Here is a 128,981-nt window from a genome sequence, read left to right as displayed (position 1 = left end):
TCTGCTCGCTATGCCCCTGCTTATACATCCCAAAATGCCATTGGCCTTCTTGGCAACAAGGGCACACTGCTGACTCATATCCAGCTTCTCCACAAATTTGCTGAGCGTGCAATCCACACCATCCTCCAGATCATTTATGAAGATATTGAACAAAACCGGTCCCAGGACCGACCCCTGGGGCACTCCACTTGACACCGGCTGCCAGCTAGACATGGAGCCATTGATCACTACCTGTTGAGCCCGACAATCTAGCCAACTTTCTACCCACCTTATAGTGCATTCATCCAGCCCATACTTCTTTAACTTGCTGACAAGAATACTGTGGGAGACCGTGTCAAAAGCTTTGCTAAAGTCAAGAAACAATACATCCACTGCTTTCCCTTCATCCACAGAACCAGTAATCTCATCATAGAAGGCGATTAGATTAGTCAGGCATGACCTTCCCTTGGTGAATCCATGCTGACTGTTCCTGATCACTTTCCTCTCATGTAAGTGCTTCAGGACTGATTCTTTGAGGACCTGCTCCATGATTTTTCTGGGGACTGAGGTGAGGCTGACTGGCCTGTAGTTCCCAGGATCCTCCTTCTTTCCTTTTTTAAAGATGGGCACTACATTAGCCTTTTTCCAGTCGTCCGGGACTTCCCCTGATCGCCACGAGTTTTCAAAGATAATGGCCAATGGCTCTGCAATCACAGCCGCCAATTCCTTTAGCACTCTCGGATGCAACTCGCCCCCGGCACCGCTCCCCAGTGTAGCGCCCTGCCTCCACCCCGACCCCCGTACCGCCCCCTCAGCCCACTCCGAGCGTGGTGAACGCACCATAACAACCCTTCAAAGCTTTTTATTAGAGATACAGGAAAGACGTGTGAAATGTAAAGTATTACGTGTGGCTTTTATTTGAACAGCAGCGTCCTTTGTTTCCCTTCCCTTTAGTTTTTGAAGGAGAAAACCCCTGGTTTGAGAGAGCCTGTTAAGCGGGATCAAAGGCAGGCATAGCTGTCCCTTTTGGGAAAAAAAGGCAGAGTTTGCTGAGCTGGTAGGCGCTGTTGTTGCTGTTGTTAAAGTCCAACCACAGCCGTTGACTTCCTCTACCTGGCCGGTGCTCAGGCTAAGGGCAGGAGCCACAGTCAGCCTTGGAAACTTCCTAATTGCACACAACCAACACCCCGGCCCTGCCCGTCTCGCCCCTTCTCTGAGGCCCCACCCCCACTCACTCCAGCCCCCTCCTCCATCATTTGCTCTCCCCCACCCTCATTCACTTTCACTGGGCGGGGCAGGGGGTTGGGGTATGGGAGGGGGTGAGGGCTCCATCTGGGGGTGCAGGCTCTGGGGTGGGGCCAGACATGAAGGGTTCAGGGTGCAGGTGGTGGCTCTGGACTGGGGCGAGGGGTTTGGAGTGCAGGAGCAGACTCAGGGCTGGGGCAGGGGGTTGAGGTGCGGGAGGAGTAGTGGGCTCCAGCTGGGGGTGTGGGCTCTGGGGTAGGGCTGGGGATGAGGGGTTTGGAGTGCAGGAGGCGGCTCAGGGCTGGGGCATGGGGTTGGGGTGCAGGACAGGGTTTGGGATGCGGGCTGCAGGAGGGAGTTTGTGTGCGAGAGGGGGCTCAGGGCTGGAGCAGGGGTGCGAGGGGGGGGAAGGGTGTGGGCTCTGGGAGGGAGTGCAGGAGGGAGTTCGGTCTAGGCGGCGCTTACCTCAGGTAGCTCCCAGTCAGCGGCGCAGCGCGGCTAAGACAGGCTCCCTACCTGCCCTGACTCCGCGTTGCTCCCGGAAACAGCCAGCATGTCTGGCCCCTAGGCTCTGCATGGTGCGTGCTGCCCTCACCCACAGGCACCGCGCCCACAGATGAGACTGACCTTGCCTGGCCAACACAGAAAGTCCTCCTGCATGATCAGGGTAGGTGAGCATAGCGCTGTATGCTTAGGTGTGCAATTGGCTTGGTGATTGTTAATAAATAGAGGTTAAGGATATTACTGTGTAAGGCACTATAGCAGAGTTTTATTGGAAAATCCCGAGAAGTGGGTGGGCACAATCCCACCCACTGCTAAAGGCCCCTCCCCCAGCCTAGCAGGAGGGACCACTGGACCCAGAGACTAACTGATTACGGGGGACAACTAATGAAAAACAGGGACGGGAGTGAGTGTCAAAGGTTCAAAATAAGGATGCCAGATGAGGACACCTAGCAGAGAACCCCGGACAGCGCCCACTGCTCCTCAAAACTGTCGAGGGAGCCAGCGGACGCTGCCCAGTGGAACTCTGCCCAGATGCGTGAAACTAGGGAGGAACAGAAATAGGCCCCACAGTCGCAGAGCACCCCCTCATCCAACATCCTCCTCCTGGTATTGTAGATGGAGACTTTGGCCAGAGCCAGGAGGAGGTTGAGGAGGAGGTCTCGCGACTTCGTGGGGCCATGGATAGGGTGTGCGAAAAGGAACAAGTGTGGGGAAAAGTGCAGCCAGAACCTCAACAAGAGGTTCTGGAGGAGCTGGAATAGAGGCTGCAACCTGGCGCATTCGAGATAGGCATGCGCCAGGTTCTCCCTCATGCTGCAAAAGGCCTCAGGTGTAGGGGTGAACTGCGCCAGGTGCATGCCCGTGCTCACGACTCCATGAAGGAGCCGCCAACTAATGTCCCCAGCGGGCCGTGGGACCAAGGTGGAATAAAGGCTGGCCCACCGGGGCTCCTCACCCTCTTTAGGTGGAAGATAGTCCCGCCATTTGGTGTGGGGGCGGGACATGAGGGTGAGGAAATGTAACGTATGGAGCACGAGCGTGTATAGATGGTTTCTGGGCGCGGTTCGAAACCGGACCGGCTGCAGGGTGTGCAGCTGGCTCGGAGTGTGGGAGCAGAGAGGCCGGGGGGGCTCGCGGAACAGGGGCCCGAGAAAAAAGTCTGGTGGGCCAGGGGTGAGAGGTGGGCGGGGAGCACCCTCTCACAGAGCTCGCCGAAGGAAAGCGAGAGAATCGGGTGACAAAGGCGGCCTTCACCTCCCGGAGTACGCGCCTAGGGGTCGGAAGGGTGGAAAGCCCCATGCGTCGTCCAAGCACGCGGGGCATCATCCAATCCCCCCTGTCGTAGTCCAGGAGGTCTCCGACTCTGGTGGTTTCTGCCAGGACCAACCTCCGACACACTGCAGGAGATTCCGCCACCTGCACACGGAGATCGAGGTTGTGTAGCAGGGGCTCCGCGAGGAGGTCCGCTCCCTCGGTGGCCACAAAGGACCTGATCGCCGAAAAAAGCTTCCAGGTCCGGAGGAGGTCCTGGTAGAAGACCGGCAGCTCGGAGAGGTCTCGCGGAAGGCCTCTCAGATGGAGAAGAAAGAGCTGCCGGTCATAGCGGAGCCCTCGGAGGCAGCGGAGGAAGGCGTGCGGCAACGTGCTCCACACTGGACTACCTGCACTATAAAGGAGCCTCTGCAGGGCCTGGAGGCGGAAGACATGGACCTGGCTGCGCAAGCAAACCAGGCCCTGTCCTCCCTCCTCCAAGGAAGACTCAAAGCCCCTGCAGAGACCCAGTGCAGCCCCGGCAGGAAGAACTCCAGAGCCATCCTCTGGAGCCTGGCCAGGACACTGTAGCGGAGAGGTCACCCCGCTCCGGCTCGGAAAGGGTTAAAGCTGGCTCTGGGAGAGGGCTGGGGCTGAGAGGAAAGGCTAGGCTGATTGGGAAGCAGCCACAGCTGGGGCCACGCCTCGATCAGGCCACAGCTGGCCCTATAAAAGGGCTGTGAGCCAGACACTCTCTCTAGCTGTAGGGAGAGGAGGATTGGCTGCCTGGGAGCTGAGCAGGGCATCTAGAGTGGAGCAGGGCTGTGGGAAGGCCAGAGGAGGTGGGGAGCTCCAGCCTGGAAAACCTGCAGGTGGCAGACCTTGCTAAAGGCCAGGAAAGGTACTGGGGCTAGAGCGGGGTAGCCTGGGAAGAGGCAGCAGGTCCAAACTCTCCTTGCCGGTGATGAGTGCTTTACAGACTGCAGTCTGTCTCAGTGACTGGGGGGCTAAATGGTGACTGGCTGTAGCCACTGAGGCAAGGGGGTGATAGAGGGCTGGGGGTTCCCCTGAGTGTGGAGACCCAGATTGTGGATTACTGCTGGAGGCAGAACCCTGATGTAGAGGGGCACTGGGGTCTGAGAGGGGTATGGGGGCCAGCTGCAGGCAAGACACTAGCCTGCAGAGGGTGCTTTGGGCTGAAAGAGCTAATTCTCCACACAACCAGCAGGAGGTGCTGCACCAGTGAGTCTCACCTTGCCCCAGGAACTTTTGCCAGGAAGAGACCCTGTTAGGGTAACCAGATGTGGGACTGTCCTGATTTTTAGTTCTTTGTCCCGTGCCCTGACTGATGCACAGTTGGGACTCCATTTGTCCCAATATTGCGGCTGTGGCCGCTCCTCTGGGTGTGATGTTTTTGTTTTTTGCTTCCTCCATGTGTCCTGATATTTTGTTCATTTCATCTGGTCACCCTAGGCCCTGTAATCTGCAGAAGATTACACCCTGAGTCCAAGGAACTGAGTAAGGATGTGTCCCTTTCACCTGGAGCCCTAGAACTGGGAAAGGGTGGGGGTGCCTAAATTAACCAGTGAGGGTGACCTAGAGTGTGTGGGTAACAGAAGGTAACAGGAAAAAGGGATTAGCTAGTTAACTTTGAAGCAAAGGAGGAAGTTAGACAAGTCTTGTTGTAGGGAATTTGTGCTTCTAGAGCTTATCTAAACACACAAGTAGCATCGGTTTAAATGCAATCAGTTTAGTTAAACTGGTGCAAACCCCTTGTGACATTGCACTCCATCCATTTTATTGAAATATGCTAATGACTGTGAATATAATATAACTGGAATATGCTTCATGCAAAAGGTCTCCAGTAAAGTATCATTACAAATCTTATAATCTACTGAGTGTGTTCATCCTATTTGTATGAATGTGTCATTTTTGGATCTGAAGCTAGGAATATGAAGTATTACTCTGAAGTCCTATTGAAATTATGCAAAGTGTGGCCATTAATCATGGTTTAGAATCTTGATGGCTCCTGTCATAAATATAAAGGGAAGGGTAACCACCTTCCTGTATACGGTGCTATAAAATCCCTCCTGGCTAGAGTCAAAATCCTTTCACCTGTAAAGGGTTAAGAAGCTAAGGTAACCCTGCTGGCACCTGACCCAAAATGCCCAATGAGGGGACAAGATTCTTTCAAAGCTTGGGGGGGTGGGGGGACAAAGGGTTCTCTCTGTCTGTGTGTTGCTTTTGCCGGAACCAGAGCAGGAATGCAGGTCAGAACGTCTGTAAAGGGCTAATAAGTAATCTAGTTGATATGCGTTAGATTCTGTTTTGTTTAAATGGCTGATGAAATAAGTTGTGCTGAATGGAATGTATATTTCTGGTTTTGTATCTTTTTGTAACTTAAGGTTTTGCCTAGAGGGATTCTCTGTTTTGAATCTGATTACCCTGTAAGGTATAGACCATCCTGATTTTTGCAGAGGTGATTCTTTTACTTTTTCTTCAATTAAAATTCTTCTTTTAAGAACCTGATTGCTTTTTCATTGTTCTTAAGATCCAAGGGTTTGGGTCTGTGTTCACCTGTACAAATTGGTGAAGATTCTTGTCAAGCCCTCACCAGGAAAGGGGGTGTAGGGGTTGGAGGGGATATTTTGGGGGAAGATGTCTCCAAGTGGGCTCTTTCCCTGTTCTTTGTTTAACACGCTTGGTGGTGGCAGCATAGGGTTCAAGGACAAGACAAAGTTTGTACCTTGGGGAAGTTTTTTTTAACCTAAGCTGGTAAGAATAAGCTTAGGGGGTCTTGCATGCAGGTCCTCACATCTGTACCCTAGACTTCAGAGTGGGGAAGGAACCTTGACAGCTCCCATTGACTAGGACAAATGGCTCTGTTTACTTGTAAGCCTTCTTGTGAGTCAGGCCGGAAAGAATGAAGGCTTGGGGTCTTACAGGACATGTGACCATTTCACCTGGTACTGGAATCCATCTTAAACCTGGTCCTTTTCCGTTTAGAAAGAGGAGTGGAGGACCCAGAGAGACAAAAGATTCCTGCCTTGTGCCAAAGCCATGAAAGGGGGTGGAACAGAATAAAGGGGGCTGCCGGTATATTTATATAGCACCTCTATATTTACAGAGGCAAACTGAACTGATGTAAACCAGATTTCAAATGATGTAAGAATGGCCACATCTAAGGCTTCAGAGCTTTCACTAACTCAGATTCAAATCACATCATAGGTAACCTACTGCAATGCTGTGTGCAGGGCAGGCCTGAGACTGTAAAGTCATCACACAGAGTGAATGGTAGCACAGGAAGGTGACACCCCTCCTGCCATTGCCTGTGCCTCGGCTTGCGACTCCATCGCTTGTGTCTGCACTTAGACCTGCACTGAGGTGTGTGCCCAACATCTGTACCAGACCCATATGGGACTGCCAGCTTCTGACCACTGGAGGCCAAACAAGGATAAAAATGACCCACTCAGCAGGAGCTCCTGAAGCTCAGGCCCGTGAGATTCCTTGGGTTATGGACTTGACACCTGCTCCCTTTAAAATAAAAATAGCAAACAAGAAACAGACCTCTGTGACCAAGTGCCTTGACAACACACTGGTCCCTCCTGCACATAATCACTTGGGGCAATAGCCAGCTGACTCATACGGTAAGGTCCCAGGGTAGCCCAAAGGAGAAACAGCACCAACCTTCAGCTCCCAACTAGGAGAGCCATGCACTACAGAAGTGGGATTTGAACCCATGCCTATTAAAAGGCCAAGACACGCATCTTAACTGCCCAGCCCTCCTAGTGATGTCACAAAGGCTTTTGCAGCAAAACCGCAACATCTTGATTCTATGATTTCAACCATCCAGATGAGTTGAAAGAATAGTAAATATGGCAGGCGACCAGCTTGGCTTAATGGTGAAATCCTAGCGGATCTTAAACATAAAAAAGAAGCTTACAAGAAGTGGAAGGTTGGACATATGACCAGGGAAGAGTATAACAATATTGCTCGGGCATGTAGGAATGATATCAGGAGGGCCAAATCGCACCTGGAGCTGCAGCTAGCAAGAGATGTCAAGAGTAACAAGAAGGGTTTCTTCAGGTATGTTGGCAACAAGAAGAAAGGGGCCCACACTTTCCTTGGCTTACTGAATGAGGGAGGCAACCTAGTGACAGAGGATGTGGAAAAAGCTAATGTACTCAATGCTTTTTTTGCCTCTGTCTTCACTAACAAGGTCAGCTCCCAGACTGCTGCGCTGGGCATCACCAAATGGTGAAGAGATGGCCAGCCCTCTGTGGAGATAGAGGTGGTTAGGGACTATTTAGAAAAGCTGGACGTGCACAAGTCCATGGGGCCGGACGAGTTGCATCCGAGAGTGCTGAAGGAATTGGCGGCTGTGATTGCAGAGCCATTGGCCATTATCTTTGAAAACTCGTGGCGAACCGGGGAAGTCCCGGATGACTGGAAAAAGGCTAATGTAGTGCCCATCTTTAAAAAAGGAAAGAAGGAGGATCCTGGGAACTACAGGCCAGTCAGCCTCACCTCAGTCCCTGGAAAAATCATGGAGCAGGTCCTCAAAGAATCAATCCTGAAGCACTTGCATGAGAGGAAAGTGATCAGGAACAGTCAGCATGGATTCACCAAGGGAAGGTCATGCCTGACTAATCTAATTGCCTTCTATGATGCAATAACTGGCTCTATGGATGAGGGGAAAGCAGTGGACGTGTTATTCCTTGACTTCAGCAAAGCTTTTGACACGGTCTCCCACAGTATTCTTGTCAGCAAGTTAAGGAAGTATGGGCTGGATGAATGCACTATAAGGTGGGTAGAAAGCTGGCTAGATTGTCGGGCTCAACGGGTAGTGATCAATGGCTCCATGTCTAGTTGGCAGCCGGTATCAAGTGGAGTGCCCCAAGGGTCGGTCCTGGGGCCGGTTTTGTTCAATATCTTCATAAATGATCTGGAGGATGGTGTGGATTGCACTCTCAGCAAATTTGCGGATGATACTAAACTGGGAGGAGTGGTAGATACGCTGGAGGGGAGGGATAGGATACAGAAGGCCCTAGCCAAATTGGAGGATTGGGCCAAAAGAAATCTGATGAGGTTCAATAAGGATAAGTGCAGGACCCTGCACTTAGGATGGAAAAATCCAATGCACCGCTACAGACTAGGGACCGAATGGCTAGGCCGCAGTTCTGCGGAAAAGGACCTAGGGGTGACAGTGAACAAGAAGCTGGATATGAGTCAGCAGTGTGCCCTTGTTGCCAAGAAGGCAATGGCATTTTGGGATCTATAAGTAGGGGCATAGCGAGCAGATCGAGGGACGTGATCGTTCCCCTCTATTCGACATTGGTGAGGCCTCATCTGGAGTACTGTGTCCAGTTTTGGGCCCCACACTACAAGAAGGATGTGGATAAATTGGATATTAGGAAAAACTTTTTCACTAAGAGGGTGGTGAAACACTGGAATGCGTTACCTAGGGAGGTGGTAGAATCTCCTTCCTTAGAGGTTTTTAAGGTCAGGCTTGACAAAGCCCTGGCTGGGATGATTTAACTGGGAATTGCAAGAACAGATCCCACTAGAAACACACCCACTCCGTGATGATTCCCCCTTGACAATTACATTTTGAGACAGATCAGTTAACCAGCTTTTAATCCATTTGATGTGTGCCATGTTAATTAAACAGTTCTAGGGTTTTTAATAAAAATATTGTGTAGTACCAAGTCATACACCTTACAGAAGTCTATTATATCAGCAGCATAAGTGGCATGTAATGGAGGCTGGGGGAGGCTAAGCCAAATCTCACGCCATCAGGGGTTGGGGGGAGTGGCAGATTTGGACCCCCAGAAAAATATCCCATCACAGCTCTGGGACTGGAGGAACTCTCGCTGCCCTCCAGGGCCACAAGGGGGGCAGAGAGCTTTTCTGGTTCCAGGGCTGGGGTGCGGGAAAGAGGTGGAGTGGGAAGAATAGAGGAGGGGCTGTGGGGGAAGGGGTGAAATGGGGTGGAGCTGTGGGTGGGACTGCAGGTGGAAAGAGTGGAACTGGAGAGAGACTCCAGGCTAGGAGCTCCAGCCAGGGCTGAGCGCTCAGTCCTCTCCTCTCCTCCCCCCAGCCAGGGCTCCGACTGAGCTCTCAGCTCTCCCAGCCAGGGCCATGGGGGGGCCTGAGAGTGACAAGCAGAGACGTGGCCTCAGACAGAAGAGGCGGGGCATGGGGTTAGCCTCTCCAAGGGAAAACTTCACCCACCACCCATGATCAATAGTATTATTTACATCAGCTAAACTTCTAATCTCATTGAAAAGAAAAAGATATGAAGTTAGTTTGACAGGACCTATTTTCCGTGAATCCATGTTAATTTACATTAATTACCTTCCTTTACCAGCTGAGTCCCATATCAGCCATCTCACCTAGGATTGATGTCAGACTGACAGGCCTATAACTACCCACATCATCCTACTTACTCTTTTTACTGTGGTTAGAAAGGACTGAAAATTGTTTTCATCAGACGGTGGCTTGTAGGAACCAGATCTGGTGGGTCCAGTCCAGATCCCAGCAGACAGGTGTCCCCATCACAAAGCCACCCACTGGCACAAGTTGGCAGCCTCAGCAGAGAGGTTAACGGCTGAATGAGCTCAGGAGAGTGAGCCCCATGCTCCACCCTAGAGCGGAGTTCGGTACATGCTGGCAGCACAGTGTGTGGAAGCTTACTTGGCTGCTATCTGGGCTGTGTATCTGTCACAGAGTGTGGGGGAGTCAGAGCCCTGCACCCCCCCTTCCTGTGATTCACCAGGACTCTCAGCCAGCCAGTAAAACAGAAGGTTTATTAGATGACAGGAACATAGTCTAAAGCAGAGCTTGTAGGTACAGAGAACAGAACCCCTCAGTCAGGTCCATCTTGGGAGGTAGGCAGGGGCGCCCCTAGACATTGTGGTGCCCTGCGCAGCCCCCCTCCATGGTGGGGGCTGGCCCCACGCCTCCGCAGGGGTGGGGGCTGTGCACAAGGTCTGTGGGAGGCAGGAGCAGGCTTGGGGAGCAGGGGGGAAACTGCCCCCCAGCATGAGCCAGTGGAGCAGAGCGGGTTAGGGTCGGGTTGCTCCACTTCCTGCAGCCCAGTGATTGCAGGGCGGGCCCGACCCTGCACTCATGAGGCAGTGGGAAGTGGAGTGACCTGGCCCCAGAGCACTTCACTCTGCTTCCCTGGCTCCCAGCCTTGGGATTTGAGGGACAGGGGGGAACCACCCTCCAGCACTCACTGGTGGCGCAGCTGGGAGCCGGTGGAGTGGAGTGGCCTGGGGCCAGATCACTCCACTTCCCGCCGCCCAGTGAGTACAGGGGGCGCAACCGACCCCTGCTGCAGTCCTCCAGGACATAGCTCAGGGCCTAGGGCAGGGCTGGGGCAGAGCAGGATAGTCATTGTGGATAGTTCTTGTACTGTGGTGTGCAAACAGGATGTTAGGAATCATTAAAGAAGGGATAGAGAATAAGATGGAGAATATCTTATTGCCCTTATATAAATCCATGGTACGCCCACATCTTGAATACTGCATACAGATGTGATCTCCTCGTCTCAAAAAAGATATACTGGCATTAGAAAAAGTTCAGAGAAGGGCAACTAAAATGATTAGGGGTTTGGAACAGATCCCATAAGAGGAGAGATTAAAGAGGCTAGGACTTTTAAACTTGGAAAAGAGGCGACAAAGGGGGGATATGATAGAGGTATATAAAATCATGAGTGGTGTGGAAAAAGTAAATAAGGAAAAGTTATTTACTTGTTCCCATAATATAAGAACTGGGGGCCACCAAATTAAATTAATGGGCAGCAGGTTTAAAACAAATAAAAGGAAGTTCTTCTTCACATAGCACACAGTCAACCCGTGGAACTCCTTGCCTGAGGAGGTTGTGAAGGCTAGGACTATGACAGGGTTTAAAAGAGAACTAGATAAATTCATGGAGTTTAAGTCCATTAATGGCTATTAGCCAGGATGGGTAAGGAATGGTGTCCCTAGCCTCTGTTTGTCAGAGGGTGATGATGGATGGCAGGAGAGAGATTACTTGATCATTACCTGTTAGGTTTGCTCCCTCTGGGGCACCTGGCATTGGCCACTGTCGGTAGACAGGACACTGGGCTGGATGGGACGCTAAACTGGGAGGAGAGGTAGAGACGCTGGAGGGTAGGGATAGGATACAGAGGGACCTAGACATATTAGAGGATTGGGCCAAAAGAAATCTGATGAGGTTCAACAAGGACAAGTGCAGAGTCCTGCACTTAGGACGGAAGAATCCCATGCACCGCTACAGACTAGGGATCGAATGGCTAGGCAGCAGTTCTGCAGAAAAGGACCTAGGGGTTACAGTGGACGAGAAGCTGGACATGAGTCAACAGTGTGCCCTTGTTGCCAAGAAGGCCAGTGGCATTTTGAGCTGTATAAGTAGGGGCATTGCCAGCAGATCGAGGGACTTGATCGTTCCCCTCTATCCGACATTGGTGAGGCCTCATCTGGAGTACTGTGTCCAGTTTTGCACCCCACAGTACAAGAAGGATGTGGAAAAATTGGAAAGAGTCCAGCGGAGGGCAACAAAAATGATTAGGGGACTGGAACACATGATTTATGAGGAGAGGCTGAGGGAACTGCGATTGTTCAGTCTGCGGAAGAGAAGAATGAGGGGGGATTTGATAGCCTCTTTCAACTACCTGAAAGGGGGTTCCAAAGAGGATGGATCTAGACTGTTCTCAGTGGTAGCAGATGACAGAACGAGGAGTAATGATCTCAAGTTGCAGTGGGGGAGATTTAGGTTGGATGTTAGGAAAAACTTTTTCACTAGGAGGATGGTGAAGCACTGGAATGGGTTACCGAGGGAGGTGGTGGAATCTCCTTCTGTCATAAATATAAAAGGAAGGGTAATCACCTTTAAAATCCCTCCCGGCCAGAGGAAAATCCTTTTATCTGTAAAGGGTTAAGAAGCTAAAGGTAACCTCACTGGCACCTGACCAAAATGACCGATGAGGAGACAAGATACTTTCAAAAGCTGGTAGGAGGGAGAAAAACAAAGGGTCTGTGTCTGTGTGATGTTTTTGCCGGGGACAGAACAGGAATGGAGTCTTAGAATTTAGTAAGTAATCTAGCTAGATATGCGTTAGATTATGATTTCTTTAAATGGCTGAGAAAATTAAGCTGAGCTGAATAGAATGAATATTCCTGTCTGTGTGTCTTTTTTGTAACTTAAGGTTTTGCCTAGAGGGATTCTCTATGTTTTGAATCTAATTACCCTGTAAGGTATTTACCTTCCTGATTTTACAGAGAAAAGGAGTACTTGTGGCACCTTAGAGCCTAACCAATTTATTTGAGCATGAGCTTTCGTGAGCTACAGCTCACTTCATCAGATGCATACCGTGGAAACTGCAGCAGACTTTATATACACACAGAGAATATGAAACAATACCTCCTCCCACCCCACTGTCCTGCTGGTAATAGCTTATCTAAAGTGATCATCAAGTTGGGCCATTTCCAGCACAAATCCAGGTTTCCTCACCCTCCACCCCCCCACACACAAACTCACTCTCCTGCTGGTAATAGCCCATCCAAAGTGACCACTCTCTTCACAATGTGTATGATAATCAAGGTGGGCCATTTCCTGCACAAATCCAGGTTCTCTCACCCCCCTCCAAAAACCACACACACAAACTCAATCTCCTGCTGGTAATAGCTTATCCAAAGTGACCACTCTCCCTACAATGTGTATGATAATCAAGGTGGGCCATTTCCAGCATAAATCCAGGTTTTCTCACCCCCCCACCCCCATACACACACAAAGTCACTCTCCACACAACAGAACCACTAGCCCAGGAACCTATCCTTGCAACAAAGCCTGTTGCCAACTGTGCCCACATATCTATTCAGGGGACACCATCACAGGGCCTAATAACATCAGTCACACTATCAGAGGCTCGTTCACCTGCACATCCACCAATGTGATATATGCCATCATGTGCCAGCAATGCCCCTCTGCCATTTACATTGGTCAAACTGGACAGTCTCTACGTAAAAGAATAAATGGACACAAATCAGATGTCAAGAATTATAACATTCATAAACCAGTCGGAGAACACTTCAATCTCTCTGGTCACGCAATCACAGACATGAAGGTCGCTATTTTACAACAAAAAAACTTCAAATCCAGACTCCAGCGAGAAACTGCTGAATTGGAATTCATTTGCAAATTGGATACTATTAATTTAGGCTTAAATAGAGACTGGGAGTGGCTAAGTCATTATGCAAGGTAGCCTATTTCCCCTTGCTTTTTCCTACCCCCCCCCCCCAGATGTTCTGGTTAAACTTGGATTTAAACTTGGAGAGTGGTCAGTTTGGATGAGCTATTGCCAGCAGGAGAGTGAGTTTGTGTGTGTGTGTGTGTGTATTCCCCCCCCCCGGGGGGGTGTGAGAGAGCCTGGATCTGTGCTGGAAATGACCCACCTTGATTACCATGCACATTGTAGGGAGAGTGGTCACTTTGGATGAGCTATTACCAGCAGGAGAGTGAGTTTGTGTGTGTATGGGGGTGGGGGGGTGAGAAAACCTGGATTTATGCAGGAAATGGCCCACCTTGATTATCATACACATTGTGAAGAGAGTGGTCACTTTGGATGGGCTATTACCAGCAGGAGAGTGAGTTTGTGTGTGGGGGGGTGGAGGGTGAGGAAACCTGGATTTGTGCTGGAAATGGCCCAACTTGATGATCACTTTAGATAAGCTATTACCAGCAGGACAGTGGGGTGGGAGGGGGTATTGTTTCATGGTCTCTGTGTGTATATAATGTCTACTGCAGTTTCCACGGTATGCATCCGATGAAGTGAGCTGTAGCTCACGAAAGCTCATGCTCAAATAAATTGGTTAGTCTCTAAGGTGCCACAAGTACTCCTTTTCTTTTTGCAAAGACAGACTAACACGGCTGTTACTCTGAAACCTGATTTTACAGAGGTGATTCTTTTTTACTTCTATTAAAAGTCTTCTTGTAAGAAAACTGAATGCTTTTTCATTGTTCTTAAGATCCAAAGGTTTGGGTCTGTGGTCACTTATGCAAATTGGTGAGGATTTTTACCAAACCTTCCCCAGGAAGTGGGGTGCAAGGGCTGGGAGGATTTTGGGGGGAAAGACATTTCCAAACGACACTTTCCTAATAAAAATAAACCCAGATAAATGTTTGGTGCTTGCAGTGGAAGTCCAAGGGCAGAGGGTAAAATAGGTTGTACCTTGGGGAAGTTTTAACCTAAGCTGGTACAAGTAAGCTTAGGAGGTTTTCATGCAGGTCCCTACATCTGTACCCTAGAGTTCAGAGTGGGGAAGGAACCTTGACACCTTCCTTTGAAGTTTTTAAGGTCAGGGTTGACAAAGCCCTGGCTGGGATGATTTAGGTGGGGATTGGTCCTGCTTTGAGCAGGGGATTGGACTAGATGACCTCCTGAGGTCCCTTCCAACCCTGATATTCTATGATTCTGTGGACCTTGGCTCTGACCCAGTATGGCCATTCTTATGTTCTTAGGGACAGTACTGGGGTGGAGCAGGGGTGGGAAAAGGCAGGGCAGGGGCAGTGGCAGCTTTCCTGTCAACTCAGCCGGACGGGGTATCGGGCTGGCTGCCGGAGAAGCACACAGCTGCATAGTTGGCGTAAGGGTAAGGATGGCCCTGGGGGTAGGGAGCCCAGACTCTGGTTCTGGGCCTCCCTTCGTTTCTCCAGCCAGCTCCAAACTGAACCCCTCTCCAGCAGTCTCACTCAGCCACACACCCCCGGCTCCTCCTCCAGCCTGTGTCCAGTTTACCTGGCAGAAGGTGTCACCTGGCCCCAACCCTCTCCTGGGCTCAGGTTACATGCTGGCCATCAAGTATCATCCCTCAAGTGAAGTCACACCCTTATATCCCACCACCATCTAGTATTAATGCAGACAGTAAACTAGTAAAACTCCCATGCAACATTATCAGGTTAATACTCCCTACTCCGTCACATCTCTCCCCGCATAGAGACTGAACTGAGTCTCTAACTCTAACCAGTGACCTGGGGAAGTTCAGGCCCCCATCTCCGGGACAATGCATCAGCTATCACGTTGGCACTCCCCTTCACATGGACCACCTCCATATCATAATCCTGGAGGAGCAGGCTCCACCTCAGGAGCTTGGTGTTGGTTCCTTTCATCTGGTGTAGCCAGGTCAGGGGAGAGTGGTCAGTGTACACAGTGAAGTATCAAACAAATAGATAGGGCTGGAGTTTCTTAAAGGCCCATGCCATGGCCAGGCATTCCTTCTCTATGGCCGTGTAGTTTTGCTCCTGAGGTAACAACTTCTTGCTCAAATACACAGTGTGGTATCTTCCCCCCTTTTCATCAACCTGCATTAACACTGCACCCAGCCCCATGTCTGTGGCGTTGGTGAACACCATAAAGGGTTTGTCAAAGTCTGGGTTTACCACAACTGGGCCACTGACCAGAGCCTCCTTCAGTGCACAGAGAGCCCTCTGGCACTGCTTGGTCCAGACCACCTTGTTTGGCTTTTCCTTCTTGCATAGCTCAGTGATGGGGGTGGCTATGGAGCTAAAGCGTGGCACAAATCTTCGATAATACCCCACTATCCCAATAAAGACCTGTACCTGCTTTTTGGTTTGGGGAGCGGGCCAGTCTCTGATTGCCTCCACCTTGGCTGGTTCTGGCTTTAGGTAGGTGCTCCCCATGCGGTGGCCCAGGTAGGACACTTCAGCCATCCCACCTTGCACTTCTCAGCTTTTATGGTCAGCCCAGCCTCCTGGAGTCGGTCCAGCACTTGTCTAACCTGGGACACATGGTCCTCCCAGGTCTAGCTAAAGACAAAGATGTCATCAATGTACGCCATGGCAAAACTCTCCATCCCCCTCAGTAGCTGATCCACCAGACGCTGAAAGGTGGCTGGCGCTCCCTTGAGGCCGAAAGGCAGGGTCAGGAACTCATAGAGCCCCAGAGGGGTGATAAAGGCAGATTTCACCCTGACATCTGCATCCAGTGGCACTTGCCAGTAGCCCTTTGTAAGATTCATAGTGGTAGGGTGACCAGATGTCCTGTTTTTAAAAGGACAGTCCCTTTTTTGGAGACTTTTTCTTACATAAGCGCCTGTTACCCCCTGTATTCCTGTCCCATTTTTTCACAGTTGTTATCTGGTAACCCTACATAGTGGTAAGGTAGCGAGCTCCTCCTGGCTTGTCTAGGAGCTCATCAGGCCTGGGCATGGGGTAGGCATCAGACACGGTGATTGCATTAAGCTTCCGATAGTTCACACAGAACCGGATTGACCCATCCTTTTTGGGGACCAGCACCACAGGCGAGGCCCAAGGACTGGAAGATGGGTGGATCACCCCCAAAGCCAGCATGTCACTGACCTCTCTTTCCAGGTCCTGATCAGTTTTCCCTGTGACTCCAAAGGCGGAGCATCTTATAGGGGGATGCAATCCTGTCTCCACCTGGTGGACAGTCAGATTAGTGAGTCCAGGCTGGTTGGAAAACAGCTGTGAGTACAAATGCAGCACCCCTCTTATCTCAGCTTGCTGGGCAGGGGTTAACTGATCAGAGGGGAGAATTGTTTCCAGGAAGGAGCCAGCTCCTGTCTCAGGGAATAGATCTACTAAAGGGTCATCTCCCTGCTCCTTCGAATGTCCACACAGCCAACAACACATTCCCCCTGTCATAATATGGCTTCATCATATTAACCTGGTACTCTCAGTGGCGGTATGTCTGGTTAGACAGTTCCACCACATAGTTTACCTCATTTAGTTGCTTGACAACCTTGAAAGGCCCTTCCCTGGCAGCTTGTAGTTGGTTCTCATCCCTGTGAGAAAAAACAATCACCTGGTCTCCGGTGGTGTAGGTGCGGGCCCGCGCCGTGCGGTCATACCAGACCTTCTGTTTTCTCTGGGCTCTGGCCAGATTCTCCTTGGCCAAGCCCATGAGCTCAGCAAGTCTTTCTTGGAAGATCAAGACATACTCCACCACTGATTCTCCATTGGGAGTGGCCTTCCCCTCCCATTCGTCTCTTATCAGGTCCAGGGCCCACTTATCCTTCTTCCATATAACAGTTCAAAAAGGTGAAAACTCAGTGGACTCCTGGGGCACTTCCCTGTATGTGAACAGCAGGTGAGGTAAGTACTTGTCCCAATCCTGCAGGTGCTGGTTGATAAAGGTTTTCAGCATCATCTTTAGAATTCCATTGAACCTCTCCACCAGCCCATTAGACTAGGGGTGACATGCTGAGACCCAGATGTGCCGGACCCCACATTTCTCCCACTAGCACCGGAGCAGGGCCGACATGAAGTTGGAGCCTTGGTCTGTCAAGACTTCCTTGGGGAACCCCACTCGGCTGAAAATGGTCAGCAGCGCCTCTGCTACTGTGACTGCTTCGATAGACGACAAGGCCACTGCCTCCGGATAACAGGTAGCGAAGTCTACCACCACCAGAATGTATTTCTTCCTCGACCAGGTCGTCTTGCTGAGAGGCCACACTATGTCCACAGCCACCTTCTGAAAAGGCTCCTCTATGATGGGCAAAGGTCTCAAAGCCACTTTCCCCTTGTCCCGGGCCTTTCCCACCCTCTGACAGGGGTCTCAGGATCTGCAGTACTGTTGGACAGTGGTAAAGACCCCAGGCCAGTAAAAGTTCTGTAGCAACCTCTGCCGGGTGCGCCGGATTCCCTGGTGTCCTGAGTAAGGGATGTCATGGGCCAGGTATGGTAGCTTGCAGCGATACTTCTGGGGGACCACCAGCTGCCTCCGGATCCACCACAACTCCACTTGCCCTAGGGGAGCCGATTTTCAGTACAGGAATTCCTTCTCTCACAGGAACCTCTCCTGGCAGCCTTTCCCCAGGGTCTGTGCTGCACTAAGGCCAGCCAGGTCCCTTAGCTTCTGCAAGGAGGGATCTTTCTGCAACTCGGCCTGGAACTCAGTGGCTAGAAAAGGGATGGGGACCTGCTCCCTTTCACTGGCTGGGTCTGAACCCGCAGCCCCTATGAGCCTTGTCCCTGGGTGCTCCCTCCCCACCAAGGTAGGGTACTGCGCCTCCGGTGAGGTACCCACCCCAATGTCAGGGCATAGAGCCCTCGCCAGCTCTGGCTATGGGTCACGACTAGAGCGTTCTGGGGGTTGCTTGGCCAATCCTCTAGATCACCCCCTATCAACACCTCAGTGGGCAAATGATGGTGCACACCCCATGTCCTTGGGGCCGTCATTGGCCCCCCCCATTTCAGATGTACCCTCGCCATGGGCACCTTGAATGGGGTCCTGCCCATACCTGTCAGGGTCAGGTAGGTATCAGGCACCACCCGATCTTGGGCCACCACCTTGGGTCGGGCCCATGTCCCAGAATCCATTGACCTTCCTCCCATCCACCTCCAGGGGAACAAGGCACTCGCTCCGCAGGGACAGACCTGCGCCCACCCTGTAAACTGAGAACCCTGAGTCTGGAGCATCCAGCCCTCCAGAGGAGCTGGTCTGGGAAACTCCTCCCTCCTAAGCAGATGGTAAGCTGCCAGTCCCCCCTGCCTGGGAAGCTTGCCCTCCCTCCAGCTGTGTCCCTAACCAGTTAACCCTGTGAGGGTTCAATTTGCTTAGTTCATCCTTGACCTTGGGGCACTGGATCTGTATGTGGCCTCTCTGTCCACCGTAATAACAAGTCGTGTTCCTTTGGTCCCCTCAAGCCAGTCAGTTGGTCCTGATGCTGGTTGTTCCTCTTGAGAGGGGGTTCTCCACATTCCCCTTTGGCGGGGGGGTCCCAGGCTGACTCTCTCTCTGCATCATAGAATCATAGAATATCAGGGTTTAGATGGGACCTCAGGAGATCATCTAGTCCAACCCTCTGCTCAAAGCAGGTCCAATCCCCAACTAAATCATCCCAGCCAGGACTTTGTCAAGCCTGATCTTAAAAACCTCAAAGGAAGGAGATTCCACCACCTCCCTAGGTAACACATTCCAGTGTTTCACCACCCTCTTAGTGAAAAAGTTTTTCCTAATATCCAACCTAAACCTCCCCCACCACAACTTGAGATCATTACTCCTCTTTTTGTCATCTGCTACCACTGAGAACAGTCTAGAGCCATCCTCTTTGGAACTGCCTTTCAGGTAGTTGAAAGCGGCTATCAAATCCCCCCTCATTCTTCTCTTCCGCAGACTGAACAATCCCATAAGCCTCTCCTCATAAGTCATGTGTTCCAGTCCCCTAATCATTTTTGTTGCCCTCTGCTGGACTCTTTCCAATTTTTCCACATCCTTCTTGTAGTGTGGGGCCCAAAACTGGACACAGTACTCCAGATGAGGCCTCACCAATGTCAAATAGAGGGGAATGATCACGTCCCTCGATCTGCTGGCAATGCCCCTACTTATACAGCCCAAAATGGCATTGGCCTTCTTGGCAACAAGGGCACACTGTTGACTCATATCCAGCTTCTCATCCACTGTAACCCCTAGGTCCTTTTCTGCAGAACTGCTGCCTAGCCATTCAGTCCCTAGTCTGTAGTGGTGTATGGGATTCTTCCGTCCTAAGTGCAGGACTCTGCACTTGTCCTTGTTGAACCTCATCAGATTTCTTTTGGCCCAATCCTCTAATTTGTTGAGGGCCCTCTGTATCCTATCCCTACCCTCCAGAGTATCTACCTCACCTCTGAGTTTAGTGTCATCTGCAAACTTGCTGAGGGTGCAATCCACACCATCCTCCAGATCATTAATGAAGATATTGAACAAAACTGGCCTGAGGACCGACCCTTGGGGCACTCCACTTGATACCAGCTGCCAACTAGACATGGAGCCATTGATCACTACCCTTGAGCCCGACAATCTAGCCAGCTTTCTATCCACCTTATAGTCCATTCATCCAGCCCATATTTCTTTAACTTGCTGGCAAGAATACTGTGGGAGACCATGTGAAAAGCTTTGCTAAAGTCAAGGAACAACATGTCCACTGCTTTCCCCTCATCCAGAGAGCCAGTTATCTCATCATAGAAGGCAATTAGATTAGTCAGTCATGACTAATCAGTCATGACTAGTCAGTCATGACTTGCCCTTGGTGAATCCATGCTGACTGTTCCTGATCACTTTCCTCTCCTCTAAGTGCTTCAGAATTGATTCCTTGAGGACCTGCTCCATGATTTTTCCAGGGACTGAGGTGAGGCTAACTGGCTTGTAGTTCCCAGGATCCTCCTTTTTCCCTTTTTTAAAGATGGGCACTACATTAGCCTTTTTCCAGTCGTCCGGGACTTCCCCCGATCGCCATGAGTTTTCAAAGATAATGGCCAATGGCTCTGCAATCACATCCGCCAACTCCTTTAGCACTCTCGGATGCAGCGTATCTGGCCCTATGGACTTGTGCTCATCCAGCTTTTCTAAATAGTTGCTGTCATAAATATAAAGGGAAGGTTAACCACCTTAAAATCCCTCCTGGCCAGAGGAAAAAACCCTTTCACCTGTAAAGGGCTAAGAAGCTAAAGATAACCTCGCTGGCACCTGACCAAAATGACCAATGAGGAGACAAGATACTTTCAAAGTTGGAGCAGGGGTGGGGGAGGGGAACAAAGGGTTCTCTCTGTCTGTGTGTTGCTTTTGCCGGGACAAGAGCAGGAATGCAGGTCAGAACTCCTGTAAAGGGCTAATAAGCAATCTAGTTAGATATGCGTTAGATTCTGTTTTGTTTAAATGGCTGGTAAAATAAGTTGTGCGGAATGGAATGTATATTCCTGGTTTTGTGTCTTTTTGTAACTTAAGCTTTTGCCTAGAGGGATTCTCTATGTTTTGAATCTGATTACCCTGTAAGGTATTTACCATCCTGATTTTACAGAGGTGATTCTTTTACTTTTTCTTCAATTAAAATTCTTCTTTTAAGAACCTGATTGCTTTTTCATTGTTCTTAAGATCCAAGGGTTTGGGTCTTTGTTCACCTATGCAAATTGGTGATGATTTTTATGAAGCCTACCCCAGGTAAGGGGGTGTAGGGTTTGGGAGGATTTTTGGGTGAAAGACTTTTCCGAGTGGGCTCTTTCCCGGTTATATATTTGTTAGACGCTTGGTGGTGGCAGCAATAAAGTCCAGGGGCAAAAGGTAAAATAGTTTGTACCTTGGGGAAGTTTTAACCTAAGCTGGTAAAAATAAGCTTAGGGGTTTTTTCATGCGGGTCTGTACCCTAGAGTTCAGAGTGGGGAAGGAACCTTGACAGTCCCGAACCACTTCTTTCTCCACAGAGGGCTGGTCACCTCCTCTCCATTCTGTGCTGCCCTCTGCAGTAGTCTGGGAGCTGACCTTGTTCGTGACGACAGAAGCAAAAAAAGCATTGAGTACATTAGCTTTTTCCACATCCTCTGTCGCTAGGTTGCCTCCCTCGTTCAGTAAGGGGCCCACACTTTCCTTGACTTTCTTGTTACTAACATATCTGAAGAAACCCTTCTTGTTACTCTTAACATCTCTTGCTTGCTGCAACTCCAAGTGTGATTTGGCCTTCCTGATTTCACTCCTGCAAGCCTGAGCAATATTTTTATACTCTTCCCTGATCATTTGTCCAATCTTCCACTTTTTGTAAGCGTCTTTTTTGTGTTTAAGATTAGCAAGGATTTCACTGTTAAGCCAAGCTGGTCGCCTGCCATATTTACTATTCTTTCTACACATGGGGATGGTTTGTCCCTGTAATCTCAATAAGGATTATTTAAAATACAGCCAGCTCTCTTGGACTCATGTTATTCTCCCAGGGGATCTTGCCCATCAGTTCCCTGAGGGAGTCAAAGTCTGCTTTTCTGAAGTCCAGGGTCCTTATTCTGCTGCTCTCCTTTCTTCCTTGTGTCAGGATCCTGAACATCATGGTGGGCTTATTCTTTTGGGACTCCTCCGTTGCACCCCCTGACTGGCTGTCCAGAAACTCGTTGGCCAGCCGCCCTGCGCTCTGCAGGTCCTCTGGCTTTTTGTCCACCAACCATATCCTCAGGTCGGATGGGCAATATTCATACAAGTGCTCTAGTACAATCATTTTAACCATGTCTTCCTTAGTCTGGGCCCCATCTGCCCACTTGTGGACATATCCCTCCATTCAGAGGATCAGTTCCAGATATGTGTCCTCAGGGGTTTTACGCTGACTCCGGAACTTTTTCCGGTATGCCTCAGGAGTCATCTCAAACTTTCATAGCAGGGCCTTTTTGAACAGTTCATAGTCCCCTGCCTCCACCCCTTCCATTCAACTGTACATCCCCATGGCTTTGGGGTCCAGTAAGAGGGTGAGAAACTGGAGCCTGTCTGCAGGGTCAACACTGTGCAGCTTGCAGGCATTCTCAAAGGTCATCAGGAATCAACTGTGCTTTGATGAGCTTTCCAATGTGCAGCCCTCTCTCTCTCTCTCTCTCTGCACAGGTCTACAAGGTCCCTCTTAAGGAGATGGTTATACATTTTTCTGCTGTTCCCAAGTTGTTGAGGACTTGCAGGCATGGGTGCTCTCAGCTCTCCACAGTTTCCAGGAAGAACCCCTACTATGCCAGCCCTTCTCCAGGTTACCACTTCTCTCCCAGGGTCAAGCCGCAGACTCCTCTGCCCCTGGAACCCCTCACCGCAGTCCCCAGGGGGACCCAGTTACTGCAAAGTCCTCCTCACTGGTCACACATTCTCAGGGGTTAAGCGTAGCTCCTTCGCCTCCTGAAACTGCTCCTCTCTGAGCCTTCAGCACGCCTGGTTCTCATTAATCCCCCTTTGTTTTAGGGTTCCCCAGTCACTCACTGCAGGAAGCACTATCCACAGGATGCAGTACATCCCACCACTGCCACCAGTTGTCACAGAGTGTGGGGGAGTCAGGGCCCTGCACCCCCCACTTCCTGCGATTCACCATGACTCTCAGCCAGCCAGTAAAAGAGAAGGTTTATTAGATGACAGGAACATAGCCTAAAGCAGAGCTTATAGGTTCAGAAAACAGGACCCCTCAGTCAGGTCCATCTTGGGGGTAGGGAGCCCAGACCCCAGTTCTGGGTTTCCGTCCATTTCCGCAGCCAGCTCCAAACTGAAACTCCCTCCAGCAGTCCTATGCAGCCACAAACTCCGTCCCCTCCTCCAGCCTTTGTCCAGTTTCCCAGCCAGAAGGTGTCAACCTGGCCCCAAGCCCCTCCTGGGTTCAGGTTACATGCCGGCCGGCAGTCAAGTATCATCCCGCAAGTGACGTCACACCCTTATATCCCACCACCATCTAGTATTAATGCAGACCGTAAACTCGTAAAACCCCCATGTAACATTACCAGGTTAATACTCCCTGCTCCATCACCGTATCTCCGCCATGGATGGACAGAGGACTCCAGCCTCTGGAGAGAGAGATTCATTATGAAATCTAGAGAAATAATCTCAATCCCTAGTTGTTTATATTAAACTCCTAAAGGATCTATATGTGTTGGGGCCGGGTTATCTCACTTGGCAAGCAGAATGGGGAATAAAGCTTTGTGGCTGAATTCTCTGTGCAGATGTATTTACATGCCAGTCTACAGAGTCCATTCTGGGGGGATGCTTTCAGAAACAGGGCCAACGTCATGGGAATGCATATAAGTGTTATGCATTGTAATGGACTCGCCAGTAGGTGGTGCTGCTGAGACTGACAAACCACAAGGGGATTTTTACTCTGAGCAAGGAGGCAGTTACCTGCGTCTGCAGGCGAATGATGCATGACTAGGTCATGGATGAGCCTAGTACATAGCTAGGGACTGATCTAAATGATAGGGTTTGTACTTGTAATGTCTCTGAAAGGCTCCCTGTGCCCTTGGCTTAGAACAGTGGAACGTTTTCTGGAAATCTACATAGATAAATACAGAGTTACCGAGAAAAGAGTGAGTATTAACCATACACTACAGTCCTGCAAAGGAAGAATGATACTAACTGTCACAGAGCTACAGAACAGAAATATTTATTGAACACGGCTGCCTTTTCCACATCATTAACACATTTGCTGTCTCCATCTTGACCATTGCTAAGATTGCTTTTGTTCCTAATATACTTAAACTGTTTATTGTCTTTAACCCTGCCAGCCACAGTTCTACACCACCACCCCATCCCACCCGTCAGTGCTAACTGGTCAGGCACATAAGCAATGCTCCACTGAATAAAGCTGCTCCAGATTTCTGCTCCCTGCAGAAATAATGACTTGATTTCCTCCTCTTCGTCGTCCACTCTTCAGGGACTAGCGGAGTGTTTCTCAAATGCAGCCACCAAGGGCTTTTCTTGCGGCCACAGCCTCCTTGCATGGTGATGTGGGGGGAAAGCAGTGGCCCCTCCCCAAGTGCTCCCAGCAGGAGTTGGGCCCTGCCCCCCTCTGGAGAGACAAATGCTGGAGGAGCAGGCAGCCAGTGAGTTCCCCACCTTCCCAGAGGCAGTGGGGTCAGGCTTCAGTCTTGGGGTGACAGGCAGCCGGCTCCAGCCCCTGGGCTCTGGCCCCCAGGCTCACCACCCTCACCTCCCCTCGCTCCTGACCCCCGCTGCCTCCTTGCCCACCTCCCCATCCAGGGCTTAATTTGTCCCCAGAATTGCCAAGGCTGAGTAAATCTGCTGTGAAAAGAGATATTTGTATGTTTGTTAATATCACTTTTCCTGTCAGACTTAGTAGTTAGCTGGAGGCTATGAAAAGTGACATTAATATACAAGTATCACTTTTCACAGCAGACTAACGAACTAGCAGGTCAAAAAAAATTCAACCAAAAAAGCACAAGAAATAACAACAGAAAAGACAAGAATGTGGAAAGCACCTTATTTGTGTTTCTACTCTGTTTAGCTCCAGTAAAGAATAGAGATAATTATACATTATTTTGGTTATTCAGCCTGTAAAAAAGCCCTACATAAATAAATGACAATGATTTGGACGTGGATATGTGCATATTTATTTGTTTTTTTCTAAAGTTAAGTATTTTAGGAAAAATTGTGAGCACAGCCACCAAAAAATTTGTTGTGAGAACCCCTAGCGCCCCTCAGCAAGTATTTGCAGTGACACCCCCAGGCCGCATTTTCAGAACAGAGGAGGATTTATTAGTCAATTGGAATGCAACACTGGAAGTCCTTAGCATAAAAGAAAAGAAGGTTAAAGCATAGTCCACTCTGATAAAGCCACAATGCACAAGCCAAGCTGTAGTGAACTCCATTCTCAGGCTCTGGCTCCGTCTTCCTCTGACTTCCTTCCTTCAGCCCAGGAGAGAGCCCCAAGCTTCTTCCAGGACCTACATTTATACTCTGCTGGACTAGGGTGACCAGATAGCAAGTGTGAAAAATTGGGACAGAGGGTAGGGGGTAATAGGAACCTATATAAGAAAAAGCCCCAAATATCGGGACTGTCCCTATAAAGTCGGGACATCTGGTCACCCTATGCTGGATACATCTGTCTTTTGTTCTCCAGGCAGAGTGATGCTGAGTTCACCACCCTGCTGGCCAGAGTTTCCCACTGTTGAGTGTCGATTCATGAGTCACTGGAGCTTGTGTTGGTTGATCTGGGTCGATTTCAGCCAGTTCTTTAACAACTCTATTTATGCCACCCAGTCAGTGAGGCAACACACACACAAACCACCCTTATATCTCTGCCCTGAGAGCAAACTTAATCCTTCCCCCCGCCCCGGATGGCAGTGAAGCATAACAAGCCTTGTGGATAGAGGAAGCAGTATATAGCTCAACTTTTGTAAGGCATCCTCCTTATAAGGAAACTAGGGAAATACAGCCTGGACAAACCTGCTCTAAGGTGGATGCACAACTGGCTGGAAAAGCGCACTCAGCGTGAGCAGTAAGGTTAAGATGTCGTCACGGTGATGTCTAGTAAAAGCCACGGACAGGTCATGGGCAACAGACAGAAATTCAAAGAAGCCCATGACCTGTCCGTGGCTTTTGCTAAAAATAAAGGAGAGGGGGTGGGGGGGGACACAACACTAACAGCTCCAGCCCCCATCCCCTGTAGCAATGGCTCAGAGCTCCGGGGTCGGCGTCTTGGCGCTCTGGGGTCCCCGCAGCGGATGACAGCTTTTCTACTGCCCCTCTAGGGCACGGAACACAAGAGGTGCAACACCTGTGCAGTTAGATACACCCAGAGAAGATCCCACAATCCCTCTGGACCACGTGGAAGACCCCAGCACTTTCATCTGGGTGCATTTTAAGTCTCTTGTACCACAGTCCTTCCTGGGAAGTCTTTATGTGGGACACAGGGGTGAAGACTATTTGTTATTTTAAAATCCTTTTGCTCTTTTTCTTTCACCCTGCTGCAAAATAAAACAGCCTTCTTCAAACTAAAGTGGTGTTTGTCACTGCACACCACTGATCCCAGGCTCCCAAAGGTGTCTGCACTCAGCCTGACATGCTGGGGAAGCACAGTTGACATGCTGGGTATGGTAGCCCAGAGCCCAGTCTAGGAGAGGGAGAATTACAGAAATCTGCTCCAGAAAAGGCATGAGGCTGAAACCTTGGGAGGAGCAGGAGGCACTCAGAGAAACTGGGAAGGCGACAGAGATATAGCTATCCCTGCCGCTCCCCAGGACATCCACTCCCTGCTCTCAGCGCTCCCTGCTTTGTGGTACTGCAGGCACCAGCTCCCCATCATCTCATCCCCCCCACTGCTCTCTGCTCTCCCTTCTCCCAAAGACCCCTGAATAGAAACCTCACCCTGTCTTTCACACCAGTGGAAGAGCCCAGCTGTCACACTCTCCATGCGTTTGGGAAGTGATTATGGCAGAGCGCCAGCTCTGACACTGTTACAGTTAAGCACGATGTTCTGTTTAAAAGTTGAGTATTCTAACTGCTCTGAAATGCACGTGTGCTCGGATTGTCTTGGCATTTGCTACTCTCTATGTGCATGCAGGGTAAGGTTAGTGGTTTAAATTTATGGTTACTTGAACAAACAATTCCTCAGGACCCCCCACCCCCACCCCAGTAGCTCCCTAAAAGGAACCTTTTTACAAAATCCCCTTGTTCTTACAACATTTTGCACACACCTAGGCTGAAACTATGCTTCTAATTCTCCGCCCGACTGATCTCATCTGATTTGTGTCCATTTATTCTTTTGCATAGAGACTGTCCGGTTTGGCCAATGTACATGGCAGAGGTCATTGCTGGCACATGATGGCATATAGCACATTGGTAGATGTGCAGGTGAACAAGCCCCTGATGGCGTGGCTAATGTGATTAGATCCTATGATGGTGTCCCTTGAATAGATATGTGGACAGAGTTGGCAATGGGGTATGTTGCAAGGATAGGTTCCTGGATTAGTGGTTTTGTTGTGTGGTGTGTCATTGCTGGTGAGTATTTGCTTCAGGTTGGGGGCCTGTCTCCCAAGGTCTGTGAGAGTGAGGGACCATCCTTCAGGATAGGTTGCAGATCCTCGATGATGCACTGGAGAGGTTTTAGTTGGGGGCTGTAGGTGACGGCTAGTGGTAGTCTGTTACTTTCTTTGTTGGGCCTATCCTGTAGTAGGTGACTTCTTTTGGGTACTTTTCTGGTTCTGTCAATCGGTTTCTTCACTTCAGCAGGTGGGTGTTGTAGTTTTAAGAACACTTGATAGAGATTGTGTAAGTATTTGTCTCTGTCTGAGGGATTGGAGCAAATGCGGTTGTATCTTAGAGTCTCTACGCAAAAGAATAAAGGGACACAAATCAAATGTCAAGAATTAAAACATTCAAAAACCAGTCGAAGAACACTTCAACCTCCCTGGATGCTTCATTACAGACTTAACAGTGGCAATTCTTCAACAAAAAAACTTCAAAAACAGACTCCAATGAGAAACTGCAGAACTGGAATTAATTTGCAAACTGGACACGATCAAATTAGGCCTGAATAAAGGCTGGGAGTGGATGGGTCATTACACAAACTAGAAACTATTTCCCCGTGTTAATTTTTCCCCCTACTGTTACTCACACCTTCTTGTCAACTGTTTGAAATGTGCCACCCTAATTACCACTACAAAAGTGATTTTTCCTCCTGCTGATAATAGCCCACTTTAAATTCAATTGTCTCGTTAGAACTGGTAAGGCAACTCCCATCTTTTCATGTACTTTGTATATATATCTTCCTAGTGTATTTTCCACTCCATGCATCTGATGAAGTGGGTTTTAGCCCACGAAAGCTTATGCCCAAATAAATGTGTTAGTCTCTAAGATGCCACAAGTACTCCTCGTTGTTTTAGCATTCACAGGGACTCACACCTTTGTGCATTCTCTGATGTCTAATAAGGTGTGAGAGCCAAGAGAAGGTTTTCCCACACTCAGGGCACATGTTTTGTCTCTCTCTCCCTTGAGGATTCTCTGCTGGGCTGTGGTTTCCTTGAGGTCCTTGAGATTTTCCTCACAGCTGATGGATTTACCCACTTTCTCCCCTGATTTGTTTCCCTGCTGCCTCTCTTCACGACTCCTGGACACGTTCCCTTGAGTTCCTTCTGGTAATCGCCCTTGCAGTTCCACGTGCTCAGCATCTTCCTGCTGTGGATTCTGCTCCTTGTTCTCACTCACCATCCCATCGTCTCCTGGGCCAGAGAGAGAAACCTCAGAAGCTGGGATGGAAAAGGGGAGAGAAAACCAAAGTAAGTGCTAGAGAGATGGGGGGAAGATCAGGAAATCAATTCCCCAAAACTCTTCCCTAAAGGGGAGAGAGGAGAGGATCAACTCAGTCTCCATATCCCATCCCAATGCTCAGGATGAAGGGACGTTAGGAATTCAGTTATTGTTACTAGGGCTGTTGATTAATCGCAGTGAACTCACGCAATTAACTCAAAAAATTAATCGTGATAAAAATATTAATCGTGATTAATTGCACTTTTAATTGCACAGTTAAACAATAGAATACCAATTGAAATGTATTAAATATTTTTGGATGTTTTTCTACATTTTCAAATATATTGATTTCAATTACAACACAGAATACAAAGTATACAGTGCTCACTTTATATTATTTTTATTACAAATATTTGCACTGTAAAAATTATAAAGTATTTTTCAATTCGCCTCATACAAGTACTGTAGTGCAATCTCTTCATCAAGAAACTTACAAATGTAGTTTTTTTGTTACATAACTGCAGTAAAAAAACAAAAAAAACCCCCCAACAACGTAAAACTTAAGAGCCTAAAAGTCCACTCAGTCCAACTTCTTGTTCAGCCAATTGCTAAGACAACAATCATATCATAAAGTTTGTTTACATTTATGGGACATAATGCTGCCTGCTTCTTATTTACGTCACCTGAAAGTGAGAACAGGTGTTTGCATTGCACTGTTGTAGTAGCTGGCATTGCAAGATATTTACATGCCAGACAAGCTAAAGATTCTTATGTCCCTTCATGCTTCAACCACCATTCCAGAGAACATGCATCCATGCCAATGACGGGTTCTGCTCGATAATGATCCAAAGCAGTGCAGACCGATGCATGTTCATTTTCATCGTCTGTGTCAGATGCCACCAGCAGAAGGTTGATTTTCTTTTTTGGTGGTTTGGTTCTGTTGTTTCCACATCGTAGTGTTGCTCTTTTAAGACTTCTGAAAGCATGCACCACACCTCGTTCCTCTCAGCTTTTGGAAGGCACTTCAGATTCTTAAACCCTGGGTCAAGTGCTGTAGCTATCTTTAGAAATCTCACATTGGTATGTTCTTAGCGTTTGACAAATCTGCAGTGAAAGTGTTTTAAAACAAACAACATGTGCTGGGTTATCATCCAAGACTGCTATAACTCGAAACACCTGGCAGAATGTGGGTAAAATAGAGCAGGAGGCATACAATTCTCCCCCAAGGAGTTCAGTCACAAATTTAATTAACACTTTTTTTTTTAAAATAAGTGTTGTCAGCATGGAAGCATGTCCTCTGGAATGGTGGCTGAAGCATGAAGGGGCATACAAATGTTTAGCATCTCTAGCATGTAAATACCTTGCAATGCAGCTACAAAAGTGCTATGAAAATGCCTGTTCTCACTTTCAGGCAACATTGTAAATAAGAAGTGGGCAGCATTATGTCCCATAAATGTAAACAAATGTATTTGGCTTAGTGATTGGCTGAACAAGAAGTAGGACTGAGTAGACTTTTAGGCTCTGAAGTTTTACATCATTTTATTTTTGAGTGCAGTTAGTTTTTCTACATAATTCTACATTTGTAAGTTCAACTTTCATGATAAAGAGATTGCACTATATTATTTGCATTAGGTGAATTGAACAATACTATTTTTGTTTTTTACTATGCAAATATTTGTAATCAGAAATAATAATATAAAGTGAGCACTGTACACTTTGTATTGTGTGGTAATTGAAATCAATATATTTGAAAATGTTGAAAATATCCAAACATATTTAAATAAATGGTATTCTATTATTCTTTAATCACATGATTAATCACAATTAATTTTTGTAATTGCTTAACAGCCCTAATTGTTATGAGTCAGTCACAATGGGTAGGAGGCCATGAGCGATATCTGCTCTGTGGATATGACACCTGCTGGGGGCCAGTAGAGAACTCAAAGAGCTCTCAAGTTCTTGGTAGGGAATCCCAGCTGTGTCTTTCAGGCAAAGACAGTATTTGAGTTGGTCTAATGATTCCTCACCTGTGCAGGTTCCTCTCAGGCTCTCTCTTCCCTCAGGGCCCTGGAGATCTGAGACCCACACCTCTTCCCCTGGTTCCAGCTGGGACATCACCTCAGCTTTGGAAACTGGAAGCCCTGCTCAGATGAAGGAAAACAAATGAGATCACGTGAATTCATGGCACATTTATCATAAAGAACATGGACTTTTTTTTTAAAAAACCTGGCTCATTTTATATTCTGGAGCTAGCTCTCCTGGTGCTCAAAGGTGCCAGACACTCTGCTTAATACTCTCCACCGCTCTGCTGGTGCACACGCAGACAAACACTCCTTATTAAAGAGACTCATAAAACCCACAGAAAGTAACTCCGTATCACTGAAAGCCAAGGAAAAGTCACCTTGGGACTGCTTCTTACCGACAGACCCAATAATAATAAGACAGTCATAGGGGAACTGGGACTGGTGAGCATGGGCTTGCAGGGTTCAGCATAGTAATGAATAGGGAGGAGTGGGGATATCACTGAGCGCAGTCTGTCTGGGGTGCCAGATATCAGGAAAGCACATTTTGAGAAGTTAGGGAATATAATGAGTCAGGTGTAATGGAAAGGAGCATTACCAAGAAGCAGGTCGACTAGGAGGTGTTCTATTAACCCCATAGTCAAAACACTTTCCAAACGTTCCCACACCACATGGATTTTAGCTAGTGGCACGAGGAATCTGCTTTTGCCCTCCCACACAATCTTTGCCATTTGGCCAGGCAACATACTGGCCTTTGAGACCACACTCTGCTTAACCAAAGAGATCTGGGCCCCTGTATCCCTCTGCCCCAAGTATTCCCGGCCAGTAATTTTGACAACCTTAACATGCATCATGTCTGGTTCTGCAGAGGCTAATCTCACAAAACCAACATGATCAGTTTCAATTGCTTTGGGGGTTTTTGTGTTGAGGGCAGCAGAACTAACATGAGCTATTGGTTGCCTGCTTCCTCCTCGCACAGGGCATTTATTCCTCTAGTGATCAGTGGAATTACACAGATAGCACATTTTGGGCTCTTCTGCTTTTACAGGAGATTTGGGATGAGGGTTAGAGGAATATTTTTGGGTAAGAGAATGTTTAGGCTCCCAGCCCCCTTCTCTCTTCCCAGGGGCAAAATGGGATCCTCCCTTCCCACCAGTTGTAAACCCCTCTTTCTGTGGCCTGCCCTCAATAGACACCTGATTGTGTTCAAAGGCATCAGCTAAAAAAGACATCGCATCCACAGACTTTACTTCTTTGTCCCATAGACACTGCTTCACATCAGCCTCACATATGCTTAGGAAATGCTTTTGGTCAACAAGATCCAACATTCCCTCAAAACTTGCCACTTTACCTCTCACCCATTTTCCCAACAAATCTTTCATTTTGTCTACATATTTCCCATTACTCATAGCAATATCCTTCTTAAGATTCCTAAATTTAACTAAAAGAAAAGGAGTACTTGTGGCACCTTAGAGACTAACAAATTTATTGGAGCATAAGCTTTCGTGAGCTACAGCTCACTTCATCGGATGCATACCGTGGAAAATACAGTGGGGAGATTTATATACATACAGAACATGTACATTCCCATGCATGTATATTCTGAATGCATCCAATGAAGTGAGCTGTAGCTCACGAAAGCTTATGCTCCAATAAATTTGTTAGTCTCTAAGGTGCCACTAGTACTCCTTTTCTTTTTGCGAACACAGACTAACACGGCTGCTACTCTGAAACCTAAATTTAACTCTATATGTTTCAGGGGTAATCTGAAAACTTTGCAAAACAGTATCTTTAAATTTACAATAGTCTAAAGCATCTTCAATAGGCATTCCATTGAATACATTTTGAGTTTTACCCGTTAATTTTGCAATCAGGGTAGGAACTCTCTTTTCAGGGATTTCATGTATTACACACAACCTTTCAAAGGTAGTCAGATATTCAGCAATATCATCGTCCTCACTGTACGCAGGACATAAGTGTTCCCATTTGTGGATTTTTGGAGTGATGGGAGTCGCTGGGGTTAGGGGATTCTGGTTCTGCTTTTCTAGCAGGTCCAGCTGGTGTTTTTGCTCTCTCTCTCTCTCTCTCTCTTTCTCTTTTTTCTTCCATTGCCCTTCTGTGTGCAGCCTCCTCCCTGCCTGCCTCTGCCTCCATAGTTTCCCTGGCCACAGCTGCTTCTTTTAGCCTCATTTCTGCCTGCCACATTTATCTCTGCAGCTTCCAGTCTGGCCAGCTCTAGTTTTGTAGTTGCCTCACTGATAGTCATTTCTTTGCTTTCCTGTGCTTATTTCCCTCACCCGAAATGAACAACCAGAAAATAACAAAACTGTGACCTCCTCCTGACTGTTCTTAGCCACTGCACTTAAGACTCACTTAAAATCACAAATATCAGTGCTTAAAGTGTGAACTCCACTTGGAGTAACAAGCCGTGCATACACTCTGCTCGCTGCGCCACTGTGATGTTCCCCTCTGGTGTTATCGGGACCGGTGATCTGCTCGGTCACTCCAATCCTTCACTCTAGGAGCCAGCCTTACCCTGCTCTGCTGTGAGAACCCCTGCTCCTGGGCTGTTCACGCACAGCCTCTGGCATGTAAGCTTCTTGGATTGTTCAACCGAATGACACTAGCCAATATCTCTGGTCCCAGACACAACCCTAGGACCCTCCGTCTTGCAGTGTCCAGTTATGCCTGCTGGATGCTGTAAGCTTATATGAGTTTGTCAATTTAACAAAAAAATTGATGTGCACCAGGCTTGTTATCCAAAGGGGAGTCTCTGACACGCTTCAAACCAAACGCACTCCTTCAGGCAGAACAAACAAACAAAATTATTAATGACAAAGATAGATTTTAAGTGATATTAAGTGATAGGCAAAAAGTGAGAGTTAGTTACCAAAAGAAATAAAATGTAACCACGCAGTCTAAACTCTCAACCCTATTAGACTGGGCAACAACTAGATTAAGCAGTTTTTCTCACCCCACTGGATATTGCAGTCCTTTGGCCCTGGTTTAAGGAACAAACCTGTATATTATCTCCTGTGTTGGAGTCTTGTCTTCTTCTCAGGGTCTTGGTTGCTTGCAGCATAGGTGGGGGCAGGAGAAGGGCCCAGTATGTATCCACTCTGTCTGTTTTATACCCTCAGTCCATGTGCTTGGGGAAGAAAAGTACAGGCATGTCTGGGGGCATTGCTGAGTCTCTCCAAGCAAGGATGAGCAATTCCCCTGGTGTGGCCTCACACAGGTGAGTCATTGCATTGTATCTCCCCTGCTGGACAATGGTTGTTGATGGGTTGTTTCACACCACGCCTGGGTGTTGGTTAATTTCCTTGCTGTCGCCTCTGGGGAGCTAGTATTTGTCTGATTCCCCAGTTTACAGCATGCTTTAGTGACAATCATACAACACAATTCTAGAACTTCATATGCATTAATGATACACATATATGGATAGAGAAATGACTTTCAGCAGATGAATTTCTGGGAAAAAAATATTTTAACATACTCAAATCCAAATGCAGATTTTACTTTAGTTTTGCAAGCGTTGTCAGTTAGCTATGCGACAAATCGCTTCACTAATAAATTTGAAATGCTCAAATAAATGTGTTAGTCTCTAAGGTGCCACAAGTACTCCTTTTTTTTTTGCGAATACAGACTAACACGACTGCTACTCTGAAACCTGAAATGGGGTAGGAGATGACACCCTACTCACCGTCTCCCCTGCTACGTTTATAAACACAATGAATAATATCAAATTGGTGATCATGTCCAGAAATGACTCCCTATCAGCAACGCAATGGCGCCATATGAAAGACGACAAGACAACTAACAAATAGCTACGCCAGCAAAATTTCTAGCGTATGCACAGTTATTGTGGAAAAAAAGTCCATTAAAAAATCAAGATAATGAAATGTTCACAAACCACATCAATTCCTAGTTAAGGTTGCCCGGTGCTGGGTTAGTACCTGTTAGTAAATATTAATGCTTTAGTTCTTTCTTTCTGTATATTTCATGCATATATTGATTAACTATTCTTTACAACCTTTATCTTCAACAAAGAGTACATCTGAATTCAAAGGCTCAGAACACCCGCCCTTGACCAATAAGTGAACCTGTTCAATAATTGTATCTACTATGCATCCAAAACTCTACATAATTATACTGATATGGAATTTAGGTGGGGGAATGAAAACTGTCCATCCCTTCCATATACAGGAGAGAGAGATAGATTCAGCTTTTAGTCTGACAACAAAGGGTGGTAATGTATCTATTAGGGCTCATTACTGAGCCGAACCCCTCATCAGCATGGAATCATGTCCTCTGGAATGGTGGCCGAAGCATGAAGGGGCATACAAATGTTTAGTATATCTAGCACACAAATACCATGCAACGCCGCCAGCTACAAAAGTGCCATGTAAACACCTGTTCTGATTTTCAGGTGACACTGTAAATAAGAAGCGGGCAGCATTATGTCCCATAAATGTAAAAAAAACTTGTTTGTCTTAGTGATTGGCTGAACAAGAAGTAGGACTGAGTGGGCTTGTCGGCTCTAAAGTTTTACATTGTTTTGTTTTTGAGTGCAGTTATGTAACAAAAAAACCCTACATTTGCTAACTGCACTTTCCCGATAAAGAAATCGCACCACAGTACTTATATGAGATGAATTGAAAAATACTATTTCTTTTGTTTATCTTTTTTACAGCACAAATATTTGTAATAAAAAATAATAATATAAAGTGCACTGGACACTTTGTATTCTGTGTTGTAACTGAAATAAATATATTTGAAAATGTAGAAAAACATCCAAAAATATTTATAATAAATTTAAATTGCTATTCTATTATTAACAATGTGATTAAAACTGGATTAATCATGACTAATTTTTTTAATCCAGTTAATTTGTTTTGAGTTAATTGCTTGAGTTAACTGTGATTGACAGCCCTAGTATCTATTGCTTTCTGTATAGTGGTGTACAAATCTCTGATGGAATTATTTAATCTAAGATTATAAAATTGAACCTGTTATTTCAATAATCTTGAGTCATTAACTCAGACATGCAACAGCTGCCTCATGCCTTTCACCACCTGGACAGTGGCTAAACCAACCTCTGTAAACCAGGAAATGAAGAGCTGAATCCCACCACACACCTCTACAACACAATCTTAACTTTGCCCCTCTAATCCCAGAGCTGGCAGTCACCACTGGGAACAATTCAGTCAGGGTGGTGCAAAGGTAAACAAACTATCAAGGGAAGTGGAGGATTTTCCATCTCCTGAAGCCTTCATGTTAAGGCTGGATGCCTTTCTGGGAGCTGATTTAGTCCAACACAAGGTATTCAGCTCTGTAGAGCAGTAATTAGATGAAATTTTATGGCTTGTTGTACAGGAGGTCTGATTACATGTCCTAATAGTTCCTCCTGGCCTTTTAATCAATAATATCTATGAGAAAGGACTAAGAGAACATGTCATTGTTTGTGTTGTGTTCCACAGATTGGAATGCCAGCATTTATCTGCATGCCCCCCAGCTGTGTGCACTGTGTCAGGTGTAGCTGTAACTGAATGGTGGAGGGATTAGTTGGAGCAGCTTGGCAGTGCTATGATTGTGGTATGAAGAGAGGTGCATGTGAACCTTGAAGAACCGTGTATGCCTCATTTCAGTGCTGTGTTGCAGGTTGTGTCAGTAACAATGCACAAGGGTGTGTTCTTGCCATGGGGATTGTCAGCACTCTGGTGGCATACATCAGTTGTTTACAGGGTTCAGTGAGGGGGTAAGTGAAGGCAATGACTCAGAAGTAATCCTTGAGGGAGAGGGATAAAGGGGTGGCAACATTTTGCAAGTCTGAGCTGGTTTGTGTGCAGTACGCTCAGTGTTTGAGTGGTGGCCAGGCGTAGGCAACTTCTGTTCTTTATGCTAGACCTAAACCCAAGTTTTGCCTTAGCAAAGAGAAGACCTTAGACTTTGTGTTATCCTGCTCCTGTGCTCTGTTCCCAAAGCGTTCTCTAGCAGGGGAGGGGGAGTGCTAGTATGTGTGTCACTGGCATGTTGGGGTGTTGCTGAAAGAGGGCAGAGGTGAGGTTGCACTGTGGGGTGATGTGAACCTCAGCTCTTCATTTCCCCTTCTAATAACGGAGGGGACAGAAATCCTTACCCAGCGAGGTCACATTCTCATAGTTCTCCTGCATGCCGTCCAGGAGAGCCCACTCTTCCCTGGTGAAATACACAGCCACCTCCTCAAAGGCCACTGGCTCCTGCAAGAGCAAGAGTCCAACACTCAGTATTACTGCCCACTGACAGCCCCACGATTCACAGGGGCGCAGGGCCAATCAAATGGAAGCTATGGGAGGTTCACAATCAGCAGAGTCCCATCCACACCAGTTAGGTGTGTTAGGGTTTTCTTTCCACTCTGAACTTTGGGGTACAGATGTGGGGACCCGCATGAAAGACCCCTTATTTGTGTGATGAATTAATAAAGAATGCATGAATGTGAAGCAACAATGACTTTATTGCCTCTGCAAGTGGTGATTGAAGAGAGGAGGGGAGGGTGCTTAGCTTACAGGGAAGTAGAGTGAGCCAAGGGGCGGGGGGTTTCATCAAGGAGAAACAAAGAGAACTTTCACACCGTAGCCTGCCCAGTCATGAAACTGGTCTTCAAAGCTTCTCTGATGCGCACCGCACCCTCCTGTGCTCTTCTAACCACCCTGGTGTCAGGCTGCGCATAACCAGTGGCCAGGCAATTTGCCTCAACCTCCCACCCCGCCATAAACGTCTCCCCCTTACTCTCACAGATATTGTGGAGCGCACAGCAAGCAGTAATAACAGTGGGAATATTGGCTTTGCTGAGGTCTAAGCAAGTCAGTAAACTGCACCAGCGCGCTTTTAAACATCCAAATGCACATTCTACCACCATTCTGCACTTGCTCAGCCTGTAGTTGAACAGCTCCTGACTACAATCCAGGCTGCCTGTGTAAGGCTTCATGAGCCATGGCATTAAGAGGTAGGCTAGGCCCCAAGGATAGCTATAGGCATTTCAACATCCCCAATGGTTATTTTCTGGTCTGGGAATAAAGTCCCTTCCTGCAGCTTTTGAAACAGACCAGAGTTCCTGAAGATGCGAGCGTCATGTACCTTTCCCGGCCATCCCACGTTGATGTTGGTGAAACGTCCCTTGTGATCCACCAGTGCTTACAGCACTATTGAAAAGTACCCCTTGCAGTTTATTTACTCGCCGGCCTGGTGGTCCGGTGCCAAGATAGGGATATGGGTTCTGTCTATGGCCCCACCACAGTTAAGGAATCCCATTGCAGCAAAGCCATCCACTATGACCTGCACATTTCCCAGGGTCACTACCCTTGATATCAGCAGATCTTTGATTGCGTTGGCTACTTGCATCACAGCAGCCCTCACAGTAGATTTGCCCACTCCAAACTGATTCCAACTGACCGGTAACTGTCTGGTGTTGCAAGCTTCCACAGGGCTATCGCCACTCGCTTTTCAACTGTGAGGGCTGCTCTCATCTTGGTATTCATGCGCTTCAGGGCAGGGGAAAGCAAGTCACAAAGTTCCACGAAAGTGCCCTTATGCATGTGAAAGTTTCGCAGCCACTGGGAATCGTCCCAGACCTGCAACACTATGCGGTCCCACCAGTCTGTGCTTGTTTCCCGGGCCCAGAATCGGCGTTCCATGGCATGAACCTGCCCCATTAGCACCATGATGTCTACATTGCCAGGGCCCATGCTTTGAGAGAAGTCTGCGTCCATGTCCTCATCACTCTCGTCACCGCGCTGACGTCGCCTACTTGTCCGGTATCGCTTTGCCAGGTTCTGGTGCTGCATATACTGCTCTATAATGCATGTGGTGTTTAATGTGCTCCTAATTGTCAAAGTGATCTGAGCGGGCTCCATGCTTGCCGTGGTATGGCGTCTGCACAGGTAACTCAGGAAAAAAGGCGCGAAATGATTCTCTGCCGTTGCTATCACAGAGGGAGGGAGAGAAGGAGGGCCTGATGACATGTATCCAGAACCACCCGCGACAATGTTTTTTGCCTCATCAGGCATTAGGATTTCAACCCAGAATTCCAATGAGCAGCGGAGACTGCGGGGACTGTGGGATAGCTATCCACAGTGCAACACTCCGGAAGTCGACGCTAGCCTCGGTACTGTGGAAGCACTCTGCCGAGTTAATGCACTTAATGCACTTAGAGCATTTTGTGTGGGGACACATACAATTGACTATTTAAAAACGATTTCTAAAAACTCGAGTTCTATAAATTCGACCGAATTTCGTAGTGTAGACATACGCTCAGCAAGTTTGCAATTGACACTAAACTGGGAGGAAAGGTAGATACGCTGGAGGGTAGGGATAGGATACAGAGGGCCCTAGACAAATTGGAGGATTCGGCCAAAAGAAAACTGATGAGGTTCAACAAGGACAAGTGCAGAGTCCTTCACTTAGGATGGAAGAATCCCATGCACCGCTACAGACTAGGGACTGAATTGCTAGGCAACAGTTCTGCAGAAAAGAACCTAGGGGTTACAGTGTACGAGAAGCTGGATATGAGTCAACAGTGTGCCCTTGTTGCCAAGAAGGCCAATGGCATTTTGGGATGTACAAGTAGGGGCACTGCCAGCAGATCGAGGGACGTGATCATTCCCCTCTATTCGACATTGGTGAGGCCTCATCTGGAGTACTGTGTCCAGTTTTGGGCCCCACACTACAAGAAGGATGTGAAAAAATTGGAAAGCGTCCAGCAGAGGTCAACAAAAATGATTAGGGGACTGGAACACATGACTTCTGAGGAGAGGCTGAGGGAACTGGGATTGTTTAGTCTGTGGAAGAGAAGAATGAGGGGGGATTGGATAGCTGCTTTCAACTACCTGAAAGGGGGTTCCAAAGAGGATGGCTCTAGACTGTTCTCAGTGGTACAAGATGACAGAACAAGGAGTAATGGTCTCAAGTTGCAGTGTGGGAGGTTTAGGTTGGATATTAGGAAAAATGTTTTCACTCGGAGGGTGGTGAAACACTGGAATGCGTTACGTAGGGAGGTGGTGGAATCCCCTTCCTTTGAGGTTTTTAAGATCAGGCCTGACAAAGCCCTGGCTGGGATGATTTAGCTGGAGATTGGTCCTTCTTTGAGCAGCGGGTTAGACTAGATGACCTCCAGATTCTATGATCTGAGGGGCAGGGAAGGCATTTCTAGGGCTGAGTGCCACTTTGATTGTCTCCAGGATTCTAGCTCATGCTCGGATACTACATTTGTTCCCCAGTAGGGACAGATGGAGCTTAAAGTCGGTTTGTACAGTGGGGAGCAAAAGGGGAGCTGCAAGGGGGGCGTCCCAGAGCCAGAAAGGAAATCAAAAGGTCATAGAATCATAGAATATAAGGGTTGGAAGGGACCTCAGGAGGTCATCTAGTCCAACCCCCTGCTCAAAGCAGAACCAATCCCCAACTAAATCATCCCAGCCAGGGCTTTGTCAAGCCTGACCCTGAAAACCTCAGAGGAAGGAGATTCCACCATCTCCCTAGGTAACACATTCCAGTGTTTCACCACCCTCCTAGTGAAAAAGTTTTTCCTAATATCCAACCTAAACCTCCCTCACTGCAACTTGAGACCATTACTCCTCGTTCTGTCATCTGCCACCACTGAGAACAGTCTAGATCCATCCTGTTTGGAACCCCCTTTCAGGTAGTTGAAAGCGGCTATCAAATCCCCCCTCATTCTTCTCTTAAGCAGACTAAACAATTCCAGTTCCCTCAGCTTCTCCTCATAAGTCATGTGTTCCAGTCCCCTAATCATTTTTGTTGCCCTCCATTGGACTCTTTCCAATTTTTCCACATCTTTCTTGTAGTGTGGGGCCCAAAACTGGACACAGTACTCCAGATGAGGCCTCACCAATGTCGAATAGAGGGGAATGATCACGTCCCTCCATCTGCTGGCAATGCCCCTACTTAACATCCCGAAATGCCATTGGCCTTCTTGGAAACAACGGCACACTGTTGACTCATATCCAGCTTCTCGTCCACTGTAACCCCTAGGTCCTTTTCTGCAGAACTGCTGCTGAGCCATTCGGTCCCTAGTCTGTAGCGGTGCATAGGATACTTCCGTCCTAAGTAAAGGACTCTGCACTTGTCCTTGTTGAACCTCATCAGATTTCTTTTGGCCCAATCCTATAATTTGTCTAGGGCCCTCTGTATCCTATCTCTACCCTCCAGCGTATCTAACACTCCTCCCAGTTTAGTGTCATCTGCAAACTTGCTGAGGGTGGAATCCACACCATCCTCCAGATCATTTATGAAGATATTGAACAAAACCTGCCGCAGGACCGACCCTTGGGGCACTCCACTTGATACCGGCTGCCAACTAGACATGGAGCCATTGATAACTACCCGTTGAGCCCGACAGTCTAGCCAACTTTCCATCCACCTTATAGTCCATTCATCCAGCCCATACTTCTTTAACTTGCTGGCAAGAATACTGTGGGAGACCCTGTCAAAAGCTTTGCTAAAGTCAAGGAATAACACGTCCATTGCTTTCCCCTCATCCAGAGAGCCAGTTATCTCGTCATAGAAGGCAATTAGATTAGTCAGGCATGACTTGCCCTTGGTGAATCCATGCTGACTGTTCCTGATCACTTTCCTCTCCTCTAAGTGCTTCAGAATTGATTCCTTGAGGACCTGCTCCATGATTTTTCCAGGGACTGAGGTGAGGCTGACTGGCCCGTAGTTCCCAGGATCCTCCTTCTTCTCTTTTTTAAAGATGGGCACGACATTAGCCCTTTTCCAGTCATCTGGGACTTCCCCTGATGGCCATGAGTTTTCAAAAATAATGGCCAATGGCTCTGCAATCACATCCGCCAACTCCTTTGGCACTCTCGGATGCAGCACATCCGGCTCCATGGACTTGTGGTCGTCCAGCTTTTCTAAATAGTCCCGAACCACTTCTTTCTCCACAGAGGGCTGGTCTCCTCCTCCTCATGCTGTGCTGCCCAGTGCAGCAGTCTGGGAGCTGACCTTGTTCACGAAGACAGAGGCAAAAAAAGCATTGAATACATTAGTTTTTCCCACATCCTCTGTCACTAGGTTGCCTGCCTCATTCAGTAAGGGGCCCACACTTTCCTTGGCTTTCTTCTTGTTGCTAACATACCTGAAGAAACCCTTCTTGTTACTCTTAACATCTCTTGCTAGCTGCAACTCCAGGTGTGATTTGGCCTTCCTGATTTCACTCCTGCATCCCCGAGCAATATTTTTATACTCTTCCCTGGTCATTTGTCTAATCTTACACTTCTTGTAAGCTTCTTTTTTGTGTTTAAGATTAGCAAAGATTTCACTGTTAAGCCAAGCTGGTAGCCTGCCATATTTACTATTCTTTCTACAGATGCTGATGGTTTGTCCCTGTAACCGCAATAAGGATTCTTTAAAATACAGCCAGCTCTCCTGGACTCCTTTCCCCCTCATGTTATTCTCCCAGGGGATCCTGCCCATCAGTTCCCTGAGGGAGTCAAAGTCTGCTTTTCTGAAGTCCAGGGTCCGTATTCTGCTGCTCTCCTTTCTTCCCTGTGTCAGGATCCTGAACTCAACCATCTCATGGTCACTGCCTCCCAGGTTCCCATCCACTTTTGCTTCCCCTACTAATTCTTCCCCGTTTGTGAGCAGCAGGTCAAGAAGAGCTCTGCCCCTAGTTGGTTCCTCCAGCACTTGCACCAGGAAATTGTCCCCCACACTTTCCAAAAACTTCCTGGATTGTCTGTGCACCGCTGTATTGCTCTCCCAGCAGATATCAGGGTGATTGAAGCCTCCCATGAGAACCTGCAATCTAGTAACTTCCGTGAGTTGCCGGAAGAAAGCCTCGTCCACCTCATCCCCCTGGTCCAGTGGTCTATAGCAGACTCCCACCACGACATCACCCTTGTTGCTCACACTTCTAAACTTAATCCAGAGACTCTCAGGTTTTGCTGCAGTTTCATACTTGAGCTCTGAGCAGTCATACTGTTCCCTTACATACAATGCAACTCCCCCACCTTTTCTGCCCTGCCTGTCCTTCCTGAACAGTTTATACCCATCCATGACAGTACTCCAGTCATGTGAGTTATCTCACCAAGTCTCTGTTATTCCAATCACATCATAATTCCTTGACTGTGCCAGGACTTCCAGTTCTCCCTGCTTGTTTCCCAGGCTTCTTGCATTTGAGTATAGGCACTTGAGATAACTCACTGATCGCCCCTCTTTCTCAGTATGAGGCAGGAGCCCTCCCCTCTCGCACCCTCCTGTTCGTGGTTCCTCCCAGTATCCCACTTCCCCACTTACCTCAGGGCTTTGGTCTCTGGTACGGGGGAAGGCCAGATGGCTATAGAAAAGTAGTGGGAGATAGATATATTAGCTCCAGGCACAAACAAATCCCTGGTACCAGGATAAGTGAAATGGCAGCTGCTCCAGGTCAATTAAGACACCTGGGGCCAATTAAGAATTTTCCAGAAGGCAGGGAGAACGCTAGGTTGATTGGGAGACCTGAAGCCAATCAGGGGCTGGCTGAAACTAGTTAAAAGCCTCCCAGTCAGTCAGGTGAGGGTGCATGTCAGGAGCTGTGGGAGGAAGTTGCGCTGTTGGAGAGGCTGAGTAGTACACACCATATCAGGCACAAGGAAGGAGGCCCTGAGGTAAGGGTGAAGCGGAGCTTGAGGAAGTGAGGGCTGCTGTGGGGAAGTAGCCCAGGGAATTGTACATGTCATGTTTCTAAAAGGTCAGCTACCATAGATGATACTATTAGGGTCTCTGGGCTGGAGCCCGGAGTAGAGGGTGGGCCCGAGCTCCCTGCCTCCACCTTTACCCCCTGATTAATCACTGAGACTGGGAGACAACAGAGACTGTGCAAGGAAGGATAACTTCTCCTCACCTCCCTCGCTGGCTTATGATGAAAATGGTTCAGTAGACTGTGACCCTTGTCTCTAGAGAGAGAAGTGTTACGTGCAGGGTCACAGTAAGCCTCTGAGGCTAGTGAAATCTGCCAGGAAACACGGGACCCACAGAGGCAGGGACAGAGCTTTGTCACATCTCCTTCCCCCGGTGAACCTAGTTTAAAGCCCTCCTCACTAGGTTAGGCAGCCTGCTTGCGAAGGTGCTCTTCCCTCTCTTCGTTAGGTGGAGCCCGTCTCTGCCTAGCACTCCTCCTTCTTGGAACACCATCCCATGGTCAAAGAATCCAAAGCCTTCTCTCCAACACCACCTACGTAGCCATTCGTTGACTTCCACGATTCGACTGTCTCTACCCAGGCCTTTTCCTTCCACGAGGAGGATGGACGAGAAGACCACTTGCACCTCAAACTCCTTTATCCTTCTTTCCAGAGCCACATAGTCTGCAGTGATCCGCTCAAGGTCATTTTTGGCAAGGTCTATTAATATTGATCCACCGTCATTCCTGGAAATCAGTGGCAGTGAGGCACTGAAATGCCTGGGAAGGTCTGGGCCTGTTGGACGAAAGCTACTGCACCCGGAGGATGCTAGAGCCCCCACACTCGGTTCTCTGGCCATTTTAAGCACCCTCCGGTGAGAGGATGTTTTAACTGGCCAGGTCATGATTGGGCTGAGGGGAATTAGCAGGCTTGGCAATGAGAGTGCGGTCCCGTTGGCTCTTTGGCCAGTGGTGTCTTGGCTGTGCCCAGGGGAATTGTTTGATTTGCAGGGTGCTGCAGGGCTTTGTTGGGGCGGTTTCCTGGGGATCGACCTGGAGCCTGCATATGCCAAGGCAACTGTCCTAATTGACTCTGTTTGAGTTGGGCACTGCCCCGACACGCAGCAAGAGTCAGGCCCTGCCCGGCTGAGATCAGGGGGTCCTGTTGTGCCAGGCGCTGCCCAGACACAGCAAGAGACAGGTCCTGCCTAAAGAGCTCACAGTCTGAACAGATAAAGGGAAGGAGTAGAAAATGAGGCCTAGAGAGGCAGCCAAGATGACATGGTAGATAGGGATTAGTCCTGTCTCCCAGCCCCACTGTTCTAACCTTCTGGATCCCCACACCCAGAGCTGGGGACAGAACCCAGGAGTCCTGGATCCCAGCCCATCTGCTCTAACCATAGACCCCACTCCCCTGCCAGGGCTGGGGCCTGCAGCTGACTCGCTCCCCAGGTGAGTTAGAGCTGTGACTCCTATTTGACAAATGGGGTACCAGGCAGAGCCCTGCTTTGCCTGGGGCTCAGGGCTTTGGGGCTGGCTGTCATGACACTCCCACTGCCGAGGGATGGGGCCTGCACGGGGGTGGGATGGGGAGGGGAGTCTGGCCATACCCCGCAGCCACTCCCCCACCTCCCATTGGCAAAACCAGGCCCCCAGGGGCTGACATTGAGCACTTTTCTCACACTGTCCCAGCCAGCATCCCGAACTGCACAAAGGGGCAGGGGTCCCACTGATAGAGCAGGCTGGGAGCCTGTCCCAGGCTCCGGGAGGGGAGGGGGAGGTCTACTGAGTTACAGGGGTGGGGCTGGGAGCCAGGACTCCTAGGTTCTGTCCTTGGGTCCAGGAGGGAAGTGGGGTGTGGTGATTAAAGCAGTGTGGGAGGAGGGGTGTTGGGAATCAGGACTCCTGGTTTTTGTCCCTGGCTCTGGGAGGGGAGTGGGTCTGGTGGTTCGAGCGGTGAGGGCAGGGGCAGGCCTGAGAGCCAGGATGCCTGGGTCTATAAAGAATGTCCCCTGACAGTGGGTATCTGGCCTGGCCAGGTTCCCCTCTGGTCTCGCTCTCAATAAAACACAGCACCTGGGTGGAGTGCAGGGGCCCCTCCCTGCCCCATCCAGCCAAGTTGGTCCAGCCAGCTTCACTCCCTGCCCCGCCGGTGCCCCCACTCCAGCAACCCTGTAATAGAGATGGGGGCAGTACTGGAGGTGAGGTAGGGGGCTGGGACTCACAGCAGCTCTTATCACACTAACCTCTAGTGGTGAGAGCTGTTCCAGCCCACTGAGGGGATTGTGTAGCCCTGGAGCTTCGGCCCCTCCAGGGGAGCTGGGCTCATACATTGATGCATTTGCTGCATCTCTCCCCCATCCCAGCTGTGGGCGCAGGCTCTCAGCAGCCCTAGGCAGCGCCATTGCGTTGGTCACACATGGGTAAGTTCCCCCTCTCCCAGCGATGGGCGCAGGCTCACAGCAGCCCCAGGCAACCTCGGGCCGAACCACCAAGGCCTGGAGCTTCTGCAGCCTGTGAAAGCCAAGGCTCTGCAGGGCGTGGTGGCTCCAATGGAGCCCTGTGGCTCTGACTGCCCCCGGGCCTCAGTTTCCCCAGTTGCAGCATGGGAGTCACACATCCATCGCAGGAGGGGACTAGGACTGAGAAACCTGGGACTGGGCAGTCTCCATGGGGAACGCTTGCTCCTCCCTTCCCTTTCTGCGCCTTTCCATGCCCTGTTGCCAACAGAGAGTGGCCACCCCAGCCCAGCCCAGAGGAATCTGCGTCTCAGTGCTCTCCCAGACTCTGCCCATTAACCCTCTTCCCATTTCAGAAGTCACTCAGGGGAACGATTTCCCATCTAAATAAGTACAATTCACTGGAGGTAAAAATGCAGGGAACACCACAAATCTGAGATTTGAACTGGACATTAGAGAAGTGGAGAGAAAATGGGGTACAATCAGTGGAGGAGAACAAAGAACTTCTCAGGAATTTGAAAGAAGGTGGGGGGATCACCATTGATTTTGATCTTTGTTATCTAGAGAGAAAGGGGGAAGGACTGGAGAGAATGGTATCACCATGGGAGAGGGCAGCGGTAAATCAGAGGGGATCTCATTCCCCCCCTTTCTCTCCCCGCTCCTCGGGGGTCACCTGCTCTTCTCCTCTCCCTGCAATTTCCTGGCTGTACAGAAATTTTTCCATCTGCCCCTTTTCCCAGGTCTCCCTCCACCCTCCTGCCCAGCCACACACAGAAAACCCAGTGGGGGCTGGTTCCCTCCATCCCTGAATCTCCCAGTTGTGCCCCAAGGCAGACAGAACCTGGCAGGGCCAGGCGGGGCATTGGTTGTCACCCCAGGGAGCAGATCCCAGCATCTGCGAGATCCCATGTTCTCATTGACACTGGTGCATAGTTAGTTCCCTGCCCATCCTCAGCACCTTCCCCCAGGTCTCTCTCCATTACCTGGAGGCTCCAGCTCCACAGCGGAGGCGGGCAGAGCCCGGGACTGTACCCCAGGTTAACTCGAGCTAGAGAAGGTCCCCCAGGCTGGGCACAGGGGGGGTTAATGAAGGTCTCTCCCAGCATAGACCTCTTCTGCTCAGCCTGGGCCCCCACATCACAATGGAGGCAGCAGCGTGGCACTAACCCAGGACCTGATCACACTAAGGCCTGGTCTACAGTAGGCGGTTATTTCAGAATTAGCCGAGTTACTTCAAAATAAAAAGAAAAGGAGGACTTGTGGCACCTTAGAGACTAACCAATTTATTTGAGCATGAGCTTTCGTGAGCTACAGCTCACTTCATCAGATGCATACCGTGGAAACTGCAGCAGACTTTATATATACACAGAGAATATGAAACAATACCTCCTCCCACCCCACTGTCCTGCTGGGAATAGCTTATCTAAAGTGATCATCAGGGGGGCCATTTCCAGCACAAATCCAGGTTTTCTCACCCTCCACCCCCCCACACAAATTCACTCTCCTGCTGGTGCTAGCCCATCCAAAGTGACAACTCTTTACATAATCAAGTCGGGCTATTTCCTGCACAAATCCAGGTTTTCTCACATCCCCCCACCCCCATACACACACAAACTCACTCTCCTGCTGGTAATAGCTCATCTAAACTGACCACTCTCCAAGTTTAAATCCAAGTTAAACCAGAACATCGGGGGGGGGGGGGTAGGAAAAAACAAGAGGAAACAGGCTACCTTGCATAATGACTTAGCCACTCCCATTTAAGCCTAAATTAATAGTATCCAATTTGCAAATGAATTCCAATTCAGCAGTTTCTCGCTGGAGTCTGGATTTGAAGTTTTTTTGTTTTAAGATAGCGACCTTCATGTCTGTGATTGCGTGACCAGAGAGATTGAAGTGTTCTCCGACTGGTTTATGAATGTTATAATTCTTGACATCTGATTTGTGTCCATTTATTCTTTTACGTAGAGACTGTCCAGTTTGACCAATGTACATGGCAGAGGGGCATTGCTGGCACATGATGGCATATATCACATTGGTGGATGTGCAGGTGAACGAGCCTCTGATAGTGTGGCTGATGTTATTAGGCCCTGTGATGGGGTCCCCTGAATAGATATGTGGACACAGTTGGCAACGGGCTTTGTTGCAAGGATAAGTTCCTGGGTTAGTGGTTCTGTTGTGTGGTATGTGGTTGTTGGTGAGTATTTGCTTCAGGTTGCGGGGCTGTCTGTAGGCAAGGACTGGCCTGTCTCCCAAGACTTGTGAGAGTGTAGGGTCATCCTTTAGGATAGGTTGTAGATCCTTAATAATGCGTTGGAGGGGTTTTAGTTGGGGGCTGAAGGTGACCGCTAGTGGCGTTCTGTTATTTTCTTTGTTAGGCCTGTCCTGTAGTAGGTAACTTCTGGGAACTCTTCTGGCTCTATCAATCTGTTTCTTTACTTCTGCAGGTGGGTATTGTAGTTGTAAGAAAGCTTGACAGAGATCTTGTAGGTGTTTGTCTCTGTCTGAGGGGTTGGAGCAAATGCGGTTGTATCGCAGAGCTTGGCTGTAGACGATGGATCGTGTGGTGTGGTCAGGGTGAAAGCTGGAGGCATGCAGGTAGGAATAGCGGTCAGTAGGTTTCCGGTATAGGGTGGTGTTTATGTGGCCATTGTTTATTCGCACTGTAGTGTCCAGGAAGTGGATCTCTTGTGTGGACTGGACCAGGCTGAGATTGGTGGTGGGATGGAAATTGTTGAAATCATGGTGGAATTCCTCAAGGGCTTCTTTTCCATGGGTCCAGATGATGAAGATGTCATCAATATAGCGCAAGTAGAGTAGGGGCGTTAGGGGACGAGAGCTGAGGAAGCGTTGTTCTAAATCAGCCATAAAAATGTTGGCATACTGTGGGGCCATGCGGGTACCCATAGCAGTGCCGCTGATCTGAAGGTATACATTGTCCCCAAATGTGAAATAGTTATGGGTAAGGACAAAGTCACAAAGTTCAGCCACCAGGTTAGCCGTGACATTATCGGGGATAGTGTTCTTGACGGCTTGTAGTCCATCTTTGTGTGGAATGTTGGTGTAGAGGGCTTCTACATCCATAGTAGCCAGGATGGTGTTATCAGGAAGATCACCGATGGATTGAAGTTTCCTCAGGAAGTCAGTGGTGTCTCGAAGGTAGCTGGGAGTGCTGGTAGCGTAGGGCCTGAGGAGGGAGTCTACATAGCCAGACAATCCTGCTGTCAGGGTGCCAACTTTCTAAACTACTACATGCTACAAGGGGCCACAGCAATGGTTCCCTCAACCCACCTAGCAATATTGTTAACCTATCCAACTATACTCTCAGCCCAGCAGAAGCAGCTGTTCTATCTCGGGGCCTCTCCTTCTGCCCCTCCACCCCCACGAACATGATACAGTTCTGTGGTGACCTAGAATCCTATTTTCAACGTCTCCGACTCAAGGAATATTTCCAAAATACCTCTGAACAACATACTAATCCACAGAGGTCTCCCTACCAACACTACAGAAAGAGGGATTCTAGATGGACTCCTCCTGAAGGTCGAAACAGCAGACTGGACTTCTACATAGAGTGCTTCTGCCGACGTGCACGGGCTGAAATTGTGGAAAAGCAGCATCACTTGCCCCATAACCTCAGCCATGCGGAACGCAATGCCATCCACAGCCTCAGAAACAACTCTGACATCATAATCAAAAAGGCTGACAAAGGAGGTGCTGTTGTCATCATGAATAGGTCGGAATATGAACAAGAGGCTGCTCGGCAGCTCTCCAACACGAGTTTCTACAAGCCATTACCCTATGATCCCACTGAGAGCTACCAAAAGCAACTACAGCATTTGCTCAAGAAACTTCCTGAAAAAGCACAAGATCAAATCCGCACAGACACACTCCTGGAACCCCGACCTGGGATATTCTATCTACTACCCAAGATCCATAAACCTGGAAATCCTGGGCGCCCCATCATCTCAGGCATTGGCACCCTGACAGCAGGATTGTCTGGCTATGTAGACTCCCTCCTCAGGCCCTACGCTACCAGCACTCCCAGCTACCTTCGAGACACCACTGACTTCCTGAGGAAACTTCAATCCATCGGTGATCTTCCTGATAACACCATCCTGGCTACTATGGATGTAGAAGCCCTCTACACCAACATTCCACACAAAGATGGACTACAAGCCGTCAAGAACACTATCCCCGATAATGTCACGGCTAACCTGGTGGCTGAACTTTGTGACTTTGTCCTTACCCATAACTATTTCACATTTGGGGACAATGTATACCTTCAGATCAGCGGCACTGCTATGGGTACCCGCATGGCCCCACAGTATGCCAACATTTTTATGGCTGATTTAGAACAACGCTTCCTCAGCTCTCGTCCCCTAAAGCCCCTACTCTACTTGCGCTATATTGATGACATCTTCATCATCTGGACCCATGGAAAAGAAGCCCTTGAGGAATTCCACCATGATTTCAACAATTTCCATCCCACCACCAACCTCAGCCTGGTCCAGTCCACACAAGAGATCCACTTCCTGGACACTACAGTGCGAATAAACAATGGCCACATAAACACCACCCTATACCGGAAACCTACTGACCACTATTCCTACCTGCATGCCTCCAGCTTTCACCCTGACCACACCACACGATCCATCGTCTACAGCCAAGCTCTGCGATACAACCGCATTTACTCCAACCCCTCAGACAGAGACAAACACCTACAAGATCTCTGTCAAGCTTTCTTACAACTACAATACCCACCTGCAGAAGTAAAGAAACAGATTGATAGAGCCAGAAGAGTTCCCAGAAGTTACCTACTACAGGACAGGCCTAACAAAGAAAATAACAGAACGCCACTAGCGGTCACCTTCAGCCCCCAACTAAAACCCCTCCAACACATTATTAAGGATCTACAACCTATCCTAAAGGATGGCCCTACACTCTCACAAGTCTTGGGAGACAGGCCAGTCCTTGCCTACAGACAGCCCCGCAACCTGAAGCAAATACTGACCAACAACCACATACCACACAACAGAACCACTAACCCAGGAACTTATCCTTGCAACAAAGCCCGTTGCCAACTGTGTCCACATATCTATTCAGGGGACCCCATCACAGAGCCTAATAACATCAGCCACACTATCAGAGGCTCGTTCACCTGCACATCCACCAATGTGATATATGCCATCATGTGCCAGCAATGCCCCTCTGCCATGTACATTGGTCAAACTGGACAGTCTCTACGTAAAAGAATAAATGGACACAAATCAGATGTCAAGAATTATAACATTCATAAACCAGTCGGAGAACACTTCAATCTCTCTGGTCACGCAATCACAGACATGAAGGTCGCTATCTTAAAACAAAAAAACTTCAAATCCAGACTCCAGCGACAAACTGCTGAATTGGAATTCATTTGCAAATTGGATACTATTAATTTAGGCTTAAATAGAGACTGGGAGTGGCTAAGTCATTATGCAAGGTAGCCTGTTTCCTCTTGTTTTTTCCTACCCCTCCCCCCCCCGATGTTCTGGTTTAACTTGGATTTAAACTTGGAGAGTGGTCAGTTTAGATGAGCTATTACCAGGAGGAGAGTGAGTTTGTGTGTGTATGGGGGTGGGGGGGATGTGAGAAAACCTGGATTTGTGCAGGAAATAGCCCGACTTGATTATGTAAAGAGTTGTCACTTTGGATGGGCTAGCACCAGCAGGAGAGTGAATTTGTGTGGGGGGGTGGAGGGTGAGAAAACCTGGATTTGTGCTGGAAATGGCCCCCCTGATGATCACTTTAGATAAGCTATTCCCAGCAGGACAGTGGGGTGGGAGGAGGTATTGTTTCATATTCTCTGTGTATATATAAAGTCTGCTGCAGTTTCCACGGTATGCATCTGATGAAGTGAGCTGTAGCTCACGAAAGCTCATGCTCAAATAAATTGGTTAGTCTCTAAGGTGCCACAAGTACTCCTTTTCTTTTTGCGAATACAGACTAACACGGCTGTTACTCTGAAACCTTTCAAAATAAAACTGATTCTGTCCACATGACCAAACCAGTTTTTTCGGTTTAAAGGGCTCTTTACTCCGATTTCTGTTCTCCACCTAGGCAAGTGGAGTAGCGCTAAAATTGAGATCACAGTTCTGGGTTACAGGTACCGTGGATGAAATTCAACGTTATTGGCCTCCGGGAGCTATCCCAGAATCATAGAATCATAGAATATAAGGGTTGGAAGGGACCCCAGAAGGTCATCTAGTCCAACCCCCTGCTCGAAGCAGGACCAATTCCCAGTTAAATCATCCCAGTCAGGGCTTTGTCAAGCCTGACCTTAAAAACCTCTAAGGAAGGAGATTCTACCACCTCCCTAGGTAACGCATTCCAGTGTTTCACCACCCTCTTAGTGAAAAAGTTTTTCCTAATATCCAATCTAAACCTCCCCCACTGCAACTTGAGACCATTACTCCTCGTTCTGTCATCTGCTACCATTGAGAACAGTCTAGAGCCATCCTCTTTGGAACCCCCTTTCAGGTAGTTGAAAGCAGCTATCAAATCCCCCCTCATTCTTCTCTTCTGCAGGCTAAACAATCCCAGCTCCCTCAGCCTCTCCTCATAACTCATGTGATCCAGACCCCTAATCATTTTTGTTGCCCTTCGCTGGACTCTCTCCAATTTATCCACATCCTTCTTGAAGTGTGGGGCCCAAAACTGGACACAGTACTCCAGATGAGGCCTCACCAATGTCGAATAGAGGGGAACGATCACGTCCCTCGATCTGCTCGCTATGCCCCTACTTATACATCCCAAAATGCCATTGGCCTTCTTGGCAACAAGGGCACACTGCTGACTCATATCCAGCTTCTCGTCCACTGTCACCCCTAGGTCCTTTTCCGCAGAACTGCTACCTAGCCATTCGGTCCCTAGTCTGTAGCTGTGCATTGGGTTCTTCCGTCCTAAGTGCAGGACCCTGCACTTATCCTTATTGAACCTCATCAGATTTCTTTTGGCCCAATCCTCCAATTTGTCTAGGTCCTTCTGTATTCTATCCCTCCCCTCCAGCGTATCTACCACTCCTCCCAGTTTAGCTCAGAATGCTCCCTTGTGACCGCTGTGGACAACACTCTCAACTCTGATGCACTAGTCAGGTAGGCAGTAAAAGCCACAGGAACTTTTGAATTTCCTGTTTGGTCACCATCAGCACAAGTGACCATCAGCACAGTCCTCCATCACAGGTGACCATGCAGAGCCCACCATCTCAAGAGACCACGCAGTCCCGGATTCACAAACAAGCTCCAGCATGGTCCGAACGGGAGGTATTGGATCTCATCGCATGTTGGGGAGACGAATCTGTTATGGCAGAACTAAACTCCACAAAAAAGAAACACAAATACGTATGCTAAAGTCTCCAGGGCCATGACGGAAAGAGGCTACTCCAGGGACACAGAGCAGTGTCATATAAAAATCAAGGTGCTCAGGCAAGCGTACCAAAAAGCCAGGGAGGCGAACGGGCGCTCTGGGTCACAGCCCCATACATGCCGCTTCTACTGTGAGCTGCATGCAATTATGTGGGGTGATGACACCACTACTCCATCACTGTCCGTGGACACCTGCAAGGGGGGAGGAGCATGGAGAGAGGAGGATGAGTTTTTGGAGGATGAAGAGGAGGAGGAGGACTGTGCACAGGCGGCAAGTGGGGAATCCGTTTCCCCCCCAGCCAGAAACTATTCTTAACGCTGGAGCCAATAGCCTTCCCCACTCCCAAGGCATGCTCCCGGACCATGACCCTGGAGAAGGCACTTCTGGTGAGTGAAAGCTTGATCGGAGCCACGTGGTACAGGGTGGGGGAAAGCCACGCTGGGCTGTTCCGTTTAGTTTAAAGTGCTCATCCCTGCTCAGAGCCTCATCGGCGCCACGCAGTGTGTGTCTGTGTGGGCGGGTGTTGTGTGAAGCAAACATCCCAGAGAGCCCGCAGGCCCTCCCTTTATATGGCAAACCCACCAGTAATTTCTTGCTATGGGAAAGGGGGCCCAGCAGTTTGAAAGCATTGAAATGAATGCGGAAGAAGCAGAACCTCGCATGCCCCTAGGGCTTACCATGGCTGCCTGCAAGCTGAATTCTTTTGCCCGGCTGCATGTGATGGCTTACTCACACCAAAGTGGCAGGCACTTCAGTATAAGAGGCAATATGCTACCTTGCACAGAAAGAACATGTGCTGTGTACTATGAATTGCCTGTTTCACTGAGAAACAGTGTCCCCTTTGTTCTCTAAAATGTATCTTTTAAACTACTACCCTCCCTTTTTCTCCTCCTGCAGCAGGTGCAAATGTTTCAATGCGGCCTCTATCTACTCCATCCCAGAGGCTGGTCCAGATCAGAAGGCAGAAAAAACGAACTTGGGACGACATGTCTGCCGAGCTCATGCAGACCTCCCGCACTGATAGGGCCCAGTTGAATGCGTGGAGGCAAACAACTGTGGAGTCACGTAAAGCGTTACATGAATATGAAGAGAGGAGGGATGTGCGCGATGAGAGCAGGCAGGATGCCATGGTCAAGCTCATGGGGGAGCAAACTGACATGCTCTGCTGTATGGTGGATCTAATGCAGGAAAGGCAGCAAGACCACAGACTGCTGCTGCAGCCCCTGAATAACCACCCTCCCTCCTCCCCAAGTTCCATAGCCTCCTCACCCAGACGCCCAAGAACACAGGGAGGGAGGCTACGGGGACCCACACAGTCAACCCCACAGGATTGCACAAACAGCAGAAAGCTGGCGTATCCTAAATTTTGATTTGAGTTCTGGACTTGTCCTTCCCTCCTCCTCCTCCTCCTCCACCCCCCTAACCTAATGCCCCCCTCCCCCATCTCATTTCTCTCAATGTTTTGTGCAAAAAATAATAAAGAATGATTTTTAAATGATTGTGACTTTATTTCCTTTCCTATATATAGAGGTGGGTAACTTTAAGAGAAACAAACACAACTCTCACACTGTACCCTGGCCAGTCATGAAACTGGCTTTCAAAGCTTCTCTGATGTGCAGCGTGCCCTGCTGCACTCTTCTAATCGCCCTGTTGTCTGGCTGTGCAAAACTGTCTGCCAGGCGAGTTGCCTCAACCTCCCAACCCTGCCATAAACGTCTCCCCCTTACTCTCACAGATATTGTGGAGCACACATCAAGCAGCAGTTACAACTGGAATACTGGTTGTGCTGAGATCTAACCGAGTCAGTAAACTGCGCCAGCACGCTTTCAAACATCCAAACAAACATTCTACCACCATTCTGCACTTGCTCAGCCTATAGAATCATAGAATATTAGGGTTGGAAGGGACCTCAGGAGGTCATCTAGTCCAACCCCCTACTCAAAGCAGGACTGATCCCCGACTAAATCATCCCAGCAAGGGCTTTGTCAAGCCTGACCTTAAAAACTTCTAGGGAAGGAGATTCCACCACCTCCCTAGGTAACGCATTCCAGTGTTTCACCACCCTCCTAGTGAAAAAGTTTTTCCTAATATCCAACCTAAACCTCCCCCACTGCAGCTTGAGACCATTACTCCTTGTTCTGTCATCTGCTACCACTGAGAACAGTCTAGAGCCATCCTCTTTGGAACCCCCTTTCAGGTAGTTGAAAGCAGCTATCAAATCCCCCTCATTCTTCTCTTCTGAAGACTAAACATCCCCAGTTCCCTCAGCCTCTCCTCATAAGACATGTGTTCCAGTCCCCTAATCATTTTTGTTGCCCTCCTCTGGACTCTTTCCAATTTTTCCACATCCTTCTTGTAGTGTGGGGCCCAAAACTGGACACAGTACTCCAGATGAGGCCTCACCAATGTCGAATAGAGGGGAATGATCACGTCCCTCGATCTGCTGGCAATGCCCCTACTTATACATCCCAAAATGCCATTGGCCTTCTTGGAAACAACAGCACACTGTTGACTCATATCCAGCTTCTCATCCACTGTAACCCCTAGGTCCTTTTCTGCAGAACTGCTGCCGAGCCATTCAGTCCCTAGTCTGTAGCGGTGCATGGGATTCTTCCGTCCTAAGTGCAGGACTCTGCACTTGTCCTTGTTGAACCTCATCAGATTTCTTTTGGCCCAATCTTCCAATTTGTCTAGGTGCCTCTGTAACCTATCCCTACCCTCCAGCATATCTACCACTCCACCAGTTTAGTGTCATCTGCTAACTTTCTGAGGGTGCAATCCACACCATTCTCCAGATCATTTATGAAGATACTGAACAAAACCGGCCCCAGGACAAACCCGTGGACCACTCCACTTGATACTGGCTGCCAACTAGACATGGAGCCATTGATCACTACCCGTTGAGCCTCACAATCTAGCCAGCTTTCTATCCACCTTATAGTCCATTCATCCAGCCCATACTTCTTTAACTTGCTGACAAGAATACTGTGGGAGACCGTGTGAAAAGCTTTGCTAAAGTCAAGGAACAACACGTCCACTGCTTTCCCTTCATCCACAGAGCCAGTTAACTTGTCATAGAAGGCAATTAGATTCGTCAGGTATGACTTGCCCTTGGTGAATCCATGCTGACTGTTCCTGATCACTTTCCTCCCCTCTAAGTGCTTCAGAATTGATTCCTTGAGGACCTGCTCCATGATTTTTCCAGGGACTGAGGTGAGGCTGACTGGCCTGTAGTTCCCAGGATCCTCCTTCTTCCCTTTCTTAAAGATGGGCACTACATTAGCCTTTTTCCAGTCATCGGGGACCTCCCCCAATCGCCATGAGTTTTCAAAGATAATGGCCAATGGCTCTGCAATCACATCCACCAACTCCTTTAGCACTCTCTGATGCAACACATCCGACCCCATGGACTTGTGGTCGTCCAGCTTTTCTAAATAGTCCAGAACCACTTCTTTCTCCACGGGGGGCTTGTCACCTCCTACCCATGCTGTGCTGCTCTCTGCAGTAGTCTGGGAGCTGACCTTGTTCACGAAGACAGAGGCAAAAAAAGTATTGAGTACATTAGCTTTTTCCACATCCTCTGTCACTAGATTGCCTCCCTCATTCAGTAAGGCGCCCACACTTTTCTTGACTTTCTTCTTGTTCTTAACATACCTGAAGAAACCCTTCTTGTTGTTCTTAACATCTCTTGCTAGCTGCAACTCCAGGTGTGATTTGGCCTTCCTGATTTCACTCCTGCAAATCCGAGCAATATTTTTATACTCATCCCTGGTCATTTGTCCAATCTTCCACTTCTTGTAAGCTTCTTTTTTGTATTTAAGAGCAGCAAGGATTTCAATGTTAAGCCAAGCTGGTCGCCTGCCATATTTACTATCTACATCTACACATCTACACATCGGGATGGTTTGTCCCTGTAACCTCAATAAGGTTTCTTTAAAATATAGTTGAACTGCTCCTTACTACTGTCCAGGATACCTGTGTAGAGCTTCATGAGCCTTGGCATTAAGGGGTAGGCTGGGTCCCAGAGGATAACTATAGGCATTTCAACATCCCCAACAATAATTTTCTGGTCTGGGAAGTAAGTTCCTTCCTGCAGCTGTTCAAACAGACCAGAGTTTCTGAAGATACGAGCATCATGCACCTTTCCCGGCCATCCCACATTGATGTTGGTGAAACGTCCCTTGTGATCCACCAGTGCTTGCAGCACCATGGAAAAGTACCCCTTGTGGTTTATGTACTGGCTGCCAAGGTGGTCCAGTCCCAAAATAGGGATATGCGTTCTGTTTATTGCCCCGCCACAGTTAGGGAACCCCAGCGCATTAAAGCCATCCACAGTGGTCTGCACATTTCCCAAAGTCACTACCCCTGATAGCAGCTGGTCAATGATTGCGTTGGTTACTTGCAGCACAGTAGATTTCCCCACTCCAAACTGACTCCCGACTGACCAGTAGCTGCTGGGCGTTGCAAGCTTCCACAGAGCTATGGCCACTCACTTCTCAACTGTGAGGGCTGATCTCATTTTGGTGTATTTGCACTTCAGGGCAGGGGACAGCAAGTCACAAAGTTCCATGAAAGTGGCCCTACGCATTTCTCAGCCACTGGAAATCATCCCATACGTGCAACACTATGCAGTCCCAACAGTCTGTGCTTGTTTCCCAGGCCCAGAATCAGCGTTCCACGGCATGAACCTGGCCCATGATCTCCCAGTCGCCACATGCTGTGCCGTCTGTGTCCATGTCCTCATCAGTATAGTAATCGCGCTGTCGTCGCTTCCTCACCCGGTTTTGTAGGTACTGCACATACTGCTGGATAATGCACGAGGTATTTACAATGGTCAAAACTGCAGCGGAGATCGGATCGGGCTCCATGACTATGGCACCTGCACGGGTAATCCTGGAAAAAGGGCACGAAATGTAGGAGAGCAGAGTGGCAGCGGAAGCTGTGCTGTTTGGTTCACGGTAGCCGAACAAAGGCTGAAAATGGTTGTCTTCTGTGGCTTTCACGGAGGTGGGAGCCCAGGACAGACAACATAGAGAAGCTTGGAAGCACCGCGATAGCGGGAGAGCAGAGTTGGCGGCGGAAGCTGTGCTGCCCGGTTCACGATGGCCGAGCAGAGTTGGCAGCGGAAGCGTTCGATGAGGAAGAGAAAGATTAGAGATTACATAGGAAGATGAGAGGAAATGAGAGGTGGATTCATAGTAGCAGGAGAGCAGCGGTGCACCATCTGCTGAAAGCAGTATGGTGTCTGCACGCCAAAAAGGCATGAAACGATTGTCTGCCGCAGCTTTGTGATGACACACACCCAGAAACACCCGTGAGAATGTTTTTGGCCCATCATGCACTGGGAGCTTAATCCAGAATTCCAGTGGGCGGCGGGGTCTGCGGGAACTGTGGGATAGCTACCCACAGTGCACCGCTCCGACATTCAATGCTAGCCTTGGTACTGTGGTCGCAATCCGCCGAATTCACATGCTTCAGTGGGGACACAGGAGACCGAATGTATAAAATAGCTTCCGAAAATTCAAATAGAATAATTTCGAAATAACTTCGTCCTGTAGACGTACCCTTAGTCCTTCCTTTGTTGTCCCGGACTCCTGCCTCCCCAGCACCCGCACGGCTCCCAGCGCCCAGGCGGGGCTGCCTGAGCCTAAAGACTGAGGGGGGATTCCTGGGGGAGCCCCAGGTGCTCTGGGAAATGAGTTCTGTGACTTCTTCCTCTGCGGTTGTAGGATTCTCCCTTCCCCACCATCTGCGCATGCGGGACTCTTCCCTCTCCCCCGCATTTGCGCATGCCCGGAGCCCATCTGTCACGGGACCAGCGTCTGTGGGCGGGGGAGACAAGCTCTCAAGCGATACAAAACTCTTCCCCGGGCCTGGGAGAGGCTCCAACGGCCCTCACGAACTCTCAGCCCTGCTCGTCATTCCCCCGCCCAACGTCACTTCCGCTCCCAAGAGAGTCAGGAACTACATCTCCCAGGCTGCCCTGGGGGGCGCTTCCGCCTTCTCTAGCTCAGGTAAGGGCCTGGCTCCGCGCCTCTCCCGCAGCCGGCGCCTCTCAGACCCGCCCCCCCGAAGCCTCCCGGGTTCCTTCCGCTTTCTAAGGCGACCTGGAGCCTGGTCCCGGGCAGTCTGCGCTGTGGGGAGCCCGGGAGCGGGGGCAGGGGCTGCTCGCTGGGCGGGGGGAGCCTCAGTCCCGGGGTCCCACCTGCCCCGCCCGCGTCCTGCCCCCCGGTCCGACCGTCCCCTTGCGCACACATGGACCTGGCCCGGGCTTCTTCTTCCCCCTCCCCGTGACCTGCCTCCCCCTGGCACCAGTTTGTAACGTGCTCCCCTCCCCTCCCCTCGGGTTACCCGGTGAGACGGACGCTTGGGGGAAGCAAAAGAAAAAAGCCGCCGGAGCGGCCAGTGCGGCAATACCGGGACAAATAGCGACCAAGGGACAAAACTAAAAATCGGGACAGACGTCTGGTCACCCTCCCCTCCCCCATCGCTGAGCCTAGGGGCTGGTTTGGCTTCGCTCCTGGGGTGCCCTGTGCTAGCCTCAAATCAGCTTCCTGGGGTCACTTCCTGCCTCCCCCTGCCGCCCAGCGCCCTGGGACAGGAGTCAAAGAAAGGACGTTTCCTTTCAGGTGTGAAGGCGGCAATTCAGCCATGAAGGGGCGGTGCTGATGGAGGAATTATTGACCCTTTCTCTGTTTTCCTTTTCAGGTTTTACCCCCTTTTTCTCTGATTTCTCTTTCTGATTGTCACCAGTGGATGTAAAATCCCTGTTGATTTCTCCCCTTTTCTCTCTAGTTCAATTTAAAATCTCAGATTTGGGATATTTTCCCACCCATTTGATGTGCAGCAAACTTTCTTTGTTTATATAGGAAATTGTTGCCCTGAGTCATTTCCCAACTGGGATGGGTTTTAATGGGTGCAGCAGCTTGCAAAGCCCTGAGACACATCTTCCCAAAAGGGCGGGGGGGGGGCTTCCAGTTTCTGGCATTCAGAGGCCAGGCCAGTCAGGGACATGCTTCCATGCTGATGATGGGTACTGCTCCATAACAATCCAAAGCAGTGCGGACTGACGTATGTTCATTTCCATCATCTGAGTCATATGCCGCCATCAGAAGATTGATTTTCTTGTCTAGCAGTTCGGGTTCTGTAGCGTCTGCATCAGTGTTGCTCCTTTAGAACTTCTGACCACATGTTCCACACCTCGGCCTTCTCAGATTTCGGACGGCACTTCAGATTCTTACACCTTGGTCAAGTGCTGTAGCTATCTTTAGAAATCTCACATTAGTACCTTCTTTGCATTTTATCAACTCCGTAGTATAAGTATTCTTAAAATGAGCAACATATGCTGTGTCATCATCCGAGACTGCTATAAAATGAAATATATGGTAGAATGCAGATAAAACCATGGAGCAGGAGACATAATGGTCTCCCTCAAGATCTTCAGTCTCAAATTTAATTAACGCATTATTTTTTAACGACCATCGTCATCATGGAGACATGTCCTCTGGAATGATGGCTGAAGCATGAAGGGGAATATGGATGTTAGCATAGCTGGCACATAAATATTTTGCAGTGCTGGCTACAAAAGGGCCATGTGAATGCCTGTTCTCACTTTCAGGTGACATTGTATGTAAGAAGCGGGCAGCATTATCGCCGGTAAATGTAAACAAACTTGTTTGTCTTAGCGATTGGCTGAACAAGAAGTAGGACTGAGTGGACTTGGAGCGCTAAATTTTTACACTGTTGTGTTTTTGAGTGCATTTATGTAACAACAGAAAATCTACATTTGTAAGTTGCACTTTCACGATAAAGCGATCACATTACAGTATTTTATCTTTTCTACAGTGCAAATATTTGTAAGAAAAAATAATATAAAGTGAGCACTGTACACTTTGTATTCTGTGTTGTAATAGAAATCAATATATTTGAAAATGTAGAAAAACATCCAAAAATATTTCCAATAAATTTAAATTGGTATTGTTTAACAGTGCGATTAAAACTCTGATTAATCGCAGTTAACTGAAACAAATTGCAAAAGTTAACTGTGATTAACTGACAGCCCTAGTTTTGAATTTTTCTGTTACATGCAGGACAGTCTAGAACATCAGTGTGCAGGGAAAGAGCCTGCGGGGAGTTGTGCTGTGAAATTATTTCCTGTTCTGACGTGTCCCCAATTGTCCTTTTTGCCCTAACAGGCTGCAGCGCAATATCCATGTTTTCTGCCAGGTTTTTCCGTCCTTCCAGAGACCAGGAAAGGGAAATGGCTGCAGTGGAGCCAGTTGAGGTAGGGATTATCAGGGAGTTGCTGGTGGACTCCTGTTGGAGGGAGGAGGGCAGTAAATACAGAGGAGGTTGGCATTTCTGGGGGGGTTAGTTTGAAGGTGGGAGGGGTTAGGAAATACTCAGGGTGGAGAAATGAAGGGGGGCAGTGTGATGACAAACCTGTTGGGGTTTGTTTACTGTGAGACCTAGATCCCAGCAACAGATGCATGGAGTTTGTGGGTGGGAATTTCCTGATTTGACAAACTGGAAGCAAACAGCCTGGAGTGGGCTGAGAGAACTTACTAGACTCCAGTACTGGAGCCTGAACCTATTAGCCAGAGGCCCCTGTGAGATTTAAAGGGGAACCCACCAGTAAGGCCCAGGGAAGATACCCCATCCCGCCTGCTGGCCATGGGGAGAGTGTTCTGATTCTCACCAGAGAGTTGTCCCTTGTTCCTGCTGGGGGCTCCATCTCCTGTATCAGCCTCTGGCTAATAGGTGAGTGATGAATGTGAAGACCCCTGCCCCCTCTCTCTGCTGGGAGGGGTGCAGGGCTCTGTCTTTCTCCCCTCACCGTGATGCCTCCTAGCTGCTCTGATGGGATGGGGGTAGGACTATGCTGACAGCCTGTCTCCCAGATCTTCTATGTGATTGGCCCTCCTCCCCTCTGAACGATGGGATTGTCAGGAGGCTCTTGCTTTTTCAGGGGCTGGTGACCTTTGAGGAGGTGGCTGTGTATTTCACCAAGGAAGAGTGGGCTCTTCTGGACCTGGGTCAGAAAACCCTCTACAGAGATGTAATACTGGAGAACTATGAGACTGTGACCTCGCTGGGTAAGGATTACTGTTCCCCCAGGTATTAGAAGGGGAAATGAGGAGTTAAGGTTCACGACATCTCACAATGCAACTCAACTGTGCCCTGTTTCAGCAACACCCCAACTGGCCAATGACAAACATTACCCTGGTGGCTACAGAATACTTTGGGAACAGAGCACAAGTGTGGTATAGCACAAAGTTTAACACCTTCTCTTTGCTAACGCAAAACTTGGGGTTAGGTCCAGTGCAGGGAACAGAAGCTATCTACAGTGGTGAGCTGGAGCTGGTTCGCACCGATTCGTGTGAACTGGTTGTTAAATTTTGAAGCCGGTTTAGAACCGGTCGTTAAAGGGGTGGGCAAACTCCGGCCCGCAGGCCACATCCTGTCCGGGCCGCCTGAGCTGTCATCTGAGGAGGCTCCCCTTTTTAATTTTTACTCACCCAGTGGTGCTCCGGGTCTTTGGCGGTACTTCAGCGGCGGGTCCCTAACTCGCTCCGGTCTTCAGCAGCACTGAAGGATCTGCTGCCGAAGACCCGGAGTGACTGAAGGAACCGGTTCATCAGCTTTTGGCAGCTCATCACTGGCTATCTACCCCTAGCCTTCACTCAAACACTGAGCCTACTGCACACAGTCCATCTCAGACTTTTACAATGTTACCACCCTGTTAGCCTTGCACTAAGGGTATGACTACACTACGGAATTAGGTTGAATTTATAGAAGTAGATTTGTTTGTCTGGAGCGTGCCCCGTCTCACCCCTTCCCCCCCGTGTTCTTGGGCATCTGGGTGAGGAGGCTATGGAACTTGGGGAGGAGGGCAGGTGGTTACACAGGGGCTGCAGCGACAGTCTGTGCTCCTGCTGCCTTTCCTGCAGCTCAACCATATGCAGGAGCATATCAGTTTGATCCTCTAGTAGCCTCAGCATTGCATCCCGCCACCTCTCCTCTGGCTCCCGCCACCTCTCATCTTGTGCGTCCCTCCTGTCCTCGTGTTCATTTTGTGCTTTTCTGAACTCTGACATTGCTTGCCTCCATGCATTTTGCTGAGCTCTTTCAGTGCGGGAGGACTGCATGAGCTCTGTTATGAAGCGTGGGGGAGTCAGGGTCCTGTACCCTTGTTTCTTGCGATTCACGTTCACCGTGACTCTCAGCCAGCCAGTAGAACAGCAGGTTTATTAGCGATGACAAGGAACACAATCCAGCCCCGAGCTTGTAGGCATGAACAGGACTCCTTAGTCAGGGCTCCTTGTGGGGGGTAGAGAGCTTAGACCCCCACTCTGGGGCTCTCCCCTCTTCCCTAGCCCACGCCAAACTGAAAGAAAAACCCTCCAGCGTCCCACCCAGCCTCCCCCCAGCTCCTCCTCCAGCCTTTGTCCAGTTTCCCGGGCAAAGGTGTCACCTGGCCCCAACCCCCTCCTGGCTCAGGTTACAGGCTCTCAGGTATCCCATCCCCACATTCCCAGGTCAACACTCCCCCCCTCCCTGCAATGTCACAAGCTCAGAGAACATTAAAATACCGCCAGCTCTCCTGGACTCCTTGCCCCCTCATATTAGCTTCCCGGGGGATCCAGCCCATCAGTTCCCTAAGGGAGTCAAAGTCTGCTTTTCTGAGGTCCAGGGTCCGTATTTTGCTACTCTCCTTTCTTCCTTTTGTCAGGATCCTGAACTCAACCATCTCATGGTCACTGCTGCTTAGGTTGCCACCCACTTCTATTTTCCCTACCAATTCTTCCCTGTTTGTAAGTAGCGGGTCAAGAGGAGCACGGCCCCTAGTCACTTCATCCAGCACTTGTACCAGAAAGTTCTCCCCAACACTCTCCAAAAACTTCCTGGATTGCTGTATTGCTCTCCCAGCAGATGTCAGGGTGATTGAAGTCCCCCATTAGAACCAGGGCTTGTGATCTGGAAACTTCAGTTAGTTGTCCAAAGAAAGCCTTGTCTACCTCATCCTTCTGATCTGGTGGTCCATAGCACATGCCCACCACAGCATCACCCTTGTTGCTCTTGCCTCTAAACTTAACCCAAAGACTCTCAACAGGCTTTTCTGCAGTTTCAAACTGGAGCTCTGAGCAATCATACCACTCTCTTACATACAATGCAACTCCTTCACCTTTCCTCCTGTACCTGTCCTTCCTAAACAGTTTATACCCATCCATAACAGTGCTCCAGTCATGTGAACTGCCCCACCAAGTTTCTGTTATTCCAGTCATGTCATAGTTCCTTGATTGTGTCAGGACTTCCAATTTTTCCTGTTTGTTTCCCAGGCTTCTTGCGTTCATGCACATGCACCTAAAATAACTAGCTGATTGCCCTACTGTCGGAGAAGAACACAGTTCTCACTCTCAGGTTGGGTGCAGCAAGTCAGATACAGTTTATTATCTCAAGCAATTGCACAGAGGGAGAGAGTGCACTAGGACACAGGGTTTCCCCCACCTAGGCAGATAAAAAATTTGAGCAAGTATTTAAACCTTTATTACAGACAATAATAAGCAACAACTGCATATTGTTTATACATATTCCTTCATGATATCTTATTTTTCTTACCATTTCTGTTGAGTTCTTAATTTTTCCTGGGAGTCCTTTAGACTCCGCATCCGAGACTCGTGGAGTCTCTTTGTGGCTTCCTCTGAGGCTTATGATTTTATTTAAATCGAAGGTACCTTCTAGTGGGAATTGTTTAGATGGATTATCATGCTTGGGAAGATTCCAATTTTTCAAATACCTGCAGGTCCTAGGACCATAATGTACATACATGTGATATGCTGGCATACCATTAAGAGGTACGGGGGAATATTTAGACTGCCCCCCACCCATTTTCTAGGCACACAGTAGGGAGCTGATAAGCTAAGAATATCTCTTCCACTCGGATTACTCACACAGGAAAGATTTATCGAGGATGACCACGACCTTCCTATACCTCCCTTCAGCAAAGAGCGTTGGCTAGTCTCAGAGGGACAGCGCAGCTTACTCTGATTGCTTCCAGTGAGATGGTCAGACCAGTCAGTGGCTCATAAGCATGGGAGAAAGGGACAAGATGGATAGAAGCACACAACCCTAGACCCAAGCAGGTTGCTCGCCAGGCGATGCCATGCAGAGACAGCCCCCCAGTCAGGATCTTTTACTGAGGTGCAGTCCACCGGGCTTGCATTAGAGACAACCCCGGTCACAAGCCTTTGGCTTCGCAGGGTGCTTTGGGCATCTTACACACACCCCTCTATTCCTGCATACCATGATACATCCGGACTTAATACAACCTTTCCCTTATGTGAGGCAGTAACAACCGCTCAGTACCAGTACATTAACCTTATTGGGCGCGGCAAAACAGTTCCCCAGCACCGCTCTGTATCTGATCTTGCTGCACAATCAATAAGTTTGGATGGCCCCAAAAGGGACAGACAGCCTCTCAGGCAGTCCTTCTCCGATACCCCAATAAAGATTTCAAAAGGTCTCTTACCTCTATTGTGGTGCCATGGGGTTCGAAAGGGAACGGTCCGCAGCAGCTGCCGTTGTCTTTGCAAGCATTGCCATCCCGTACGAGCCCCCAAATTGTTGGAAAAAAACACAGTTCTTGCTCTCAGGTTGGGTGCAGCAAGTCAGATACAGTTTATTATCTCAAGCAATTGCACAGAGGGAGAGAGTGCACTAGGACACAGGGTTTCCCCCACCTAGGCAGGTCTCTCCCAGATAAACAATTTGAGCAAGTATTTATACCATTATTACAGACAATAATAAGCAACAACTGCATATTGTTTATACATATTCCTTCATGATATCTTATTTTTCTTACCATTTCTCTTATAGTCTGCATTCTATTCTTATCTAATACAAGGTCACAGCAGCCTCTTTCACAGTTATTTTCCACTCGCTTCTCATTATCCCCGCTTCTACAAATCTCGCGTTATTAAAGCTAGAGTTAGCCTGACTCCTGCTCATTTCAGAGGCCTGCATCCAAATTCCCTTCATCTATTTCCGCACTACTTTCTCAGTATGAATCAGGAGGCTTCCCGTCTTGTATCCTCCTTGTATTTCGTGACCAGGTCAGATTTGGTCAAATGAAATAAAAGCAAAACACATTCTAAGCTGATTGTAACACTTCCAGTGCCCTTACAAACTTTGATGCGTCTCACCACAGGCTGGCTGGTTGCTCTTCAGCCAGGCTGTCCCCTTTGATCAGCGCTTAAGTCTCTTGGTGTGGTGTCTGTAGATGTACGTGGAAGAGAGAGAGAGCATGGCAAACGTCTCTCCCTCTTACCATGTTCTTTCTTCCCTCTTGGCTTTGCCCCCTCCCCCCCTTCAGAGTCAGATGAGCATTACCTCATCGCAGTCCCAAACTGACCAAAGGAAAGGGGGTGACTCACTCGAGAGTCCAACAGATCCTTTTGTTACTGCATAGGCCAGCGTCCTCTATTCCTGTGAGGCTGTGCTGGGTTTGTCCCATATATGCATTGATGAGGTGTGAACTGCCCCTTTGCTCTTAGAGTGTTTTTGCCTGGTCTTATTTTAAGCCATGAGGATACATTTTCAGCCTCATAACTGTATACATTACTGCAACAACAATTACTATAACATCACTGTAACAGCAATGCTCAGTGCATCATGAGCCTTCACAAAACACCCAACATGACAAATTTTGCATTGGATACCACACAATCATTTTATAAGGATGAACATGGGGGTGTAGGGTGTTCCCACGAGGTACCGAACGTCACAGCACGTCAGCCCCAGGTGGGGAAAACAGAAATTACATCAGTTAGCTTTACTGTGGTAAAATCTACTGGGGCCTGGTCTCCGTTAGCATGTTTTTATAGTTAGCTAGCTCCATTGAGCTATCCAGATATAGAAGCACAGCTGTATTCTCTATACTGACGTGCCTCCAGTATACTACTCTGGGTTAGCTCATATATTTTCCCTTGACATGTCCCAATCTACTCCGCATTCCCTAGTCTAGAGAAAATATTATCATGATGGTAAAACATTTGCAAATAACACAACTCAGTAATAATCAGATAGCAGTGAGTGAAGCAGATTTCAGTGGATTAGAGGACAATGCAATGGGAGAATCTGTGGTCCTGATTCTGAGTCCTCAGATGTAACTTGCTCTAGAATCTCATTCTATCTGAAACAGAAAATGTCTTCTATCTCTCTGAGATGTAGATTTTTCTTCCTTTCCTAAAGGTTGTTTGGTCACATAATTGAATATTAGTTTGCTTTGACAGAATGTAGTTCAGATTTATTGAGGACTTTGAGACAAATGACGGTTTGCTTCAATAGTCATTTCTTCTTTTATTTATGGTTTCCCATCACCCCTCCATGATGACATGGGGAATGTTCAAATGCAGCTCAGTCAACTGGAGAGAATTCTCCTAGTTATGGGTTATGCTACCAAGGAACCAGGAGGGGTTTGAAATGTCCAGTCTGAAATGGTGAACAACAGCACACTCCAATCTGTGCAACTAACCTACGGAACTGGGTATAATCACAGTGTTATTCAGTTATGTAGGTCAGTATTATCTCAAATATCTGGGGAGAGAGTTCCACAGTAAGTGTCTTGGAACTAGGCAAAATACCTGTGTATTTGGTTCCCATAACAGTTGTAACCTTGGCCCTATAGGAGGTTTCCTTGTACTAGCTGAGATAAATGCCAAGGAAATGAGATTAGTCTGGGAACCATTAGAAGCACGGTTTCCGCCTAGGTGTGTGTAAAATGTTGTAAGAGCAAGGGAGTTGTATAAAAATGTTCTTTTTGGGGGGATCTCTGGGGGAGGAATGTCGGGAACTTCTTGCTTAAATAACCTCAAATGTAAGCCACTAACCATACCCTGCATGCCCATAGAGCAGTGGTTCTCAAACTTTTTGTATTGGCAACCCCTTTCAGACAGCAAGCCTCTGAGTGTGACCTCCCCCCTTATAAATTAAAAACACATTTTCTTATGTTGAATGCTATTTTAAATGCTAAATTTATTACCATATTGTTTTAAATTAATATATCTGTTCTCATTGTTTATAAATTAAGACTAAAACACATTTGTATAGAAATAATGTTGTAAGTCCAAAAGGTATTTTTTTAAATAGTTACTGTTAAATAATGGGGTGTGGAGGGGGGGGGAAGAAACTTTGTCCATATCACTTTTCACAGTATACTTAGTGCCCCATTGCCACCCTTACTTCTGGGCCTCTGCTGGCAGCAGGCGTTGCCTTCTGAGCTGGGGGGCCAGAGAGCAGCGGCTGCCAGCTGGTCACCCAGCTATGAAGGCAACTTTGCTGCCAGTAGGAGCACACAACTGCATAAGTAAGGGTGGCAATGCCATATGAGGCATCCTTATTTCTGAGTATCGTTTGACCTTTGTGCTGGAAGGGGTGGCTACGAGCGGGGAGTTCAGGCAAATTTTGGGGTGGCTATAGCTCCCACTAGCCCCCCTCAGCACCACCCTTGTCTGTGTGTCTGAGTGTTAAATTATTATTTCCTTTTTTTTTTTTTTTTTTTGCCCATCTCTGTGTTCTGATTGGTCTGTGGTTTAATGCAGGTCTTCAGCTGCTGAATGCTCAATCCCTCTAATGTTGTCTCAGACCCACCTTTTCAGTCTCAAGACAACAAACCTGCACACAATACTATGATCCGCAGAGTACAATTTCCTTAAAGTGGTGATAATACAAACATATTTTGTTTCAGAACAATAACTCTGTATTACATACTTACAATTCTTTTGGAAGTAAATACACATTGCAACGGAAAGGTGTGTATAATTTTTTAAAACCCAAGATTTAAATTATATATTTTATAGCAGTTGCTCTCTGTTTCATGCATGTGCTCATGGCCCCAAAAAATAACCTCATGACCCCTTGAGGGGTTTTCACCTCCAGTTTCAGAACCGCTGCCAAGGAGAGTAGCAAATGCCAAAATAACCTGAGCACACGTGGATTTCAGAGCAGTTAGATTTGTCAGTTCACAAAACAGAAGGTAGTGCTGAGCTGTAACTGTGTCAGAGCTGGCACTCTGCTGTAGTCACCTCCCACATCCATGGAGGGTGTGACAGTCAGCTGGGCCCATCCACTGATACGAGACAGGGTGAGATTCCTGTCAGGAGTCCTTGAGAGAAGGGAGAGCAGGGAGCAGTGGAGTGGATGAGATGATGGGGATCTGGTGACCCTGCACTACCATAAAGGAGGGAGGGCTGAGAGCAGTGGGAGGAAGGGGGCTGGGTGTCCTGGTGAGTGAAAGGGCTAGTTATCTCTTTCCCCTTCCCCTGCAAGGTGTCAGCCTCATGCCTTTCCGTCTCCTGGAGTGGATTTCTGCCATTCTTCTTCGAGTGCTTGTTCACATCCATTCCACATTAGGTGTGCGCACACCGCGTGCACGAGCATCGGAAACTTTTTCCCTTAGCAGCTCCCGTCAGGCCGGCGGGGCTCCCGAGTGGTGCCGCTGCGCCATGCATATATAACCCCGCCGGCCCGATCCCCTCCAGTTCCCCCCCCCCCCTCTCTCTCTCTCTCTCGTAGAGGAGCAGCTCCATAGCCTTTAGAGTAGCTGTTATTAGTTCGTTTACATACAGATTATGGACACTTAAGTCATTTGGTGCTTGGAGGCCTCCAGCACCTGCCCCAGGTCGCGGGGCATGCTGCAGGCCCATGACTTCAAGACTTGCGCCACATGCTGCAAACCTATGCCAGTTAGTGACCCCCACAACTTGTGTCTACGTTGCCTGGGGGATGGGCATGAAACTGAACGGTGTAGGATTTGCAAGGCATTTAAGCCAAGGACAAGAAAGAGACTTTTGCCTGTTGATGCGCCGCATTGCAGCCACTGGGCCCAGAGCACCCGACGCCGGCTCAGGCTTCCTCGGTGCTTAGTGCCGTGGAGCCGTAGAGAGACCCGGCACCGGCTAAACACTGTAAACTGTCGGCCCCGGAGTGCCAGGCTAGGCCCTGGCACCGCTTGTCCTCCCCCGTGCGGCCCCCAGCGCAGCCTAAAGGAAGGCACGGTCGTTCCCCGCACAGGAGGCCGGTGCCTCCCAAGGCCCCGAGCACCGATAAGAGTTGGAAGGCCACGGTACTGGCGCTGACGCTGGCAGTCCCGGCAGCACAAGCCCCACCGAGCCCAGACCTAAGTGAGCTCAGTGCAGACGATGGGCTTGAGGGCATAACGGATCAGCAGCCCTCTACGCCTGGCACCTTTGAGGCTGCAAAGGACCTCATCGAGCTGTCGGCGGCGAGCCCCTTCCCGTATGGGGAGAACCCTGCAGCACCCGTTCCTGGGGTGCTGTCGAGGGGTACGACGGCAATGGTGTGCCGCTCAAGGACACCCTCCCGGCACTGCTCCTAGAGTTGGTCCCGGTTGAGCTCCGACTCTGTGGACTCACACTTGCCAGCGGCCCAGAAGGAGGTTGCGGCACCGGCAGCGGGTCGACGCGAAGAAGCACCCAGAAAAGGGCACACCGCTCTCCGGCACGACCCAGAGACCAGCAATGGGAGGAGTTGAGACGGCCCTCGCCAGAGGACTCCCGCAGATGGTCCTGGTCCAGGGAACGCCGTCACTGGTCCAGATCCCAGTCCCGGCCCTGGGGATACCAGTACTGCTTCTGCTTATCCAGGAGCCGCTCGTTCTCCCCCCGGCGCAGATCGTTGATACCGCCATGGTCTTTGCAATCAGCGTTGCTGCAGTCTGGCACTGACTCCGGCCACTATAGCTACCAGCACCAGGCCCCGGACAGCAGGGAGCTGGCAACTCCAGTGGGGGCCGCCAGGCCATTGGCCCTTTTGGACCCCCTGGGCCTATCAGGAGTGTCAAGGGGCCCCGTCCAGGGCAAGTTACTCGGTGCAGCTGTCCCAGTCCCCGCACTGATGCCAGATGGTGCCGGAGGCAACCGTATCCAGGCCTCCAGCATCCTCCCAGCATAGATTGGAGAGACAGGCACCAAGCCCGGTGCCGTCCCATGGACTCCTGCCCCGGCCTGAGCTGGAGGCCCCTCCCACGGGAGATGGGGAGCAGGAAGACCAACCAGAGGGGGTTAAGCAGCAGCTAACCTCTTCGTCTTCCCCTGATGAGGCGGTGGCAGGTACAGAGGTGTCCGGCCTTCGCCGATAGACCATAGAGCCCACCAGGAATTGCTGCACAGGGTCGCCCAAAACTTGGGGTTGCAGGCCGAGGTGGCGGTTGAGCAGGAGGACACCATTAAGACTGTGAGACCTCTCTTCAGGCCTCCCTAGATTCGGCAGACGCAGCGGCTAGAACAATCGCGTCGGGGTGGTCATGAGGCGCTCGGTGTGGCTCCAGGAGTCAGGCCTGCCACCCAAGGTCCAGAATACACTCCAGGACCTCCCCTTGGAAGGGTCCGGTCTCTTCTCGGACCCGACAGACACGAGGCTACATAACCTCAAGGACTCACGAGCTACGCTCAAGTCGCTGGGTATGCACACCCTGGCTGCCCAGAGGAAGCCCTTTAAGCCGCAGCCTCCCCATCAACGCCAGTACCAGCCTCGCCATAGGCATGAGCCTTACCGTAGGCGAGGCAGGGATATCAGGCGACAGCGCAAGAACAATAACAATAATAATGCGCCAGGCTAGAACCAAGGACAGCACAAGCCCCAGCCGGGCACTAAGCCAGGCTTTTGAAGGTGCACTCGAGGACAGTGTATCAGACCAGTCACTGGATCCGTCCCTTTGTTTCTCAAACCGCCTGTCCCGTTTATCCCATTACGTCAGACTGTTGGGTCTTGCGCACGGTGCAGAATGGGTACTCACTGCAGTTCACCTCCCTCCCTCCCCCCCCTTCCCCATCCCTCTTCAGGGACCCCTCTCATGAACATCTCCTAGAGAAGGAAGTCCGCTCGTTGCTAGAGGTGGGGGCGATAGAGGCGGTGCCACACAGCCTAAGGGGGAAGGGGTTCTACTCCCGGTACTTCCTCATCCCCAAGGCCAAAGGGGGCCTTCACCCCATCCTAGACCTGCGCGGGCTCAACAAATTCCTGGTCAAGGCCCTGTTCCGCATGGTCTCTCTGGGCACCATCATCCCTTCCCTGGGACTGGTATGGGGGACTGGTACGCCGCCCTCAACATGAAGGACACGTATTTTCATATCGCCATCCACCCAGCACATTGGCGGTTCCTACGCTTCACTGTGGGCCGAGAACATTACCAGTTTTCGGTTCTCCCGTTTGGTCTAACCGCGGCCCCAAGGGTGTTCACGAAGTGCATGGCGGTGGTGGCGGCCTTCTTACAGAAGCAGAGAATCCGGGTGTACCCGTACCTCGACGACTGGCTCCTGGCGGGCCGATCCAAGGCAGAAGTGCGTGGCCATGTGGAGGTAGCCCTGAGATTGTTCCGCGAGCTGGGACTCCTGGTCAACATCCCCAAGTCCACGCTTGTACCCACGTGGAGAGTGGAATTCATAGGGGCGGTCCTGGACGCAGTGCAGGCCAGGGCAAGCCTTCCGGTATCCTGATTCCGAGCTATCCAGCAAGTGGTGGCCTCCCTGTGCCAGTTTCCAACGACAACGGCCAGGTGCTGCTTGCGGCTGCTGGGCCACATGGCAGCATGCACGCACCTGGTCAGGCATGCCAGACTGAGGTTCAGGACTCTGCAGGCATGGCTCGCTCAGGTGTACCGCCCAGGCAGGGACCCCCTGGACTAGGTAGCGACAGCCCCCAGGGATGTGCTGGACTCCCTACTTTGGTGGTGGCAGTCCCAGCCTGTGGTTTCCAAAGGCATCCCCTTTGCCGCCCCACAACCGAACCTGACTCTGGTGACGGACGCAACAGGCCACGGATGGGGGGGGGCTCACCTGGGGGACCTCATGACGCAGGGGTTGTGGTCTGGAGCAAAGTGGTCGCTCCATATCAATGTGAAGCAGCTCAGGGCAGTTTGTCTCACCTGCCAGACCTTTCACGTCACTCTGAGTGGTCACAGCGTGACAGTTCTGACAGACAACACTACTGCCATGTTCTATATAAACAAACAGGGTGGGGCTCATTCCTCCCCACTCTGTCTCGAGGCTCTCCTCCTCTGGGACCTTTGCATAGCCCATGCAATTCACCTTGAGGCGTCCTATCTCCCGGGGGTACGAAACGAGCTGGTGGACTCCCTCAGCAGGTGGTACCGCAAGCACGAGTGGACACTCAGGGCGGACGTCGTGCTTTCGCTCTTCAGCAGGTGGGGGTTTCCCCAGGTAGACCTGTTTGCAGCCAGGGCCAACACCCAGTGCCCGCATTTCTGCTCGTTCCAGGGCCACAGCCTGGGCTCGCTCGCGGACGCGTTTGTGATCCCGTGGAGGGGGGGCTTGATGTATGCCTTCCCCCCGCTCCCCTTGGTGCACAAGGCCCTACTCAAGATGCGCAGGGACAGGGCGGTGGTGATCCTCATCGCCCCAGCCTGGGCCCGCCAGCACTGGTACACATCGCTCCTAGAGCTGTCAATGACGGCCCGGGTAGTCCTGCCCTTACACTGGGACCTCATTACACAGGACGGCGGGGGGCTTCTCCATCCCGACCTACAGTCACTGCACCTGACGGCATGGAGGCTCTGTGGCTAAACGCCCTGGAGAGCCAGTGTTCCCTTCCAGTGCAGCAGATTCTGCTTGGCAGTAGGAAACCCTCTACCAGGGCGGCCTATATGGCCAAGTGGGAAAGGTTCTCGTGTTGCTGTGAACCCCGATAGGTGCAGCCGTGCCAGGCCCCGGTGCAGGCCATCCTGGAGTATCTCCTGCACCTCAAGCAGCAAGGGCTAGCCCCGTCCTCACTCAGAGTGCACCTGGTGGCCATCTCCGCCTTCCATCCAGGGTTCTTGGTGGGCTCAGTGTTTTCCCACCCAATGGTGGGACGGTTCCTGAAAGGGTTGGAGAGGGTGTTCCCGTGCTCCCTCCCACCAGTCCCTCCATGGAACCTTAACCTGGTCCTCTCTAAACTCATGGGACCCCCTTCTGAGCCCGTTGCTTCCTGTTCCCTCCTCCACCTTTTCTGGAAGGTGGCATTTCTGGTTGCCATTACCTCGGCCAGAAGGGTGTCCGAACTGAGGGCCCTCACCTCTGAGCCACCATATGCAGTATTTCACAAGGACAAGGTGTAGCTCCGGCCGCACCCCAAGTTCCTCCCTAAGGTGGTGTCCCAATTCTGTCTGGGCCAGGACATTTGTCTGCCGGTGTTCTTTCCAAAACCCCATATGGACCCGAGTCACTGCGGCTTGCACACCCTGGATGTGCGTCGAGCGCTGGCGTTCTATTTGGAGCGCACCAAGCCCTTTCGCAAATCCGCGCAGCTGTTTGTGGCTGTAGCTGAGAGGATGAAAAGCCTCCCTGTGTTGGCGCAGCAGATTTCGTCTTGGATTACAAGCTGCATCCAGATGTGCTATGAGCTCGCAGGTGTTCCAGCCCCGGCGGTCACAGCCCACTCGACCAGGGCGCAAGCGACTTCCACGGTGTTCCTGGCACAGGTCCCGATCCAGGAGATCTGCAGAGCAGCCACCTGGTCCTCGGTGCACACCTTCACAACCCACTACGCGTTAACCAGCAGGCCAGAGAGGACACGGCGGTTGGCAGAGCAGTCCTCCAAGCAGTTGTTCCGTGACTCCTATCCTCCTTCAGAGGTAAGCTTGTGATCCACCTAATGTGGAACGGACCTGAACAAGCACTTGAAAAAGAAAAAACTGTTACTTACTTTCTCGTAACTGTTGTTCTTTGAGATGTGTTCTCATTGTTTATAAATGAAGACTAAAACACATTTGTATAGAAATACTGTGGTAAGTTCAAAAGGTATTTTTTTAAATAGTTACTGTTTAATAATGGGGTGAAGAGAGGAGAAGAAACTTTGTGCATATCACTTTTCACAGTACACTTAGTGCCCCATTGCCACCTTTATTTCATTTCCTTGTTTTTACTTTCACCACTATACATGTGCTGGAAGGGCATGAGGCAGCACAGGGCAACCTTAACTCTGCTTTAATGTAGTTTATGGGCATTTATTTTTCTTTAATAGACTTCTCTTTAATTTCTTCTCTTTTAATAGTCTTTTTTGCCACTGGAGACTAACAAATTTATTTGAGCATAAGCTTTCGTGAGCTACAGCTCACTTCATCGGATGCTGTAGCTCACGAAAGCTTATGCACAAATAAATTGGTTAGTCTCTAAGGTGCCACAAGTACTCCTTTTCTTTTTGCGGATACAGACTAACACGGCTGCTACTCTGAAACCTGTTTTTTGCCACTGTAACTGTGTCTGCATTAGACCTTTTGCCAGCAAGCTATGTCAGATAGGGATGTGTTGTTTTCTTTCCACACCAATAGCTGACAGAGCAATGCTCTCAAAACTCTGAATTAGCTACCAGTCCAATAACTATATGTAAATTCGAGAGCACTTGAAAATACTGTTCCTAAGGGTACGTCTACAGTACGAAATTATTTCGAAATTATTTTATTTGAATTTTCGGAAGCTATTTTATACATTCGGTCTTCTGTGTCCCCACTGAAGCATGTGAATTCGGCAGATTGTGACCACAGTACCAAGGCTAGCATTGAATGTCGGAGCGGTGCACTGTGGGTAGCTATCCCACAGTTCCCGCAGTCCCCGCCGCCCACTGGAATTCTGGATTAAGCTCCCAGTGCATGATGGGCCAAAAACATTCTCACGGGTGTTTCTGGGTGTGTGTCATCACAAAGCTGCGGCAGACAATCGTTTCATGCCTTTTTGGCGTGCAGACACCATACTGCTTTCAGCAGATGGTGCACCGCTGCTCTCCTGCTACTATGAATCCACCTCTCATTTCCTCTCATCTTCCTATGTAATCTCTAATCTTTCTCTTCCTCATCGAACGCTTCCGCTGCCAACTCTGCTCGGCCATCGTGAACCGGGCAGCACAGCTTCCGCCGCCAACTCTGCTCTCCCGCTATCGCGGTGCTTCCAAGCTTCTCTATGTTGTCTGTCCTGGGCTCCCACCTCCGTGAAAGCCACAGAAGACAACCATTTTCAGCCTTTGTTCGGCTACCGTGAACCAAACAGCACAGCTTCCGCTGCCACTCTGCTCTCCTACATTTCGTGCCCTTTTTCCAGGATTACCCGTGCAGGTGCCATAGTCATGGAGCCCGATCCGATCTCCGCTGCAGTTTTGACCATTGTAAATACCTCGTGCATTATCCAGCAGTATGTGCAGTACCTACAAAACCGGGCGAGGAAGCGACGACAGCGCGATTACTATACTGATGAGGACATGGACACAGACGGCACAGCATGTGGCGACTGGGAGATCATGGGCCAGGTTCATGCCGTGGAACGCTGATTCTGGGCCTGGGAAACAAGCACAGACTGTTGGGACTGCATAGTGTTGCACGTATGGGATGATTTCCAGTGGCTGAGAAATGCGTAGGACCACTTTCATGGAACTTTGTGACTTGCTGTCCCCTGCCCTGAAGTGCAAATACACCAAAATGAGATCAGCCCTCACAGTTGAGAAGTGAGTGGCCATAGCTCTGTGGAAGCTTGCAACGCCCAGCAGCTACTGGTCAGTCGGGAGTCAGTTTGGAGTGGGGAAATCTACTGTGCTGCAAGTAACCAACGCAATCATTGACCAGCTGCTATCAGGGGTAGTGACTTTGGGAAATGTGCAGACCACTGTGGATGGCTTTAATGCGCTGGGGTTCCCTAACTGTGGCGGGGCAATAAACAGAACGCATATCCCTATTTTGGGACTGGACCACCTTGGCAGCCAGTACATAAACCACAAGGGGTACTTTTCCATGGTGCTGCAAGCACTGGTGGATCACAAGGGACGTTTCACCAACATCAATGTGGGATGGCCGGGAAAGGTGCATGATGCTCGTATCTTCAGAAACTCTGGTCTGTTTGAACAGCTGCAGGAAGAAACTCACTTCCAAGACCAGAAAATTATTGTTGGGGATGTTGAAATGCCTATAGTTATCCTCAGGGACGCAGCCTACCCCTTAATGCCAAGGCTCATGAAGCTCTACACAGGTTCCCTGGACAGTAGTAAAGAGCAGTTCAACTATAGGCTGAGCAAGTGCAGAATGGTGGTAGAATGTTTGTTTAGATGTTTGAAAGCATGCTGGCGTAGTTTACTGACTTGGTTAGATCTCAGCACAACCAATATTCCAGTTGTAACTGCTGCTTGTTGTGTGCTCCACAATATCTGTGAGAGTAAGGGGGAGACGTTTATGGCAGGGTTGGGAGGTTGAGGCAACTCGCCTGGCAGACAGTTTTGCATAGCCAGACAACAGGGCGATTAGAAGAGTGCAGCAGGGCACGTTGCACATCAGAGAAGCTTTGAAAGCCAGTTTCAAGACTGGCCAGGGTACAGTGTGACAGCTGTGTTTGTTTCTCTTAAAGTTACCTGCCCCCTATATATATATGAAAGGAAATAAAGTCTCAATTGTTTAAAAATCATTCTTTATTATTTGTTGCACAAAACATTGAGAGAAACTAAACTGGGAGGAGTGGTAGATACGCTGGAGGGGAGGGATAGGATACAGAAAGACCTAGACAAATTGGAGGATTGGGCCAAAAGAAATCTGATGAGGTTCAATAAGGATAAGTGCAGGGTCCTGCACTTAGGACGGAAGAACCCAATGCACAGCTACAGACTAGGGACCGAATGGCTAGGCAGCAGTTCTGCGGAAAAGGACCTAGGGGTGACAGTGGAGGAGAAGCTGGATATGAGTCAGCAGTGTGCCCTTGTTGCCAAGAAGGCCAATGGCATTTTGGGATGTATAAGTAGGGGCATAGCGAGCAGATCGAGGGACGTGATCGTTCCCCTCTATTCGACATTGGTGAGGCCTCATCTGGAGTACTGTGTCCAGTTTTGGGCCCCACACTTCAAGAAGGATGTGGATAAATTGGAGAGAGTCCAGCGAAGGGCAACAAAAATGATTAGGGGACTGGAACACATGAGTTATGAGGAGAGGCTGAGGGAGCTGGGATTGTTTAGCCTGCAGAAGAGAAGAATGAGGGGGGATTTGATAGCTGCTTTCAACTACCTGAAAGGGGGTTCCAAAGAGGATGGCTCTAGACTGTTCTCAATGGTAGCAGATGACAGAACGAGGAGTAATGGTCTCAAGTTGCAGTGGGGGAGGTTTAGATTGGATATTAGGAAAAACTTTTTCACTAAGAGGGTGGTGAAACACTGGAATGCGTTACCTAGGGAGGTGGTAGAATCTCCTTCCTTAGAGGTTTTTAAGGTCAGGCTTGACAAAGCCCTGGCTGGGATGATTTAACTGGGAATTGGTCCTGCTTTGAGCAGGGGGTTGGACTAGATGACCTTCTGGGGTCCCTTCCAACCCTGATATTCTATGATTCTATGAAATCAGAAGCTAGATGGGGGAGGGGGATATTAGGTTGGGGGGATGGAGGAGGAGGGGGGAAGGAGAAGTCCAGAAACCAAATCAAAATTTAGGATACACCAGCTTACTGCTGTTTGTGCAATCCTGTGGTGTTGACTGTGTGGGTCCCCGTAGCCTCCCGCCCTGTGTTCTTGGGCGTCTGGGTGAGGAGGCTATGGAACTTGGGGAGGAGGGAGGGTGGTTATTCAGGGGCTGCAGCAGCAGTCTGTGGTCTTGCTGCTTTTCCCGCATTAGATCCACCATACAGCAGAGCATGTCAGTTTGCTCCTCCATGAGCTTGACCATAGCATCCTGCCTGCTCTCATCGCGCACATCCCTCCTCTCTTCGTATTCATGTAATTCTTTACACGACTCCGCAATTGTTTGCCTCCACGCATTCAGCTGGACCCTATCAGTGCAGGAGGTCTGCATGAGCTCAGCAAACATATCGTCCCAAGTTTGTTTTTTCTGCCTTCTGATCTGGACCAGCCTCTGGGATGGAGTAGATAGGGGCCGCATTGAAACATTTGCACCTGCTGTGGGAGGAGAAAAAGGGAGGGTAGTATTTTAAAAGATACATTTTAGAGAACAAAGGGGATACTGTTTTTCAGTGAAACAGGCAATTCATAGTACACAGCACATGTTCTTTCCGTACAAGGTCGCATTTTGCCTCTTATATTGAAGTGCCTGCCACTTTGGTATAAGTAAACCATCACTTGCGGCCCGGCAACAGAATTCAGCTTTCAAGCAGCCTGCAGGCTCTCTGGGATGATCGCTTCACACAACACCCTCCCCACCACACCACACACACCACGGGGCTCCAATGAGGGTCTGATCAGGGATGAGCCCTTTAAACTAAATGCGAACAGCCCAGCATGGCTCTGATCAGGGATGAGCCCTTTAAACTAAACATGAACAGCCCAGCGTGGCTCTGAGCAGGGATGAGCCCTTTAAACTAAACGCGAACCGCCCAGCGTGGCTGGGTTTCCCCCACCCCATAGCTCCGATCAGGCTCTCACTCACCAGAAGTGCCTTCTCCAAGGTCATGGTCCGGGTCTTGGGAAAGGAGGAGCCTGTACAGGAAGGATGGGCTCCACCTAAATGAAAATGGAACCAGACTTCTGGCATGTAAAATTAAAAAGTTCATAAAGGGGATATTAAACTAAGGGCTGGGGGAATGGCAATAGGTGAGAAGAAACAAATGGTTTGGACAGAGCCATCCTTTATGGGAGGATCTCTTAACAGGGATTCTCTATTTCCTAGTAAAGAGGAGAGGATAGAAGTTCATAAAGTACAGGTAGTAGCTGAAGAGAAACTGTCAAATGAAAGAGTCCTATTTAATTATATCAGATGAAGGCAGACAACTAAATATTGACAATATTTATAAGTTCTTGTATACAGATGCAGAAAAGCTAAATTCTCAAATGAGTATACTTAAATGCCTGGTTTTAAATGAGGATATTGATATAATAGGCATTACTGAACTTGGGATGATGATAATCAATGGGACATGGTAATATCACAATACAAAATATATAGGAATGACAGAATAGGTTGTGCTTGTGGTTTTACCCCCACAATCTAGGGCACCCAACCTCTACCCTACTGAGGGCTCGGGGTGTAAGACACCTATTCTTACCCACGGGGCTCAGGAAGAAACCTGGTCAATTTAAGTGCCTGCCCTTTCCCTCAGGGCTCTACAGGTCTACAGAACCTTTTCCCAGTGAAAGTGTCTTACAAAGCTGTGCTCTAAACGTCTATTTATTACAAACACACACACAACACAAATACCAAGAAAATCTCTAATGCTCACCACTCCCAATATACAGACAAATTTCAGCCTGTGGCCAGTCAGGATCCACTCATCTGGGGATTCCCAGTGCCCATACACGGCACGGTCGTGTAGTGGGTACGATGTTTTGCAGCTTGTTGTACTGCAGTCTGAGGTTGATTCCTAAGGAACATTTTTCATTTACATTACATGAGTAAAACTAGCTACTGCCTTCAAATTTACTAAACATATCACATTATCCTACACTCCTGAATAAGAGATTTTAACCAATTACACACTGTTCTCATTCCTGACCACGTTTTTTTACATTGTATCTTTCACGCCCCAATTGTAACTTAGTTGTGACCTTTTCTATTTGTGCAGATAGTCAGCATAAAAATGATGGTCAGAGCGTATCTTAACATTTGTTGAGCCTCTTTCTGTATCCTTCCTAATTTCACAGCACCTGGGCGTCTCTACTTTACAACCTGGTGGTTGTAACTCTCGTTAGGGACATTCCTGAGGTGGGGGTGCTTTATCAGCAGCAGAACATTCTTTTTTTCAATTTTAATGGTAAACTCCCTGAGTTTCACCCAAGGCTGGTTTAATACAGGGGCGAGAGGGTTATCAGCTCTCAGGTCAACAATGGGTAGTTGGCACTATATGTGAAAGAAAGCGTAGAGTCAAATATAGTAAAAAAATAAAATAAAATTGAATGAATCAAACTGTGCCGTAGAATCTCTACTGATTATTCCACACTTGAATAATTTGAACATAGCAGTAGGAATATGCCATTGACCATCTAACCAGGATGGTGATGGTGATTATGAAACGCTCAGGGAGATTAGAGAGGCTATAAAAATAGAGAACTCCATAATTGGGGAGTTCAACTATCCCCATATTTACTAGGTAAATGTCCCCTCAGGACGGGATGCAGAGATAAAGTTTTTAGAAACCATTAATGGCTGGATCAGCTAGTCCTGAAACCCACAAGGGGAGAGGCAAGTCTTGATTTAGTCCTAAATGGCACACACTGTCTGGTCCAAGAGGTGAATGCAGCTGAACCACTTGGTAATTGAGACCATAATGTAATTAAATGTAACGTCCTTGTGAGGGGGCAGATACCAAAGAAGCCCACTACAGTAGCATTTAACTTCAGAAAGGGGAACTATACCAAATTGAGAGAGCTGGTTACATAGAAATTAAAAGGAACACTCACAAAAGTGAAATACCTGCAAGCTGCATGGAAACTTTTAAAAAACTCCATAATAGAGGATCAAAATAAATGTGTATCCCAAAAGGGGGAAAAAACAGTAGGAGGATAAAAAAATACCACCATGGCTAAGGCAGTTAAAAGCAAAAATGGCATCCTTGAAAAATTGGAAGTCAAACCCTACTGAGGAAAATAGAAAAGAGCATAAACTCGGCAAATCAAGTGTAAAAGTATAATTGGGCAGGCCAAAAAAAGAATTAGAGCAACTAGCAAAAGTCATTGAAACGAACACCAATTTTTTGAAGCACAGCAGAAGTAGGAAGCCTGCCAGACAATCAGTGGGCCTGCTGGATGATTGAGGTGCTAAACAAGCACACAAGGAAGCCAAGGCTATTGCAGCATAGCTGAATGAATCATTTGCATCAGTCTTCACTGCAGAGGATGTGAGGGACTTTCCTACACCTGAGCCATTCTTTTTAACTGGTAAATCTGAGGAAAAGTCCCAGGTTGAAGTGCTGATAGAGGAGGTTTTGGAACAAATTGGTAATTTAAACATTAATAAGTCACCAGGACTGTATGGTATTGACCTAATAATACTGGAGGGGCTCGGATATGAAAAGTTCAGAACTACTGAACTCGGCCTCTGTACCAGATAACTAGGGGCAGCTAATGAAAACTATTTTTTTAAAAAAATCTGCAGAGGCAATCCTGGCAATTAGTGACCAGTAAGCCTAACTTTAATACCAGGCACATTTTTGAAACTATAGTAAATAATAGAATTATCAGACACAAAGGTGAGCATGATTTGTTGGGGAGGAGTCAACATGTCTTTTGGAAAGGGAAATCATACCTCACCAATCTATTAGCATTCCCTGAGGGGGTCAACAGATGTGTGGACAAGGGTGATCCAGTGGCTATAGTGTACTTGGAATTTCATAGAATCATAGAATATTAGGGTTGGAAGGGACCTCAGGAGGTCATCTAGTCCAACCCCCTGCTCAAAAGCAGGACCAATCCCCAATTAAATCATCCCAGCCAGGGCTTTTCAGACATCCTTTGACAAGGTCCTTCACCAAAGGCTCTTGAGAAAAGTAAGCAGTCATGGGATAGGAGAGAAGGTCCTCTCATGGATCAGTAACTGATTAAAAGACAGGAAACACAGGGTAGGAATAAATGGTCTGTTTTCACAGTGGAGGGAGGTAAATCGTGGGGTCCCCCAGGGATCTATACTAGGGCCATTGTTGTTCAATGTATTCATAAATGAAGTAGAAATATGGGGAAATGCGGTGGCAAAATTTGAAGGTGATGCAAAATTACTCCAGATAGTTAAGTCTAAAGCAAACTGAAGAGTTACAAAGGGCACTACAAAATTGGGTGACTGGGCAGCAAAGTACCAGAGGAAATTTAATATTGATAAATGCAAAGTAATGCACGTTGAAAAACATAATCCCAACTATAGATACAAAAGTATGGTGTCTAAATTAGCTATTACCACTCAAGAAAGAAATCTTGAATTCATTGTGGATAGTTCTCTGAAAACATCCACTCAGTGTGCAGTGGCAGTCAAAATACATAACAGAACATTAGGAACTGTTCAGGAAGTGATAAGTAGTAAGCCAGAAAATATCATAATGCCACTATATAAATACATGATATGCCACACCTTAAATACTGTATGCTGTTCTGGTCAGCCCATGTCAAAAAAGATATATTAGAATTGGAAAAGGTGCAGAGAAGGACAACAAAAATGATTAGGGGTATGGAAAAGCGCCCCTATCAGGACTATAAAGTCATGAATGGTGTGGAGAAAGTGCATAAGGAAGTGTTATTAACCCCTTCACATAACACAAGAACCAGGAGTCACCCGATGAAATTAATAAGCAGCAGATAGGGTGCTAAAGGATCTCAATGGGTTTAGCCCTGGTGGGAAGGGTTGGGTCTGCGCTGCAATAAAGTGACTGAGTGTTTTGCCATAGGAGAGCCGAGAACATTTCTCTGCAGGGAAAGAGCCTGGGGGAATGTGCTGTGAAATTCACTAAAGCTGGTTATGAAATCTCTTCAGTCCCCCTTCTCACCCTGATGGGCTGCAGAACAACATCCACATTTCACTCCGGATGGGCCCAGCCTCCTAGGGGACGGGGAAGGAAAATGGTTGCCGTGGAGCTGGCTCAGGTAGGGATTATCAGGGAGTTGCTGATGGGTTCCCTCTGCACTGACAGGGGCAGTAAACCCATAGCTTCTGGGAAGTTTAGTCTGGAGGTGGGAGGGGGCACGAAATCCACAGGCTGGAGAAAAGCATGGGGACAGGGTGTGACAAACCTGCTGGAATTTGTTTAAATTGGGGCTTAGGTTCTAGGAACAGACCCATGGGGGTTGGGAGAGGAAACTGCCCAATTTCTGGGACAGGAAACACCCCCTCAGACAGGGCTGGAGAAATTACCAGCCTGCCAGTGCTGCAGCCTGAACCTACTGACCAGAGGCTGCAGAGAGGTATGAAGGGGCTTAGGGGAGATGCCCCATCCTCTCACTTCAGCTGATGGCAATGAGGAGGGTTACTTTGGATTCCCCGCAGGGAGCTGTCCCTGGACACTGCTGGGGGCTCCGTGTCCTATATCAGCCTATGAGGAAAGACAGTATCCTCCCGCAGCAGAGAGAGGGGAGGGACAAGGGCTCTCTTTCTCCCTTTACCCTGATGCATACTGGCTGCTCTGAGCAGGGGGAGGATTGGACTCTGCTGACTGTGTGCATCTCAGAGCTTCCATCTGATGGACTCTGCGCCCCTGTGAATCGTGGGGCTGTCAGTGGGCAGTAAGTACTGAGTGTTGGACTCTTGCTCTTACAGGAGCCAGTGACCTTTGAGGAGGTGGCTGTGTATTTCACCAGGGAAGAGTGGGCTCGGCTGGACCCCGCTCAGAGAGACCTATACTGGGATGTCATGCAGGAGAACTGTGAGAATGTGACTTTGCTGGGTAAGGATTTCTGTCCCCTCCGTTATTAGAAGGGGAAATGAAGAGCTGAGGTTCACATCACTCCACAGTGGAACTTCAACTCTTCCCTGTTTCAGCAACACCCCAACATGCCAGTGACACACATACTAGCACTCCCTCTCCCCGCTAGAGAACGCTTTGGGAACAGAGCACAGGAGCAGGATAACACAAAGTCTAAGGTCTTCTCTTTGCTAAGGCAAAACTTGGGTTTAGGTCTAGCATAAAGAACAGAAGTTGCCTACGCCTGGCCACTCAAACACTGAGCCTACCTCACACAAACCAGCTCAGACTTGCAAAATGTTACCACCCCTTTACAGGAGATAATGCTGCCGGCTTCTTACTTACAGTGTCACCTGAAAGTGCGAACAGGCGTTCATGTGGCACTTTTGTAGCTGGCGTTGCAAGGTATTTGTGTGCCAGATATGCTAAACATTGGTATGCCCCTTCATGCTTTGGCACCATTGCAGAGGACATGCTTCCAAGCTGATGAGGGGTTCTGCTTAATAACGAGCCCTAATAGATACATTGCCACCCTTTGTTGTGAGACTAAGAGCTGGATCTGTGTCTCTCCTTCACCTGGAAGGGATGCACAGTTTTCATTCCCCCAGCTAAATTCCCATATCAGTATCATTATATAGAGTTTTGGACAAAGGAAACCTCGTTGCCAAGAATATTCTCTCAGAAAAATATGTTCTGATGTCCTTTCTATACATTCTCAGTTTACCTAAGAACATCAGAATGCCCTTACTGGGTCAGACCAAGGGTCCATCTAGCCCAGTATCCTGTCTTCTGACAGTGACAAGTGACAAGTTCCCCAGATGGAATGAACAGAACAGATCATCATGTGATCCATCCCGTCGCTCATTCCCAGCTTCTGGCAAACAGAGGCCAGGGACACCATTCCTGCCCATCCTGTCTAATATCCATTGATGGACCTATCCCCCATTAATTTATCTAGTTCTTTTTTGAACCTGTTATGGTCTTGGCCTTCACAACATCCTGTGGGAAGGAGTTCCACAGGTTGACTGTGTGTTGTAAGAAGAAATGCTTCCTTTTATTTGTTTTTAACCTGCTGCCTATTAATTTCATTTGGTGACCTCTAGTTCTTTTTATGCGAAGTAGTAAACAACACTTCCTGATCTACTGTCTCTACACCAGTCATGATTTTATAGACCTCAATTATATCTCACCTTAGCCATCTCTTTTCCAAGCTGAAAAGTCCCAGATTTATAAATCTCTTCACATACAGATTTATCACGTAGCTAACTGACACAGCTATGCTGGCAAAACTAAAATGAAAATCTGCATTTGGATTTGAGTATTTTAAAATATTTTTCCTTCCAGAAATTTTGGCATCAGGGCAAATCTTCCAAAGGGGACCCCTATAAAATGCAAGAATAAAGCTCAACACAGATTATCTGAAAGCTGTCAATGGTAGGGCTCAAATTCAAATGTAGCTCAGGTTCAGCAATGGCCCCAGCATGTCCGCTAGAGACAAGCAAATACTGTGACAGCTGTTTGCAAGAAACCTTCTGCTGTTAACAGAGCCTTAATCTTCCTACACATGTGCATTTCAGTCTCTTTGATTTATCAGTTTGGCTCCTGCTGATCTGAAATTCCCGATTTTACACTTCACTTTTTCAATACTGCTTCCTCAGAGAGGTATTGGGTGCTCTGTACTGGCTGAGATAAATGCCAAGTGACTGAGATCCTTCGGGGACAATTAGAACCTCACGTTCATCCTAAGTGTGTGCAAAATGTTATGAGAGGGTGGGAATTTTCTAAAATGGTTCTTTTTTGGAGGGAGTCGGGGGAATCTCAGTAACTCCTTGCTGAAATAACACCAAATTTAAACTAAGAACCACACCCTGCATGCCGACAAAGAGTAGCAAATGTCAGGATAATATAAGAGCGCTTTTGCATTTCAGAGTGGTTCGAAGAGTCAACTTTTAAACAGAAAGTAGGGCTCACCATAATTGTGGAAGAGCTGGTGTTCTGCTATAATCATCGTACAACATTCATTATTCCAAAGCAGCTCGACTCCACCGCAGGGGTTTGGAGAAACAGGACTAAAGGTATATATACTGTGACAAAGTTCCTCTACCTTGGTCTTGTGCTTATTGGTGGATTTGCTCGCCTTGGAGCTTCACGGCAGCCCTCAGCTTAGCCGTTTTTCTGAACCCACAGTCCAGGTCGACTCCTCCTGTGTCTGACCAGGAGTTGGGAGGATTTGGGGAGAACCCGGGCCCGCCCTCTACTCCAGGTTCCAGCCCAGGGCCCTGTGGAATGCACCTGTCTAGAGTGCCTCCTGGAACAGCTGTGCGACAGCTACAACTCCCTGAGCTACTTCCCCATGGCCTCCTCCCAACACCTTCTTTATCCTCTCCACAGGACCTTCCTCCTGGTGTCTGATAATGCTCGTACACCTCAGTCCTCCAACAGTCCACGTTCTCACTCTGAGCTCCTCGTGCCTCTTGCTCCCTGCTCCTCACATGCACACCACAAACTGAAGTGAGCTCCTTTTTAAAACCCAGGTGCTCTGATTAGCCTGCCTTAATTGATTCTAGCAGCTTCTTGATTGGCTGCAGGTGTTCTAATCATCCTGTCTTAATTGTCTCGAGAAGGTTCCTGATTGTTCTGGAACCTTCCCTGTTATCTTACCCAGGGAAAAGGGACCTACTTAGCCTGGGGCTAGTATATCTGCCTTCTATTACTCTCCTATAGCCATCTGGCCCGACCCTGTCACATATCCCCCCCTCTGCTCAACACTATGGGGTTGGGCAACTTGGGACGTCAGGCAGTGTACTTGTGACAAGCCATCTGCATTGCCATGGTGGCTTCCAGCCCAGTGCGGTATGGTGAATTGGAAAGGTTGTAGGAACAGGAAACATCTGGTCACCCTTGCGTTCTTCTCTTTATTTAGCTGCATCCACTGGAGGGGTGCATGGTCGGTCACAAGGGTAAATTGTTGTCCCAGAAGGTAATAACATAGGGTTTCCATGGCCCATTTCACAGCTAGGCGCTCTCTTTCAACCACAGCATACTTCTGCTCTCTCGGGAGGAGTTTCCTGCTAAGGTAGAGGACTGGGTGTTCTTTATCTCCGACCATCTGCGATAGGACAGCTCCCAATCCTACTTCAGATGCATCTGTTTGTAAAATGAATTCTTTGTTGAAGTCTGGGGCTGTAAGCACAGGGTTATTGCAGAGGGCTGTCCGTAGATCCATGAATGCTTTCTCTGTGGCATCTGTCCACTTCACCACGTCTGGACCCCGGGCTTTTATCAGGTCTGTCAGGGGACTCGCTCTGGTAGCAAAATGGGGAATAAATCATCGGTAGTACCCCACCACACCCAGGAATGCCCGGACTTGCTTTTTCTGATTCAGGCGGGGCCAATTTTGGATAGTCTCTAGTTTGTTTAGATGGGGCTTGACCATGCCCCTTCCTACAATGTAGCCAAGGTATTTAGCCTTGGCTAGCCCTATAGCACACTTGGCTGGGTTGGCTGTGAGGCCAGCTTGTCTTAGCGTGTCCAGAACTGCTTCCACCGTTCCTAAGGTGGGTAGAAAGTTGGCTAGATTGTCGGGCTCAACGGGTAGTGATCAATGGCTCCATGTCTAGTTGGCAGCCGGTGTCGAGTGGAGTGCCCCAGGGGTTGGTCCTGGGGCCGGTTTTGTTCAGTATCTTCATAAATGATCTGGAGGATGGTGTGGATTACACTCTCAGCAAATTTGCGGATGATACTAAACTGGGAGGAGTGGTAGATACGCTGGAGGGCAGAGATAGGATACAGAGGGACCGAGACAAATTGGAGGATTGGGCCAAAAGAAATCTGATGAGGTTCAATAAGGATAAGTGCAGGGTCCTGCACTTAGGACGGAAGAACCCAATGCACAGCTACAGACTAGGGACCGAATGGCTAGGCAGCAGTTCTGCGGAAACGGACCTAGGGGTGACAGTGGACGAGAAGCTGGATGTGAGTCAGCAGTGTGCCCTTGTTGCCAAGAAGGCCAATGGCATTTTGGGATGTATAAGTAGGGGCATAGCGAGCAGATCGAGGGACGTGATCGTCCCCCTCTATTCGACATTGGTGAGGCCTCATCTAGAGTACTGTGTCCAGTTTTGGGCAAGAAGGATGTGGATAAATTGGAGAGAGTCCAGCGAAGGGCAACAAAAATGATTGGGGTCTGGAACACATGACTTCTGAGGAGAGGCTGAGGGAACTGGGATTGTTTAGTCTGCAGAAGAGAAGAATGAGGGGGGATTTGATAGCTGCTTTCAACTACCTGAGAGGTGGTTCCAGAGAGGATGGTTCCAGACTATTCTCAGTGGTAGAAGAGGACAGGAGAAGGAGTAATGGTCTCAAGTTGCAGTGGGGGAGGTTTAGGTTGGATATTAGGAAAAACTTTTTCACTAGGAGGGTGGTGAAACACTGGAATGCGTTACCTAGGGAGGTGGTAGAATCTCCTTCCTTAGAAGTTTTTAAGGTCAGGCTTGACAAAGCCCTGGCTGGGATGATTTAATTGGGGATTGGTCCTGCTTTGAGCAGGGGGTTGGACTAGGTGACCTCCTGAGGTCCCTTCCAACCCTGATATTCTATGATTCTAAGTGGGTTTCCCAGTCGGGGGTGTGAATAATCACATCATCCAGGTATGCAGCTGCATAACTGGTATGGGGCCGTAGGAGCTTGTCCATAAGATGGTGGAAGGTGGCAGGTGCCCCATGCAGTCCAAAAGGAAGAACAGTATATTGAAACAGACCCTCTGGTGTAGAGAATGCCGTCTTTTCTTTCGCACCTTTGGCAAGGGGAATCTGCCAGTATCCCTTTGTTAAATCAAGGGTGGTCAAAAATCAGGCATTGCCCAGGCGGTCAACTAACTCATTGATACGGGGTATGGGGTATGCATCGAATTTGGATATCTCATTCAGCCGGCAACAGTCATTACAAAACCTAGTGGTGCCATTGGGTTTGGGCACCAACACAATTGGGCTTGACCACTGTCTGTGGGACTCTTCGATGACTCCCAGCTCTAACATCCTTTTTACGTCTGCCTTGATCTCCTCCCTTTTTGCTGCTGGGACCTGATAGGGCCTTAAAGTTACCTTTGCCCCAGGGTCTGTGATAATGTGGTGATATGCTTCGGTGGTCCGGCCTGGTTTGGTTGAAAACACGTCCTGGTATCGGTTGACCATCTCAGTTACCTCCGTCTTCTGGTTTGGTGTCAGATCAGTGGATATCCTGATCTGCTCCTGCATATTATTTCCCTGGATCGGGGTCTCTTGGGCCACTACACACGCCTCTCGTTGGTGCCAAGGCTTTAAGAGGTTAATGTGATAAATTTGTTCTTGTTTCTGGCGTCCTGGCTGCCGCACCTTGTAGGTTACTTCCCCCACAGGTTCAACCACCTCATAGGGCCCCTGCCATTGGGCCAAAAGCTTGCTTTCTGCCGTGGGTACCGAAACCATCATCCAATCCCCTGGTTGGAATTGTCGGACTTTTGCCTGGCAATTGAAATGGGTTCGCTGGGCCTCCTGCGCCTTTTCCAAATGTTCCCGTACAATAGGGGTGACCCGGGCTACCGTTCTCGCATCTGCAACACATGGTCAATTATATTTCTCCCCTCATTGGGTTTCTCTTCCCAGATTTCTTTTGCAATATCTAGTATGCCACGGGGGTGGCGTCTGTATAATAATTCAAAGGGGGAAAACCCAGTTGAGGCCTGAGGTACCTCCTGGATTGCAAACACAAGGTAGGGTAGTAGGGTGTCCCAATCCTTCCCGTCTCTACTTACCACTTTCCTTATCATTGCCTTGAGGGTTTGGTTAAACCTTTCTACCAGCCCATCAGTCTACGGATGATAGACTGAAGTTCTCAGGGTATGTATATGGAGCAGCGTACAGAGGTCCTTCGTTAGCTTCAACATAAATGAGGTACCTTGGTCTGTTAATATCTCCTTTGGTAGCCCCACTCAGGCAAAGATCCCCACCAACTCTTTATCTATCGTTTTAGAGGCCATGTTCCGCAGGGTAGCGAGTAGCATAATCCAGAACAACAAGTATATATTGGTGGCCCCGGGCTGTCTTCTCCAGGGGTCCCACTAGATCCATGGCTATTCGCTCGAAGGGGATCTCTATGATGGGAAGGGGTACTAATGGTGCCCTCAAGTGGGGACAGAGACTGTGCAGCTGACACTCTGGGCAGGACGCACAGTACCTCTGCACTTCTTCATGTACTCCGGGCCAGAAGAATCGTCGCAGGACCCGTGCCAGTGTCTTTTCTACCCCCAAATGCCCTCCAAAAAGATGACTATGCGCCAGACTTAATACAGCATTCTGGTGTTTCTGAGGTACTAGGATCTGCTGTACCTGCTGCCCTGTACTGGTGCAACCCGGTATAAGAGATTCTTCTTCATTATGAAGTAGGGTCCCAGTCCCTGGGTTTACCCTTCCACAGGGACCCCATCTATTTCGGTCACCTTCTTCCTAATGTTGTCGTACCTTGGGTCTTCAGCCTGGTCCCGTCCAAAATTTCCTCTCCCGGGGCTAATCTGCCCGAGATCTAGGGGGCCAGTCTCTCTTGCCTCTACTGGTTCAGAGGCTTTAGGGTGTGGGCCAGACTCGGGTGCTTCTCCCTCCAGGGTGGCCTCCTTTTCAGCTGTTCGGGTCCGCCTACCTACGAGAGCGACCCTCTGGCTTTGGGCCAGTATTCGGGTTCCCAAGGCCTTAGCTGCCCTTCTTTCCCTTTTCGTCTTTCTACGCTGTCTGGGAGTGAAGAACAAATCTGGGGATATTTCAGAGAAGGTTGGGGGCTGACAGTCTACTGTGGATGCCTCACTACTTTCAGGGCTTCCCCCTTTCTCCAGTTCCCCTACCGGGAGTAAGTCTCCAAACCCTGGGAAGTCCCTCCCTATGAGCACTGGGTATGGGAGTTTAGGGACTACACCTGCTGCTACCTCAGTAGTGTTCCCCTGAATCTCGATTTTTTACTGGGATGGTGGGGTAATAACCAATTGTCCCATGGATGCATGTTATCCCCATACGCTTAGCCCACAGCAGCTGACTATGCTTCACGAGCTTCCCCGAGACAAGCGTGATAGCATTCCCCGAATCAATCAGTGCTGTGGTCTCTACCCCATTTAGCTTCACTGGTCTAGTGTACATACGTGGTGTTAGTGAGACCCCCACAAGGCGGATTAGGGAGCATGGGTCTGCCCAGTCCCCCAGGTTACACTGCATAGGCTCCTCGGCATTGGGACACTGTGCAGCTATGTGTCCCCACTCCTTGCAGGCGTAACGTCTGTATGGAGCCCTAGGCATTCCCCGGTCTCTTGGTTTGGGTAGTCTAACATCACGATCCTCTTCCCCCTCAGTGCTCCAACCCTTTGTGGCTACTGGTGACCTTCAGCCCCTCTCTTTTTCCACGTGGGTTCCCCTGGTGGCCCAGTCACCCGAGCGCTAAGGCTTGGTGCTGCTAGCGTAACCCGGGATGCTTCTTCCTTAACTGGTCGGGTCAGCTCCCTCGCCGTCCTTCGCCCTTCTACCAGCACGACAACCTCGTCGTAGGGGGAGGGCTCGTTCTGGCTTGCCCAGGCACGAAGGTCTGGCGGTAGTCCTCTCATGTACTGGTCGATGACAAGAACTTCTAGTATCTCCTCTGGACTCCGGGACTCAGTTCGTAACTGCTTTCATGTGAGATGGACGAGGTCATATAATTGGGATCGCGGGGTTTTGTTTTCCTGGTACCTCCACTCATGATATTGCTGGGCCCGCACTGCAGTCGTTAACCCCAGATCTGGCCAGGATCTCTGCTTTCAGCTGGCGGTAGTCTGCTGCATCCTCTTCAGGCAAATCATAGTAGGCCTTCTGGGCCTCCCCACACAGGAATGGATGCCAGACCACTGTTCTCGGGGCCAAGCCTCCCGCAGGGCTGTCCTCTCAAAGGCCAGGAGGTATGCCTCTACATCATCCTCCCGCCTCATTTTCTGCAGCCAATTGCTGGCCCACATGATCTGCATCCCATCATGGCCGCAGTTCAGTTTTGTAAGGGCCTTTACTTGGTTTACCAGTTCCCGCAACATAGCCCGGTCTTGAGCAGCCTGGTCCTTCAGCAGGCGATTAGTCTCTTGCTGCAGCCGCACGGCCTCCTGTTGGGTGCCTGCCTGGACAGGAGTAACCTCCTGCTGGGCAGCCGTGGCTTGTATCAGTGCCCGCACTACCTCCTCCACTGTGGTGAAAAAAAAAATAAAAATAGACCCTCTCCCTTTTTTCTTTTTTTTTTTTGGCCCAACACCCTCCTTCTTCCGCCACGCTGTGGACACCAGATCCCACTTCCCACACCAGTTGTGACAAAGTTCCTGCTCTACCTTGGTGGGTCTTGCACTTATTGACGGATTTGTTCGCCTTGGAGCTTCACGGCAGCCCTCAGCTTGGCCATTTTTCAGAACCCACAGTCCAAGTCAACTCCTCCTGTGTCTGACCAGGAGTTGGGAGGTTTGGGGGGAACCCGGGCCCGCCCTCTACTCCGGGTTCCAGCTCGGGGCCCTGTGGAATGCAGCTGTCTAGAGTGCCTCCTGGAACAGCTGTGCGACAGCTACAACTCCCTGAGCTACTTCCCCATGGCCTCCTCCCAACCCCTTCTTTATCCTCACCACAGGACCTTCCTCCTGGTGTCTGATAACGCTCGTACACCTCAGTCCTCCAACAGTCCACGTTCTCACTCTGAGCTCCTCATGCCTCTTGCTCCCAGCTCCTCACACACACCAAAAAATTAAGTGAGCTCCTTTTTAAAACCCAGGTGCCCTGATTAGCCTGCCTTAATTGATTGTAGCAGCTTCTTGATTGGCTGCAGGTGTTCTAATCATCCTGTCTTAATTGTTTCGAGAAGGTTCCTGATTGTTCTGGAACCTTCCCTGTTACCTTACCCAGGGAAAAGGGACCTACTTAGCCTGGGGCTAATATATCTGCCTTCTTTTACTCTCCTATAGCCATCTGGCCCGACCCTGTCACAATACTCATCAAATGCTACAGCAGCAGTGCTGCGGCTGTACTGCAGTAGTACTTCAGTGTAGAAATTAACGAGAATGATCAGAGGGATTATCCTATCACCGTAATGAATCCACCTACCCAAGAGGAGCTAACTAGGATGATGGAAGAATTCTTCCATTGACCTAGTGCAATCTGTGCTGGGGTTAGGTCGGTTTAATTATGTCACTCAGGGGTGTGGATTTTTCACCACCTGCCAGAATGATGGGTCAGTTTAACATTAGAATGGCCTAAGGGACACCTGGTAAGTGAGGAGGGTAGGGTTAGTGGGGGCAAAAGGGTGATTTGGGGGATCTAGAGCTGCCAGGGATCTCAGCCTATTATGAGAGAATCCCTGCACAGTCCCTATTGCTGTAGAGCCTGCACTCCATTCTAATCAGAGTCCACTTTCACTTTGTTTTACATATTGTCAAATATTATGATTCTCATTCTTTGCTCTCCACTGTTCAGTGCCTACCCCTCCCCCCCTCCACACACCTCTTTCCTATAAACTGTGACCCCAAACACCATTTCTGATTCCTTACATTCCTCCCAGTCACAAGGTGACTCCTTCCCTGGCATAAATATGCATTTTCTTGGTAATGTCATAAGCTGGTAATGAAACTTCTGAGGACTTCCCCCCCTCACTTCCTGCAGCAGCCACAGTCTCTCTTCTCTGCAGGCTCCTTGGATATTTGAGTCAGTCCCTCCTGAGATCACATGATCTTATTCTTTTCATAGTTTCCTTTTCCAGAGGAATTAGTTTGTTGCTACTGAGTTATAATATCTAATTCCCCAACCTCAACCTAGGTACTTCAGGAACTAGTTGGGGCAATCTGAAAATCATTAGCAATTATCTTTGAGAACTCATGGAGGACAGGTGAACTCCCATAGGACTGGTTAAGGACAAATACAGTACCTGTCTTTAAAAAGGGGAGCAAAGAGGACCTGAGAGATTATAGATCAGGTCTAACTTCGACAGCTGGAAAGATATGGAACATATTATGAAACAATCAGTTTGTCAGCACCTGGAAGATAATAGCATTTTGGGCAATAGCCAGTACAGATTTGTCAAGAACAAATCATGCCAAATCAATCGTAATTTCCTTCTTTAATAGCGATCTTGGCCTGGGGTATTACATGGAAGCAGCAGATTTGCTAGATCTTAATTTTAGTATGTCCTTTGACACAGTCCCACATGCCATTCTCATAGGGAAACTAGGAAAATCTGGTCTAGATAAAATCATTATGAAGTGGGTACAAAACTGGTTGAAAGACCATACTCAATTTTAATCTGCAGCAAGGGCGATTTAGGTTAGATACCGGGGGGGGGGAATGTGACTACAAGGGTAATTAAGCTCTTGAATAGGACTGTGGAATCCCAATAATTGGTTGTTTTTAAGAACAGCTTAGACAAACGTCTATCAGGGATGGCCCAGGTTTGCTTGTTCCTGCCTCAATGGATGGGCTGGATTAAATGACCTCTCCAAGTCCCTTCCAGCCCCACTTTTCTGTGGTTCTATCATTCTAAAACTTTCACCATGCACTGGAGGATTTTCATGCTCCTTTCCACTACACTTGACCTGCTATATTTCTGAACTTATAAACATGTACTTTCCTGGTATCTAGCACCCCTGATGTACTCCATTCAGTGATCTCCCCATTCCTTCCTATTCCTTACTATGCTGAGCCCCGCAAGCCCATGCTCCCCAGTCCCAGTTCCCATATGACTGTCTCATTACGATTGGCTCTCTGTCGATAAGAAGCAGTAAGAAGGTGACTTTCAGTTGGCTTTCTGTGATATGGAGTTACTTTCCCTGGGCTTTAGGAGCCTCTCTGATGGGGAGTGTCTTGCTGTGTGTGCACCAGCAGAGCAATGGAGAGTTCTAAGCAGAGTGTCTGCACCTCTGAGCACCAGGAGAGCTAGCTCCAGAATATAAAATGAGCTGGGATTAAAAAAAGTCCATGTTCTTTGTGACAAATGTCCCATGAATTCACCTCATGTAACTTGTTTTCTGTCATCTGAGCAGGGTTCCCAGTTTCCAAACCTGAAGTGATGTCCCAGCTGGAATCAGGGGAAGAGCTGTGGGTCTCAGATCTCCAGGGCTCAGAGGAAAGAGAGATCCTGAGAGGAACCTGCCCAGGTGAGGAATCATTAGTCCAACTCAAATACTGCCTGTGGCTGAAGGAAACATATGGGATTCCCTACAAAGAATCGCTACAAAGAATTGAGAGTGCTTTGAGTTCAGGATTGTCTCCCAGCAATGTCATATCCTCAGAGCAGCTATCGCTCATGGCTTCCTACCCATCTTGGCTGACACGTAACAATAGCTGAGTTCCTAACCTCCTTTCATCCTGAGTATTGGGATGGGATGTGGAGACTGAGTTGATCCCCTTTTGGGAAGAGTTTCTGGGAATTGATTTCCTGATCTTTCCCCCCATCTCTCTAGCATTTACTTTTGTTTCCTCTCCCCTTTTCCATCCCAGCTTCTGAGGTTTCTCTCTCTGGCCCAGGAGACGATGGGATGGTGAGTGAGAACAAGGAGCAGAATCCACAGCAGGAAGATGCTGAGCACGTGGAACTGCAAGGGCGATTACCACAAGGAACTCAAGGGAACATGTCCAGGAGTCGTGAAGAGAGGCAGCAGGGAAACAAATCAGGGGAGAAAGTGGGTAAATCCATCAGTTGTGAGGAAAATCTCAAGGACCTCAAGGAAACCACAGCCCAGCAGAGAATCCTCAAGGGAGAAAGACAAAACATGTGCCCTGAGTGTGGGAAAACCTTCTCTTGGCTCTCACACCTTATTAGACATCAGAGAGTCCACACAGGAGAGCGACCCTATGAGTGCGGAGAGTGCAGGAAAACCTTCTCTTGGCACTCCCAGCTTATTGTACATCAGAGAGTCCACACAGGAGAGAGACCCTATGAGTGCTGTGAGTGCGGGAAAACCTTCACTCGGCGCTCACACCTTAATGTACATCAGAGAATCCACACAGGAAAGCGGCCCTATGAATGCTGCAAGTGCAGGAAAACCTATATTCAGAGATCAGACCTTGTCAGACATCAGAGAACTCACTCAGGAGAGAGACCCTATGAATGCTGCAAGTGCAGAAAAACCTTCCCTCGGCGCTCACACCTTATCAGACATCACAGAACCCACAAAGGTGCGAGCCCTTATGAATGTTGTGAGTATAGAAAAAACTTTTCTGAGCCCTTATTAAGCATCAGAGAATCCAAAAAAGGAGAGACACGACCGCATGAATGTTGTGAGTGTGGGAAAAGCTTCATTTATTGCTCAGATATTAGGAGAGATTAGAAGATCCACCCAAGATAGACACCCTAGACGCTCTGATTTTGGGAAAAGCTTATGTCAGAGGTCACACCTTATTTATCATCAGGGAATCCACAAGGGAGATAAACAGCATAAAATCCTGGTCTAGGGCTGACAAAAATAGTTTTTTCCTTTGATATTTTGTTACTTTCCACATGTGGTCTGTAAGGCTGTTCGTATGATTTCCTTCATTGTGGTCTCAGCTCTCCCAGGTGAGTGGTCCCGTTTTGTGGCTTTCCCTTCTTTGGGGTGAATCTCCAAATATCCTTCCTATCATAGAATCATAGAATATCAGGGTTGGAAGGGACCTCAGGAGGTCATCTAGTCCAACCCCCTGCTCAAAGCAGGACCAATCCCCAACTAAATCATCCCAGCCAGGGCTTTGTCAAGCCTGACCTTGAAAACCTCAAAGGAAGGAGATTCCACCACCTCCCTAGGTAACCCATTCCAGTGCTTCACCACCCTCCCAGTGAAAATTTTTTTCCTAATATCCAACCTAAACTTCCCCCACTGTAACTTGAGATCATTACTCCTTGTTCTGTCATCTGCTACCACTGAGAACAGTCTAGATCCATCCTCTTTGGAACCCCCTTTCAGGTAGTTGAAAGCAGCTATCAAATCCCCCCTCATTCTTCTCTTCCGCAGACTAAATAATCCCAGTTCCCTCAGCCTCTCCTCATAAATCGTGCTCCAGCCCCCGAATCATTTTTGTTACCCTCCGCTGGACTCTTTCCAATTTTTCCACATCCTTCTTGAAGTGTGGGGCCCAAAACTGGACACAGTACTCCAGATGAGGCCTCATCAATGCCGAATAGAGGGGAATGATCACTTCCCGCCATCTGCTGGCAGTGCTCCTACTAATACATCCCAAAATGCTATTGGCCTTCTTGGCAACAAGGGCACACAGTTGACTTATATCCAGCTTCTCGTCCATGGTAACCCTAGGTCCTTTTCTGCAGAACTGCTGCCTAGCCACTCAGACCCTAGTCTGCAGCAGTGCGTGGGATTCTTCTGTCAAGTGAAGGACTCTGCACTTGTCCTTGTTGAACCTCATCAACCTTCTTTTGGCCCAATCCTCTAATTTGTCTAGGTCACTCTGTATCCTATGTCTACCCTCCAGCATATCTACCACTCCTCCAAGTTTAGTGTCATCTGCAAACTTGCTGAGGGTGCAATACACGCCATCCTTCAGATCATTAATTAAAGTATAGAACAAAACCGACCCTTGGGGCACTCCGCTTGATACCGGCTGCCATCTAGACATGGAACCATTGATCACTACCCATTGTGCCCGACAATCTAGCCAGCTTTCTATCCACCTTATAGTCCATTCATCCAACCCATACTTCTTTAACTTGCTGGCAAGAATACTGTGGGAGACCGTGACAAAAGCTTTGCTAAAGTCAAGGAATAACACGTCCACAGAGCCAGTTATCTCATTGTAGAAGGCAATTAGGTTAGTCAGGCATGACTTGCCCTTGGTGAATCCATGCTGACTGTTCCTGATCACTTTCCTCTCCTCTAAGTGCTTCAGAATTGATTCCTTGAGGACATGCTCCATGATTTTTCCAGGGACTGAGGTGAGGCTGACTGACCTGTAGTTCCCAGAATCCTCCTCCTTCCTTTTTTTAAAGATGGGCACTACATTAGCCTTTTTCCAGTCATCCGGGACTTCCCCCGATTGCCATGAGTTTTCAAAGATAATGGCCAATGGCTCTGCAGTCACATCCCCCAACTCCTTTTGCACTCTCAGATGCAGCACATCTGGCCCCATGGACTTGTGCTTTCTTCTCTGAATCATCGGAGTATGAGTCCTCCTGCCTAGGATTGCGCATCAGCTCCATGTGGGTGAAACACAAATTATCTCAGTTACCTACACTGTGGTGAATATACTTGCACCTTGTGTCCATTAACATTTTTTGTCATTAGCTAGCTCGTGTGAGCTATCCACATACAAAATCACAACTATGTTTTCTATACTGACCTGGCCCAAATATAGTAGTATGGGTTAGCTAACACATTTTCCCTTGTTCTAATCTACTCCATGTTCCCTAGTCTAGAGAAACCATTATTGTGATGCTAAAACTTTTGGAAATCATCCAACTCAATAATAATGAGACAGTGGTGAGTGAAGCAGGTTTCAGTGGATCAGAGGACAAATGCACTGGTAAAATCTGTGGTCCTAATTCTGAGTCATCAGATGTAACCTGCCCTAGAATCTCATTGTATCTGAAACGGAAAATGTCTTATACCTCTCTGAGATGTAGATTTTTCTCTCTTTCCTAAAGGCTGTTTGGTCACACAACTGGATATTAGTTTTCTTTGGCAGAATGTAGTTCAGATTTATTGAGGATTTTGAGACAAATGACCACTTACTTCAACAGTCATTTCTTCCTTTATTTATGGTTTCCTCTCACCCCCCCATGATGACATGAGGAAAGTTCAAATGCAGCTCGGTCAGCTGGAACGAATACTCCCAATTATGAGATATGCTACCAAAGTAATGGTAGTGGTTTGAAATCTTCAGTCTGAAATAGTGAACAACAGCACACCCCAAACTGTGCAACTAACTTAAGTAGCTTAATATAATCACAACGTTAAGTTATTTAGGTCAATATTATCTCAGATAATTCGGGAAAGAGTGCCACAGTAAGTGACTTGGAACTAGGCAAAATGTCCATGTATTTGGTTCTCCAAACTATTGTAACCCAGGCCCTACAGCAGATTACCATGTACTAGGTGAGATAAATGCCAAGGAAATGAGATCAGTTGCGGGACAATTAGAAGCATAGTTTCAGCCTGTGTGTGTGCAAAATGTTGTAAGAACAAGGGGATTTTGTAAAAAGGTTCCTTTTAGGGAGCTACTGGGGTGGGGGTGGGGGGTCCTGAGGAATTGTTTGTTCAAGTAACCATAAATTTAAACCACTAACCTTACCCTGCATGCACATAGAGAGTAGCAAATGCCAAGACAATCCGAGCACACGTGCATTTCAGAGCAGTTAGAATACTCAACTTTTAAACAGAACATCGTGCTTAACTGTAACAGTGTCAGAGCTGGCGCTCTGCCATAATCACTTCCCAAACGCATGGAGAGTGTGACAGCTGGGCTCTTCCACTGGTGTGAAAGACAGGGTGAGGTTTCTATTCAGGGGTCTTTGGGAGAAGGGAGAGCAGAGAGCAGTGGGGGGGATGAGATGATGGGGAGCTGGTGCCTGCAGTACCACAAAGCAGGGAGCGCTGAGAGCAGGGAGTGGATGTCCTGGGGAGCGGCAGGGATAGCTATATCTCTGTCGCCTTCCCAGTTTCTCTGAGTGCCTCCTGCTCCTCCCAAGGTTTCAGCCTCATGCCTTTTCTGGAGCAGATTTCTGTAATTCTCCCTCTCCTAGACTGGGCTCTGGGCTACCATACCCAGCATGTCAACTGTGCTTCCCCAGCATGTCAGGCTGAGTGCAGACACCTTTGGGAGCCTGGGATCAGTGGTGTGCAGTGACAAACACCACTTTAGTTTGAAGAAGGATGTTTTATTTTGCAGCAGGGTAAAAGAAAAAGATCAAAAGGATTTTAAAATAACAAATAGTCTTCACCCTGTGTCCCACATAAAGACTTCCCATCCCCCAGTGGTCAGCAAGGCAAGTCTAAGTTCTTCAAACACCCCAGCAGGGTTCTTTTCTTTCTGTCTCTACCCTAACAATCACCTGAGGAGCCATGCCCCCCAGAGACCCAGTCCATTTGATCTTTTGGTCCTGTTAGCCTAAGCCAGGTCTGTAAATTGGCTGGAGCTAGGTGGCAGAATATTCAAAGCTAATTATTCTGATATTGTCTCTTAACAGTCTTTAAGGGTTTACCAAGTTGTGGCTCATCTTGAGCCATTCTTCTTCATAGAATCATAGAATAACAGAGTTGGAAGGGACCTCTGGAGGCCATCTAGTCCAACCCCCTGCCCAGAGCAGGACCAATCCCCAACTAAGTCATCCCAGCCAGGGCTTTGTCAAGCCTGACCTTAAAAACTTCTAAGGAAGGGGATTCCACCACCTCCCTAGGTAACGCATTCCAGTGTTTCACCCCCCTCCTAGGGAAAAAGTTTTTCCTAATATCCAACCTAAATCTCCCCCACTGCAACTTGAGACCATTACTCCTTGTCCTATCATCTGCTATCACTGAGAATAGTCTAGATCCATCCTCTTTGGATCCACCTTTCAGGTAGTTAAAAGCAGCTATCCAATCTCCCCTCATTCTTCTCTTCCGTAGACTAAACAATCCCAGTTCCTTCAGCCTCTCCTCATAAGTCATGTGTTCCAGACCCCTAATCATTTTTGTTGCTCTTCGCTGGACACTCTCCAATTTCTCCACATCCTTCTTGTAGTGTGGGGCCCAAAACTGGACACAGTACTCCAGATGAGGCCTCACCAATGTCGAATAGAGGGGAACGATCACGTCGCTCCATCTGCTGGCAATGCCCCTACTTATACTCCCCAAAATGCCATTGGCCTTCTTGGCAACAAGGGCACACTGTTGACTCATATCCAGCTTCTCATCCACTGTCACCCCTAGGTCCTTCTCTGCAGAAACTGCTGCCGAGCCATTCGGTCCCTAGTCTGTAGCGGTGCATTGGATTCTTCTGTCCTAAGTGCAGAACTCTGCACTTGTCCTTGTTGAAGCTCATCAGATTTCTTTTGGCCCAATCCTCTAATTTGTCTAGGTCCCTCTGTATCCTATCCCTGCCCTGCAGCGTAAACTTGCTGAGGGTGCAATCCACACCATCCTCCAGATCATTTATGAAGATATTGAACAAAACCGGCCCCAGGACCGACCCTTGGGGCACTCCGCTAGATACCGGCTGCCAACTAGACATGGAGCCATTGATCACTCCCCGTTGAGCCCGACAATCTAGCCAGCTTTCTACCCACCTTGTAGTGCATCCATCCAGCCCATACTTCTTCCTTCTACTTCTTTTCCTTGCAGCCCCCTATTAAAGTAAACCAGAATAGTCAAACAGTAAATAACTCAGTGTCCAGGCCAACACACAATATTCATCATAATTACACAGCATCTCCCACTGCACCACGGGGGGTTGGAGAAATAGGACTAGGGGCTAGAGTTGCACAGCAGCAGTGCTGGAGCTCTGCCACAGCAGCACGTCAGCAGAAACGTTCAGTAGAGCGATGGGACAGATTCTCCCATCTCCGTAGTTTATTCACTTCCCCAAGAGGTGCTAGCTAGGTTGACATAATAATTCTTCCATTGACCTCGCACAGTCTGCACTGGGGGTTAGGTTGGCTTAATTATATCACTCAGTGGTGTGGATTTTTCACCCCTCAAGTGATGGGTCGACTTAACATTTGAGTGGCCTAAGGGACATCTGGTGAGTGGGGTTAGTGGGGGGAAGGGAGGGATGGTTCGGGCAATTGAGAGCTGCAGGGGATCCCAGCCTGTTAGAGGAGAACCCCTGCCCAGTTCCCCATTGCTGTAGAGCAGGGGTGGCCAATCTGTGGCTCCGGAGCCACACGTGGCTCTTCAGACATTAATATGCGGCTCTTTGTATAGGCACCGACTCCGGGTCTGGAGCTACAGGCACCAACTTTCCAATGTGCCGGGGGCGCTCACTGCTCAACCCCTGGCTCTGCCACAGGCCCTGCCCCCACTCCACCCCTTCCTGCCCCCTCCCCTGAGCCTGCTGTACTCTCACTCCCTCCCCCCCCCCCGAGCCTCCTGCATGCCAAGAAACAGCTGGTAGGGAGGTGTGGGGAGGGAGGGGCAGGTGCTGATCAGCGGCACTGCCAGTGGGTGGGAGGCTCCGGGAGCAGTGCGGGGAGAGGTGCTGATGAGGGGCTGCTGACATATTACTGTGGCTCTTTGGAAATGTACATTGGTAAATTCTGGCTCCTTCTCAGGCCACCCCTGCTGTAGATCCTGCACTTCATTCTAATCAGAGTCCACTTTCACTTTGTTTTACATCATCTCAAATATTATGATTCTCATTCTTCTCTCTCCACTGATCAGTGCTTACCTGCCCCCCCTCCCCCCACACACACACACCTATTCCCTACACACTGTGACCCCAGCCACCATTCCTGATTGGTCACATTCCTCCCAGTCACAAGGTGGCTCCTTCCCTGCTATAAATGCACATTTTCTTGATGATGTCATAGGCTGGAAATCAAACTTCTGGGGACTTGGAAGGTCTCGCTCCCCCCTTCCTAGCTGCAGTAGCCACAGTCTCTCTTCCCTGCAAGCTCCTTAGATCTTTGAGGCAATCCCTCCTGAGATCACATGGTCTTATTCTTACTTTTCATATTCTCTTTTCCAGAGGAATTAGTCTGTTGCTACTGACTTATAATATCTAATTCCCCAACCTCATCCTAGGTACTTCAGGAACTAACTGAGGCAATCTCAGCACCATTAACAATTATTTTTGAGGATTCATGGAGAACAGGTGAGATCCCAGAGGACTGGTGAAGGGCAAACATAGTACCTGTCTTTGAAAAGGGGAGCAAAGAGGACAAGAGAAATTATAGATCAGTCAGTCTATCATTGAGATCTGGAAAGATACTGGAACATATTTTTAAACTATCAGTTTGTCAGCACCTGGAGGATTATAGCATTATGATTATAGCATGGATTTGTCAAGAATAAATTATGCCAAACCAACCTAATTTCCTTTTTTGATAATGTTATTGGCCTAAGGTATTACAGGGAAGCAGCAGATTTGCCTTATCTTAATTTTACTACCTCCTTTGGCACAGACCCACATGCCATTCTCATAAGGAAACTAGGGAAATGGGGTCTAGATGAAATTATTATAATAATGGGTGCAAAATTGGTTGAAAGACTGTACTGTATCTTAATGTATTGCAAGGACAACTTAGCTTAGGTATTAGGAAGATAATTGTGACTACAAGAGTAGTTAAGCTCTGGAATAGGATTCCAAGGGAGATTGAGGAATCCCCATCGTTGGAAGCTTTTAACAACAGTTTAGACAAATACCTCTCAGGGATGATCTAGGTTTCCTTGTTCCTGCCTCAGTGCATGGGCTGGATTAAATGACCTCTAGGAGTCCCTTCCAGCTCTACGTTTCTGTGATTCTATCATTCTATAACCTTCCTCATGCACTGGGGGATTATCATGTTCCTTTGCATTACACTTGACTCGCTATATTCCCTAACTTCTCAAAATGTGCTTTCCTGATCCCTAACATCCCTGACATGCTGCACTCAGTGATCATCTCACTCTTTCCCATTCCTTACTGTGCTGAGCCCCACTTGCACTCAGTGATCTCCGCACTCTTTCCCATTCCTTACTGTGCTGAGCCCAGCAAGCTCATGCTCACCAGTCCCAGTTCCCTTATGACTGTCTCATTCCCTTGGGGTCTCTCTGTCAGTAAGAAGCAGTTCCAAGGTGACTTCCCCTTGGCTTTCAGTGATACGGAGTTACTTTCTCTGCATTTTAGGAGCCCCTTTGATGACGAGTGTCTGACTGTGTGCACTCAGAGCACTGCATCAGAGCAGTGGAGAGTTAATCTCATTATAAGCAGAGTGTCTGGCACCTTTGATCACTGGACAGTTAGCGCCAGAATTTCAGTGTTTTAAAATGAGCAGGGACTAAGAAAAGCTATGTTCTTTGTGACAAATGTCCCATGAATTCACCTCATATTACTTGTTTTCTGTCATCTGAGCAGGGTTTCCAATTTCCAAACCTGAGGTCATGTCCCAGCTGGAAGCAGGGGAAGAACTGTGGGTCTCAGATCTCCAGGGCTCAGAGGAAAGAGAGATCCTGAGAGGAGCCTTCACAGGTGAGGAATCATTAGACCAAAGAAATACTGTTTGTGCCTGAAGGAAACAGCTACCAAGACCTTTTGAGCTCTCTGAGTTCAGTATTGTCTCCCAGCAGGTGTCATATAGTCAAGGCAGATATTGCTCATGCCTTCATACCCCTCCTGACTGACACATGGCAATAGCTCACTTCCTAACCTCCCTTCATCCTGAGTGTTGGGATGGGATGTGGAGAGAGAGTTCATTCCCTCCTCTCTCCCCTCTGGGGAGAGTTTGGGGGAATTCGTTTCCTGATATTCCCCCCCATCTTTCCAGCACTTCCTTTGGTTTCCTATTCCCGTTTCCATCCCTGCCTCTGAGGTTTCTTTCTCTGTCCCAGGAGACAACGGGACAGTGAGTGAGAACAAGGAGGAGAATCCAGAGCAGGAAGATGCTGAGCACGTGGAACTGCACAGGGAATTATCTCAAAGGACTAAAGGAAACATGTCCTGGAGTCATGAGGAGAGGCAGCAGGGAAACCAGCTGGGGGAGAAAGTGGGCAAATCCATCAGTTGTGAGGAAAACGACCTCAAGGGAACTGCCACCCAGCAGAGAATCCTCAAGGGAGAGAGAAAAAACACATGCTCTGAATGTGGGAAAACCTTCCCTCGGCGCTCACACCTTATTATACATGAGAGAATCCACACGGGAGAGAGACCTTATGAATGCTGTGAATGCGGGAAAGCCTTCACTCGACGCTCAACCCTTATCAGCCATCAGAGAACCCACACAGACGCAAGACCTTATGAGTGTTGTGAGTGTGGGAAAACCTTCACTCGGCACTCAGACCTTTTCAGACATCAGAGAATCCACACAGGCGTGAGCCCCAGTGAATGCTGTGAGTATAGAAAAAACGTTTTTCATAGAGAAGCCTTTATTAATCATTAGAGAATCTGCAAATGGCAGAGACCCTATGAATGTGAGTGTGGGAAAACTTTCATTGACCGCTCATACCTTAGGAGACATTAGATCGGGGTGGGCACACTTTTTGGCCTGAGGGCCACATCGGGGTGCGAAAGTGTATGAAGGGCCAGGTAGGGAAGGCTGTGCCCCCAAACAGCCTGATCCCCATCCCCTATTCGCCCCCTCCCACTTCCTTTCTCCTGACTGTCCCCATCAGAACTCCCGACCCATCCAAACCCCCCTGCTCCTTGACTGCCTGCTCACAGGACCTCCTGCTCCAACCCGCACCCATCAGGACCCCACCTGCTATCCACCCCCCCTGCTCCCTGTCCCTTGACTTCCCCTCCGCCGACCCCTAGCCACACCTCCGCCCCCTGATAGGCTCTCCCGGGACTCCCCACCCTATCCAGTCCCCCCTGTTCCCCATCCCCTGACCGCTCCCCCCGCAAACCTCCACCCCATCCAACTGCCCCCGATCCCTGTCCTCTGACTGCCCCCCAGGACTCCCTACCTTTTATCCAACCGTGCCGCCCCCACCCCATTACCATGCCACTCAGAGCAGCAGGAGTTTGTAGCCCCACTGCCCGGACAGAGCCAGCCACGCTGTCCGCAGAGCGAGCTGAGGCTGCGGGGGAGGAGGGACAGCAGAGGAGGGGCTGGGGGCTAGCCTCCCCAGCCAGTAGCTCAAGGGCCTGGCAAGGACGGTCCCGCGGGCTGTAGTTTGCCCACCTCTGGATTAGATGATCCAAACAGCATGGACTCCCTATAGACGCTCTGAGTGTGGGAAAAGCTTCCATGAGAGGTGACACCTTATTTAGCATCAGAGAAGGCCAAAGGGAGATCAACACCATAAAAATCTTCTCTAGGGCTGATAATAAATAGGTTTTGTTCTTTAATATTCATTGTGGTCTCAGCTGCCCCAGGTGAGTGGTCCAGTTTTGCTTTTTGCAGCTTGCCCTCTGGTGTTATGCAGACCGGTGATCTGCTAGGTCACTCAAGTTCTTGACTCTGGGAGTCAGCCCTTACCCTGCTCTGCTGTGAGAACCCCCACTCAACCGCCACTCCTGGGCTGTTCACGCACAGCCTCTGGCATGTAAGCTGCTCCTTGGATTGTGCAACCGAATAACATTAGCTAATATCTCCGGTCCCGGACACAACCCTAGGAACATCCATCTTGCAGTGTCCAGTTATGTCTGCTGGACGCTGCATGCTTATATGAGTTCATCAATTTAACAAAGAAATTGATATGTACCAGGCTTGTTATCCCAAGGGGAATCTCTGACATGCTTCAAACCAAATGCACTGCTTCAGGTAGAATAAACAAATTTATTAACTACAAAGATAAATTGTAAGTGATTACAAGTCAAAGCATAACATGGAATCATAGAATATTAGGGTTGGAAGAGACCTCAGGAGGTCATCTAGTCCAATCCCCTGCTCAAAGCAGGACCAATACCAACTAAATCATCCCAGCCAAGGCTTTGTCAAGCCGGGCCTTAAAAACCTCTAAGGATGGAGATTCCACCACTTCCCTAGGTAACCCATTCCAGTGCTTCACCATCCTCCTAGTGAAATAGTGTTTCTTAATATTCAACCTAGACCTTCCCCGCTGCAACTTGAGACCATTGCTTCTTGTTCTGTCATCTGCCATCACTGAGAACAGCCTCGCTCCATCCTCTTTGGAATCCCCCTTCAGGTGGCTGAAGGGTGCTACCAAATCCCCCCTCACGCCTTTTCTGCAGATTAAATAAGCCCAGTTCCCTCAGCCTCTCCTTGTAAGTCATGTGCCCCAGCCCCCCTAATCATTTTTGTTGCCCTCGTGCCGCAAACCTATGCCAGTTAGTGACCCCCACAACTCGTGTCTACGTTGCCTGGGGGACGGACATCAAATTGAACGGTGTAGGATTTGCAAGGTGTTTAAGCCAAGGACAAGGAAAGAGAGAAACTTTCACCTAAAGCAGCTGTTGATGGGCCGCATTGCAGCTGCAGGGCCCGGAGCGCCCAACGCCAGCTCAGGCTTCCTTGGCGTGTAGTGCCCTGGAGCCATCAAGAGACCCGGCACTGGCTAAGTACCGTAAACTGTCGACCCTGGAGTATAGTTACCCACACTGGGCCCCGGACAGCAGGGACCCTCAGGGGAGCTGGCAACCCCAGTGGGGGCCGCCAGGCCATTGGCCCTTCTGGACCCCCTCAGCCTATCAGGAGCGCCAAGGGACCCCGTCCAGGGCAAGTTACTCGGTGCAGTGGTCCCACTTGCCACACTGATGCCAGACGGTGCTGGAGGCAACAGTATCCAGGCCTCCAGCATCCCCCCAGCATAGACCGGAGAGACCAGCACCGAGCCTGGTGCCGTCCCATGGACTCCTGACCCGTCCTGAGCCGGAGGCCCCTCCCATGGGAAATGGGGAACAGGAGGACCAACCAGAGGAGGTCGAGCAGCAGCTAACCTCTTCATCTTCCCCTGATGGGGCGGTGGCGGGTACAGAGGTGTCTGGCCCTCCGCCGATAGACCATAGAACCCACCAGGAATTGCTGTGCAGGATCGCCCAAAACTTGGGGTTGCAGGCTGAGGAGGCGGTTGAGCAGCAGGACCCCATGGTGGACATTCTGAGCCCCGAAGGTCCAACCAGAATAGCGCTCCCGCTCATTAAGACCATTCAATCCAACTATAAGACTATATGGCAGACCCCGGCTTCCAGCGCTCCAACAGCTAAAGGAGTGGAGCGTAAATACTTTGCCCCACCTAAGGGCTATGAGTTCCTGTTCTGCCACCATGCTCCCTAGTGGTTTCAGTGGTAAATGAAAGGGAGCGCCATGGACAGCAGGCCCCGGCCCCAAAGGCCAAGGAGGCAAAACGCCTGGACCTTTTTGGCAGAAAGGTGTACTCATCTGGGGGCCTTCAGTTGAGGATTGCGAACCAGCAGGCCATCCTCAACAGGCACAATTTCAACTCCTGGGCGGCAGTAGGGAAGTTTAAGGACAACCTCCCCAAGGCTCATAACAGGAGTTCACGGCCCTGGTGGACGAGGCCAAGGCAGTAGCCAAGACCTCTCTCCAGGCCTCCCTGGATTCGGCAGACGCAGCGGCTGGAACAGTCGCGTTAGGGGTGGTCATGAGGCGCTCGGTGTGGCTCCAGGAGTCAGGCCTGCCACCCAAGGTCCAGAATACACTCCAGGACCTCCCGTTGGAAGGGTCCGGGCTCTTCTCGGACCAGACAGACACGAGGCTGCATAACCTCAAGGACTCACAAGCTACGCTCAAGTCATTGGGTATGCACATCCTGGCTACCCAGAGGAAGCCCTTTAAGCCGCAGCCTCCCCATCAACGCCAGTACCAGCCTCGCCGTAGGCATGAGCCTTACCGTAGGCGAGCCATGGATAACAGGCGACAGTGCAATAACAAGAATAACAATAATGTGCCAGGCCAGAACCAAGACCAGCACAAACCCCAGCCGGGCACTAAGCCAGGCTTTTGAAGGTGCACTCGAGGACAGTGTACCAGACCAGTCACCGGATCCGTCCCTTTGTTTCCCGAACCACCCGTTTCTCCTGTGCGTGGTCCACCATTACGTCAGACTGCTGGATCTTACGCACGGTGTAGAACGGGTACTCACTACAGTTCGCCTCCCTCCCCCCCTCCCAGCCCCCTTCCCCGTCCCTCTTCAGGGACCCCTCTCACTAGAGAAGGAAGTCCGCTCGTTGCTAGCGGTGGGGCCGGTAGAGGCGGTGCCACACAGCCTAAGGGGGAAGGGGTTCTACTCCCCGCACTTCCTCATTCCCAAGGCCAAAGGGGGTCTTCGCCCCATCCTAGACCTGAGCGGGCTCAACAAATTCCTGGTCAAGGCCCTGTTCCGCATGGTCTCTCTGGGCACCATCATCCCTTCCCTGGATCCGGGGGACTGGTACGCCACCCTCGACATGAAGGACACGTACTTTCATATTGCCACCACCCAGCACATGGGCGGGTCCTATGCTTCACCGTGGGCCGAGAACATTACCAGTTTGCAGTTCTGCTGTTTGCTCTAACCGCGGCCCCGAGGGTGTTCACGAAGTGCATGGCAGTGGTGGTGGCCTTCTTTCAGAGACAGAGAATCCGGGTGTACCTGTACCTCAACGACTGGCTCCTGGCAGGCCGATCCAAGGCAGAAGTGCGTGGCCATGTGGAGGTAGCCCTGAGATTGTTCCGCGAGCTGGGACTCCTGGTCAACATCCCCAAGTCCACGCTTGTACCCACGTGGAGAGTGGAATTCATAGGGGCGGTCCTGGACGCAGTGCAGGCCAGGGCAAGCCTTCCGGTATCCTGATTCCGAGCTATCCAGCAAGTGGTGGCCTCCCTGCGCCAGTTTCCAACGACAACGGCCAGGTGCTGCTTGCGGCTGCTGGGCCACATGGCAGCATGCACGCACCTGGTCAGGCATGCCAGACTGAGGTTCAGGACTCTGCAGGCGTGGCTCGCTCAGGTGTACCGCCCAGGCAGGGACCCCCTGGACTTGGTAGCGACAGCCCCCAGGGATGTGCTGGACTCCCTGCTTTGGTGGTGGCAGTCCCAGCCTGTGGTTTCCAAAGGCATCCCCTTTGCCGCCCCACAACCGAACCTGACTCTGGTGACGGACGCAACAGGCCACGGATGGGGGGGCTCACCTGGGGGACCTCATGACGCAGGGGTTGTGGTCCGGAGCAAAGCGGTCGCTCCATATCAATGTGAAGCAGCTCAGGGCAGTTTGTCTCACCTGCCAGACCTTTCACGTCACTCTGAGTGGTCACAGCGTGACAGTTCTGACAGACAACACTACTGCCATGTTCTATATAAACAAACAGGGTGGGGCTCATTCCTCCCCACTCTGTCTCGAGGCTCTCCTCCTCTGGGACCTTTGCATAGCCCATGCAATTCACCTTGAGGCGTCCTATCTCCCGGGGGTACGAAACGAGCTGGTGGACTCCCTCAGCAGGTGGTACCGCAAGCACGAGTGGACACTCAGGGCGGACGTCGTGCTTTCGCTCTTCAGCAGGTGGGGGTTTCCCCAGGTAGACCTGTTTGCAGCCAGGGCCAACACCCAGTGCCCGCATTTCTGCTCGTTCCAGGGCCACAGCCTGGGCTCGCTCGCGGACGCGTTTGTGATCCCGTGGAGGGGGGGCTTGATGTATGCCTTCCCCCCGCTCCCCTTGGTGCACAAGGCCCTACTCAAGATGCGCAGGGACAGGGCGGTGGTGATCCTCATCGCCCCAGCCTGGGCCCGCCAGCACTGGTACACATCGCTCCTAGAGCTGTCAATGACGGCCCGGGTAGTCCTGCCCTTACACTGGGACCTCATTACACAGGACGGCGGGGGGCTTCTCCATCCCGACCTACAGTCACTGCACCTGACGGCATGGAGGCTCTGTGGCTAAACGCCCTGGAGAGCCAGTGTTCCCTTCCAGTGCAGTAGATTCTGCTTGGCAGTAGGAAACTCTTTACCAGGGCAGCCTATATGGCCAAGTGGAAAAGGTTCTCGTGTTGCTGTGAACCCCGATAGGTGCAGCTGTGCCAGGCCCCGGTGCAGGCCATCCTGGAGTATCTCCTGCACCTCAAGCAGCAAGGGCTAGCCCCGTCCTCACTCAGAGTGCACCTGGTGGCCATCTCCGTCTTCCATCCGGGGTTCTCGGTGGGCTCAGTGTTTTCCCACCCAACGGACAGTTCCTTAAAGGGTTGGAGAGGGTGTTCCCATACTCCCTCCCACCAGTTCCTCCATGGAACCTTAACCTGGTCCTCTCTAAGCTCATGGGACCCCCTTTCGAGCTCCTTGCTTCCTGTTCTCTCCTTCACCTTTCCTGGAAGGTGGCATTTCTGGTTGCCATTACCTCGGCCAGAAGGGTGTCCGAACTGAGGGCCCTCACCTCTGAGCCACCATTTGCAGTATTTCACAAGGACAAGGTGTAGCTCCGGCCGCACCCCAAGTTCCTCCCTAAGGTGGTGTCCCAATTCCGTCTGGGCCAGGACATTTGTCTGCTGGTGTTTTTTCCAAAACCCCATATGGACCCGAGTCACTGCGGCTTGCACACTCTGGATGTGCGTCGAGCGCTGGCGTTCTATTTGGAGCGCACCAAGCCCTTTCGCAAATCCGCGCAGCTGTTTGTGGCTGTAGCCAAGAGGATGAAAGGCCTCCCAGTGTCGGCGCAGTGGATTTAGTCTTGGATTACAAGCTGCATCCGGGCGTGCTATGAGCTCGCAGGTGTTCCAGCCCCGGCGGTCACGGCCCACTCGACCAGGGCGCAAGCGACTTCCACAGTCTTCCTGGCACAGGTCCCGATCTAGGAGATCTGCAGAGCAGCCACCTGGTCCTCGGTGCTCACCTTCACGACCCACTACGCATTAATCAGCAGGCCAGAGAGGACACGGCGGTTGGTAGAGCAGTCCTCCAAGCAGTTGTTCCGTGACTCCTACCGTCCTCCAGAGGTAAGCTTGTGATTCACCTAATGTGGGTTGGACGTGAACTAGCACTTGAAGAATAAAAAACGGTTACTTACTTCTTGTAACTGTTCTTCAAGATGTGTTGTTCACATCCATTCCAGCACCCACCCTCTTACCCCTCTATCGGAGTCGCAGGCAAGAAGGAATTGGAGGGGGTCAGGCTGGTGGAGGTATATATACACGGTGCAGTGGCTCCACTCGGGGGCCCCGCCAGCCCGACAAGAGCCGCTAAGGGAAAATTTTCCAACGCTCATCCACGTGGCGCGCACACACCTAATGTGGAATGCACGTGAACAACACATCTCGAAGAACAGTTACGAGAAAGTAAATAACCATTTTTTCTCCCTCTCCCAGACTGGGCCATTAGCTTCCATACCCAACATATCTGCTCTGCTTACCCCGCACGTCAGGCTGAGTGTGGACACCTTTGGGAGTCTGGGATGAGTGGTGTGCAGTGACACTAAACACCACTTGAGTTTGAAGAAGGCTGTTTTACTTTGCAGCAGAGCAACAAGAAAAGAGTAAAAGGATTTTAAAATAACAAAGTCTTCACACCTGTGTCTTACCTAAATACTTTCCATCCCCCAATGGCTACCAAGGCAAGTCTAAGTTCTTCAGGCACCCCTGTGGAATCGTGTTGATGGTCTCTTTCACCAAACAATCACCTGAACAGCCATGCCCCTCCCCTTTAACTGCTCCAGTCAGTTTGATCTTCTGGTCCTGTTTGTCTAAGCCAGGTTGGAGCTAAGACATAGAATATTCAAAGCTAATCATTCTGACATAGTCTCTTCATAATCCTTAAGGGTTTACCATGTTGTGACTCATGTTTAGCCATTCTTCTTCCCTTTCTGCTTCTTTTCCTTACCCCCCTTTTAAAGTAAACCAAAATATTAGGGCAATCAAGCAATTTAAAAAATAAATCGCGATCAATTGCACGATATATTGCTCTGTTAAATAATAGAATACCATTTATTTAAATATTTTTGGATGTTTTTCTACTTTTTCAAATATATTGATTTCAGTTACAACACAGAATACAAAGTGTAAAGTGCTCACTTTATATTTATTTTTCATTATAAATATTTGCACTGTAAAACACAGAAGAAATAATATTTTTCAGTTCACCTAATACAAGCACTGTAGTGCAATCTCTTTATCATGAAAGTTGAACTTAAGAATGTAGAATTATATACCAAAAAAACCTGCATTCAAAAATAAAACAATGTAAAAGTTTAGAGCCTGTAAGTCCAATCAGTCCTACTTCTTGTTCAGCCAACTGTTCAGACAAACAACTTTGTTTACATTTGATCATGCTGATCATGCTGCCTGTTTCGTGTTTACAATGTCACTTGAAATTGAGAATAGGCATTTGCATGGCACTCTTGTAGACAGCGTCGCAAGATATTTACATGCCAGATGTGCTAAAGATTCATATATCCCTTGATGCTTCAACCACCATTCCAGAGGACATGCATCCATGCTGATGTTAGAATCATAGAATATCAGGGTTGGAAGGGACCTCAGAAGGTCATCTAGTGCAACCCCCTGCTCAAAGCAGGACCAATCCCCAACTAAATCATCCCAACCAGGGCTTTGTAAAGCCTGAACTTAAAAACTTCTAAGGAAGGAGATTCCACCATCTCCCTAGGTAACACATTCCAGTGCTTCACCACCCTCCTAGTGAAAAAGTTTTTCCTAATATCCAACTTAAACCTCCCCCACTGCAACTTGAGACCATTACTCCTTGTTCTGTCATCTGGTACCACTGGAACAATCTAGATCCATCCTCTTTGGAACCCCCTTTCAGGTAGTTGAAAGCAGCTATCAAATCCCCCTTCATTCTTCTCTTCTGCAGATTAAACAATCCCAGTTCCCTCAGCCTCTCCTCATAAGTTATGTGTTCCAGTCCCCTAATAATTTTTGTTGCCCTCCGCTGGACACTTTCCAATTTTTCCACATCCTTCTTGTAGTGTGGGGCCCAAAACTGGACACAGTACTCCAGATGAGGCTTCACCAATTTCGAATAGAGGGGAACAATCATGTCCCTCAATCTTCTGGCAATGCCCCTACTTATACAGCCCAAAATGCCGTTAGCCTTCTTGGCAACAACGGCACACTGTTGACTCATATCCAGCTTCTCGTCCACTCTAACCCCTAGGTCCTTTTCTGCAGAACTGCTGCCTAGCCTTTCGGTCCCTAATGTGTAGCAGTACATGGGATTCTTCCGTCCTGAGTGCAGGACTCTGCACTTGTCCTTGTTGAACCTCATCAGATTTCTTTTGGCCCAGTCCTCTCATTTGTCTAGGTCCCTCTGTATCCTATCCCTACCCTCCAGCGTATCTACCACTCCTCCCAGTTTAGTGTCATCTGCAAACTTGCTGAGGGTGCAATCCACGCCATCCTCCAGATCATTAATGAAGATATTGAACAAAACCGGCCCCAGGACTGACCTTAAGGGCATTCCACTTGATGATGGGTTCTGCTTGATAATGATCCAAAGCTGTGCGGACCAACGCATGTTCATTTTCATCATCCGAGAAAGATGCCACCAGCAGAAGGTTGAATTTCCCTTTTTGGTGGTTTGGGTTCTGTAGTTTTTGCATCAGAGTGTTGCTCTTTTAAGACTTCTGAAAGCATGCTCCACACCTCGTCCCTCTCAGATTTGGGAAGGCACTTCAGATTCTTAAATCTTGTGGGAAGTGCTGTAGCTATCTTTAGTAATTTCACAATTGTATCTTTTGTCAAATTTGCAGTGGAATTGTTCTTAAAATGAACAACACGTGCTGGGTCGTCATCCAAGACTGCTATAACATGAAATATATGGCAGAACGTGGGTAAAACAGAGCAGGAGACATACAATTCTCCCCCAAGGAGTTCAGGCACAAATTTAATTAATGCGTACATTTTTTAATGAGCGTCATCAGCATGCAAGCATGTCGTCTGGAACGATGGCCGAAGCATGAAGATACATATGAATCTTTAGTGTATCTGGCATGTAAATATCTTGCGACGCCAGCTACAACAGTGCCATGTGAATGCCTGTTCTCACCTTGAGGTGACATTGTAATTAAGAAGTTTACATTTATCTCCTGTAAATGTAAACAAACTTATTTGTCTTAGTGATTGGCTGAACAAGAAGTAGGACTGAGTGGACTTGTAGGCTCTAAAGTTTTATGTTGATTTGTTTTTGAGTGCAGTTATGTGATGAAAAAAACCTACATTTGTAAGTTGCACTTTCATGATAAAGAGATTGCACTACAGTACTTATATGAGGTGAACTAAAAAATACTATTTCTTTTGTTTATCATTTTGCAGTGCAAATATTTGTAATAAAAATAATATAAAGTGAGCACTGTACACTATGTATTCTATGTTGTTATTGAAATCAATATATTTGAAAATGTAGAAAAACATCCAAAAATATTTAATAAATTTCAGTTGGTATTCTGTTGTTCAACAGTGCGATTAATCGTGATTAATTTTTTTGAGTTCATCGCATGAGTTAACTGCGATTAATCGACAGCTCTACAAAATATTCATACAGTAAATATCCCAGTATCCAGGACACCTGCCAGTACTCATCATTATTACAGAGCAACTCCAACGTAGGGGGGTTTGGAGAAATAGGACTAAGGACTTGTCTACTCTTCAAACGCTATAGCAGCACAGCCGCAGGACTGCAGCTGCATCACATTAGCACTTCAGTGTTGACATTAACGATACCGAGGGGGAGGGATTCTCGTAGTTAATTGCCGTAGTTAATTGCCATAGTTAATTCACCTCCCCAGGAAGTGCTAGCTAGGTTGATAGAAGAATTCTTCCGTTTCTGTAGTGCGGTCTACACTGGGGGTTAGGTCGGCTTAATTATGTTACTCAGGGGTATGGAGTTTTCACCCCCACACACACCAGAGCAATGTATCAGCTTAACATTTGAGTGGCCTAAGGGACACCTGGTAAGTGGGGAAGGTGGGGTTAGTAGGGGGAAGGGAGGGGTGGTTTTGGGGATCTAGAGCTGCAGGGGATCCCAACCTGTTGAAAGAATCCCTGCCCAGTCCCCGTTCATGTAGAGCCTGCTCTCCATTCTAATTAGAATCCACTTTTACTTTATTTTACAAATTTTCAAATATTATGTTTCTCATTCTTCTCTCTCCAATGTTCAGTCCCTACCACCATGACACACACCTCCCCCGTCTTCCCTACAAATCGTCACCCTAGCCACTGTTCCTGATTCCTTACATTCCTGCCAGACATAAGGTGACTCTTTACCTGGTGATGTACTAGCTTGGTAATGAAACTTCTGTGGGAATTGAGGGTCTCGCTCCCCCCTCACTACCTGCAGCAGCCACAGTCTCTCTTCCCTGCAGGCTCTTTGGATAGTTGAGGCAGTTGCTCCTGAGATCACATGGTGTTAATCTTACTTTTCATATTCTCTTTTCCAGAGGAATTAGTCTGTTGCTACTGACTTATAATATGTAATTCCCCAACCTCATCCTAAGTACTTCAGGAACTAACTGAGGCAGTCTCAGCACCATTAGCAATTACCTTTGAGAACTCTTGGAGGACTGGTTAAGGACAAATACAGGACCTGTCTTTTAGAAGGGGAACAAAGTGGACCAGAGGAATTACAGATCACTCAGCCTAATTCTGGGAGCTGTAAAAATATTGGAACATATTATGAAGCAATCAGTTTGTAAGCACCTGGAGGATAATAGCATTATGGGCAATAGTTAGCATGGATTTCTCAAGAACAAATCATATCAAACCAACCTATTTTCCTTCTTTGACAGTGTTACTGGCCTAGGGTATTACAGGGAAGCAGCAGATTTGCTAGATCTTAATTTTAGTATGTCCTTTGACACAGTCCCACGTGCCATTCTCATAGGGAAACTAGGGAAATCTGGTCTAGATAAAATTATTATGAAGTGGGTATAAAACTGGTTGAAAGACCGTACTATATCTTAATGTGCAGTAAGGGTGATTTAGGTTACATATTGGGGAGGGGAGGGGGACTACAAAGGTAGTAAAGCTCTTGAATAGGATTCCAGGTTCTGGAATCCCCACCATTGGAAACTTTTAAGAACTGCTTAGACAAATACCTCCCAGGGATGGTCTAGATTTCTTTGTTCCTGCCTCAGTGAATGGGCTGGATTAAATGACCTCTTGGAGTCCCTTCCAGCCCCACATTTCTGAGATTCTATCATTCTATAACCTTCCCCATGCACTGGGGGATTATCATGCTCCTTTCCATTACACCTGACTCGCTATATTTCCTAACTTCTCAAAATGTGTTTTCCTGATCCCTAACACCCCTGACATAGAATATCAGGTTTGGAAGGGACCTCAGGAGGTCATCTAGTCCACCGCCCTGATCAAAGCAGGACCAATCCCCAATTTTTGCCCCAGATCCCTAAATGGCCCACCTCAAGGATTGAACTCACAATTCTGGGTTTAGCAGGCCAGTGCTCAAACCACTGAGCTATCCTTCCCCCTCTCACACATGCTGCACTCAGTGATCTCCCCACTCCTTCCCATTCCTCACTATGCTGAGCCCTGCTGCACTCAGTGATCTTCTCACTCCTTCCTGTTCTTTACTATCCTGAGCCCCGCTGAACTCAGTGATCTCCCCACTCCTCCCTATTTATTACTATGCCAAGCCCCGCAACCCCATGCTCACCAGTCCCAGTTCCCCTATGACCATCTCATTCCCTTGGGGGGGGTCTCTGTTGGTAAGAAGCAGTTCCAAGGTGACTTCCCTTTGGCTTTCTGTGATACTTCTGAGTTACTTCTCTGGGTTTTAGGAGCCCCATTGATGAGGAGTGTGTGCGCCAGCAGAGTGGTGGGTAGTAAATCCCCTTATAAGCAGAGTGTCTGATATCTTTGTACACCTGGAGAGCTGGCTCGAGATTTTCAGTGCTTTAAAATGAGCAGGGGCTTTTAAAAGGCCATGAATTCACCTGATCTCACTTGTTTTCTTTCATCTCCAGTCTCCAGACCTGAGGTGATGCTGGAAGGAGGGGGAGAGCTGTGGGTCTCAGATCTCCAAGGCTCAGAGAAAAGAGAGATCCCGAGAGGAACCTGCCCAGGTGAGGAATCATTAGACCAACTCAAATACTGTCTGTGCCTAGAGGACACAGCTGGGATTCTCTACCAAGACCTTGAGAGCTCTTTGAGTTCTGGATTGTCCCCTAGCAGGTGTCATATCCTCAGAGCAGCTATTGCTGACATCTGCCAATAACTCAATTCCTAACCTACCTTCATCCTGATCATTGGATTTGGATCTCAGACAAGAGTTGATCCCCTTCCCTCCCCACCCCCTCTGGGGAAGAATTTGGGGGAATTCATTTCCTGATCTTTCCCCCCATTTCTCCAGCACTTCCTTTGGCTTTCTCTCCCCCTTTCCGTCCCTGCTTCTGAGGTTCCTCTCTGTCCTAGCAGGTGATGGGATTGTGAGTGGAAACATGGAGCAGAATCCACAGAAGGAAGATGCTGAGCACATGGGACTGCGCAGGGGATTATCACAAGGAACTAAAGGGAACATGTCCAAGAGTTGTGAAGAGAGGCAGCAGGGAAACCACTCAGGGGAGAAAGTGGGTAAATCCATTAGTTGTGAGGAAAATCACATGGACCTCAAGGAAACGACTGCCCAGCAGAGACTCTTCAAGGGAGAGAGAGAAAACATATGCTCTGAATGTGGGAAAACCTTCCATCGGCGCTTAAATCTTATTTTGCATGAGAGAATCCACACAGGAGAGAGACCCTATGAATGCTGTGAATGCGGGAAAGCCTTTACTCGACGCCCAAACCTCATTAGACATCGGAGAATCCACACAGGTGCGAACCCGAGTGAATTCTGTGAGTATAGAGAAAACATGTCTGATAGAGAAACCTTTATTAATCAGTAGAGAATCCACAAAGGGCAGAGTGTGGGAAAACTTTCATTTACCACTCAGACCTTAGGAGACATTAGATGATTCAGACAGCATAGACTCCCCAGAGAGACTCTGAGTGTGGGAAAAGCTTCCATGAGAGGTCACACCTTATTTAGCATCAGAGAAGGCCAAAGGGAGATGAACACCATAAAAACCTTCGTTAGGGCTGACAGAAAATAGGTTTTGTTCTTTAATATTTTTGCTAATTCGCACATGTGGCCCTTGAGGCTGTTAGAGCCATTTACTTCATTGTTATCTCAGCTCCCCCAGGTGAATGGTCCAGTTTTGCTTTTTGTAGCTTGCCTTTCTTTGGGGTGAATCCCCAAAGATCCTTTCTATCAACTGCTTTGCTCTGAGTCAGAGGCATATGAGTCCCTGTTACTAGGAATGCATGTCAGCCCCAGGTGGGGGAAACAGAAATAACGTCAGTTAGATTCACTGTGGTAAAATCTACCTGGGCCTTGTCTCCATTAGTTTTTGTAGTGAGCTAGCTTCAGTGAGCTATCCAGATGGAAAATCACTATGTTTGCTATACTGGCATGGCCCAAGTATATTAGTCTGCATTAGCCAGTATATTTTCCCTTGACCTGTCCTAATGTATTCCACATTTCCTAGTCTAGACAAACCATTATCATGATGCTAAAACTTTTGCAAATAATGCAACTCAATAATAATGAGGCAGCAGTGAGTGAAGCAGGTGTCAGTGGATCAGAGGACAATGCAATGGGAAAATCTGTGGTCCTGATTCTGAGTCATCAGATGAAACCTGCTCTAGAATCTCAATCTATCTGAAACGGAAAAATGTTTTATATCTCTGGTAGATTTTTCTCTTTCCTAAAGGCTGTTTGGTCACACAACTGGATATTCGTTTTCTCTGGCAGATTTATTGGGGACTTTGAGACAAATTCCCATTTGCCTCAATGGTAATTTCTTCCCTTATTTTTTGTTTTTCCCCACTGCTCCGTGAAGAAATGGGAAGGTTCAAATGCAATTCAGTCAACTGGAGAGAATCCTCCTAGTTATGGGATATGCTACCAAGGAAACAGGAGTGGTGAACAACAGCACACCCCAATCTGAGCAACTAATCTACGTAACTGGATATAATCACGGTGTTGTTCAGTTATGTAGGTCAGTATTATCTCACATATCTGGGGAGAGAGTTCCACAGTAAGTTACTTGGAACTAGGCAAAATGTCCATGTATTTGGTTCCCAAAACAGTTGTAAGCCACGCCCTACAGGAGGTTACCTTGTACTAGCTGAGATAAATGCCAAGTAAATGAGATCAGTCTGGGAACCATTAGAAGCACGGTTTCCGCCTAGGTGTGTGCAAAATGTTGTAAGAGCAAGAGGGTTGTGTAAAAAGATCCTGAGAGGGGGAGTTCTGGGGGATGAATCTCAGGAACTGCTTGCTCAAATAATCTCAAATGTAAACCACTAACCATATCCTGCATGCCCATAGAGCAGTGGTTTCCAAATTTTTTGTATTGGAAAATTTCAGACAGCAATCCTCTGAGTGCGACCTCCCCCCTTATAAATTTAAAACACATTTTTTTATATTTAACACTATTTTAAATGCTAAATTTATTACCATATTGTTTTAAATTAATTTAAATTAATTAATTGTCTTAATTAATTAAAGACTAAAACACATTTATATAGAATTATTGTTGTAAGTCCAAAAGTTATTCTTTTAAATAGTTACTGTTCAATAATAGGGTTGTGGGGGAGAAACTTTGTCGATATCACTTTTCACAGTAGACTTAGTGCCCCTTTGCCACCCTTTCTTCTGCATTGCTGCTGGTATCTTAATGTGCAGCAAGGGTGATTTAGGTTAGATATTAGGAAGATAATTGTGACTACAAGGGTAATTAAGCTCTGGAATCAGATTCCAGAGGAAGTTGTGAAATCCACATCTTGGAAGCTTTTAAGAACAGCTTAAACAAATACCTCTCAAGGATGGTCTAGGTTTCTTTGTTCCTGCCTCAGTGCATGGGCTGGATTAAATGACCTCTTGGAATCCCTTCTAGCCCCACATTTCTATGATTCTGTCATTCTATAACCTTACCCATACATTATAAGATTTTCATGCTCCTTTCTATTTCACCTGACTCGCTATATTCCCTAACTTCTCAGAATGTGCTTTCCTGTTCCTTAACACCCCTGACATGCTTCATTCAGTGATCTCTCCACTCCTTCCCATTCATTACTATGCTGAGCCCCACAAGCCCATGCTCACCAGTCCCAGTTTCCCTATGACTTTCTCATTCCCTTGGGGTCTCTCTGTCAGTAAGAAGCAGTTCCAAGGTGACTTCCCCTTGGCTTTCTGTAATTTGGAGTTACTTTCTCTAGGTTTCAGGAGCCCCTTTGATGAGGAGTGTCTGGCTGTGTGTGCACCAGCAGAGGTGAGTAGTAAATCCCCTTATAAGCAGAGTGTCTGGTGCCTTTGAACGCCTGGAGAGCTGGCTCGAGATTTTCAGTGCTTTAAAATGAGCAGGGGTTTAAAAAAAAGGCCATATTCTTTGTGACTAAGGTCCCATGAATTCACCTGATCTCACTTATTTTCTTTCATCTCAGCAGGGTTTCCAGTCTCCAGACCTGAGGTGATGTCTCAGCTGGAACCAGGGGAAGAGCTATGGGTCTCAGATCTCCAGGGCTCAGAGGAAAAAGTGATCTTGACAGAAACCTGCACAGGTGAGGAATCATTAGACCAACTCAAATACCATCTGGGCCTGAAGGACACAGCTGGGATTCCCTACCAGGACCTTGAGAGCTCTTTGAGTTCGGGATTGTCCCCGAGCAGGTGTCATATCCTCAGAGCAGATATCGCTCATGGCTTCCTACCCATCCTGGCTGACCCATGGCAATAGTTCAGTTCCTAACCTGCCTTCATCCTGAGCTTTGGAATTGGATCTCAGACAACAGTTGATCCCCTCCTCTTTTCCCTCTGGGAACGAGTTTGGGGGAAGTAATTTCCTGATTTTTCCCCTATCTCTCCAGCACTTCCTTTGGTTTCCTCTCCCCTTTTCCATCTCTTCTTCTGAGGTTTCTTTCTGTTCTTGCAGGTGATGGGATGGTGAGTGAGAACAAGGAGCAGAATCCACAGCTGGAAGATGATGAGCATGTGGAACTGCGTGGGGGATTATCACAGGGAATTAAACGAAACGTATCCCCACTAGGGGAGAAAGTGAGTAAATCCATCAGTTGTGAGGAAAATCACAAGGACCTCAAGGAAACCACAGCCCAGCAGAGAATCCTTATGGGAGAGAGAAAAAGCATATGCCCTGAGTATGGTAAAACCTTCCCTCGATGCTCACACCTTATTCTACATCAGAAAATCCACACAAGAGAGACAGCCTATGAATGCTGTGAGTGTGGCAAAACCTTCACTCGGCGCTCAGACCTTATCAGACATCAGAGAACCCACACAGGCACTAGCCCCTATGAATGCTGCCAGTGTGGGAAAATCTTCCCTTGGCACTCACAGCTTATTGTACATCAAAGAATCCACACAGGAGAGAGGCCCTATGAATGCTGTGAGTGCAGGAAAGCCTTCACTCGGCGCTCACATCTTATCAGACATCAGAGAACCCACACCCAAGAGCGACCCTTTCAATGCTGTGAGTGCGGGAAAACCTTCTCTCAGAGCTCAACCCTGAGTAGACATCAGAGAATCCATGCTTGTGAGAGGCCCTAGGAATGCTGTGAGTATAGAAAAAACTTTTCTGTTCGATAAGCCCTTATTAATCATCAGAGATTCCAGAAAGGACAGAGACCCTGTGAATGTTGTGAGTGCGGGAAAACTTTCATTTACCACTCAGACCTCAGGAGATAATTAATGGTCCACACAGGATTGACACCTTGTACATGTTCTGAGAGTGGGAAAAAAGCTTCTATCAGAAGTCACACATTATTTATCTTCAGTGAAGCCATAACACCATAAATACCTTGTCTAGGGCTAACAATAAAATGTGTTGTTTTTTTCTTTAATGTTTTTGGTATTTAGGCTCTTAGTGCCATTTACTTCATTGTGGTCCCTCTGCTCCCCCAGGTGGGTTGTCCAGTTTTGCTTTTTGCAGGTTGCCCTTCTTTGGTTTCAGAGGAACAGCCGTGTTAGTCTGTATTCGCAAAAAGAAAAGGAGTACTTGTGGCACCTTAGAGACTAACCAATTTATTTGAGCATGAGCTTTCGTGAGCGGTATACATCTGATGAAGTGAGCTGTAGCTCACGAAAGCTCATGCTCAAATAAATTGGTTAGTCTCTAAGGTGCCACAAGTACTCCTTTTCTTTTTGCCCTTCTTTGGGTGAATCCCCAAAGACCCTTTCTATCATCATCTTTGTTCTGTGGGTAATGGCAGTTATGAGTCCCTCTTATTAGGAGTGCACATCAGCCCCAGGTTGGTGAAATACAAATGACGTCAGTTAGTCAGATTGTGGTCAAATCTACCTGAGCCTTTTCTCCATTAGCATGTTTTTGTAGTTAGCTCCAGTGAGCTACCCAGATGTAAAATCACAGCTGTTTACTATGCTGACATGGCCCAAGTATACTATTGTGGGTTAGCCAGTGTATTTCCCCTTGACCTGTCCTAATGTTCTCCACATTTCCTAGTCTAGACAAACCATTATCATGATGCTAAAACTTTTGCAAATAATGCAACTCAATAATAATGAGACAGCAGTGAGTGAAGCAGGTTTCAGTGGATCAGAGGACAATGCAGTGGGAAAATCTGTGGCCTTGATTTTGAGTCATCAGATGAAACCTGCTCTAGAATCTCATTCTGTCGGAAACAGAAAATGTCTTATATCTCTGGTAGATTTTTCTCTTTCTTAAAGGATGTTTGGTCACACAACTGGATATTCGTTTTCTCTGGCAGATTTATTGTCTCAAAGTCCCATTTGCTTCAATGGTAATTTTTTCCCTTATTTTTTGTTTTTCCTCTCCGCTCCGTGAAGAAATGGGAAAGTTCAAATGCAGTTCAGTCAACTGGAGAGAATATTCACAGTTATGGGATATGCTATCGAGGAAATTATTGCTCACATGAATCTTGCAAGGACTCTTCTCCTTGACATTTTAAATCAAGGTTTTGCTAAGGTTTTTAGTGGTTTTAAGCTATCCTCCTGCAAGGTTCATCTGACGAAGGCTTATCTACGAGACAGCCTGCACCTTGGCAACTAAAAATCAATCTAGTTACATTGGTGCAACCTCCTGATATAGTTACACCAATGGAAATATTCACATAACCTTGAATACTGCTAGGCTGACATTTAATCGCAGAAAGCCAAGCATCCTTGCCCTGCCCCTTCCCCGAGGCCATGCTCCTGCCACACCCCTTCTCTGAGTCCCCGTCCCCCGCTCACTCCATCCTCACTCTCACTGAGCTGGGGAAGGGGGAGAGGGTGTGGGCTCTGGCCTGGGAGTTGGGGCGTAGGGGTTCGGAGTGTGAGAGGGGACTCAGCACTGGGGCAGGGGGAGGGGGCTCTTGGAGGGAGTTTGGGTGCAGGAGTGGGCTTAGGCCTGGGGTGGGGAGTTGGAGTGTGGGGAGAGGGCTCTGGAAGGGAGTTTGGGGGCGGGAGGGGGTGTGGGGAGCGGGCTCCGGCTGGGCGGTGCTTACCTTAGGTAGCTCCCAGAAGCGGCTGACGTGTCCGGCTCCTAGGCTCAGGGGCAGCCAGGCTGTGACATTATATAATTAAAATATGATCATATAGATCATTGTACTGTTATATAATTGCAACAGATCTTGTACAAAGTGTGTCAAGTTAGGGGTCAATGGAAAAGTTATGATTTTCTGAATATGCTTATGCTATTTCTATGCATGTATTGTCTTGGTACCTGAAGTTACGAATATTAACTATGTACCTGTATTACTACACGTTTGCTCCTGTGGTAACACCCACAAGATATTTAGCCAGCACACTGTGAAGGAACTATTCAAGTTGAATGGCCCATCAAAGAACACTGAACTCACAGTGTACCTTGGAAGACTTCTATCCATGCCTGATGGATTTTCCTGTGAACGTTCTAACTAAAGAAAGTATGGGTAATGGCCTCCGCTATAACTAAGCGAAGCAGGCACTGACATGTGACTTGCCCATGTGACTCCAAACCCCATCTTGTTACCTGTAATTTTCCACAAACTAGAACAATGGGTTTCCCTTCACTTCGCAGAAGCTGTAAAAGCCCTGGAAACATCGCCACTGGAATATGGACTTACACTAATGGGAGCATTCTAACCAATTGATTGAGGACCTTCCAATGATTTGGCAGCAACCAGAGACTTAACAAGCCATTAGTTTATTTGAAGGGTTCATGTTTAGCTATTCCACCTGGAAGCAGGCAGGGCACACCTTGACTGTTCTGTAGAAGCAATGCACACATTGCTCTATCCAAGGACAAGGGCTAGATATGAACCATGAAAACTTGATTGTTGGGACAGTAACTGCGGGAGGCTTTCTTAGCCTGGGCTCAAGGCCTGAGAACCAGGATTGTAGTAGCTAAAAGATGCAACTAAGTATATTAATCAACGTCATACATTCTTTTGTGTATCTTTTTGCGGTAGCAGTGTGTAATGCTGAGGGGGGAGAAATATAATAAAAGGAGAAGGTGGAAGGCGGGGGGCAGAACGCCCATCTCAGCTGACCAGCCTGCTTGCTTGCATAAAGCTGTGTTCTGTCTCATCATTGGACTGCCGCATTTATTCCATCACTGCTAGAAGCCTGATCCAGTAACTTTGCAGTTACTGTATGTATTTCATTCTTTTAACCAATTTTAACTCTCACCTCTTTCTTTCATTTTATAAATAAACCTTTAGATTTTAGATACTAAAGGAATGGCAACAGCATGTTTATTGGGTAAGATCTGAGTTCTGTATTGACCTGGGTGTGTGGCTGGTCCTCTGAGATCAGAAGAACCCTTTGGTTGATTAAATTGGTTTTAAATAACTACTCATCATTAAGTTTAGTGTTTTTGGTGGTGATACAAGGACTGGAATACCTAAGGAAACTGCTTTTCTGACTTTTTGTTAGGCAGAGTGGTGAAACAGAAGTTTACGTTTGTTGCTGGTCTGGTATATCTTATGGGAGAATAACCACCAGTTTTGGGGTGTGTCTGGCCTATTTCTGAGTTTGTCCTGAATTTGGTATTCTCAGTTATGACTGAGGAACGGTGACAAGTGGCTCTGCGTGCTGCCCCTGCCTGCAGGCACCACCCCTGCAACTCCCATTGGCCGTAGTTCCGGGCCAATGGGACCTGTGGAGTCAGCACTCTGGACGGGAGCAGTGCGCAGAGATCCCTGGCCGTCCCTGCGCCTAAGAGACAGAGGGACTTGCCGGTCACTTACAGGAGTTGCTCATAGCCAGGGCAGGCAGAGAGCCTGCCTTAGCCCTGCTGCACTGCCCACTGGACTTTTAACGACCTATTAAAATTTCACGAATGGCTTGTAATAGCCACCGGGAGATTGAGGCCAATTCTGGGAGACTCCCGGCCAATCTGGGAAGGTTAGCAACCCTAGTTGTTACCCAGGCTCTAGAGGTGGTTACTCCTGAAGATATCTCCTAACTAATCCTAACAGAGAGAAGTGCTGTCTCTAGCAATGCAAATGTGGAGAAAATAGAAGTGTTTTGTTGTTGTTGTTGAACTCACCCTCTGTAATGCTTCCAATGTGTATCAAATGAAATGAGTGTTTAATGTGGGACAGCTGCAGAAAGTTTACTCTTTTTGAATAAACCCCCCACGTCTTGTACCGTATAGTGATTCTCATCCAGACGTTTATTTAGTTTCTAATTTAGACTTGTTCCATCAGATTAAAGAAATAAACTGAGCATGTTTGGGTAAGTCATTCTTCACTAGCACTTCTGAGATTTTGGATGGTTTGGTAAAGGATTCTTCTCCAGAGAAATGTAAATTTGCCCTCATCAAGACCAAGGATTTGGCAAGAACTCAGGTAAAAACAGCAGGCACCCAGTAGTTGGTTTTCACCATAGAGATGAAAGCTGTTGTGAGCTATTGTCATAAATATAAAGGGAAGGGTAAACCCCTTTAAAATCCCTCCTGGCCAGAGGAAAAATCCTCTCACCTGTAAAGGATTAAGAAGCTAAAGGTAACCTCGCTGGCACCTGACCAAAATGACCAATGAGGAGACAAGAGACTTTCAAAAGCTGGGAGGAGGGAGAAAAACAAAGGGTCTGTGTCTGTCTGTATGATGCTTTTGCCGGGGACAGAACAGGAATGGAGTCTTAGAACTTAGTAAGTAATCTAGCTAGCTATGTGTTAGATTATGATTTCTTTAAATGGCTGAGAAAATAACTGTGCTGAATAGAATGAATATTCCTGTCTGTGTGTCTTTTTTGTAACTTAAGGTTTTGCCTAGAGGGATTCTCTATGTTTTGACTCTAATTACCCTGTAAGGTATTCACCATCCTGATTTTACAGAGGTGATTCTTTTTTTACTTCTATTAAAAGTCTTCTTGTAAGGAAATTGAATGCTTTTTTATTGTTCTTAAGATCCAAGGGTCTGGGTCTGTGGTCACCTATGCAAATTGGTGAGGATTTTTACCAAATCTTCACCAGGAAGTGGGGTGCAAGGGTTGGGAGGATTTTGGGGGGAAAGACGTGTCCAAACTACATTTTCCCAGGAACCCAGATAAAGTTTGGTGGTGGCAGTGGAAGTCCAAGGGTAAAATAGCTTGTACCTTGGGAAGTTTTAACCTAAGCTGGTAAAAGTAAGCTTAGGAGGTTTTCGTGCAGGTCCCCACATCTGTACCCTAGAGTTCAGAGTGGGGGAGGAACCTTGACAGCTATGGTCAAAGTAAAACTGTGTTTAGAACACAACTCCCTAGTTCAGTGGCATTGATTAGAGTCCCAAAGGATGCAGTGGTTAGATTGAAATTGCCCTTTACCATTTGAATCCAAAGTTTCACGAGGCAGAGTGGAGGATCAACTCTTTTTCTGAGGACATTCCTTCCTCATGAATCCCAATCTGGCTGCACTGTTGGACAATAAGGACTTTCCTTCTGTGCAAGTGGTGGTAACCCATTAGGGAAATACTGTGTCAAGCTCCAGGTTCAGACTGCAAGATACATGAATGTTGAGTCCTGATTCTATGCTTTAGTCTCTTAGTTTTGGTCTTGTGTTTTATGCCTTTGCATCATGTCTCCATCTCCAGCTACTTTGAAAGATAAAAAGTGTGAAAATAGAATAGAGATGGTTTTACTCATGTTGCAAGCCTTCCCACCCGTAGTGTGAGACCCTTTCCACCAACACTTATGTCAGAAAAGCCACAGATAAATTAACTTCCAGAAATGGAAGGCACCTATATGGGTGTAAACCACAAGTTTACAGAAGGGTTCATTTGGTGGAAATGGGTGTTAAATGGAATTAAAGGAAAGTACCATATATTATAAGATTTTGTAATCTTTGATTATGTTATTGTTACCAGTGACAATGAAATTAAACATGAAGTTCATTATTTGTTAACGAACAAGAGACTAATTATGTGATAACTTTAATCTTTCCAATATATTTCTGATTATATTTCTCTTTTCATTACTAATATAGCAAACAGTAGCTAATCCTTAAAATCTTATTTGAGGTATTTTACCACTTCTTACTAAGGAATTCTGAAATAAAACCATACTCCAAAGGTTGTGATGATGGAATATGAGAGAGTAATAATGTGCATGAGAATACAGAACTGTATAGACTTTAATTATTTCTATTTCAAACTGAATTTATTCTGACAAGCTTTAAAGTCAATTTCTGTTAGGAGCACAACTACTCAAGGAGACAGTTATGTAACCTTTTACCCAGTTAGACTGTTAGGGTTACCTAGTTTCTCTAGTTCTTGTTAGCAAAGGAAAGACAACTTCTGTGATGAGATGTCAATATATATTTATAAGAAAGATGATGGAAAAAGCATGAGACCATTACTAGTTTTTTGGTTTGTTCTTTTTGTTAAAAACGTCTGTAACCAGTTATTTTTATAGGTAGTCAGACCCCTTTCCTTTCCTTTTGAAAAAGCTAGATGTTAGGGGGCTTATTCCTTCACCCACTTACTTCCCTGGTCCTTCTCGCATGAACAGAGAGCAACAATACCCAAAGTCCAAAGGTGCAAACAATTCAATGTTTATTGGGGTGAACTTCCAGCAAGCATGATTCCAGTTTCCTTCCTTAG

General features: G+C 48.4%; 1 protein-coding gene and 1 long non-coding RNA gene across 7 annotated transcripts; one reads left to right on the top strand and one right to left on the bottom strand.

The window, feature by feature from the left end:
* Positions 1-26,955: 26,955 nt before the first annotated feature.
* LOC125623549 (uncharacterized) lies at positions 26,956-33,707 on the bottom strand. The gene is made up of 3 exons (XR_007353043.2): positions 33,524-33,707; positions 30,511-30,624; positions 26,956-28,482 (listed from the first exon to the last, which is right to left on the bottom strand). It is a non-coding gene; the product is annotated as an uncharacterized LOC125623549 (long non-coding RNA).
* Positions 33,708-59,638: 25,931 nt separating this feature from the next.
* Positions 59,639-122,801, top strand: LOC125623368 (uncharacterized). 6 transcript variants are annotated; one of them, XR_007352977.2, is made up of 15 exons: positions 59,639-59,724; positions 61,212-61,300; positions 61,985-62,111; positions 83,450-83,559; positions 84,230-84,356; positions 86,303-86,449; positions 95,425-95,538; positions 95,882-96,580; positions 104,402-104,515; positions 104,875-105,372; positions 117,869-117,967; positions 118,317-118,715; positions 121,164-121,216; positions 121,392-121,505; positions 121,877-122,014. XR_007352977.2 is itself a non-coding variant. In XM_048822592.2 (14 exons), the coding sequence occupies exons 1-14, from the start codon at positions 59,685-59,687 to the stop codon at positions 122,506-122,508; spliced, it is 3,333 nt and encodes a 1,110-aa protein (XP_048678549.2). In that variant the 5' UTR covers positions 59,639-59,684; the 3' UTR covers positions 122,509-122,801. The 6 variants fall into 6 exon arrangements, 1 of the variants encoding a protein (XP_048678549.2); XR_007352976.2 differs by having other exon boundaries at positions 121,389-121,505; XR_007352975.2 differs by having other exon boundaries at positions 118,317-118,736.
* Positions 122,802-128,981: the final 6,180 nt, after the last annotated feature.

The sequence above is a fragment of the Caretta caretta genome, chromosome 16 (assembly GCF_965140235.1).
Source record: "Caretta caretta isolate rCarCar2 chromosome 16, rCarCar1.hap1, whole genome shotgun sequence".
Taxonomy (NCBI): domain Eukaryota; kingdom Metazoa; phylum Chordata; order Testudines; family Cheloniidae; genus Caretta; species Caretta caretta.
This window is presented reverse-complemented; position numbering and strand designations above follow the sequence as displayed.

Coding starts and splice junctions, on each gene's coding strand:
- LOC125623368 (XM_048822592.2), top strand. CDS start 59,685: ATGGAGGAATTATTGACCCTTTCTCTGTTTTCCTTTTCAG. Junction 104,516..104,874: donor CCTGAGAGGAGCCTTCACAG/GTGAGGAATCAT, acceptor TCTCTGTCCCAG/GAGACAACGGGACAGTGAGT. Junction 121,506..121,876: donor CTTGACAGAAACCTGCACAG/GTGAGGAATCAT, acceptor CTGTTCTTGCAG/GTGATGGGATGGTGAGTGAG.